The sequence below is a fragment of the Manihot esculenta genome, chromosome 17 (assembly GCF_001659605.2).
Source record: "Manihot esculenta cultivar AM560-2 chromosome 17, M.esculenta_v8, whole genome shotgun sequence".
Taxonomy (NCBI): Eukaryota; Viridiplantae; Streptophyta; class Magnoliopsida; order Malpighiales; family Euphorbiaceae; genus Manihot; species Manihot esculenta.
The window spans coordinates 24,880,960-25,022,816 of record NC_035177.2 but is presented as its reverse complement, the minus strand read 5'-3'; the positions used below and the strand labels follow the sequence as shown (position 1 = coordinate 25,022,816).

At 37.7% G+C, this 141,857-nt stretch overlaps 12 protein-coding genes and 3 non-coding genes across 22 annotated transcripts; 7 read left to right on the top strand and 8 right to left on the bottom strand.

Annotated features, from left to right (window-relative positions):
• The first annotated feature begins 67,624 nt into the window (after nt 1-67,624).
• LOC110605110 (magnesium-chelatase subunit ChlI, chloroplastic) lies at nt 67,625-69,786 on the top strand. The gene is made up of 3 exons (XM_021743433.2): nt 67,625-67,840; nt 68,072-68,187; nt 68,564-69,786. The coding sequence occupies exons 1-3, from the start codon at nt 67,738-67,740 to the stop codon at nt 69,608-69,610; spliced, it is 1,266 nt and encodes a 421-aa protein (XP_021599125.1). The 5' UTR covers nt 67,625-67,737; the 3' UTR covers nt 69,611-69,786.
• Nucleotides 69,787-70,027: 241 nt separating this feature from the next.
• On the bottom strand, nt 70,028-72,695 carry LOC110605111 (nudix hydrolase 15, mitochondrial). The gene is made up of 4 exons (XM_021743434.2): nt 72,268-72,695; nt 71,317-71,459; nt 70,616-70,735; nt 70,028-70,518 (listed from the first exon to the last, which is right to left on the bottom strand). Exons 1-4 carry the CDS (start codon nt 72,620-72,622, stop codon nt 70,294-70,296), a joined length of 843 nt encoding a protein of 280 aa, XP_021599126.1. The 5' UTR covers nt 72,623-72,695; the 3' UTR covers nt 70,028-70,293.
• Nucleotides 72,696-73,717: 1,022 nt separating this feature from the next.
• Nucleotides 73,718-73,791, bottom strand: TRNAI-UAU. Its single transcript has one exon. It is a non-coding gene; the product is annotated as a tRNA-Ile (tRNA).
• A 197-nt stretch (nt 73,792-73,988) lies between these two features.
• On the bottom strand, nt 73,989-74,062 carry TRNAI-UAU. Its single transcript has one exon. It is a non-coding gene; the product is annotated as a tRNA-Ile (tRNA).
• Nucleotides 74,063-74,137: 75 nt separating this feature from the next.
• On the bottom strand, nt 74,138-74,211 carry TRNAI-UAU. Its single transcript has one exon. It is a non-coding gene; the product is annotated as a tRNA-Ile (tRNA).
• Nucleotides 74,212-75,763: 1,552 nt separating this feature from the next.
• On the top strand, nt 75,764-76,749 carry LOC110605491 (E3 ubiquitin-protein ligase ATL41). Its single transcript, XM_021744094.2, has one exon. It carries the CDS (start codon nt 75,842-75,844, stop codon nt 76,487-76,489), a length of 648 nt encoding a protein of 215 aa, XP_021599786.1. The 5' UTR covers nt 75,764-75,841; the 3' UTR covers nt 76,490-76,749.
• A 4,361-nt stretch (nt 76,750-81,110) lies between these two features.
• On the top strand, nt 81,111-82,577 carry LOC110604890. Its single transcript, XM_021743180.2, has 3 exons — nt 81,111-82,268; nt 82,356-82,491; nt 82,558-82,577. The coding sequence occupies exons 1-3, from the start codon at nt 81,600-81,602 to the stop codon at nt 82,575-82,577; spliced, it is 825 nt and encodes a 274-aa protein (XP_021598872.2). The 5' UTR covers nt 81,111-81,599.
• Nucleotides 82,578-82,885: 308 nt separating this feature from the next.
• LOC110604494 lies at nt 82,886-83,667 on the top strand. The gene is made up of 3 exons (XM_021742675.2): nt 82,886-83,113; nt 83,205-83,364; nt 83,475-83,667. Exons 1-3 carry the CDS (start codon nt 82,887-82,889, stop codon nt 83,646-83,648), a joined length of 561 nt encoding a protein of 186 aa, XP_021598367.2. The 5' UTR covers nt 82,886; the 3' UTR covers nt 83,649-83,667.
• Nucleotides 83,668-85,355: 1,688 nt separating this feature from the next.
• Nucleotides 85,356-88,601, bottom strand: LOC110604470 (sodium/calcium exchanger NCL2). 2 transcript variants are annotated; one of them, XM_043952244.1, is made up of 10 exons: nt 88,145-88,601; nt 87,806-88,069; nt 87,558-87,730; nt 87,285-87,430; nt 86,938-87,202; nt 86,619-86,761; nt 86,270-86,501; nt 85,927-86,190; nt 85,546-85,835; nt 85,356-85,441 (listed from the first exon to the last, which is right to left on the bottom strand). In XM_043952244.1, exons 1-9 carry the CDS (start codon nt 88,530-88,532, stop codon nt 85,587-85,589), a joined length of 2,124 nt encoding a protein of 707 aa, XP_043808179.1. In that variant the 5' UTR covers nt 88,533-88,601; the 3' UTR covers nt 85,356-85,441; nt 85,546-85,586. The 2 variants fall into 2 exon arrangements, with proteins under 2 accessions (XP_043808179.1, XP_021598337.1); XM_021742645.1 differs by having other exon boundaries at nt 87,806-88,036; nt 88,145-88,599.
• Nucleotides 88,602-92,445: 3,844 nt separating this feature from the next.
• On the bottom strand, nt 92,446-104,230 carry LOC110605369 (probable pre-mRNA-splicing factor ATP-dependent RNA helicase DEAH9). 3 transcript variants are annotated; one of them, XM_021743890.2, is made up of 24 exons: nt 104,140-104,230; nt 103,963-104,109; nt 103,732-103,876; nt 103,565-103,639; nt 103,145-103,234; nt 102,841-102,920; nt 102,332-102,401; nt 102,134-102,219; nt 101,769-101,835; nt 101,535-101,630; nt 100,520-100,622; nt 100,021-100,067; nt 99,853-99,936; nt 99,707-99,760; nt 99,044-99,144; nt 97,316-97,406; nt 96,637-96,801; nt 95,693-95,782; nt 95,355-95,423; nt 94,680-94,778; nt 94,437-94,523; nt 94,259-94,312; nt 94,046-94,125; nt 92,446-92,821 (listed from the first exon to the last, which is right to left on the bottom strand). In XM_021743890.2, exons 2-24 carry the CDS (start codon nt 104,064-104,066, stop codon nt 92,674-92,676), a joined length of 2,085 nt encoding a protein of 694 aa, XP_021599582.1. In that variant the 5' UTR covers nt 104,067-104,109; nt 104,140-104,230; the 3' UTR covers nt 92,446-92,673. The 3 variants fall into 3 exon arrangements, 2 of the variants coding, with proteins under 2 accessions (XP_021599582.1, XP_043808513.1); XR_006349224.1 differs by lacking the exons at nt 92,446-92,821; nt 94,046-94,125 and having other exon boundaries at nt 94,267-94,312; nt 94,641-94,778; nt 103,963-104,215; XM_043952578.1 differs by lacking the exons at nt 103,732-103,876; nt 103,963-104,109; nt 104,140-104,230 and having other exon boundaries at nt 102,841-102,925; nt 103,145-103,638.
• Nucleotides 104,231-106,570: 2,340 nt separating this feature from the next.
• Nucleotides 106,571-111,165, bottom strand: LOC110605646. Its single transcript, XM_021744282.2, has 7 exons — nt 110,767-111,165; nt 110,262-110,338; nt 110,016-110,150; nt 108,948-109,002; nt 108,742-108,829; nt 107,221-107,319; nt 106,571-107,094 (listed from the first exon to the last, which is right to left on the bottom strand). The coding sequence occupies exons 1-7, from the start codon at nt 111,105-111,107 to the stop codon at nt 106,957-106,959; spliced, it is 933 nt and encodes a 310-aa protein (XP_021599974.1). The 5' UTR covers nt 111,108-111,165; the 3' UTR covers nt 106,571-106,956.
• A 3,982-nt stretch (nt 111,166-115,147) lies between these two features.
• Nucleotides 115,148-123,309, top strand: LOC110605366 (glucosidase 2 subunit beta). Its single transcript, XM_021743885.2, has 16 exons — nt 115,148-115,502; nt 115,648-115,767; nt 116,161-116,256; nt 116,767-117,006; nt 117,338-117,570; nt 118,885-118,977; nt 119,086-119,205; nt 120,358-120,703; nt 120,807-120,911; nt 121,007-121,108; nt 121,193-121,250; nt 121,360-121,428; nt 121,906-121,993; nt 122,535-122,596; nt 122,687-122,738; nt 122,828-123,309. The coding sequence occupies exons 1-16, from the start codon at nt 115,388-115,390 to the stop codon at nt 122,888-122,890; spliced, it is 1,962 nt and encodes a 653-aa protein (XP_021599577.1). The 5' UTR covers nt 115,148-115,387; the 3' UTR covers nt 122,891-123,309.
• A 2,372-nt stretch (nt 123,310-125,681) lies between these two features.
• Nucleotides 125,682-129,277, top strand: LOC110605334 (pyruvate kinase, cytosolic isozyme). The gene is made up of 3 exons (XM_021743832.2): nt 125,682-126,237; nt 127,540-128,001; nt 128,257-129,277. The coding sequence occupies exons 1-3, from the start codon at nt 125,995-125,997 to the stop codon at nt 129,067-129,069; spliced, it is 1,518 nt and encodes a 505-aa protein (XP_021599524.1). The 5' UTR covers nt 125,682-125,994; the 3' UTR covers nt 129,070-129,277.
• A 1,220-nt stretch (nt 129,278-130,497) lies between these two features.
• LOC110604575 lies at nt 130,498-134,747 on the bottom strand. 4 transcript variants are annotated; one of them, XR_006349131.1, is made up of 6 exons: nt 134,410-134,747; nt 134,006-134,199; nt 133,295-133,616; nt 132,294-132,386; nt 130,881-131,434; nt 130,498-130,807 (listed from the first exon to the last, which is right to left on the bottom strand). XR_006349131.1 is itself a non-coding variant. In XM_043952277.1 (5 exons), exons 1-5 carry the CDS (start codon nt 134,503-134,505, stop codon nt 131,300-131,302), a joined length of 840 nt encoding a protein of 279 aa, XP_043808212.1. In that variant the 5' UTR covers nt 134,506-134,747; the 3' UTR covers nt 130,498-131,299. The 4 variants fall into 4 exon arrangements, 2 of the variants coding, with proteins under 2 accessions (XP_043808212.1, XP_021598497.1); XR_006349132.1 differs by having other exon boundaries at nt 130,900-131,434; XM_043952277.1 differs by having other exon boundaries at nt 130,498-131,434.
• A 2,462-nt stretch (nt 134,748-137,209) lies between these two features.
• On the top strand, nt 137,210-141,390 carry LOC110604587 (glutamate receptor 2.9). 2 transcript variants are annotated; one of them, XM_021742823.2, is made up of 5 exons: nt 137,210-137,684; nt 137,790-139,075; nt 139,770-140,076; nt 140,167-140,558; nt 140,649-141,390. In XM_021742823.2, the coding sequence occupies exons 1-5, from the start codon at nt 137,345-137,347 to the stop codon at nt 141,150-141,152; spliced, it is 2,829 nt and encodes a 942-aa protein (XP_021598515.1). In that variant the 5' UTR covers nt 137,210-137,344; the 3' UTR covers nt 141,153-141,390. The 2 variants fall into 2 exon arrangements, with proteins under 2 accessions (XP_021598515.1, XP_021598516.1); XM_021742824.2 differs by having other exon boundaries at nt 137,212-137,684; nt 137,793-139,075.
• The last annotated feature ends 467 nt before the right edge of the window (nt 141,391-141,857 follow it).

Genomic DNA, 141,857 nt, shown 5'->3' with positions numbered 1-141,857 from the left:
CAGAGGCAACAGCAAAGTGTCGCTGGAAAAGGCCTAGGAGACAAATTGGAGCCCCGGTGAATAATGGCTCTAGCAGGACAATCAATATGATTGTAGGAGGGATTGGAGCTCGTATGAGTCGGGGAGGGAAGAAGAGAGGCAGAAATGAAGATGGAAGCAGCGCAGTGGCGATGCAGGTCACTGAACATTCTCCAATAACCATCTCTTTTTCCATGGAGGATGCGCTAGGAGTGCAGATGCCTCATCATGATGCCTTGGTCGTCGAGGTCATCATCCATAACTTCAGGGTCCAAAAGGTGTTAGTAGATGATGGCAACAAAGTGAATCTACTACCTTACAGGGTCTTTCAGCAGATGAAGATATCTAAAGAATAGCTGGTTAGGGATCAAGCCCTAGTTAAGGGGATAGGGGGAACCCTGGTAGCAGTAGAAGGAAAAGTAAAGGTAGCCCTCATTTTGGGGAGCTGCCCCTATCACGGACTCACTATGCAGTATTTTTGGTGGTGAAGTTACCTCTAAGGTATAATGTCATTCTGGGAAGAATGATGTGCTATGACTTTGAAGCATTGACCAGCATTTGGTATCTAACCATGCAGTTTCCAACAGAGGCAAAGGTCAGAATCATCCGGGGAAGATAGGAGGAGGCCAGAGCTATATACCTAGCCATAGTAGAGGAACAATGCACCCAACCAGAAGAAATAAACCCTAAAGTTATAGAGATCCGAGAAGAAAAAAGGGAGGCCAAGACTAAGCCTATGGACAAGATGGAGACCTTCTCATTATCCAGAGAAGAAAGCGGTAAGGTCTTCAGCATCAAGTCGAGTCTAAAAGAAAGCCAGAAGGAAGCTGCAATGGCTTTAATCCGGGAGCATGCCTCAAGCTTTGCTTGGATGCCCCTGGATATGCTAGGGATTGATCATGAGGTGATGACCAACAAGTTGAATGTCCTCCCCGGAGCCAAGTCAGTGAAGTGGAAAAAGAAAGTCTTCGAGAAGGAGAAACAACAGGCTACGAGTGAAAAGGTGAAGAAATTAGAGGAGGTCGGGTTTATTAAGGAAGTAATGTACCCATAGTGGTTAACTAATTGTGTTAGTGAAAAAAGTCAATGGGAGTATAGAATGTGTATAGACTTTACTAATTTAAACTAGGTATGTCCAAAAGATTATTATATTCACCCAGATATTAATAAAATGATCGACTCTACGACTGACTTTGATTATTTATCGTCTCTAGATGATATGTCAGGGTATCATCAAATTCCTATAGATAGGTCAGATGAAGAGAAGACCTCCTTCATAACCGAAGATGGGACGTATTGTGACTGTGCGGTTGTCGAAGCCGGTAAAAAATAACCTTTTTGATTATCAACAATTTTACAACTGTAGATAGTGGCAAAAGGATTGAATCCACAGGGAATTGATACTTACCTATTTTCCTTATCAAGACCAAGTAAACAAACTGAGAGTAAAATAAAAGGGGGGGTTTTGAGATTGATAAATTAAACTAATACTGAAAGCAACAAAGTAAAGCAGATAATTAAAGTAAAGAAATTCAATTATGAGAAAGGATCTAGTTGAAGAATTGGATCCACATCAGTTGTTGAGATTGATCATTGACACTTAGGTTCCTTTGTTTGATTCAATAAATTAGTTATAGAGATGGAAGACGCTTCTCACCACCAAATCCCTCAAGCATAAATTAATTAGGGAACGTCCTCTAACTAATCACTAATCAACAAGTTGCCAAGGAACGTCCTTGGCCTTTGGCATCTAACAACTGTCAATTACATTAAGAAATAGAGAGACCTAATTTTAGCTATCCAAACATATGGTGATATTGCCAGATCATGCAATTTCCTTAGTTTTTACTCCAAGAGTTACTTGTGTTTGAATAATCCAAGCAATTACGGACTTAAAACTATCCAAATTAACAAATTATTACTTTGTAATCAAGAATCAATGGGCCCTATTAATCTAAACAACAAAGCAACAATGGAATTAAGCATGAAATTGCATAAATATTGATAAACAAAAGATAAACAATATATGTTCAGATCTCCCAATCCATAAAACAATCAAAGTTTCACCTAATCTTCAATTAGAAAAAGAGGTTTCAGCCACTCATTGCTGAAACAAAACACAAAATAAAAGAAAGAGAAGAAGAAGAGGAACTAATCAGCGCTTGGAGAGGGAGGTGCGGCTTGATCCGAATGTTGGAGAGGAAGGGTCCAAGGGTGGGGCATGCGGCTTCTTATGCTTTTATAGCATGAAAGTGTTGCCCTATGTTTTCTTGATGAGGTGGAGCCTTCTTTTAAATTTTGAATTTTGAATTTTGAATTTTGAATGTCCTCCTTTGAATTTTGAATTTTGAATCCTTGGGAGGCAAGAGCATCTTCTTGAGATTTGGCTTCCTCAATAAGGGAAAGACTTCTTGAAGATTTGAAATTTGAATTTCAAATTACTCTGCTGAATGTACTTTCCTTATTTATCTCATCTTCAGCTGCAACTTGGCTTGTACAAACGTGCTTGTTCTTCTTTATCCTATTTTAGGCAGTTTTAAGAACATTTTCACCAAATTACCTCTTTACACATTTTTTGCAAAATAAGATTAAAACCACAGAATTAAGCAGAAAAAGTGTAAATTAACATTAATAACAACATAATAAAATAGTCTAAATTTGGTCCGATCATATTGCTACAAGGCTATGCCTTTTGGGTTGAAAAATGTCGAGGAAACATACCAGCGGCTGATGCATAAAATCTTCAAAGATCATACAGGGAGAAATGTAGAGGTATACGTCGATGACATGGTAGTTAAAAGCAAAACTTTCCAGCAGTACCTGACTGACTTAAAAGAGGTCTTCCGAGTACTGCAGTGATACAGAATGAGGTTGAACCCAGCGAAATGCACTTTCTTCATTAGAGGAGGGGAATTTTTGAGCTATATGGTTAGTGGGAAAAGCATAGAGCCAAACCCAGAAAAGGTAGAAGTCGTTCTGAGTATGCCCAAGCTGAGTGTAAGGGATGTACAAAGACTCATGAGAAGAGTAGTAGCACTTAACAGATTCATGTCCAAGTCAGTAGAGAGATGTCTAACCTTCTTTAAGAAGCTACGAAACCCAAAATTTGAATGGTCAGAGGATTGCCGAGAGGCCTTCAAAAGCCTTAAGGAATATCTCAGCTCTCCACATGTGCTTAGCAGTCCCTTGACAAGAGAAGAGCTGTTGATCTACTTGGCAGCATCCGAATAGGCAGTAAGTGACGTACTAGTGAGAGAAAAGGCAAGGATCCAGAAGCCCATATTCTACGTCAGTAAGGTACTTAAAGATGCTGAGGTCAGATATATGAATATTGAGAAACTAGAATTTACTCTATTATTGGCAGTGAGGAAATTCAGTATGTATCTGGAAGGCCACCAGAGAGTAGTGATGACTGATCAGCCCTTGAAAAATATATTACATAGGCCTTAAACTTCAAGACGTATGCTAGTATGATCGGTAGAAATCAGCTTGTACTGCCTCATTTACCGAACTTGGACTATAATCAAAGCCCAAGCCTTAACTGACTTTATAGTTGAATGCTCCTTCAGCTCAAATAAGAAATAGTAGAATAATGCATCATTGATTTTAGTGGAAGAAGGGGAGATGAGCGAACACCAGCATTGTAACAGCCCGGAAATCGGACCGCTACCGGCGCTAGGATCCAGATCGGCTTAAGGCCGTCGGGACCCGTAGAAAGCCTAACATACATCCTGCGAACCTGTTTAATCCCATACATGATCAACAACATACATAAAAATTAAAACTTTTCTTTTCATTCATGAACCAAACTCAACCTGTGCATGCCTTAACGTAGACATTAACATTAACCCCACCATGGAGTCCTCATCAATGCTCCAATGGGGTACCATAATCATGCATTAAGTTTGGTGAAACATAAACATCAATAAAAGATCATGCATTCATAAAGGGATTACACAGCTAGGGTCAAGCACACTTCTAAACCTCAATACCGTCATTACATTACATAACTCAACATCCATCATGTCCACTACTAGCTATTACATAACCAAAACTTTACTCTATCCGAACTCTTGCTCTATCCTGTACCTGCAAACCTGGGGGTTAAGGGAACGGGGTGAGCTAAAAAGCCCAGTGAGCAGAACCATAAAACATTTTAATTATTCATGCTTTCATGGAATGCATCATAGCACAGACATTTCACATCAAGGATGGACTTGTCACCAATAACTCTCATTTCCATAAACAATCATGCATTTGCCCGGACGCGTGGCATGGGCAGCCCGGGACTTCATAACATGGTGCCAGGACGCGTGGCATGGGCAGCCCTGGACTTTATAGGTTACATACTGAGAGCTAGTGGGTCATCCAATATCCATCCACATCAACAGTAAAAATGCAATGCATCATATTCGTGATTACTAACATAATACAACCTACATAAACATGGCATTTATGATGCATGGATCATGCTAAACATTTTATTAAATTTTAAAGCATAGTTCTGTTCCACTCACCTCTGGCTGATGCTCTAAGGACTCTAAAGCAGCTAGCACTGCTGACCTCCTCGGTTCCTCGGGTCCGAACCTACACAGGTGGACTCAGATGAGGGACCAAACATACATAAACATAACCCTAAAGCATCCCCCAAAAACCCCTAAAACACCTCAAAACAATCATAGAAAACATGCAAGAAATGGCTGGACAGGGCACTTTCGGCGGCAGGTTCGGCGGCCGAAAGTCCCTCCAGAGCCGAAAGTCAGGCAGGTTCGGCGGCACCTTCGGCGGCCGAAACTCCCAAACAGAGACGAAACTCATGCATGTTCAGCGGCACTTTCGGCGGCCGAAACTGCCCTCCAGAGACAAAAGTCCTCTTTCGGGGGCAGGCTTTGGCAGCCGAAGGCTGCCTCCACAAGCGGGTTCGGCGGCTGAACCTGAGTTTCTCCAAAGTGGCAGAAACTCAACTCCAACATGCACAAACGCCTCCCAAACTTTTCAAACATGCATAAACCTGATCTACAACATGCATACTCAAGCAAACAAGCTCCTAGGGGCTTCAAACTATCTTAAACCCCAACTACAACACATCAAGCAACCACAAACATCATACATTGCTCAAAAAACTTAACATAACCCATAAAACCAACCAAAACATAAACATGCATTTCTACCCCATAGATCAACTTAAAACTTGTTTAAAACATATAGTGAGCTCAAGATCGGCCCTTACCTCTTGTAGATCGAGAGGAAAACTACCTAAACTTGGAAACCAAAGGAAAAGAGCTCCTGTGTCTTCCAAGCTTCAAAACTTGCTCAAATACTCAAAATCTTCAAAACAAAGTGAAAACTTGTGAAAATCGTGAAAGATTTGAAGGAAGAAACTCAAGATCGGTGAGGGACGGCGGAGAGCTCACCTTGGCCGAAAATGGGGAGAAAAGCTCGCCCATTTTGGCTAAGGGACCCCTTTATAGGTGGCTGGCCAGGCCACATTCGGGAGCCGAACGTGCCCCCGCATGCATGCCATGTTCGGCGGCCGAACATAAGGTTCGGCGGCCGAACCTGGACTTCCCTCACTCATGGTTTTGGGGGCCTAAGGCACACCCGAAGCGCATGCACGTTCGGTGGCCGAACCTGGGTCTTCCTCCAAGATTATTTCATGCAAAAAACTCATTTCTTACTTGAGTAAAACCATAAAATACATTAAAACATTTTATGAAAATATGACTTTACCCTTCTAGAGGTTTCCGACATCCGAGATCCCACCGGACGGTAGGGATTCCGATACCGGAGTCTAGCCGGGTATTACATTCTTCCCCCCTTAAGAACATTCGTCCCCGAATGTTCACCAACAAACCTGGCATGGCATAAAACATAAACATACATAGCATGCAACATACACATTAACATAAAACACATAACACTTACTTCAAAAGAGATGAGGATATTGCTGGAGCATGGACTCCCGTGTCTCCTAGGTACACTCTTCTATGTTGTGGTGATTCCAAAGGACTTTCACCATCGGGATTTCCTTATTTCTCAACTTTCTGATCTGGGTGTCTAAGATCCGTACCGGCTGTTCAACATAGGTGAGATCTTCTTGGATCTCCACATCAGGCTCACTAAGAACCTTGCTCGGATCTGACACAAACTTTCTCAACATGGAAACATGGAAAACCGGATGGATTCTCTCCATTGAAGCAGGCAAGTCCAGCTTGTACGATACATTCCCAATCTTTTGCAAGACTTCAAAGGGTCCGATGTACCGTGGAGCCAGCTTACCTTTCTTCCCGAACCGAATCACCCCTTTCATTGGAGACACCTTGAGCAATACCAAATCCCCCTCCTGAAACTCTACTTGTCTTCTGCGGAAGTCTGCATAACTCTTCTGCCTGCTTGCAGCAGTCTTGATCCTTTCTCTGATTATGGGCACCACCCTGCTGGTGATCTCTACTAGCTCAGGCCCTGCCAAGGCCTTTTCCCCAACTTCTTCCCAGCATACAGGTGACCTGCACTTCCTTCCATACAAAGCTTCATATGGGGCCATCCCTATGCTAGTATGATGGCTGTTATTGTAGGCAAACTCCACCAAGGGTAGATGCTGCCTCCAAGAACCGCCAAAGTCCAGCACACACATTCTGAGCATATCCTCTATTGTCTGGATGGTCCTCTCTGACTGTCCGTCCGTCTGTGGATGGAAAGCAGTGCTAAAATCCAACCTGGTACCTATAGCGTTCTGCAGACTCCGCCAAAACCTGGAGGTGAACTGGGGTCCTCTATCGAACACTATTGAAACAGGAACCCCATGCAGCCTAACGATCTCATCATCATACACCTGCGCCAACTTGTCCACAGAATAGCCACTCCTGACAGGGATGAAGTGAGCAGATTTGGTGAGTCTGTCCACAATCACCCATATGGAGTCCAATCTGTTGGACATTGCCGGTAACCCCACCACGAAGTCCATAGCTATATTCTCCCATTTCCACTCTGGAATAGGTAGTGGGTTAAGCATTCCAGCCGGCTTCTGATGTTCCAGCTTCACCCTCTGACACACTTCGCAGGCTGACACGAACTGTGCCACTTCTCTCTTCATAGCTGGCCACCAATAGACCTTCTTCAGATCTTGAGACATCTTGGTGGCTCCAGGGTGAACGCTGTATCTGGCATTATGAGCTTCTCTCATAATGTCTCCTTTTAGCCCTACGTCATCTGGTACACATAGTCGGCTCCCATAGTGGAGGATCCCCTTGCTGTCGAATCTGAACTCACTATCTTTGCCTGACTGAACAGTCCTGGCGATCTTCACTAACTCTGGGTCCTCATGCTGTTTCTGAGCCACCTGCTCCAGAAACACGGGTGCCACTCTCATCTGAGCAATCAAAGCACCTGTACCAGACAGCTCCAACTGTAGACCTTTATTCATGAGCTCGAAGAACTCCCTCACTACTGGCCTCCTCTCTGCCGAAATATGGGACAAACTGCCAAGTGATTTCCGGCTTAAGGCGTCCGCCACAACATTCGCCTTACCCGGATGGTACTAAATCTTGCAATCGTAATCACTGAGCAGTTCTACCCATCTTCTCTGCCTCAAATTCAAATCTCTCTGACTCAGGATGTACTGCAGGCTCTTATGATCTGTGAAGATCTCACATTTAACCCCATAAAGGTAGTGCCTCCACATCTTGAGTGCAAAGATTACTGCTGCCATCTCTAGGTCATGCGTAGGGTAATTCAACTCGTGCTTCTCTAGCTGCCTAGAAGCATAAGCGATCACCCTTTCATTCTGCATTAGCACACAACCCAGTCCCACACGGGACGCATCACAATAGACTGAGAAGTCTTCATTACTAGATGGCAGAGCTAACACTGGTGCTGAAGTCAACCTCTTCTTGAGCTCCTCAAAGCTTTCTTCGCATTGGTCGGTCCACACAAACCTCTGGTTCTTCTTAGTTAGTCTGGTCATGGGAGCTGCAATTTTAGAGAAGTCTTGAACGAACCTCCTGTAGTAACCTGCTAAACCCAAGAAGCTCTTGATCTCTGTTACTGTGGTGGGTCTAGGCCAGTTAGCTACAGCTTCCACTTTCTTGGGGTCTACCTCGATTCCATTTTCTGTCACTACATGCCCCAAGAATGAAATGCTCCTCAGCCAGAACTCACATTTGGAGAACTTGGCATACAAGCCATGTTCCCTCAAGGTCTGCAAAACCAACCTCAGATGATGGGCATGCTCCTCTGTATTCCTGGAATACACTAAGATATCATCTATGAAGACAATAACAAAGTGATCCAGGTACTAGCTAAACACTCTGTACATGAGATCCATGAATGCTGCAGGGGCATTGGTTAACCTGAACGGCATCACAAGGAACTCATAATGCCCATATCTAGTCTTGAAGGCTGTCTCCGGCACATCCTTTTCCCTTATCCTCAACTGGTGGTACCCTGATCTCATATCTATCTTGGAGAAACAACCTGCTCCTGCTAGCTGGTCGAATAGATCGTCGATCCTTGGCAATGGGTACTTATTCTTGGTAATGACCTTGTTCAACTGCCTGTAGTCGATACAAAGTCTGAGGGACCCATCCTTCTTTTTCACAAATAGCACTGGAGCACCCCAAGGTGAGGTACTCGGTCGGATGAAGCCTCTATCTACCAACTCTTGCAACTGTTCCTTAAGCTCTTTCAATTTCGCGGGTGCCATCCTGTAGGGAGGGATAGAGATCGATCTAGTTCCAGGCATCAACTCAATTTCGAACTCTATCTCCCTAGCATGTGGTAAACCTGGCAGCTCGTCTGAGAAGACATTTACGAACTCTCTGACTACTGGCACTGAGGCGGGCTCCTTGACCTGACTATCGATCTCTCTCACATGTGCTAGAAAACCCTGACAACCCCTCCTGAGCAGCCTATGAGCCTGTAGGGCTGATATCAAACCTCTAGGTGTACTCCCCCTGTCTCCTCTGAAGACAACCTCTAACCCATCCTGACATCTGAACTTGACTACCTTGTCCCTGCAGTCCAAGGTAGCACCATGGGTAGATAACCAGTCCATCCCTAGAATGACATCAAAATCTGTCAAATCTAGAACCACAAGGTCGGCTGGCAGGCATCTATCCTCTATAAACACTGGACTATACTGGCAGACTGACTCTGCCACTGACGGGTCACACTTGGGTCCACTGACCCAGAGGGGACACTCTAACCCAGAGACCATCAAACCCAACCTCTCAACTGCTCTCGGAGCCACAAAAGAATGAGATGCACCAGGGTCCATTAATGCATACACATCAGAACAGCCAATGATGAGATTACCTGCCACCACGGTGTTAGATGTGTTCGCCTCCTGCTGTGTCATGGTGAAGATCTGTGTTGGAGCTGATGGACCTTCACCCCGGGAACCTGAAGAAGAGGCTGCTCCTCTCCCTCTGCCTCTGCCACTTGCCTGAGTCATGGCTGGAGCTACTGGTTGGGTTGCACTACCAGAACCCGTCTGCTAAGACTGTGCCCCTAAAACTGCTCTAGGACACTCCCGAGCCATGTGTCCCTCTTGTCCACATCTGAAACATATGTTCGTCCCAGCCCGGCAGATTCCTTTGTGTGGTCTACCACACTTCATACAGACATGACCGCCCGAACCAGAACTCGAGCCACCTCCCATTCCCAGACTAGACTTTATCTTGTTCCAGAACTTGCTCTTTTTGGACTTGGATCTGTCCCACTTTGCACTGCTCGGTGTCTTAGAAGCTGAAGACTGATCCACTGACTGTTTAACTTTCTCCTCGATGATTGCGCTAGCCTCCATTTTCTGGGCCATATCCACTATGGCATGGAAGCTCTCCCTTTCTGCTGACTGAATTAAGGAGGAATACCTGGAGTCAAGCTTCATGATATACCTCCTTGCCTTCTTCTGATCTGTGTCTAAGGTTTGCCCTGCAAACGGCAGCAGCTCCAAAAACTTGTCTGTGAGCTCCTCCACACTCATCCCATCGGTTTGCCTCAACTGTTCAAACTCAATCATTTTCAATTCCCTAGAGCTATCAGGGAAAGCCCATCTTGCAAACTCGTTTGCAAACTCCTCCCAGGTCATGCTGTCCACCCTCGGGTTCACATAATTTTTAAACCACTCACGGGCCTTCTTGCATTTGAGTGTGAACCCAGCCATCTGAATGGCTCTGCTATCGTCCGCTCCTATCTCATCTGTAATCATTTTGACCCTTCCAAGGTACTCAAACGGGTCATCCCCTTTGTCATACTGAGGAGCACCAAGCTTCATGTAGTCGGTCATCTTCACCTTGCTCCCTCCAGATGAGCTAGGTTTAGGTATGTGGGTTTCTGGAACTGTGGGTTCTGCTGGGGGTGGAGGAGGTACAGCATCCCCCGAGGTAGGGTTTGCTGGATTTGGATGGTAGGGAGGGGGTGGATACATAGGGTACTGTGAGTATGGTAGGTAGTAAGGTGGGTATGGCATCTGAGAGTGATAAGGGTTATAGCTGGGGTAATCCGATGTACCTCCCATCGAATACCCGGGGTTTTGAGAAAAGGGTGGGTAGTAAGGTGGCTGAACAAATTTCGAGGCCTGAGTGCCTCCTTGGGACTCTCCCATTCCCTCTTCCGACATACTTACTCCGAGACTGCCATCCCTCCTCTGGTCCACATCCATCTGATCCTCCATATCCTCTGACATCCCACCTTGAACTGTTCCCCTCACTGATCTACTTCTGCTCGTATCCAATGACCTTCTTGGGTCTCTTACTGCTCTTTCCCTGCTAGACCTGCTAGACATTGCCCTTGGCAATGTAGGGGGACGGGCACTCATGCCCTCATCCTCAGGTGGTACTCCAGTCAATCGTGCAGATCTACGAGTTCCCCTCATCCTGTCTTCTGAAAAACAGTACACATCACATAAACATTAGCATCATATGGTTCATGTGAGAACACATGAACCCGCATCACATACATAGCATACATAACATATCATTAATGCTCATGCTTATAATCATGGCATTTCACATTATCATCAAAAGACAGGAATACTCATCCTATCCTAGTGGACATGATCTTCCTATTGTGCTTGCTCTTCTATAACATCTATGAGCCCAACACACTATAGGTCCGACCATATGAACCTAGGGCTCTGATACCAATCTGTAATAGCCCGGAAATCGGACCGCTACCGGCGCTAGGATCCAGATCGGCTTAAGGCCGCCGGGACCCGTAGCAAGCCTAACATACATCCTGTGAACCTGTTTAATCCCATACATGATCAACAACATACATAAAAATTAAAACTTTTCTTTTCATTCATGAACCAAACTCAACCTGTGCATGTCTTAACGTAGACATTAACATTAACCCCACCATGGAGTCCTCATCAATGCTCCAATGGGATACCATAATCATGCATTAAGTTTGGTGAAACATAAACATCAATAAAAGATCATGCATTCATAAAGGGATTACACAGCTAGGGTCAAGCATACTTCTAAACCTCAATACCGTCATTACATTACATAACTCAACATCCATCATGTCCACTACTAGCTATTACATAACCAAAATTTTACTCTATCCGACCTCTTGCTCTATCCTGTACCTGCAAACCTGGGGGTTAAGGGAACGGGGTGAGCTAAAAAGCCCAGTGAGCAGAACCATAAAACATTTTAATTATTCATGCTTTCATGGAATGCATCATAGCACAGACATTTCACATCAAGGACGGACTTGTCACCAATAACTCTCATTTCCATAAACAATCATGCATTTGCCCGGACGCGTGGTGTGGGCAGCCCGGGACTTCATAACATGGTGCCAGAACGCGTGGCATGGGCAGCCCTGGACTTCATAGGTTACATACTGAGAGCTAGTGGGTCATCCAACATCCATCCACATCAACAGTAAAAATGCAATGCATCATATTCGTGATTACTAACATAATACAACCTACATAAACATGGCATTTATGATGCATGGATCATGCTAAACATTTTATTAAATTTTAAAGCATAGTTCTGTTCCACTCACCTCTGGTTGATGCTCTAAGGACTCTGAAGCAGCTAGCACTGCTGACCTCCTCGGTTCCTCGGGTTCGAACCTACACAGGTGGACTCAGATGAGGGACCAAACATACATAAACATAATCCTAAAGCATCCCCCAAAACCCCCCTAAAACACCTCAAAACAATCATAGAAAACATGCAAGAAATGGCTGGACAGGGCACTTTCGGCGGCAGGTTCGGCGGCCGAAAGTCCCTCCAAAGCCGAAAGTCAGGCAGGTTCAGCGGCACCTTCGGCGGCCGAAAGTCCCAGACAGAGATGAAACTCATGCATGTTCGGCGGCACTTTCGGCGGCCGAAACTGCCCTCCAGAGACGAAAGTCCTCTTTCGGGGACAGGCTTCGGTAGCCGAAGGCTGCCTCCATAAGCGGGTTCAGCGGCCGAAAGTCCATTCGGCGGCCGAACGTCCATTCGGCGGCCGAACCTGAGTTTCTCCAAAGTGGCAGAAACTCAACTCCAACATGCACAAATGCCTCCCAAACTTTTCAAACATGCATAAACCTGATCTACAACATGCATACTCAAGCAAACAAGCTCCTAGGGGCTTCAAACTATCTTAAACCCCAACTACAACACATCAAGCAACCACAAACATCATACATTGCTCAAAAAACTTAACATAACCCATAAAACCAACCAAAACCTAAACATGCATTTCTACCCTTAGATCAACTTAAAACTTGTTTAAAACATACAGTGAGCTCAAGATCGGTGAAATCTTCAAAACTTGGAAACCAAAGGAAAAGAGCTTCTGTGTCTTTCAAGCTTCAAAACTTGCTCAAATGCTCAAAATCTTCAAAACAAAGTGAAAACTTGTGAAAATCGTGAAAGATTTGAAGGAAGAAACTCAAGATCGGTGAGGGACGGCGGAGAGCTCACCTTGGCCGAAAATGGGGAGAAAAGCTCGCCCATTTCGGCTAAGGGACCCCTTTATAGGTGGCTGGCCAGGCCACCTCACTCATGGTTTCGGGGGCCTAAGGCATACCCGAAGCGCATGCACGTTCGGCGGCCGAACCTGGGTCTTCCTCTAAGATTATTTCATGCAAAAAACTCATTTCTTACTTGAGTAAAACCATAAAATACATTAAAACATTTTATGAAAACATGACTTTACCCTTCTAGAGGTTTCTGACATCCGAGATCCCACCGGACGGTAGGGATTCTGATACCAGAGTCTAGCCGGGTATTACAAGTATGAATTCATGTGGAATTTGCTTGTAGATGGGGCATCGAGCTCCACAGGTAGTGGGGCATGAATTCTTCTGAAAGGGCTTGCTGAGTTCAAAGTATGCTATGCCCTGCGCTTTGGATTTTCGATGTCTAATAACATGGCAGAATATGAAATACTTCTGAATGGAATGCAGATACCCTCAGCAGTGGGGGCAACCAACCTCAGAATAAACAGTGATTCTCAACTAGTAGTGAATCAAGTAACAGGAGTGTACCGGGCAAAGGATCCCGTCATGCAGAGATACTTAGCCAAAGTACAAGCTTTGAAACCCGAGCTCGGTGAGCAAGGAGTCATTATCAAACACCAAAGAATACTTCGAGAAGAGAATGAAGAGGCAGACTGTAACGACCCGAAAATCGGACCGCTACCGGCGCTAGGATCCAGGTCGACTTAAGGCCGCCGGGACCCGTAGCAAGCCTAACATGCATCCTATGAACCTGTTTAATCCCATACATGATCAACAATATACATAAAAATTAAAACTTTTCTTTCCATATACTTCAACCAAACTCAACCTGTGCATAAACATCAACATAACATTGATCCCTCTGTGGGATCTCATCAGTGCCCCCAAGGGGTGACATAACATACGTTGAGTTGGTTTACATAAACATCGTAAAAATCTCTAAGATCATGTGTAAAAGGGATAGCACAATCTATGGTCAAGCACACACTAACATCCATAAACCTCATTACATAACTATACTGTACTTTTACATTACAATTTGATCATGTCCATTGCTAGCTATTACATAAGCATGACTTCTTTACTCTATCCGGACTCCCGCACTATACTGTACCTGCAAGCCTGGGGGTAAAGGGAGAGGGGTGAGCTAAAAGCCCAGTGAGCTGAACTATAAAACATTTTAACACTATGCTTTAATGAAATGCATCATAACACAGACAATTCACATAAGGTTTGGGTGAACTTGTCACCAATTAGTCCAAGCTAACATAGTGCCAGGCCGTAGCATGGGGTCCTGGTCTTCCTGTCATACATACATTACTTACCATTATTCCAGGGCCTCCTCTGGGCTCCTGGTCTTCGAGTCCACAATCGTGCCAGGCCGTAGAATGGGGTCCTGGTCTTTCATTTCCGTGCCAGGCCGTAGAATGGGGTCCTGGTCTTCCTGTCATGGATTAATTGGGTCATCCAACATTCACCCACATCAACAACACATGATGCAATGCAGCATATTCGTGAAACTAATGCAATCACCCTATTGCATAATCATGATGCATGAAACATGATAAAACATTTAATTTAAAAGATTAAGTTTAGTTCCACTCACCTCTGGCTGACTCTGACAACACCGAAGCAGCTGAACTCACTGCTGGGGTCCTCGGTTCCTCGGGTCCGAACCTACACAGGTGGACTCAAATGAGGGACCACACATACTTGAACATAACTCTAAAATACTCCCCAAAAACCCCCTAAAACATCATGAAAACATCACATAAAAACATGCAAGAAATGGCTGAACAGGGCACTTTCGGCGGCAGGTTCGGCGGCCGAAAGTCCCTCCAGAGCCGAAAGTCAGGCAGGTTCGGCGGCACCTTCGGCGGCCGAACCTCCCAGACAGATCCGAAAGTCTTCTTTTGGGGGCAAGCTTCGACAGCCGAATGCTGCCTCCACAAGGGGGTTCGGCGGCCGAAACTCCCTTCGGCGGCCGAACCTGGTTTCTGCCAGAAGGGCAGAAACTTGGTTCACATGAACCCCTTGCCTCCCAAAACCTCAAATCATGCATAAATCTCAACCAAAACATGCATACAAGTTCCTAGGGGTCTCAAACAGTCATATACCCCAACTACAACACTTCAAACACACACAATCAACACATATTGTTCAAAACATCAATATTAACCCATAACTCAACATATAACCTAACTTGCATTTCTACCCATAGATCTTGCATAAAACGTATTTAAAACACATAAGGAGCTTAAGATCGGCTCTTACCTCTTGAAGATCGAGAGGGAGACGACCTAAACTTGGAGATCCACGAAAATGAGCTCCTGAGTTCCCAAAGCTCCAAAACTTGGTTCAAATGCTCAAAACTTGCAATGTGAGTTTAAAACTCAAGAAAAATGGAAGAGATTTGGAGGAAGAACACAAGAGTTGCAAAGGGAAGGTCGGAAGCTTGCTGTGGCCGAAAATGGGAGAAAACTCGCCCATTTCGGCTAAGTGCCCCTTTTTATAGGTGGCTGGCCAGGCCACGTTCGGGGGCCGAATGCGCTTCCGCATCCATGCAATGTTCGGCGGCCGAACTTGACTTTCGGCGGCCGAAACTGGACTTCCCTAACTCATGCTTTCGGGGGCCTAACGTGCCTCCAAAACGCATGCATGTTCGGCGGCCGAACCTGGGTTTTCCTCCAAGGACTTTTCATGCAAAAACTCATTTAATTTTATACTTAAAACCATTAAAAACATGAAAACATATCATAAAAAACATACTTTTACCCTTCTAGAGGTTTCCGACATCCGAGATTCCACCGGACGGTAGGAATTCCGATACCGGAGTCTAGCCGGGTATTACACAGACTTGCTCAGCAAATTATTTGTAGAAGAGTTAGAACAACTCTCGAATGAAGTGTATGTGCAATAAATCGACATCCCCACCTTTGAAAAGTCGGCCTCCATCATGCAAATTGATGAAGAATGAAGCTGAATGACCCCATACCTAGAGTATCTCAAAACTAGAAAATTGCCCAAAGACCAAGTAGAAGCTCAAAAAATTGTAGCTAAGGCTGCCAATTATCGAGCGGTAAGAGAAACCCTATATCGGAGGGGGAAGTCTAGCCCATAGTTGAGATATGTAGGCCCAAAAGAGGCAACCAAGGTAATCTAGGAGATACACCAAGGAGTCTGTGGAGTCCATTAAGGAGCAGCCACATTGGCAAATAAGATTTTTCGACAGGGATATTATTGGCCTACAACAAAGAAAGAAGCTGGGGAATTTGTGAAGAGATGTGATATTTGCCAAAGGTTCACCAATGTTATCAACAGCCCAGCTATGCCACAATCAAGTATATTAAGCCCGTGGCCATTCTCGTAGTGGGGGATAAACATTTTGGGGTCATTCCCTAAAACTGTGGGATAAAAGAGGTTTGTAATTGTGGCCGTAGAGTACTTCTCTAAATGGCCCGAGATACAGGCTGTACCTACCATCACAGCCTGAAAAGTGATAGATTTTGGAATACCCAAGATGCTCATATCAGACAATGGAAATCAGTTCGACTGCAATTCCTTTCAAGATTTCATAAGGAACATAAGCATATGGCACAAGTTTTTCTCAGTAGCTCATCCGCAAACGAATGACTAAACCGAGGTGACAAACTGAGCTATCCTCCAAGGGCTGAAGAAACGGTTGGTGCTAAAAAGAACTAGGCAGCCAAGCTGCATAGCATTTTGTGGGCATTCTAGACTACATATTGGACACCAATAAGGGAGACATTGTTCACGCTAGTGTTTGGGACAGAGGCTATTGCCCCCATAGAGCTGTAGATTCCTACTCACCACATCCAATTCAATGATGAAGACACCAACAATGAGAATTGAGAGGCAACTTAGATGCCGTAGAAGAGATCAGAGATGAGGCATAAGTACGAACAACTGCCTATCAACAAAAGGCAGCTCAGTATTAGAAACAAAAAGTCTGTGAGAGAAATTTAAAGGTTAGGGACCTAACCCTGCGAAGATTAGAAGCCATGGGGAAGAGAGCTGTTGTTGAAAAATTAGTGCCAACTTGGGAAGGACCATGCAGAATTGCCAAAGTCATCAAACCCGGAGTATATAGAATGGAAGATCTTTAGGGAAATCTGGAACCTCATGCTTGGAACATTCAACACCTAAAGAGGTATTTTCCATAAAGATGTACAATGTAACTGTTATGTCTAAGATATAAATAAAATTGTATTTTCTACTCCCAAAGCACTTATGAGCAGATGATGAAGACTCCAATGAGGTGGGTGACCAATCTCAAAAATGGACCACCAGCACCATAAAACTGGTTAGGAAGACGAAACCCTCAATGAGGTAGGTGATCGGTCTCGGAAATAACACCATCGGCACCAAAAAAATAGGTTGAGGAGATGAAGACCCCAATGAGGCGGGTGACCAATCTCGAAAATGGACCACCGGCACCATAAAATCGATTGGAAAGTCAAAGCCCTCAATGAGGTAGGTAACCGATCTTGAAAATAAGATTGCTGGCACCACAAAACAGGTTGAGGAGATAAAGACTCTAATGAGGTGGACAACCGATCTCGAAAATGGACCGCTGGCACCACAAAATCGATTGGAAAGACGGAGCTATCAATGAGGTAGGTCATCGATCTCAAAAATAAGACCGCCGGCACCACAAAACCAGTTAAGGAGATAAAGGCCTCAATGAGATGGGTGACCGGTCTAGGAAATGGACCGCCTGCACCGTAAAATCTGTTGGAAAGGCGAAATCCTCAATAAGGTAGGTGACCGGTCTCGAAAATAAAACCACCGGTACCACAAAATTAGTTGAAAGGATAAAGGCCAATAATGAAGGCCCACACCAGCAAGGTATAAGCCAAAAGAAAACGAACCAAGAGATACGATGCCCACTCTAAGAAAGGACCTTGGCATACACAAGACTCCAAAAATAGGTTAAGGCCTAGTTCTGACCTTATAAAAGAGCTCGGTTCATAAGAAAGCAGGGCAAAGGCTTAGTTTTGACCTCACAAAAGAGCTCGGTTCACAAGAAAACAAGGCAAAGGCCTAGTTTCGACCTCCCAAAAGAGGAAAAACAAGGCTAAGGCCAAGTTCTGACCTCATGAAAGAGCTCGACTGTAATACCCGGCTAGACTCCGGTATCAGAATTCCTACCGTCCGGTGGAATCTCGGATGTCGGAGACCTCTAGAATGGTAAAACCATATTTTCACAAAAATTTTTAATGTATTTGATGATTTTAAGTAAAAAGGAAAATGAGTTTTGTATGAAAACAACCTTGGAGGAAAACTCAGGTTCGGCCGCCGAACCTCAAGTTCAGCCGCTGAACATGCAGGCATTTCGGGTGTGCCTTAGGCCCCCGAAGGCATAAGTGAGGGAAGTCCAGGTTCGGCCGCCGAACATGGCATGCATGCGGAGGCACGTTCGGCCCCCGAACGTGGCCTGGCCAGCCACTATAAGAGGGTCCCTCAGCCGAAATGGGCGAGCTTTTCTCCCCATTTTCGGCCAAGGTGAGCTCTCCGCCGTCCCTCACCAATCTTTGAGTTCTTCCTTCAAATCTTTCACGATTTTCACAAGTTTTCATCTTGTTTTGAAGATTTTCAAGTTTTGAGCAAGTTTTGAGCTTGGAGACCCAAGGAAGTTGAAAATCTCCCATCTCCAAAATTAGGTCGTCTCTCTCTCGATCTTCGAGAGGTAAGAGCCGATCTTAAGCTCATTGCATGTTTTAAGTAAGTTTTATGAAGATCTATGGGGTAGAATGCATGTTTAGCTTATGGTTAGGTTTATGAGTTTATGTTGTGTTTTTGAACAATGTGGCTTGCAAATGCATGTTTGATGTGTTGTAGATGGGGTTTTAGATAGTTTGAAACCCCTAGGAGCTTGTATGCTTGTGTATGTGTGTTGTAGAATAGGTTTATGCATGTTTGGATGGAATGGAAGGCGTATATGCATAGAAGAGCTGAGTTTCTGCCACTAAGGGAGAAACCAGGTTCGGCAGCCGAAGGAACTTTCGGCCGCCGAACATGCTTGTGAAAGCAGCCTTCGGCTGCCGAAGCCTGCCCCCGAAAGAAGACTTTCGTCTCTATCTAGGAGTTTCGGCCGCCGAAGCCAAAATTAGAGAAGCAACCTTCGGAGGCAACTTTCGGAAGCCAAAACCCAGTCACCTTCGGCGGCAACCTTCGGCGGCCGAATAAAGACTCCAGAGACGAAAGTGGACCACCTTCGGCGGCAACCTTCGGCGGCCGAACCTTGCAGACAGAGATGAAAGTCCACTACCTTCGGCCGCCGAATCCCAAACTTCGGCCACCGAACCTCAAAAATTCCAGCCTCCGAAACTCAACTTAGGCAGCCGAAAATGCGCTCTATTGCATTCCTTCCTTGTTCAAGAAGCCATATCCCAAGTTGCAATATTTGAGGAGCCAAATAAGGGAAATATCTTGAGATCCAAATCTTCAAGATTCACATTCAAATATTGGATTTCAAGATCCCCCTTATTAAGGAAAGAAAATCCAAAGATCACATGCTTCCTACTTAGTGCCATGCACATTCAAAATTCAAAAGGAGTCTCCACCTTCCTTATTAGTGTATGGGCAGCCTCTTAACTATTTGGGCAACATCTTGGAGACCTAGGGCAGCAAGTAAAAAGACCAAAGAGCCCCCACTTGCCTCCCATCACATGCAACTCGTTTTTGCCTTCATACATGCACAAACAAGGCACATGCAACACCAAGGACACTTTGGACAGCCTCTAAAAATCTCCTGGACTTCCATGAAACCCTAGGCAGCCTTCTAAGACATATTTAAAGGCCTCAAGAAGACAAGAAGCCAAGCTTTTCATATCCCAAAAATCGGCAAAGCCCCTATGTCTCTCTCCACCTTAGTTCTTCATCTTTTGCTTTCTTTTCTTTTATTTTATGTTTGGTTCAGCCATGAGTGGCTGAAACCCTCTTTCTAGTTGAAGTTTGGTTGAAACTAAGGTTGTTTAAAGGGTTTTGAGATCTGAACAGAAACTTTTGTCTTTGATTTTATTCAATATTCATGCAATTGTGCTTTGATTCCAAGATTGCTTTGTTGTTTTGATCAAATTGGCCACTTGATTCTTGATTGCAAATTTAATTGATTGTTGGATTAGGATATTTGTTAGTCCGTAATTGCTGGAAATATTCTGTCCATAGAACACTTGGTGTGAAAATCCAAGGAATTGTATGATCTAACATCATCTCATGCGTTTGAGTAGTTAGGGTTTGGATCTTTCTTGTTCTTCATGCAATTGGCAATTGTTTTGATGCCTATGGCCCAAGGACCTTCCTTGGCAATTTGTTGATTAGTAATTGGTTAGAGGACGTTCCCTAATCAATTTGTTCTTAAGGAAAGACATGATGGTGAGAAGCGTCTTCCACCCCTATAACCAACCTATTGAATCAATCAAGATAATCATGTATCAATGATTAACCCAAACAACCAAAGTGGATCCATATCTTCAACTAGACCTTTCTCATATTGATTTTCCTTTTATTTTAATTACTTACTGTTTTAATTGCTTTTATTAGTTGTTAATCAAATCATCTCAAAAACCCCCTTTTTTACTTTCCTTGCACTTGTTTCTATTTCTCTTTGATTACTTGCTTTCACTTGTGCTTTCAATTAGTTCTATTGGTCTTGATTGAGATAAATAAATAGGTAATCAATTCTCTGTGGATACGATCCTTCACCACTATCTGCAGTTGTAAATTGTAGGTAACCAAGGGTTCGAGTAGTGGGGGAGGCGACCTAATTTCCCAAGGGAAATTTGGGCCAAATCCACTTGGGGAAGGATGCGATGCGAGAACCCAAGGGGACAAATCCTGCCAGGAACCCGTGAGGGTGAATGGATGTTAAGAGCTGTTCACGACGCCAGTGGAAAGCCCGAGGTGGCAAGAGGCCAGGCGAGGGATAGCCCTGGGCCGTGAACAGTAACAGTGCCGGGGATCATGTCCGGGCTGTTACACCCATGGTTCATTTTAGATGTTTTTTCTTCGATCTTTCATGTTTTAACAAGCTTTATGTTGATTTGAAGATATTTGAACAAAAAGAGCAAGTTTTGGAAACTTGGAGACCAAGGAGCGGATTTCTCCCCATCTCCGAGTTGGATTGTCTCTCCTCTCGTTCTTCAAGAGGTAAGAGTAGATCCATAGTTCCTTTAATGTTTTAAGTAAGTTTTATGAATTTTCTTGGGGTAGAAATGCATGTGTAGGTTTATGTGGAGTTTATGAGTTTACTGTGCGTTTATGAGCAATGTATGTTGGATATGCATGTTTGATGTGTTGTAGATGGGGTTTAGGATAGTTTGAAGCCCCTAGGAGCTAGTATGCTTGAGTATGCATGTTGTAGAATAGGAAAATGCATGATTGAATGAGTTGGGGGGCGTTTATGCATGTTGAGCTGAGTTTCTGCCCTTTTGGGAAGAACTCAAGTTCGACAGCCGAAGGCTCTTTCGGCCGCCGAACCTGCCTTTGGTAGCATGTATCGGCTGCCGAACCCTGCCCCCGAAAGTGGAATTTCGGCTCTGGAAGGGAGTTTCGGCCGCCGAAGGTGCCGCCGAACATGCATGAGTTTCATCTCTGGAGGGAACCTTCGGCCGCCGAAAGTGCCGCCGAAGGTGCATGACTTTCGGCTCTAGAGGGCCTTTTGGCCGCCGAACCTGCCGCCGAAAGTGCCCTGTTCAGCCCTTCTTTGCATGATTTATGTGATTGTTTCAAGGTGTTTTAGGGAGTTTTTGGGGAGTATTTTAGAGTCATGTTTATGTATGTTAGGTCCCTCATTTGAGTCCACCTGTGTAGGTTCGGACCCGAGGAACCGAGGACCCCAGCAGTGAGTTCAGCTGCTTCTGAGTCTGTTAGAGCTTCAGCCAGAGGTGAGTGGAATATCTTATTTCGTTTCAAAGTAAATAAATAAATTTTGAGCATGATACACGCATCATGAATGCCATGAGATATACTAGGGTGTTTGCATTAGAATTCACGAATATGTTGCATTGCATAATATGTTGTTGATGTGGGTGAATGTTGGATGATCATTTAGCCGCACTATATTATGATATGATGTGATACGGTATGGAAGACCAGTGAGGCACATTCTACGCCCCTAGCACTATGTAAGAGAAAGACCAGTGAGGCCCATTCTACGCCCCTGGCATATTGGAATGTTATGTTATGAATGTAATGTAAGAGAAATACCAGTGAGGCCCAGTCTACGCCCCTGGCACTATTGGAATGAGTAGTGGGCTATTGGTGACAAGTTCATCCTTGATGTGGATTGTTTGTGATATGTTGCATTTCATGAAAGCATGAAATTTAAAATGAATGTTTAATTATTCTGCTCACTGGGCTTTATAGCTCACCCCTCTCCCTTAACCCCCAGGTTTGCAGGTACAGGGTAGACCAGGAGGTCCGCAGGAGTAGAGTCATGTGATATGTAATAGCTAGATGTGGACATGGATATGATGTAATGTAAAAGTATGATATAGAAATGTTATGTAATGATGCTTATAGAAGTTTAGAGTTGTGCTTGACCATAGTATGTGTTAATCCCTTTTTAGTACATGATCTCAAATGTTTAATGATGATTATTGAAAGCCAAACTTAATGTATGTATGTTACCTCATTGGAGCATTGTTGAGGACTCTAGTGTGGGTTGATGATTATGATTATGTATAGTGCATGCACAGGTTGAGTTTGGGTGAACGAATGAAAGAAAAGTTCAAAATTTTTATGTATATTGTTGATCATGTATGGGATTAAACAGGTTCACAGGATGAATGTTTGGCTTGCTACGGGTCCCGGCGGCCTTAAGCCGATCTGGATCCTAGCGCCGGTAGCGGTCCGATTTTCGGGTCGTTACAGGAAATGGGCGAGTTTTCTCCCCATTCTCGAGCTCAGGTGAGTTTTTGTCCTTCTTTGGTCGTTTTCATGCTTTCTCTACCCATCCCTCAAATTTTCATGAGTTCTACCCTTGTTTTGAAGTTTTGAAGCTTAAATAGAAGTTTTGGAGCTTGGAGGCTTTTGGAGCTTGGATCCTCCACACCTCCGAGTTAGGGATCGCACCAACCCTCGATCTTCAAGAGGTAAGTATAGATCCTTGCTTCCCTTTGTGTTTAATGAAGTTTTAAGAGGTTTTAATGGTTGAGTATGGGTAGATATGCATGTTAAGGTTTTTGTGGGTTTTATGCCCAATGTATGTTTATGTGCTGATTGTTGGGGGCTTGGACTAGTGTTTATGCCCTATATGCTTGTGGGAGAGTGTATGCATGATTGGGAGAGGGCAAGTGAGATTATGGGTTGTTTTAATGGTTTTGGCTTATGTGGGTCATAAGCTATTTATGTATGCTTTTTGGTGTTGTTTTTGGAGTTTAATCTAGTTGTTAAGCTCCTTTATGCATGGTTAAAGGTTTATGCATGTTTTTGAGAAGTTGAATGCATGTTTAGGATGTTTGGAGACTTGTTTGTGCATGAGGCTGAGTTCTGGATGAACTCAGGTTCAGCAGCCGAAGGGACTTTCGGCCACCGAACCTGCCTGTGGTAGCTTGTTTTGGCTGCCGAACCCTGCCCCCGAAAGTTAGACTTTCGGCTCTGGAGGAGAGTTTCAGCCGCCGAAGGTGCCGCCGAACATGCATGAGTTTCGTCTCTGGAAGAGACTTTCGGCCGCCGAAGGTGCCGCCGAAAGTAGCTGAGTTTCGGCTCTGGAGGGACTTTCGGCCGCCGAACCTGCCGCCGAAAGTGCCCTGTCCAGCCTTCCTTTGTATGATTTCTATGTTTGTTTTGAGGATGTTTTAGGGGGTTTTTGGGGAGTTGTTTAAGAGTTGTTTAGAGCATATTTGGCACCTCACTGGAGTCCACCTGTGTATCGAACCCGAGGAATCGAGGTGTTTAACAGTGTTAGCTGCTTCAGAGTCGGTCCAGAGCTAGTCAAAGGTGAGTAGAACATAACTCTTTTAATATTAAAGGAATTAAATGTTTTAAGCATGTTCATGCATCACGAATACCATGTTATGTAATAGGTTGTTTGCATTAGAGTTCACGAATATGTTGCATTGCATAATATCATGATGACGATGTGGATGAATATTGGATGATCCATTAGCCCTCAGTATGACATGATATGACACGATATGACATGTATGACATGATATGAGACGGAAAGACCAGGCATGGCCGTATCTCCCCTGGCATAGAGTAAGAGAAGTCCAGGTGTGGCCGTATCGCCCCTGGCATAGAGTATGTGAAGTCCAGGCGTGGCCGTATCGCCCCTGGCATAGAGCATTGCTGAACTTGTTATGATATGAGATTTATATGTAGAGGGCTATTGGTGACAAATTCATCCTTGATGTATATTGTTTGTGATGTGATGCATGTCATGAAAGCATATGATATAATAAACTGTTTTTTCTATTTAGTTCTGCTCACTGGGGTTTTTAGCTCACCCCTCTCCCCTAACCCCAGGTTTGCAGGGTCAGAGATAGTTCAGGAGGTCAGCAGATTATGGCTATGGTTATGATTTTTATGTAATAGTATAGTTGTGGACATGATGTAATGTAAAGATGTGTATTAAATGTAAAATGAGATAATGTAATGTAATAGATAGAGTTGTGCTTTGCCCTAGTGTGTGGTTAATCCCTTTGTACATAGTCTTTATGTATGTTTTATATGGAAATATGAAAACCAAGCTTATTGTATGTTGCCCCATTAGAGTTGATAATGAGAACTCTAGTGTTGGGGTTTATGATTATGAGTTGTGCATGCACAGGTTAAGCTTGGTAAATGAAAGAAAGAAAGTTTAAAGTTTTATGTAAATGTTGATCATGTATGGGATTAATCAGGTATACAGGATGCATGTTAGGCTTGCTACGGGTCTCGGCGACCTTAAGTCGATCTGGACCCTAGCGCCGGTAGCGGTCCGATTTTCGGGCTGTTATAGATTGGTATTAGAGCCCTAGGTTCATATGGTCGGACCTATAGTGTGTCGGGCTCATAGAGGTTATAGAAGGGCAAGCACAGTAGGAAAGATCATGTCCACTAGGGTAGGATGTGGAGTCCTGTCTTGTATGATGATGTGAAATGCCATGATGATATGCATGTGCATTAATGTTATACTATGTATGTGAGGTAGGTTCATGTGTTTCCATATGAACCGTATGATGCTAATGTTTATGTGATATGTAATGCTTTCAGAAGTCAAGATGAGAGGAACTCGTCGATCTGCAAGATTGACTGGAGCTCCGCCAGAGAATGAGGGCATGGATGCCCATCCCCCTGCTCTGCAGAGGGCAAGATCTTGTAGGACAATCAGAGAAGGTACATCAAGGGACCCTAGAAGGTCTTTTGATGCAAGTCGGAGGAGATCAGTTCATGATGGTATGTCAGCAGATGTGATGGGAACAGAGGAGGATAACCAGAGAAGAGATAGTAGTTTGGGCATGAGTATGTCAGAAGAGGATATGGGAGAGTTCCAAGGAGGCACTCAGGCCTCGGGCTTTGTTCCACCGCAGTATGCACCCTATCCTCAGGGGCCAGGTTATCCGATGGGAAGCACGTCGGATTTCTCTAGCTATAACCCATACCCCACCTTTATGCCCTACCCTCCCTTTTACCCACAGTACCCCATGTTTCCACCCTCACCCTTTTATCCAGGTCCAGCAAACCCTAACCTAGGGAATGCTGCAACTCCTCCTCCACCAGCAGAGCCAATTGTCCCGAATGCCCAAACACCCAAACCTAGCTCATCAGTTGGGGGTAAGGTAAAGATGACGGACTATCTGAAGTTGGATGCCCCCAAGTTTGAAACAGGTGATGACCCTTTTGAGTATCTCAGAATGGTAAAGATGATAACTGATGAGTTGGGAGCAAGTGAGAGTAGAGCCATTCAGATGGCAGGGTTCACATTGAAATACAAGAAGGCAAAGGAATGGTTCAAAAACTATGTAGACCCAAGGTTGGAGAGCTTATCCTGGGAGCAGTTTGCCAATGAGTTTGCAGGATGGGCTTTTCCAGAGAGTTCCAGAGAGCTGAGGATGATTGAGTTTGAGCAGCTGAGGCAGACGGAAGAGATGAGCATAGATGAGTTTACCGACAAGTTTTTGGAGTTGTTGCCGTATGTGGGGCAAGCCTATGATACGGATCAGAAGAGAGCAAGAAGGTATACTATGAGACTCCACTCTAGGTATTCCTCTTTAATCCAATCTGCAGAGAGGGAGAGTTTCCATGCTATAGTGGATATGGCTCGGAAGATGGAGGCTAATGCCATCATTTATGTAATACCCGGCTAGACTCCGGTATCGGAATTCCTACCGTCCAGTAGAATCTCGGATGTCGGAAGCCTCTAGTAGGGTAGAAACATGTTTTCATAAAATGTTTTAATGTATTTCATGGTTTTAAGTAAGAAGGAAATGAGTTTTTGCATGAAAACAACCTTGGAGGAAAACTCAGGTTCGGCCGCCGAACCTCAAGTTCGGCCGCCGAACATGCATGCCTTCGGGAGCGCTTTTAGGCCCCCGAAAGCATAAGTGAGGGAAGTCCAGGTTCGGCCGCCGAACCTCAGGTTCGGCCGCCGAACATGGCATGCATGCGGAGGCACGTTCGGCCCCCGAACGTGGCCTGGCCAGCCACTATAAAAGGGTCCCTTAGCCGAAAACGGGCGAGCTTTTCTCCCCATTGTCGGCCAAGGTGAGCTCTCCGTCGTCCCTCACCAATCTTTGAGTTCTTCCTTCAGATCTTTCAAGATTTTCATGAGTTTTTGCTTTGTTTTGAAGATTTTCAAGTTTTGAGCAAGTTTTGGAGCTTTGAGGTTTAAGGAAACTCAACCCCTCCCATCTCCGAGTTTAGGTCATCTCTCTCTCGATCTCAACGAGGTAAGAGCCGATCTTAAGCTCATTGCATGTTTTAAGTAAGTTTTAAGTAGATCTATGGGGTAGAATGCATGTTTAGCTTATGATTAGGTTTATGGGTTTTATGTGTTTATGAGCAATGTGGATGCTTGATGTGTTGTAGTTGGGGTTTAAGGTAGTTTGATGCCCCTAGGAACTGGCATGCTTGAGTATGTATGTTGTAGATTAGGAGAAATGCATGTTTGGTTGGTTTTGAGAGGAAAATATGCATGAGGAACCAAGTTTCTGCCCTTTGGCAGAAACCAGGTTCGGCAGCCGAAGGACTTTCGGCCGCCGAACCTGCCTGGGAGACAAGCCTTTCGGCTGCCGAAGCCTGCCCCCGAAAGAGGATTTTCGTCTCTGTCTGGGAGTTTCGGCCGCCGAAAGTCCCGCCGAACATGCATGAGTTTCGTCTCTGTCTGGGAGTTTCGGCCGCCGAAGGTGCCGCCGAACCTGCCTGACTTTCGGCTCTGGAGGGACTTTCGGCCGCCGAACCTGCCGCCGAAAGTGCCCTGTCCAGCCCTCTCTTGCATGTTTTTCTATGATTGTTTTATGATGTTTTAGGGGGTTTTTGGGGAGTAGTTTAGAGTTATGTTCTAGTTGTTTGGTCCCTCATTTGAGTCCACCTGTGTAGGTTTGGACCCGAGGAACCGAGGATCCCAGCAGTGAGTCAGCTGCTCCAGTGTCTGGTCAGAGCTATCCAGAGGTGAGTAGAATAAATCTTTACGTTTTAAAGTAAATCAATTGTAAATTTTTGAGCATGTTCATGCATCATGAATGCCATGTGACGATTTAGGTTGTTTGCATTAGAATTCACGAATATGTTGCATTGCATATTTTAATGTTGATGTGGATGAATGTTGGATGATGCATAGCCCTCGATCTATGATGTGACGATGTGATGTATACGGTACGGAATGTAAGACCAGTGGGACCCATTCTACGTTCGCTGGCACTATGTTAAAGAAAGACCAGGACCCATTCTACGTTCTGGCACAGTTGGACTATTATGTTATGCTATGTAAGGGAAAGACCAGGACCCATTCTACGTTCTGGCACAGTTGGACTATGTAGAGGGCTATTGGTGACAAGTTCATCCTTGATGTGATTAGCTGTGATGTGATGCATTCCATGTTATCATATGTTTTGAATGTTTTATTATTCTGCTCACTGGGCTCTAGTAGCTCACCCCTCTCCCAAATTCCCCAGGTTTGCAGGTACAGGGTAGACCAGGAGGTCCGCAAAAGTAATGAAGTCATGTGTATGTAATAGATAGTGTGGACATGATAAATGTATTAATGTTATGTAAAAGTACAGTTTTAGTCATATAATGATATTGAGGATTAGAGATTGTGCTTGACTTTATGTATAAGGTATCCCTTTTAATACATGATCTTAGATGTTTTATGATGATTATGTAAACCAACTCAACGTATGATGTATCGCCCATTGGGGCATTGATGAGATCCCACAGAGGGGTCATGATTATGATTATGATTATGTTTGAGTTTGGTGTATGAATGAAAGAAAAGTTTTAATTTTTATGTATGTTGTTGATCATGTATGGGATTAAACAGGTTTACAGGTTGCATGTCAGGCTTGCTACGGGTCCCGGTGGCCTTAAGCCGACCTGGATCCTAGCGCCAGTAGCAACCCGATTTTCGAGTCATTACAGAATGGTATCAGAGCCCTAGGTTCATAGGATCGGACCTAGAGTGTCGGGCTCATAGATGTTCTAGAAGGTCAAGCACAATAGGAAGATCATGTCCACTAGGATAGGATGTTGAGTCCTGTCTTGTATGATGATGTGATATGCCATGATTATATACATGTGCATTGATGCTATGATATATATGTGATGCGGGTTCATGTGTTTTCACATGAACCATATGATGCTAATGTTTGCGTGATGTGTACTGTTTTTCAGAAAACAGGATGAGAGGAACCCGTCGATCTGCAAGATTGACTGGAGTACCACCTGAGGATGAGGGCACGAGCGCCCGTCCTCCTACATTGCCTAGGGCAATGTCGTGTAGATCAAACAGAGAAAGAGTGTCAAGGGACCCTAGAAGGTCTTTTGATGCTAGCAGAAGGGGGACTGATAGAGGAGGAAGTTCTTCAGATGTGAGGGAGGTTTTGGAAGAGGATCAGAGGAGGGATGGGAATCTGGATGTCAGCATGGCGAAAGAAGGGACAGGGGAGTCACAAGGAGGCGCTCAAGCCTCAGGGTATGGTTTTCCACCCCATTATCCACCCTTCCCACACGGTTCAGGGTATCCGATGGGAGGCACATCGGATTATTCCAGCTTTAACCCCTACCCTACCTACATGCCTTATCCACCTTTCTATCCACCTTACAGACAGTACCCAGCTTATCCACCCTTACCCTTCTATCCAAACCCGGCAAACCCCACCTCGGGGAATGCTGCACCCCCACCTCCACCACCTACAGAACCAGCAGCCCCATTTACTCAACCTTCTAGACCTAGCTCAGCTGGTGGGAGCAAAGTGAAGATGACAGATTACCTTAAGCTGGATGCTCCCAAATACAGGTCAGGGGATGATCCCTTTGAGTATCTGAGAGTAGTGAAGACAATAACTGATGAGCTAGGGGCAAATGACAGCAGGGCCATTCAGATGGCAGGGTTCACCTTAAAGTGCAAAAAGGCACGGGAATGGTTCAAGTGCTATGTGGAACCGAGACTAGACGGCATGACATGGGAGGAATTTGCGAATGAGTTCGCTGGATGTGCTTTTCCAGAAAGTTTTAGGGAACTGAAGATGATTGAGTTTGAGCAGCTGAGGCAGACAGAACACATGAGTGTAGAGGAGTTCACGGATAAATTCTTGGAGCTATTGCCTTTTTCAAAGCAAGCTCTAGATACAGACTCGAAGAAAGCCAAGAGATATGTTATGAAACTGCATTTTAGGTACTCCTCTTTGATTCAGTCAGTTGAGAGGGAAAGTTTTCACACTGTGGTGGACATGGCTCGAAGGATGGAGGCGAGTGCTATAGTTGAGGGGTCAGTGAAGCAGTCAGTGACCCAGTCTTCAGGGGTTAAGACCCTAAGCAGAGGAGGGCCAGGTCTCTCTTTTCAAGGCTCAGGTAGCAAGAGGTGGAATAACACCACCAAGAAGCCGAAGAAGAACAAGTTTTGGAGTAAGTTGAAATCCGGTCTGGGTTTTGGCGGTGGCTCGAGCTCAGGCTTAGACGGTACAGAGTGCATAAGGTGTGGGAGGCCACACAAGGGAGTGTGTCGAGCTGGGACTAATACATGTTTCAGATGTGGACAGGAGGGACACATGGCTCGGGAGTGTCCTAGAGCACCTTTTATGGGCCAGCCCCAGCAGACAGCTTCTGGTAGTGTGGCACAGCCAGCAGCTCTAGCCATAACTCAGGGCAGTGGTAGAGGTAGAGGGAGAGGGGCAGCCTCTTCTTCTGGTTCCCGAGGTGAAGGTCCATCAGCTCCAGCCAGGATCTTCATCATGACTCAGCAGGAGGCTAACACATCCAACACCGTGGTGTCAGGTAATCTCGTCATTGGGTGTTCTGATGTGTATGCATTAATGGACCCGGGTGCATCTCATTCATTTATTGCTCCGAGAGCCGTTGAGAGGTTGGGTCTGATAGTCTCTGGGTTAGAGTGTCCCCTATGGGTCAGCGGACCCAAGTGTGACCGTCAGTGGCAGAGTCAGTCTGCCAGTACAGTCCAGTTTTTATTGAGGGAAGATGCCTCTCCGCCGACCTTGTGGTTCTAGATTTGACAGACTTTGACGTCATTCTAGGGATGGATTGGCTATCTACCCATGGTGCTACCTTGGACTGCAGAGACAAGGTAGTCAGGTTCAGAGATCAGAACGGGTCAGAGGTCATCTTCAGAGGAGACAAGAGGGGTACACCTAGAGGTCTGATATCAGCTCTTCAGGCTCGTAGGTTGCTTAGGAAGGGATGTCAGGGGTATTTGGCTCATGTGAGAGAGCTAGATAGTCAGGTCAGGGAGCCAGCCTCGGTGCCAGTTGTCAGAGAATTTCAGGATGTTTTTCCAGACGAGCTTCCAGGTTTACCACCTGCTAGGGAGATAGAGTTCGAGATAGAGTTGATGCCTGGAACTAGACCGATCTCTATCCCTCCCTACAGGATGGCCCCAGCCGAGTTGAAGGAGTTGAGAGAGCAGTTACAAGAGTTGGTAGAAAAGGGCTTCATCCGACCGAGTACCTCACCTTGGGGTGCTCCAGTCTTGTTTGTGAGGAAGAATGATGGATCCCTCAGACTTTGTATCGACTACAGACAGTTGAACAAAGTCACTACCAAGAACAGGTACCCTCTGCCAAGGATCGATGATCTATTCGACCAGCTAGCAGGAGCGGGTTGTTTCTCCAAAATAGATCTGAGATCGGGGTACCATTAGCTAAGGATAAGGGATGAAGATGTGCCAAAGACAGCTTTCAGGACCAGATATGGGCATTATGAGTTCCTTGTGATGCCGTTCGGGTTAACCAACGCCCCTGCAGCATTCATGGATCTCATGAATAGAGTGTTTAGCCAATACCTGGATCACTTTGTTATTGTTTTCATAGATGATATCTTGGTGTATTCCAGGGACGCAGAGGAGCATGCCCATCATCTGAGGTTGGTTCTGCAGACCTTGAGGGAACATGGCTTGTATGCCAAGTTCTCTAAGTGTGAATTCTGGCTGAGGAGCATTTCATTCTTGGGGCATGTAGTGTCAGAAAATGGAATAGAGGTGGACCCCAAGAAGGTAGAAGCTGTGGCTAACTGGCCTAGACCCACTTCAGTGATAGAGATCAGGAGTTTCTTGGGTTTGGCGGATTACTACAGGAGGTTTGTACAGGACTTCTCAAAGATTGCAGCTCCTCTAACCAGATTAACCAGGAAGAATCAGAAGTTTGTGTGGACCGACCAGTGCAAAGAGAGTTTTGAAGAGCTTAAGAAGAGATTAACATCGGCACCAGTGTTAGATTTGCCAGCTAGCAGTGAGGACTTCACGGTCTTCTGTGACGCATCCCAAGTGGGTTTGGGTTGTGTGTTAATGCAGAATGAAAGGGTGATTGCTTATGCTTCTAGACAGCTGAAGAAGCATGAGTTGAATTGCCCCACACATGACCTGGAGATGGCAGCAGTAATCTTTGCACTCAAGATGTGGAGGCACTACCTCTATGGGGTTAAATGTGAGATCTTTACAGATCATAAGAGCCTGCAGTACATCCTGAGTCAAAGAGATTTGAACTTGAGACAGAGAAGATGGGTGGAGCTGCTGAGTGACTATGATTGCAAGATTCAGTACCATCCGGGTAAGGCGAATGTTGTGGCAGACGCCTTAGGCCGGAAATCACTCGGCAGTTTATCCCACATATCGGCAGAGAGGAGGCCAGTGGTGAAGGAGTTTTACAAGCTCATTGAGGAAGGTCTACAGATGGAGTTGTCTGGTACAGGTGCTTTGGTAGCTCAGATGAGAGTGGCACCCGTGTTTCTGGAGCAGGTGGCTCAAAAACAGCATGAGGACCCAGAGTTAGTGAAGATTGCCAGGACTATTCAGTCAGGCAAAGATAGTGAGTTCAGATTCGACAGCAAAGGGATCCTCCGCTATAGGAGCAGACTATGTGTACCAGATGACATAGGGCAAAAAGGAGACATTATGAGAGAGGCTCATAATGCAAGATACAGCGTTCACCCCGGAGCCACCAAGATGTATCAAGATCTGAAGAAGGTTTATTAGTGGCCAGCTATGAAGAAAGAAGTGGCACAGTTTGTGTCAGCCTGCGAAGTGTGTCAGAGGGTGAAGCTGGAACATCAGAAGCCGGCTGGAATGCTTAACCCGCTACCTATTCCAGAGTGGAAATGGGAGAATATAGCTATGGACTTCGTAGTGGGGTTACCGGCGACGTCCAACAGATTGGACTCCATATGGGTGATTGTTGATAGACTCACCAAATCTGCTCACTTCATCCCTGTCAGGAGTGGCTATTCTGTGGACGAGTGGCTATTCTGTGGACAATTTGGCGCAGGTGTATGTCGATGAGATCGTCAGACTGCATGGGGTTCCTGTTTCGATAGTGTCAGATAGAGGGCCCCAGTTCACCTCCAGATTTTGGCGGAGTCTGCAGAACGCCATGGGTACCAGGTTGGATTTTAGCACTACTTTCCATCCACAGACGGACGGACAATCAGAAAGGACCATCCAGACCATAGAGGATATGCTTAGAATGTGTGTGCTGAACTTTGGCGGTTCTTGGAGGCAGCATCTACCTTCGGTGGAGTTTGCCTACAATAACAGCCATCATGCTAGCATCGGGATGGCTCCATATGAAGCTTTGTATGGGAGGAAGTGCAGATCACCTGTTTGCTGGGAAGAAGTTGGAGAAAAGGCCTTGGCAGGGCCTGAGCTAGTAGAGATTACTAGCAGGGTAGTACCCATAATCAGAGAAAGGATCAAGACTGCTGCAAGCAGACAGAAGAGTTATGCAGACATCCGTAGAAGACAGGTAGAGTTTCAGGAGGGGGATCTGGTATTGCTCAAGGTGTCTCCTATGAAAGGAGTGGTTCGCTTCGGGAAGAAAGGTAAACTAGCCCCACGATACATCGGACCCTTTGAAATCTTGCAAAAGATTGGGAATGTGTCGTACAAGTTGGATTTACCTGCTTCAATGGAAAGAATCCATTTGGTTTTCCATGTTTCAATGTTGAGGAAGTTTGTGTCAGATCCGGGCAAGGTTCTCAGTGAGCCTGATGTGGAGGTCCAAGAGGATCTCACCTATGTTGAACAGCCAGTACGGATCATAGACACCCAGATCAGAAAGCTAAGGAATAAGGAAATCCCGATGGTGAAAGTCCTGTGGAACCACCACAATTTGGAAGAATGCACTTGGGAGACACGAAGTCCATGCTCCAGCAATACCCTTATCTTTTCTAAGGTTAGTTTCTTATATGTTTCATGTGTTTCATGTGTATGATATGTTGTATGCCTTGCATGTGTTAGTTGGTGAACATTCGGGGATGAATGTTCTTAAGGGGGAGAGAATGTAATACCCGGCTAGACTCCGGTATCGGAATTCCTACCGTCCGGTGGAATCTCGGATGTCGAAAGCCTCTAGTAGGGTAGAAACATATTTTCATAAAATGTTTTAATGTATTTCATGGTTTTAAGTAAGAAGGAAATGAGTTTTTGCATGAAAACAACCTTGGAGGAAAACTCAGGTTCGGCCGCCGAACCTCAAGTTCGGCAGCCGAACATGCATGCCTTTGGGAGCGCTTTTAGGCCCCCGAAAGCATAAGTGAGGGAAGTCCAGGTTCGGCCGCCGAACCTCAAGTTCGGCCGCCGAACATGGCATGCATGCGGAGGCACGTTCGGCCCCCGAACGTGGCCTGGCCAGCCACTATAAAAGGGTCCCTTAGCCGAAAACGGGCGAGCTTTTCTCCCCATTGTCGGCCAAGGTGAGCTCTCTGCCGTCCCTCACCAATCTTTGAGTTCTTCCTTCAGATCTTTCAAGATTTTCATGAGTTTTTGCTTTGTTTTGAAGATTTTCAAGTTTTGAGCAAGTTTTGGAGCTTTGAGGTTCAAGGAAACTCAACCCCTCCCATCTCCGAGTTTAGGTCGTCTTTCTCTCGATCTCAACGAGGTAAGAGCCGATCTTAAGCTCATTGCATGTTTTAAGTAAGTTTTAAGTAGATCTATGGGGTAGAATGCATGTTTAGCTTATGGTTAGGTTTATGGGTTTTATATGTGTTTATGAGCAATGTGGATGCTTGATGTGTTGTAGTTGGGGTTTAAGGTAGTTTGATGCCCCTAGGAACTGGCATGTAACGACCCGGAAATCCGACCCGTTACCGGCGCTAGGATCCAGATCGGCTTAAGGCCGCCGGGACCCGTAGCAAGCCTACATACCTCCTGTAAACCTGTGGAATCCCATACATGATCAACATACATAAAACTGTAAACTTTTTCTTTCTTTTTCCAAGCTTAACCTGAACATGTGCACATCTAATAACATAACCACCACTGGAGTCCTCATCAAATGCTCCAATGGGGTATTTCATCATTCGATAAGCTTGGACTATCAAATACATCATAAAAACATTTCTATAGATCATGTGTCAAGGGGATAACCATAAACATAGGGTCAAGCACATACTAATCCTCAATCATCATTATCATTACATATCATAACTATACATTACTCATTCATTACATTACATGGTCATAAGTACTCATTACATCATGTTCATGTCCACTGCTATCTATTACAACATACAAGGCTTGACTTCACTCTAGCCGACTTCTTGATCTATCCTGTACCTGCAACTCTGGGGATAAAGGGAGTGGGGTGAGCTACTAGAGCCCAGTGAGCAGAAACTAAAAACATTTGTTTTAATTCCTCCCTTTTTAGGTATATTATTATTCATTTTATTATTATTATTATCATTTATCTTTTTCTTATTCATGCTTTCATGTATGCTCCATAACACAAACATTTCACAACAAGGATGAACTTGTCACCATATAGCCCCAATCTTTCTTACTCATACATGCCGGGGGCGTAGAGCCGTAGCAGGCACACCCGGACTTTCATAATCAGTCATAGTGCCAGGGGCGTAGAGCCGTAGCAGGCACACCTGGACTCACATAGGCTATCATGACATAAAAGGGCTAATGGATCATTCAACATTCATCCACATCAACAACAAAGTATGCAATGCAACATATTCGTGAATTCTAATGCATACAACCTAATATTGCATAGCATAATAATGCATGGGCAATGCTTTATGATTCATTCATTTATTCCTTTACTTTAAAGCTTAAGGGGTCGTTCCACTCACCTGGTAACTGAAGCTTTAACAACGAACTCTGAACGACTATCTCACAACCGGGGGTCTCGGTTCCTCGGGTCCGAACCTACACAGGTGGACTCAAATGAGGCACCAAACATACGTGAACATGACTCCAAAATACTCCCCAAAGACCCCCTAAAACATCCTGAAAACATCTCATGAAAACATGCAAGAAATGGCTGAACAGGGCACTTTCGGCGGCAGGTTCGGCGGCCGAAAGTCCCTCTGCAGCCGAAAGTCATGCAGGTTCGGCGGCACTTTCGGCGGCCGAACCTCCCAGACAGAGACGAAACTTGAGTTTCGGGGGCAGGCTTCGGCAGCCGAAACTGCCTCCACAAGGGGGTTCGGCGGCCGAAAGTCACTTCGGCGGCCGAACCTGAGTTTCTGCCGAAGGGCAGAAACTTGGCTCCCTTGTGTCCACAGCCTCCAAAACACCTCAAAACATGCATAAACTTGTTTCTACACATGCATAAACATCATACATCACACCTAGGGGTTTCAAACTATAATATACCCCAACTACAACACTTCAAACCACATTTCCAACATACATTGTTCAAAAACATACATTATACCCATAAACATACACATAACCTAAACATGCATTCTAACCCATAGATCTTGCATAAAACTTGTTTAAAACATAATAAGAGTTCAAGATCGACCCTTACCTCTTGAAGATCGAGAGGAAAACGACCTTGACTCAAAGATGGGAGGATTGAGCTCCTTGAACCTCAAAGTACTCAAACGTGCTTAAAACTTGTAAATCTTCAAAACAAAGTTATAAACTTGTTAAAAACGTGAAAGATTGAAGGAAAATGCTCAAGATTGGTGAGGGGCGGCGAAGGTTCACCTTGGCTGACAACGGGGAAGAAAAGCTCGCCCGTGCGGACCAAAGAGACCCTTTTATAGTGGCTGGCCAGGCCACGTTCGGGGGCCGAATGTGCCTCCGCATGCATGCCATGTTCGGCGGCCGAACATGAGGTTCGGCGGCCGAACCTGGACTTCCCTCACTCATGCTTTCGGGGGCCTAACGTGCCTCCAAAACGCATGCATGTTCGGCGGCCGAACTTGACTTTCGGCGGCCGAACCTGGGTTTTCCTCCAAAGACTTTTCATGCAAAAACTCATTTAATTTCTTACTTAAAAACATGAAATACATGAAAACATTTTATAAAACCATAGCTTTACCCTTCTAGAGGTTTCCGACATCCGAGGTCCCACCGGACGGTAGGGATTCCGATACCGGAGTCTAGCTGGGTATTACATTCTCCCCCCCCTTAAGAACATTCGTCCCCGAATGTTCCTCAACTAACATGCAAAGCATGGCATCAATCATAACATACAACATAGCATACAATATATCATACATGCAACACATAGAACAACTAACACTCACCTCAAAACAGATGGGGGTACTGCTGGAGCATAGACTCCCGTGTCTCCCAGGTGCATTCTTCAATATTGTGGTGGTTCCAAAGGACTTTCACCATCGGAATTTCCTTGTTCCTCAGCTTTCTGATCTGAGTGTCTAGGATCCGCACTGGCTGTTCTACATAGGTGAGATCCTCATGGATCTCCACATCAGGCTCACTAAGAACCTTGCTCGGATCTGACACGTATTTCCTTAACAGAGAAACATGGAAAACCGGATGGATTCTCTCCATCGAAGCAGGCAAGTCTAGCTTGTACGACACATTACCGACCCTCTGAAGCACCTCGAAAGGACCGATGTACCGTGGAGCTAACTTACCCTTCTTCCCGAACCGAACCACTCCTTTCATAGGAGACACCTTGAGCAAAACCAAATCCCCCTCCTGAAACTCTAGTTGTCTTCTGCGGATATCTGCATAACTCTTCTGCCGACTAGCAGCAGTCTTGATCCTCTCTCTGATTATGGGTACTACCCTGCTGGTAAGCTCTACTAACTCCGGACCCGCAAGAGTCCTCTCTCCTACTTCCTCCCAGCAGATAGGTGATCTGCACTTCCTCCCATACAAAGCTTCATATGGAGCCATCCCTATGCTAGCATGATAGCTGTTATTGTAGGCAAACTCCACCAAAGGTAGATGCTGCCTCCAAGAACCGCCAAAATCTAGCACACACATTCTGAGCATATCCTCTATTGTCTGGATGGTCCTCTCTGACTGTCCGTCTGTCTGTGGGTGGAAAGCAGTACTGAAGTCTAATCTGGTACCCATAGCGTTCTGCAGACTCCGCCAAAACCTGGAGGTGAACTGGGGCCCTCTATCTGACACTATAGATACCGGGACCCCATGCAGTCTGACAATCTCATCTACGTACACCTGCGCCAACTTGTCCACAGAGTAACCACTCCTGACAGGGATGAAGTGAGCAGATTTGGTGAGTCTGTCCACAATCACCCATATGGAGTCCAATCTGTTGGACGTCGCCGGTAACCCCACTACGAAGTCCATAGCTATATTCTCCCATTTCCACTCTGGAATCGGTAGTGGATTCAACATTCCAGCCGGCTTCTGATGCTCTAGTTTCACCCTCTGACACACATCGCAGGCTGACACGAACAGTGCCACGTCCTTCTTCATAGCTGGCCACCAATACACTTTCTTCAGATCCTGATACATCTTGGTGGCTCCAGGGTGAATACTATACCTGGTATTATGGGCTTCCCCCATAATATCTCCCTTCAGACCAATGTCATCTGGCACACATAATCTGTTCCCGTAGCGGAGGATCCCCTTATCATCAAACTTGAACTCATTACTCTGGCCTGACTGAACCGTTCTGGCTATCCTGACCAACTCTGGGTCCTCATGCTGTTTCTGAGCTACCTGCTCCAGAAACACGGGTGTCACTCTCATCTGAGCCACTAAGGCACCTGTGCCAGATAACTCCAACTGTAATCCCTCACTCATAAGTCTGTGGAACTCCTTCACCACCAGCCTCCTCTCTGCTGAAATGTGGGATAGACTGCCGAGTGATTTCCGGCTTAGGGCGTCTGCCACAACATTCGCCTTACCCGGATGGTACTGAATCTTGCAATCATAGTCACTCAACAGCTCTACCCATCTCCTCTGCCTCATGTTCAGTTCTCTCTGACTCAGGATGTACTGCAGGCTCTTATGATCTGTGAAGATCTCACATTTTACCCCATAAAGGTAATGCCTCCACATCTTGAGTGCAAAGATCACTGCTGCCATCTCCAGGTCATGTGTGGGGTAATTCAGCTCATGCTTCTTCAGCTGTCTAGAAGCATAAGCGATCACCCTCTCATTTTGCATTAGCACACAACCCAGTCCCACACGGGACGCATCACAATATACTGAGAATTCATCATCACTTTTTGGCAGAGCTAACACCGGTGCTGAAGTCAACCTCCTCTTAAGCTCCTCAAAGCTTTCCTCACACTGATCGGTCCATATGAACTTCTGATTCTTCTTTGTCAATTTGGTCATAGGAGCAGCAATCTTTGAGAAGTCCTGAACGAACCTCCTGTAGTAACCTGCTAAACCCAGAAAACTCTTGATCTCGGTCACTGTGGTGGGTCTAGGCCAGTTAGCTACAGCCTCTACCTTCTTGGGGTCTACTTCAATACCCTGTTCTGACACAATGTGCCCCAAGAATGATATGCTCCTAAGCCAAAACTCACACTTGGAGAACTTGGCATACAAGCCATGCTCTCTCAAGGTCTGCAAAACTGTCCTCAGGTGATGGGCATGCTCCTCTGCATTTCGGGAATACACTAAGATATCATCTATGAAGACAATAACGAAGTGATCCAGATACTGACTGAATACTCTGTTCATGAGGTCCATGAATGCTGCAGGGGCGTTGGTCAGCCCAAACGGCATCACAAGGAACTCATAGTGCCCATACCTGGTCCTGAAAGCTGTCTTCGGTATATCTTCATTCCTTATCCTCAACTGGTGGTACCCTGATCTCAGATCTATTTTGGAGAAACAACTCGCTCCTGCTAGCTGGTCGAATAGATCGTCGATCCTCGGCAAAGGGTACTTGTTCTTGGTAGTGACCTTGTTCAACTGTCTGTAGTCGATACAAAGTCTGAGGGATCCATCCTTCTTCCTCACAAACAAAACCGGAGCACCCCAAGGTGAAGTACTCGGTCGGATGAAACCCTTGTCTACCAGCTCTTGCAACTGTTCTTTCAGTTCTTTCAATTCAGCTGGTGCCATCCTGTAGGGAGGGATAGAGATCGGTCTGGTACCAGGCATTAACTCAATCTCGAACTCTATCTCCCTAGCAGGTGGTAACCCTGGCAGCTCGTCTGGGAAAACATCTAAGAATTCACTCACCACAGGCACTGAGGCGGGCTCTCTGACATGACTATCTAACTCCCTCACATGAGCTAGAAACCCCTGACATCCCCTCCTGAGCAACCTACGAGCCTGAAGAGCTGAGATCAGACCTCTAGGTGTACCCCTCTTGTCTCCTCTGAAGACGACCTCTGACCCATCCTGATCTCTGAATCTGACTACCTTGTCTCTACAGTCCAAGGTAGCACCATGGGTCGATAACCAATCCATCCCTAGAATGACGTCAAAATCTGTCAAATCTAGAACCACGAGGTCGGCGGAAAGGCATCTTCCCTCTATGAAAACTGGACTACATTGGCAGACTGCCTCTGCCACTGACGGGTCACACTTGGGTCCACTGACCCATAGGGGACACTCTAACCCAGAGACCATCAATCCTACCCTCTCCACGACTCTCGGAGCAATAAAAGAATGAGATGCACCCGGGTCCATTAAGGCATACACATCAGAACAACCAACGATGAGATTACCTGCCACCACGGTGTTGGATGTGCTGGCCTCCTGCTGAGTCATAGTGAAGATCCGTGCCGGAGCTGATGGACCTTCACCTCTGTATCCTGCTGATGAAGAGGCTGACCCTCTCTCCCTGCCTCTGCCACTGGCCTGTGTTGCGGTTGGAGCTACTGGCTGCACCACACTGCCGGAGGCTGTCTGCTGAGACGGTGCTGTAAAGGCTGCTCTAGGACAGTCTCGAGCCAAATGACCCGCCTGTCCGCATCTGAAACACGTGTTTGTCCCTGCCAGACATACTCCTTTGTGTGGTCTCCCACATCTCATACATGCTGTAACCTCTGCGCCAGAGCTTGAGCCACTGCCTAAACCCAGACCTGACTTGATCTTGTTCCAGAACTTATTCTTCTTAGATTTTCTGTGACCTCTGTCCCACTTCTTATTTCCTGCAACTGCTGTACTCAGAGAAGAAGAGTCTAACCTTTCCCCACCTGGGGTCTTGGAACCAGAAGACTGTGCCACTGACTGTTTTACCTTCCCCTCAACGATAGCACTAGCCTCCATTCTCCTAGCCATATCCACTATGGCATGGAAACTCTCTCTCTCTGCTGACTGTACCAAGGAGGAATACCTGGAGTGCAGCCTCATAATATATCTACTTGACTTCTTTTGATCTGTGTCCAAATTCAGCCCAGCATATGGCAGCAACTCCAGGAACCTGTCTGTGTACTCCTCCACACTCATCTGATCAGTTTGCCTCAACTGCTCGAATTCTATCATCTTCTGCTCTCTAGAGCTCTCAGGGAAAGCCCATCCTGCAAACTCATTTGCGAACTCCTCCCAGGACATACTGTCCGCTCTCGGGTTCACATAGTTCTTAAACCAACTACGTGCCTTCTTGCACTCCAGTGTGAACCCAGCCATCTGAATGGCTCTACTGTCATCAGCCCCTATCTCATCTGTAATAGTCTTGACCCTGTTCAGATACTCAAATGGGTCATCACCTGCTCTGTACTGAGGAGCACCCAACTTCAAGTAATCGGTCATCTTGACCTTGCTCCCTCTAGATGAGGTAGGTTTGGGTACTTGTGTTTCCGGGACAGTAGGTACTGGTGGTGGTGGAGGTGCAACATCCCCTGGGGTAGGGTTTGCTGTACTGGTATAGGGAGGTGGAGGTGGGTACATGGGGTACTGAGAGTATGGTGGGTAGTAAGGTGGGTATGGCATATGTGGAGGATAAGGGCTAAAACTGGGGTTATCCGATGTACCTCCCATCGAATACCCTGGATGGTGTGAATAGGGTGGGTAGTAATGTGGCTGGACATAACTCGAGGCCTGAGTGCCTCCTTCTGATTCTCCCATGCCCTCTTCCGGCATGTTCACACCGAGACTGCCATCCCTCCTCTGATCTACTTCCATATCCTCAGACATTCCTCCCTGCACTGTTCCCCTTACTGATCTGCTTCTACCCAGATCCAAAGACCTTCTAGGGTCTCTAGCTACTCTGTCTCTGTTGGACCTACTGGACATTGCCCTAGGCAAAGCTGAAGGACGGGCATCAGCGCCCTCGTCCTGAGGTGGCACTCCAGTCAATCGTGCAGATCGACGAGTTCCTCTCATTCTATCTTCTGAAAAACAGCACATAGCATAAACAATCATTAGCATCATATGGTTCATGTGGAAACACATGAACCCTCATCACATACATAGCATCATATCATAGCATTTATGCACATGCATATCATCATGGCATATCATATCATCATATAGACAGGACTCTACATCCTATCCTAGTGGACATGATTTTCCTAGTGTGCTTGACCTTCTAGAACATCTATGAGCCCGACACTCTACGTCCGACCATATGAACCTAGGGCTCTGATACCACTCTGTAACGACCCGGAAATCCGACCCGTTACCGGCGCTAGGATCCAGATCGGCTTAAGGCCGCCGGGACCCGTAGCAAGCCTACATACCTCCTGTAAACCTGTGGAATCCCATACATGATCAACATACATAAAACTGTAAACTTTTTCTTTCTTTTTCCAAGCTTAACCTGAACATGTGCACATCTAATAACATAACCACCACTGGAGTCCTCATCAAATGCTCCAATGGGGTATTTCATCATTCGATAAGCTTGGACTATCAAATACATCATAAAAACATTTCTATAGATCATGTGTCAAGGGGATAACCATAAACATAGGGTCAAGCACATACTAATCCTCAATCATCATTATCATTACATATCATAACTATACATTACTCATTCATTACATTACATGGTCATAAGTACTCATTACATCATGTTCATGTCCACTGCTATCTATTACAACATACAAGGCTTGACTTCACTCTAGCCGACTTCTTGATCTATCCTGTACCTGCAACTCTGGGGATAAAGGGAGTGGGGTGAGCTACTAGAGCCCAGTGAGCAGAAACTAAAAACATTTGTTTTAATTCCTCCCTTTTTAGGTATATTATTATTCATTTTATTATTATTATTATCATTTATCTTTTTCTTATTCATGCTTTCATGTATGCTCCATAACACAAACATTTCACAACAAGGATGAACTTGTCACCATATAGCCCCAATCTTTCTTACTCATACATGCCGGGGGCGTAGAGCCGTAGCAGGCACACCCGGACTTTCATAATCAGTCATAGTGCCAGGGGCGTAGAGCCGTAGCAGGCACACCTGGACTCACATAGGCTATCATGACATAAAAGGGCTAATGGATCATTCAACATTCATCCACATCAACAACAAAGTATGCAATGCAACATATTCGTGAATTCTAATGCATACAACCTAATATTGCATAGCATAATGATGCATGGGCAATGCTTTATGATTCATTCATTTATTCCTTTACTTTAAAGCTTAAGGGGTCGTTCCACTCACCTGGTAACTGAAGCTTTAACAACGAACTCTGAACGACTATCTCACAACCGGGGGTCTCGGTTCCTCGGGTCCGAACCTACACAGGTGGACTCAAATGAGGCACCAAACATACGTGAACATGACTCCAAAATACTCCCCAAAGACCCCCTAAAACATCCTGAAAACATCTCATGAAAACATGCAAGAAATGGCTGAACAGGGCACTTTCGGCGGCAGGTTCGGCGGCCGAAAGTCCCTCTGCAGCCGAAAGTCATGCAGGTTCGGCGGCACTTTCGGCGGCCGAACCTCCCAGACAGAGACGAAACTTGAGTTTCGGGGGCAGGCTTCGGTAGCCGAAACTGCCTCCACAAGGGGGTTCGGCGGCCGAAAGTCACTTCGGCGGCCGAACCTGAGTTTCTGCCGAAGGGCAGAAACTTGGCTCCCTTGTGTCCACAGCCTCCAAAACACCTCAAAACATGCATAAACTTGTTTCTACACATGCATAAACATCATACATCACACCTAGGGGTTTCAAACTATAATATACCCCAACTACAACACTTCAAACCACATTTCCAACATACATTGTTCAAAAACATACATTATACCCATAAACATACACATAACCTAAACATGCATTCTAACCCATAGATCTTGCATAAAACTTGTTTAAAACATAATAAGAGTTCAAGATCGACCCTTACCTCTTGAAGATCGAGAGGAAAACGACCTTGACTCAAAGATGGGAGGATTGAGCTCCTTGAACCTCAAAGTACTCAAACGTGCTTAAAACTTGTAAATCTTCAAAACAAAGTTATAAACTTGTTAAAAACGTGAAAGATTGAAGGAAAATGCTCAAGATTGGTGAGGGGCGGCGAAGGTTCACCTTGGCTGACAACGGGGAAGAAAAGCTCGCCCGTGCGGACCAAAGAGACCCTTTTATAGTGGCTGGCCAGGCCACGTTCGGGGGCCGAATGTGCCTCCGCATGCATGCCATGTTCGGCGGCCGAACATGAGGTTCGGCGGCCGAACCTGGACTTCCCTCACTCATGCTTTCGGGGGCCTAACGTGCCTCCAAAACGCATGCATGTTCGGCGGCCGAACTTGACTTTCGGCGGCCGAACCTGGGTTTTCCTCCAAAGACTTTTCATGCAAAAACTCATTTAATTTCTTACTTAAAAACATGAAATACATGAAAACATTTTATAAAACCATAGCTTTACCCTTCTAGAGGTTTCCAACATCCGAGGTCCCACCGGACGGTAGGGATTCCGATACCGGAGTCTAGCTGGGTATTACATGGCATGCTTGAGTATGTATGTTGTAGATTAGGAGAAATGCATGTTTGGTTGGTTTTGAGAGGAAAATATGCATGAGGAACCAAGTTTCTTCACTTTGGTAGAAACCAGGTTCGGCAGCCGAAGGACTTTCGGCTGCCGAACCTGCCTGGGAGGCAAGCCTTTCGGCTGCCGAAGCCTGCCCCCGAAAGAGGACTTTCATCTCTGTCTGGGAGTTTCGGCCGCCGAAAGTGCCGCCGAACATGCATGAGTTTCGTCTCTGTCTGGGAGTTTCGGCCGCCGAAGGTGCTGCCGAACCTGCCTGACTTTCGGCTCTGGAGGGACTTTCGGCCGCCGAACTTGCCGCCGAAAGTGCCCTGTCCAGCCCTCTCTTACATGTTTTTCTATGATTGTTTCATGATGTTTTAGGGGGTTTTTGGGGAGTAGTTTAGAGTTATGTTCTAGTTGTTTGGTCCCTCATTTGAGTCCACCTGTGTAGGTTTGGACCCGAGGAACCGAGGATCCCAACAGTGAGTCAGATGCTCCAGTGTCTGGTCAGAGCTATCCAGAGGTGAGTAGAATAAATCTTTACGTTTTAAAGTAAATCAATTGTAAAGTTTTGAGCATGTTCATGCATCATGAATGCCATGTGATGATTTAGGTTGTTTGTATTAGAATTCACGAATATGTTGCATTGCATATTTTAATGTTGATGTGGATGAATGTTGGATGATCCATAGCCCTCGATCTATGATGTGATGATGTGATATGTACGGTACGGAATGTAAGACCAGTGGGACCCATTCTACGTTCGCTGGCACTATGTTAGAGAAAGACCAGGACCCATTCTACGTTCTGGCACAGTTGGACTATGTAGAGGGCTATTGGTGACAAGTTCATCCTTGATGTGATTAGCTGTGATGTGATGCATTCCATGTTATCATATGTTTTGAATGTTTTATTATTCTGCTCACTGGGCTCTAGTAGCTCACCCCTCTCCCAAATTCTCCAGGTTTGCAGGTACAGGGTAGACCAGGAGGTCCGCAAGAGTAATGAAGTCATGTGTATGTAATAGATAGTGTGGACATGATAAATGTATTAATGTTATGTAAAAGTACAGTTTTAGTCATGTAATGATATTGAGGATTAGAGATTGTGCTTGACTTTATGTATAAGGTATCCCTTTTAATACGTGATCTTAGATGTTTTATGATGATTATGTAAACCAACTCAACGTATGATGTATCGCCCATTGGGGCATTGATGAGATCCCACAGAGGGGTCATGATTATGATTATGATTAAGTACAGTGCATGCACAGGTTGAGTTTGGTGTATGAATGAAAGAAAAGTTTTAATTTTTATGTATGTTGTTGATCATGTATGGGATTAAACAGGTTTACAGGTTGCATGTCAGGCTTGCTACGGGTCCCGGCGGCCTTAAGCCGACCTGGATCCTAGCGCCGGTAGCGGCCCGATTTTCGGGTCGTTACAATTTAGGGGTCAGTTAATCAGTCTGTGGTACAGTCTTCGGGGTTCAAAGTCCCGGGGACGAGTGATGTTAATCTCTCCTCTCTGAATGATGCTACCATGAAAAGTAAAAAGGGTGACAGAGGCCTCAGAAGGTCGAAGAAGAACAAGTTCTGGAATCGGATAAAGTTTAGTCTGGGATTAGAAGGTGGCTTGAGCTCAGGCACGGAGGTTGCAGAGTGTACGAGGTGCGGTAGGCCGCACAAGGGAGTTTGTTGGCTTGGGACTACAGCATGTTACAGATGCGGCCAGGAGGGACACATAACTCGGGAGTGTCCTAAGGCAGCATTTATGGCACCGTCCCATCAGACAACTCCAGGCAGTATGGCACAGCCATCAGCTTCAGCCATGTTACAGGGTAGTGGTCGAGGCAGAGGAAGGGGGACGACCCCTTCTTCAGCAGGTTCCCTAGGTGAAGGTCCATCAGTTCCAGCTCGGATCTTCTCCATGGCGCAGCAGGAGGCTAACACATCGGACATGGTGGTGACAGGTAATCTCACTCTCTTATGTTTGATGTGTATGCTTTTATGAACCCTGATGTATTTCTCTTTCCTTGTTGCTCCGAGAGCCATAGATAGGTTGGGTTGATAGCTTATGGGTTAGAGTATCCCCTTTGGGTCAGTAGACCCAAGTGTGATCCATCAGTGGCAGAGTCAGTCTGCCGGTATAGTTCAGAGTATGTTGTGAGTAGATGCCTTCCAGCCGACCTAGCGGTTCTAGATTTGACTGTTTGACGTCATTCTAGGGTTGGATTGGTTCTTCTACTAGTGGTACTACCTGAGTCTGCAGAGACAAGGTAGTCAGGTTCAAAAGTCAGGATGGATCAGAGGTAGTCCTTAGAGGGGACAGAGTAGGGATACCTAGAGGTTCGATATCAGCCCTGCAGGCTCGTAGGTTGGCCAGGAGAGGTTGTCAGGGGTTTCCAGCTCGTACAAGAGAGTTTAGTAGTCAGGTCAGGGAACCCGCCTCAATACCAGTAGTGAGTTCTTAGATGTTTTCCCAGACAGGCCGTCGGGTGTACCATCTGCTAGGGGGATGGAGTTTTGAATTAAAGTGATAATGGGGACCAGACCCGTCCCTACCCCTCCCTACAGGGTGGCACCTGCGGAGTTAAAGGAGCAGAAAGAGCAGTTATATAAGTTGGTAGCCAAGGGTTTCATCCGACTGAGTACCTCGCCCTGCGATACTCTAGTGTTGGTTGTGAAAATGAAGGATGGATCCCTAGGACTTTGTATCGACTGCCAGTCGTTGAACAAAGTCACTACCCAGAGCAAGCATTTGTTACCTTGGATCGACGATCTATTTTAAACCAGCTAGCAGGAGCTGGTTGCCTTTCCAAGATAGATCTGAAGTCCAGGTATCATCAGTTAAGATCAAGGAAGAAGATGCACCGAAGGCGGTGTTTAGAATCAGATATGGGCACTATGGGTTCCTAGTAATGTCGTTCGGGTTGATGAACGCCCCTACAGCATTCATGGATCTCATAAGCAGAATTTTAGTCAGTTTCCGGATCACTTCGTTATTGTCTTCATTGACGGTACCTCGGTGAGTTCCAGAAATATAGAAGAGTATGCCCATTATCTGAGGACAGGATTGCAGATCCTGAGAGAACATGGCTTGGATGCCCAATTCTCCAAATGTGAGTTCCGGTCAAGGAGCATATCTTTCTTGGGTCATGGTATGTCGGAAAAAGAAAAGTGAGGTAGACCCCAAGAAAGTTGAAGTTGTAGCTAACTAGCCTAGGCCCGTTGTAGTGACAAAGATCAAGAGCTTTTTGGGTCGGGCAGGTTACCTACTGGAGGTTCATCCGGAACTTCTCTAGAGTTGCCGCTCCTATGACTAGATGGATCAAGAAGAACCAGAGGGTTGTGTGGTCTGTTTAGAGTGAAGAAAGTTTTGAAAAAAGCTAAAGAAAATGTTGATTTCAGCACCAGTGGTGGCTCTGTCCACCAGTAATGAAGATTTCACAGTGTCCTGTGATGCGTCCCGGGTGGGACTAGATTGTGTGTTAATGTAAAGTGGCAGGATGATTGCTTATGCTTCTAGGTAGCTGAAGAAACATGAGTTGAATTATCCTACACATGATCTAGAGATGGCAGTTGAAATCTTTGTACTTAAGATGTGGAGGCATTACCTTCATGGGGTAAAATGTGAGATCTTTACAGATCATAACAGTTGGCAGTACATCTTGAGTCAGTGAGAGTTGAACCTAAGGCAGAGAAGATGGGTAGAACTGCATAGTGACTATGATTGCAAGATCCAATATCATCCGGGTGAGGCAAATGTTATGTTAGACGTCCTCAGCTGGAGATCACTTGGCAATTTATCCCATATTACAGTGGAGAGAAGGCCGGTGGTTAGAGAAAGAAGTAGAACTGTTGTGAGTCAGCAGAAGAGTTGTGTAGAGTTCCAGAAGGGGGAAGAGTTTTATCAGAGTGCGCAGTGAAAGCTTGTTAAGGTCTAGGAGAAGGTTGTGGTATTACTGGGGGTGTCTCCTTAGAGAGGATGATTCGTTATGGGAAAATGGGTAAACTAACTCTAAGATACATCGGACCCTTTGAAATCCTGCAAAGGATTGGGAATGTATCCCACGAGTTAGATTTCCCACTTCAATGGAAGATATCCATTCGTTTTTTCATGTTTCCACAGTATATGAGTTCGTGTCGGATCCGAGTGAGGTTCTTAAAGGAACCAGAGGTGGGGATCGTAGAGGATCTCACCTATATTGAGCAGCTAGTACGGACCGCAGACACACAAGTCAGAAAGTGTGGAAACAAGGAAATCCCAATGGTGAAAGTCCCTTGGAATCACCTTAAGATGAAAAGTGCGCCTGGGAGACCGGGAGTTCATACTCCAGTGGTACCGTGTTTCTTTATAGACTAGAGTTTATGTGTTGTCATGATTGTGCTTATGTTATGTATATGCATGTGCTAGTTGAGGAACATTCGGGGACGAATGTTCTTAAGGGGGGAAGAATGTAATACCCGGCTAGATTCCGGCATCGGAATCCCTACCTTTCAGCGGAATCTCCATTGGAATCTGAAATTCTGACAATGCCAGAGTCTTCTAGAGGGGTAAAATGTGTTTTCAAAATGTTTTCACATGATTTTATGGTTTTAAATGGAAAAGAAATGAGTTTTTAAAAGATTAGGCCAAGGAGGCATTTGCCAGGTTCGGCCACCGAAAGTAAAGTTCGGTCGCCGAACATGGAAAGGTTTCGGGAGCGCTTTTGGCCTCCGAAAGCTTTGTTTGAACGAACCAAGGTTCGGCCGCCGAACATGCATGAGTTTAGAGGGCACGTTAGGCTGCCGAAGGTGGTTGACCAGGCCACCTATAAAGAGCCCTCGGATCGAAAATGGGCGAGTTTTCTCCCCATTCTCGAGCTCAGGTGAGTTTTTGTCCTCCTTTGGTCGTTTTCATGCTTTCTCTACCCATCCCTCAAGTTTTCATAAGTTCTACCCTTGTTTTGAAGTTTTGAAGCTTAAATAGAAGTTTTGGAGCTTGGAGGCTTTTGGAGCTTGGATCCTCCACACCTCCGAGTTAGGGATCGCACCAACCCTCGATCTTCAAGAGGTAAGTGTAGATCCTTTCTTCCCTTTGTGTTTAATGAAGTTTTAAGAGGTTTTAATGGTTGAGTATGGGTAGATATGCATGTTAAGGTTTTTGTGGGTTTTGTGCCCAATGTATGTTTATGTGCTGATTGTTGGGGGCTTGGACTATTGTTTATGCCCTATATGCTTGTGGGAGAGTGTATGCATGATTGGGAGAGGGCAAGTGAGATTATGGGTTGTTTTAATGGTTTTGGCTTATGTGGGTCATAAGCTATTTATGTATGCTTTTTGGTGTTGTTTTTGGAGTTTAATCTAGTTGTTAAGCTCCTTTATGCATGGTTAAGGGTTTATGCATGTTTTTGAGAAGTTGAATGCATGTTTAGGATGTTTGGAGACTTGTTTGTGCATGAGGCTGAGTTCTGGATGAACTTAGGTTCAGCAGCCGAAGGGACTTTCGGCCGCCGAATCTGCCTGTGGTGGCTTGTTTTGGCTGCCGAACCCTGCCCCCGAAAGTTAGACTTTCGGCTCTGGAGGGGAGTTTCGGCCGCCGAAGGTGCCGCCGAAAGTAGCTGAGTTTCGGCTCTGGAGGGCCGCCGAACCTGCAGCCGAAAGTGCCCTGTCCAGCCTTCCTTTGCATGATTTCTATGTTTGTTTTAAGGATGTTTTAGGGGGTTTTTGGGGAGTTGTTTAAGAGTTGTTTAGAGTATGTTTGGCACCTCACTGGAGTCCACCTGTGTAGGATCGGACCCGAGGAACCGAGGTGTTTGGTAGTGTTAGCTGCTTCAGAGTCGGTCCAGAGCTAGTCAAAGGTGAGTAGAACATAACTCTTTTAATATTAAAGAAATTAAATGTTTTAAGCATGTTCATGCATCACGAATACCATGTTATGTAATAGGTTGTTTGCATTAGAGTTCACGAATATGTTGCATTGCATAATACGATGATGACGATGTGGATGAATATTGGATGATCCATTAGCCCTCAGTATGACATGATATGACACGATATGACATGTATGACATGATATGAGACGGAAAGACCAGGCGTGGCCGTATCGCCCCTGGCATAGAGTAAGAGAAGTCCAGGTGTGGCCGTATCGCCCCTGGCATAGAGTAAGAGAAGTCCAGGTGTGGCCGTATCGCCCCTGGCATAGAGTATGTGAAGTCCAGGCGTGGCCGTATCGCCCCTGGCATAGAGCATTGCTGAACTTGTTATGATATGAGATTTATATGTAGAGGGCTATTGGTGACAAATTCATCCTTGATGTGTATTATTTGTGATGTGATGCATGTCATGAAAGCATATGATATAATAAACTGTTTTTTCTATTAAGTTCTTCTCACTGGGCTTTTTAGCTTACCCCTCTCCCCTAACCCCAGGTTTGCAGGGTCAGAGATAGTTCAGGAGGTCAGCAGATTATGGCTATGGTTATGATTTTTATGTAATAATATAGTTGTGGATATGATGTAATGTAAAGATGTGTATTAAATGTGAAATGAGATAATATAATGTAATAGATAGAGTTGTGCTTTGCCCTAGTGTGTGGTTAATCCCTTTGTACATAGTCTTTATGTATGTTTTATATGGAAATATGAAAACCAAGCTTATTGTATGTTGCCCCATTAGAGTTGATGATGAGAACTCTAGTGTTGGGGTTTATGATTATGAGTTGTGCATGCACAGGTTAAACTTGGTAAATGAATGAAAGAAAGTTTAAAGTTTTATGTAAATGTTGATCATGTATGGGATTAATCAGGTATACAGGATGCATGTTAGGCTTGCTACGGGTCCCGACAACCTTAAGTCGATCTGGACCCTAGCGCCGGTAGCGGTCCGATTTTCGGGCTGTTATAAAAGTCATGCCCTTCAAGTCCTCAATGTATTTATTGAGCTCCTGCTGGAGGACAGTAGCACAAGTTAAAGCCTCATCGCTGGCGACAGGACTCTCCAAAGTGGACAGCTGTGCTAAGGCATCATCTTGCTGAGACTTTGCTGCAGAAGCCCATTGGGAGTCCCTAGTGACTTCCTCCCTCATCTCCCCCAGCTACTTGGTAAGGTCCTCGATTTGATTTTGGAACTCAATAATGTGCCTGCAGGCCTCACCAGTGATAACTACATTCTCTTCCCGGCGCACCTCAGCGATGCATTGATCCATTGAGCTCTGCAGAGACTGGTCTCGGGTGTCAATTTCCATCAACAAACCCAAATCCTACAATGGAAAAGCAAAAATAAAGTTAAAGGAAGCCAAAAGAACAGAAATACTCTTAAGGAGGATAGACAACTCACCATGAGGAGCATCTCTCTCATACTGTCCCTAAGATCCTCCCGGGACCATGAACCAAAGGCTGCATGCTGCTTTGTAGAACAAGCCAAATGGCTGATGAGGGCAAGAAAGAAGGGATTAGAATCATTTGAGACCCCCTCCAAACATCCTTTTGCGCAGCATCTTGGCCACAAATGTCGGGGTAGACTCAGCAATCACTTTAGTGGCGTTCAGCAACTCGCTATCCAAGGCAGATGATAGGTGCTCTATCGCCTTCTTTCCTTTATCAACGAGAGGGGAAGGTGTTGCCCTTGCAGGTTTCGAGGTAAGGGCATACTTAGCAGCCCTACCTTTGGTTGAAGGCTCCAAAGTTTAGGCCCGCTTGGCAACCCTGCCCTCGATCACGACAACTCCCACGGCTTGGATAGGTGGGAAATCTAGAGGAGCAGTTCTGATGCCCTCTTCCAAGCTACTCTCAGCCAACTCGCTGAGCGTGATGGGCTCCTTAGGAGTTTCCTTAAGAGCAGGAGGAGTCTTGGCAGGGGCCGGTGCTTTAGCGGGGACCAACGTCCTTGACGCTACTGAGCGAGAGCCCCCTGTCACAGGCACCAAAGCCAAAGAAGGCGCAGGAGCAGGGGCAGAGTGACGAGTTGCAGATGTAGGGTCCACGGAGGAAGACCTCCCGGGTCACATCAGCTACAGTTTTGTTGGCCTTAAAAGTGGTCAGAGTCGCCTTCATGCTCTTCCGGGACAAGGTGAAATTCTTAGGAAGCTTGATGGTATTCTTTGATATAGCAGAAGCTAAAAAGAAAATACTGATTCAGTTACAGTCCGAAACAACAAAGAAAAACATAAAAAGAAAAGAAAACCAAAAAAGAATACTAGCTTCCCAGTAGTCCCACAGGTTGGACATAAACATACATTTCTCAATGTCATACTTCTTCTTTATAGAGATCAGTCGGAGAAGGTAGATTTAGTCCATTAGGCTTAACTTAGAAAAGTCATTACAGCCCTGGGGGACCTCCCCCCAAGGAGAGATCGACATCCCAATTGATCCTCGAGCTCTCTTTTAGCTCGACAACGACGAAAGCCTTGATCCAACCTTTTATCGAGTCCTTATATCCAGCAAATATAGACAATCCAGCCTGGGGACCAAAGTAATAAAACCCATGGGTAGACCTAATGATATAGGAAAAAATGCAGAACAGCTCAGTAGAAGGGGTAAAACCTAGCGCAGACAAACGGACTCGAAGCAGCACATGAACAAGATGGAATTAGGAGACAACATCCGAAGAGTCACCCTAAAATAATGAAAGATCTCAATGAAGAAAGGGGTAAAAGGGAAGGTCAGCCCAAAATCGCGTTATTTGATAAAAAAGACCAGGTTGTGCCCTTGCTGGGCATCTATCAGACCTACTGGCGGTGGGTAGGGGAGAACAAGCCTCTCATTAGGAAAGGGTGCCCTAATCCTACAGATGGTGGTGTCAGAATAATTGCTGGAAAAGTAATGAGAAAAGGAGGAAGGGGTGATAAAAGACACCAGACCCACTATATCCGGAATCCTAGCAGAAGCTATGAGAAGAGTAGGACATACCTCGAATCAGAAACGCATGAATCATAGAGAAGAGGAAGAGCAAGATAGCAAAAGCAGTTCAAGAGGCAAAACAGCAAGTGAAATCAAAAACATGAGTTTGAAATGGATAAAGGTGAAGAGGAGACGTTTTGACTAGAACTCTCCTAGAGCAGCGCAATAATAATTGGAGTTTCAGGATTTACCCCCTCATTAATCATAGAATAATTATTGAGCGGGCAAAGGGGCACTTGATGATAACCGGACCCTAGACTCCCTAGCCTTGGCTGAGCCCGTGCTGGAAAGGCTAGGTCTTAACTCCATTAAAATCCAATTCATAGGTTTGCTTCACATATAAGCTCAGGACTTGTTTTGACAGATTGGACCAGACTCAGGTCTACATATGAGAGGTCCAACTCAATTAGCCTGCTGAACACATGGGGCAACAAACCCCATAACATCCGAGATCGTGTCCACATGGTGCCAAATGGAATTAAAAGGTCGTCTAATGATGGAAAAGAGCGCAACACGTCCGTATATACGACTAAATGTAACTATGGCATGAGGTATTGATACAGGACGCCAATTACACATCATTAGATGACAAAGAAGAAAAGGAATAAATAAGACAGAGGAGAGACAAATTAGACCAAACTTATCAAAATACACTTTAAATCTATCTTTTACTGAATTTCAGAACATCAATCATATGTTGAACTGAATCTTTGGTGTCAAAGGACAATTTCTTCTATTATTTCATTTTGTTTTTCGAATGGTAGATTTTCACTAAGAAGAAGATTACCCATTACAGCATCCCATCTGTTATAAGCCGATGGCTCCAAGAAATACTTGAAAGTGAGAGTGAGATATAATTCTAAAAGCACTTTTCCTCTCTCCCTCTCTCCCTATATCTTTTTCTTTTAACAAAGACAGATTAACAAACAAAAGTAGCAAAATTTTTATCATAAAATAAAATTAACTTTTCCCTTTTAAAAATTAAAAAAAAAACTCATAGATAACACACTATCACTAAATTATAAAATTTATATTCTCTTGTTCTTTATTATATTGTACACACCAACTTAAATATATAACAAATATTATATTTCCTTAATTCCCTGAAAAAAATATATATTTCTTTAATCCCACAATATATATGAATTATGTAACGGAGCACAATTAATCATGAGAACGGAAAAAAATAAAAAAAAAATCCGATATTTGAATAGCCTTAGTATTTGCCTTTTGCCACTTTCACTTCATTGTTTCCATTGATTATATATAGATTTTATTTGTAAAGAAATGGGATAATTTAAGAGTTTGGAAGATGAACTAACTAAAACGGGCCTTTATGTGGCTAAGTGAGGACTAGGTGGTCAAGCTTAATGCTCCACTCATAGCCATTAGCCACCGAACCAATTGATCCACTAGCTAGTGAGGACTGAGGAGAGAGACAGAAAATGGTTTGTCAGGACCTTGAAGTTTATTTTTTAATATATTATTTAATTAATTTAAATTTAAGAAATTATTATATCAAAGAATTCCCATTAATTTAAGCAAAGTACTAGAAAAATGGGCATAATCTGAAAATTTGTCTAATTCATCCATTTCCATATATACATAAGCAAGCATTTGAGAAAGGACAAAGCTTTAGGGCAGCTGCAGGAACTTGTCTTATTATGTTGTGCATCTTTTGTATTCTATAGCTTTTGACAAGTTTTCTTTAAAATACTGAAAGGTGTCCATTAGACCTCCCCATATAAGCATTGGATGGAAATTTTTGCATTCACCAATTACATTCTTTTAAGTCCATATAGCCTTCCATGTGAAAAAAGAGAGTAGGTCTAGGACCTGTGAGCCATTGTAATTTGCTCTGCAAAAACTCTCATTTCCTATAGCGCATGCATGAAGGTGATCACACATCATCTCCATTGCTGCTGCTAACTGTTTTTACTTTTATTCTAGCTAGATTTGTCTGTATCTCCAATTTCTTGACCACTTGCAAGCAATTCCAATCTTCGTTATTATCTAATGTGTTAAATTATAATTAATTAATCACTCCATCTTCAATATTGAACTTAATTCAAACAAAAAAACTTATCAAAATATATATACCATGAAATTTATTCTTTTTTATATAGACTAAAATCATTTTTTTATATTAATATTGAAGAGCACTCTTACCCTTATCTTATAAAAGAATAAAAATAATGTATGGAGCAATTTTTGTCTAAGTCCAATCTATATGGATATGTAATGTAAATATATAGGATTTATGTATATTCTATTAGAATTTTACATTAAAAGTTTATATAAATTTGATCTAAATATTTAGAAAGTGTCCTGGTAGCACAACCCAGCATACCACACAACCAAAAAGAGGAATGCTAAACTTAAAGGCCTAACTTAAAGCGTACCGATTTCGGTTCAAATTGAAAAAATTTATCAAATTAAATTAATTTAAAAATTCAGTTTGATTTTTTATTTATTTTGATTCAGTTTAGTTTTTTAATTTTAAAAATTTTAATTATTTCAGTTTGATTCTATTTTAATCAGAAAAAATCAAAAAAACTGAATTAAATCGATTAGTGATAATAGTATATTATTTTCAATAATACAAAGAGATTATATCATATTAAAGTTAAAATATTTTAATTAAATTTTAAAATTATAAAAAATAAAAAATTTATTAAAAATTTAAACGGATCAAATCGAATCGAATTGAACTAAATCAAATCAGTTCAATTCGATTCGATTTCTGATCAAAATCGGTTTAGTTTGATTTTTATAAATTCTAAAATTTTAATTTTTGATTTATTCAGTTTAATTCGATTTTAAATTGAACCGACCGAATGATTACTCTAGTTAAAATAGTGAATGTAATATATATACAAGTAGTTTTAAAAGTTAGCCAAAAAGATAATTGAATTGACCATATTAGTTTAAGATATAATGCCCAACTATCTCATCCACTTTGCATAATGACTTTCCAAGAAGACATATGTATAGTGATTCCAATTACCATAAACAATGTATGCAAAAGTGCTTTTTTTCGGCTGATTTTTTCTACACGAACAAAGTCTCTAAATTTTCTTCAAATGCAGTAAGCTTGCCTTTTTATAAATTACAAACCAAAGCACTTAGCATAAGGTCATATTTGTTTCTGAATTGTTTAGGGTTTATATTTAATTGTCTCATAGTTGATACAATGGATTAGTAGCCTCTACTGGGTATCCCTTGTGGTACAATTTTGTATTTAAAAAAAAAAAAAAAAAAAAAAAAAAAAAAAAAAAAAAACATTAAGTAGCCAGGCAGAAGTTCATACTTCATAGACAAAAAATGCAGTTTAGAATCATCGAAGAATTCCTTGCATTTCCCATGAAATTATCAAAAATAGAGAATTTCCTACTACACCACATGATCTCGTTAGTATACCTAGATTGGACTACAATTCAGATGAAATCAAAACCACATTGATTTGATTTAGAATCAAAATTGGTTAATATTATATTAACTCAAAATGATTTTAAATTAAATTGGAAACAACTGGTTTGATTTTTTTCTTTTCTTGAAAAAGAAATTCAGCATTTGGGTTTGATCAAACTAAATCGATTCAGAATCGAAAAGAAAATTTGAGGTGAATGGAGGACCAAATCCACAACGCCACTCTAAAAATCAGTAGTGAAAATATGCTGTGAGAGGGTGTACTTAAGAGTGGCTACTGATTCGATCTGAACCGGTTCTGGTTTAAAATTTTGTTGGGATTTTTGCAATTCTGGGTCCCTCCAAGACCGGCCCAGAGTAAACCAATGGTCACTCTATCTCTTATTATAGCACATCTTCACTGCTGATTTTCAGAATGGTATTATGGATCAAGCCCTCTAGAATCCTGCAATCTGGTCTCAGTCCCTCTAACCCTTGAATCAGAACCGACTCAGATCAAACCAGTGGCCACTCTAGTGTACCTTTCATTAGCATATCTTGTTGACTACTGATTTTTAGAATGGTGCTGTGGATCAGGCCCTCCAGGACTCGCTCGTTTGGAACTAACATGGATTTTCTTCATGCTTCCATTTCCCTGCCTGACATTGTAAACTCCATTCTCACCAAGTTCCCGTATTGACCTTATGAGGTTTCTCCTTACCAGAGAAGGATGAAGAAGGCGACTCTCAGAATATGAAACTGCAACCAATACAAGCAATAAGCATACAGTAAACCTCAAGCAAGCCATTTTCTAATGTTAAGCTTTTTCTGAAAAGCAATGCTAGTTTTGCCGAGACTCAAACCAGAAGAATGTATATATAGAGATCATAGCTGTTGCTTTTTTGTTATAATAATCAAAGTCGGTAAAAAGCAACACCCCATTTGCAATGTTCGTTTGTCGGTTGTGTAGTCCATTTTTTTACTCCAAATAAAAACAAATATCAACTAGTTCACAGAATACAAGTGGGCTCGCATGTAAGAGTTATCATCTTAAACTGCAGAAGAAGACACCGTATGCTTTATTTGAATGAAAATCCTTCATCTGGCAATCTATTTGTTCAATTTCATTTCACTAGTATGTCGGTTTCTATCACTTACACGTGGATACTGCAATATCCGCAAAGAAAGCAGAGGGCGACTAGCAAGTTCCACCATTGCCATGAAAGAGCCATTTAGTTGACTTCCAAACTATTTCCCACTACCACTATTTTGATCAGCGTCTGTACAGTCTATCATGAATTTTAAAACGAACCGCTAATGACCAACTTGGCCAGATAGTAGTTCCTTTTGCTGCTAGTCCTCAATTTCCATTATTACTGTGGAAATTTTGGGGTTGATATATATAGGTGCTGTGTACTAGAGGAAATTATGAAGAGTTAGTAGTCACCAAATGCAAATATCCAGTCATATCTAATCAAATAAAAATGATCACAACCCAGATTCTTAATTCTATTCTGCACACCTATAATCATACGGTAGAGAACTAAGATGTTGAAATATGCCATGTAGACTGCAGAGAGATTTCCCAGTTTCACTTACCGCAAATTGATTAGTCCTCTCTCTGCCATAGCAATTTCAGTGGTTTGAAATATGCAAGTTGCTATTTCCATAAACTTGCTTCACATATTGGGAACTCAATTTAGGGCTAGAACTGGACAGAGTCACAGAGATTTCCAGCAATTCACGCCACTTCCCAGCTGAGCTGAAGACTGAATAGTATCCAAGCCTATGGTAAATGAATTCCTATATTAACTTTACACAATGATCAAGTGTCATCAGTATATAAATATAGAATGCAATCACAGGAAAACCCAAATGAGAATTCAGCTTATTGCATTCGATTTCAAGCATTTGAATTCAGCTTTAGAGTTGTTAATTTGCTATTTTGTAAACAGAAATCATTATTCGACGATTATAATATTAATGGAAAAGAACAAACACCAAGAGCAGAAGATTATAACTTTTATGCAATTGATTTTGTGTACTGAATATCACATCGATCTGAATTTAGCCCTCTAATCGTGAACTTGAAAATGGGCAAGAAAAGATAAAATGGGCCTCAATCAAAAAAATTGAATAATGAAGCAAGGTAATAATTAGTGGTTGAACTATCTAAAATTCTTGCTGGAATACACCAAATTGATCTTCTTGCACGATGAATTGACATCTCCTTCAGCTCTTCTTTTCCCGCATTTCGATTTGCAAACTGAGGAGGACGAACTAGAAGGATGGATTCTATTATCAGGAGCTGAAACTGAATGGACTGGTTGATTAAAGAGATGGGTGATGTCCTCAAGAGGCTTCCTGATTCTCCTCTTCTTGCAGGGCAACAATGGAGATTTTAGAAGCAATGTAGGAGTTGATCGCTGCTCTAGGTAGAAAGGAGGGATGTGAATGTTCTCCTTGTTACCGTTTTCAGTATTACAAGAGAAAGCCATTGCAGGAGAGGGGAAGTGGCGATGGAATTGATGGGGAAGAATGTGGTTATATATGTGATGGAAAGGTGGGATTTTGGAGGGGAGAATGAGAGATTTTAATTTTTCGAAGATTGGTTGAGATGATTTTTTATTTTGGTATTTGGAGGGAGGCTTTTGTTTTCTCCGGTTTGAGTTTGAAATATTGAGTGCTGAAAATGAAAATTGCACAAATGAGCAAAAAAAATAGGCGCGCCGATTTCTTTTCAGCTGCGAATATAAGACCGGAGGCGGAGGGTAGTTCAAATTTTTCAAGTTTTACTTTTAGTAGCTCTATTTTGTTAGGCTACTCTTCTCACGTGGCCAACTGGCGAGGGGCTCTGGCTCTCCAAATAACGAGTTAATTCTGACAACAAAATTAACGATTTACATGATTTTTTTTTCACTGAATTGAGAGAGAAATAGAGAAAAAAAAATTGTAATAAATTATATATATATAAATTGATACTATGAAATTCAGTAAAAAATTTCAGTAAAAAATAAACTCAAAGTGTATTTTGTTAAGTTTAGTATGGTTTATTTTTTCTTTATTTCCTTTATTATTTCTTCTTTCTGTCCTTTAATAATGTGTAATTACCATCATGCATTTATACTCTTCTGCCACAGTTCCGCTAGCCATATTGTGCTTGACAACCCATTTATGGGTGTATTTGATGTAAGTTAAAGCATATAAAGACTCATCTAGATATCCATAAAAATTTACAATCTAAGAACTTCCAGTACAAGTATAACTAAAAAGACACTTATGACTTTCAATTATATAGTGTTTTTGTAAGTGGATCATTTCCAAATACAACATTCTTAATTTATATTTATGTTTTCTGATTGATATTCAATATTTTATGATCCGTAAAATATGATCATTTCACGAAGACCATATTAGTCTTTACTTCCTTTATTCCTTCTCCCTTCTGTCATTTAATAACTTGTAACTACCGTCATGCATTTGTACTCTCCTGCCACAATCACGCTGACCATATCATACTTGCCAACCCATTTACGGGCGCGTTAGGTGTAAGTTAAAGCATACGATGACTCATCTAGGTATCTATAAAAATTTCCAGTGTAAAGACTTATAATACAAGTATCACTAAAGAGATACTTATAACTTCAATTATATAGTATTTTTATAAGTGGATCATTTCCAAATACAACATTCTTAATTTGTATTTTATGTTCTCTGATTGATATCCAATATCCTATGATCCGTAAAATATGATCATTTCACAGAGACCATATTAGCCTTAATCCAAGGTTTTACTATCAAGTGCCTTTGAAACAGTTCAGTCCAAACTGACCCAAATAACTTTTAGACTCACTTTTCACTTGACTCAAAATGGTTAACCCAAATTATTTTGTAGTTTCATGCTAACTATTATATATAATTTTGATTTTTCGTACTTCGTCGATGTGGGACTCTTCCACATAAGTAGGCAGCTGGATTTCACACTCTCCCCCGCTAAATTTGCGACGTTCTCATCGTACCTGAATCGGATACAATTGCTAAGTCATGACTGAACCATCGGGTATTGTGATTCGCTAGTACCTCGGGCGGCTCCACCTCGTCTCACACAGGTAGCCCTTTCCTCGGGATCCCACTAGCTCTGCACAATTTTTCTGACCCAGGTGGCTCTGATACCAATTGAAACAGTCCAGCCTAAATTGACTCAAATAACTTTTAGAACCACTTGATCCAAAATAGTTAACACAAGTTACTTAGTAGTTTCATGCTAGCTATTATATACAATTTTGATTTTCCGTACTTCGCCAATGTGGAACTCTTCCACATAAGCAGACAGCTAGATTTCACATCCTCACACTTGATAACTTGAACAAACCCAAAATTCAAGAATGTTTTATCAATTTAATATGTACAGTAATAAACAAAGTGATAAAACAAATGCCTCGTCTTTATTTATCATAGATGAAATGTCTTTACAATGTATATGGGACTAGGACTTACACTAACAGATGATACTCTGATATAGCATCTAAAGACAATAAGTAATCAAAGTTGGCCATATATTCGATCATTTTAATAATATCTGGGAGGGGATAACAATCTTTTGGACATGTTTGGTTTAAAGGAGTGAATTCTATACACATTTTATACTTACCATTGGCTTTTTTCACTAATACATGGTTAGCTAACTATTGTGTGTACATTACTTCCCGAATAAATTTGGCCTCCTCTAATGTCTCCACCTCTTCCCTAGTAGTCTGCTGCTTCTCCTTCCCGAAGGCTTCCTTTTTCTGCTTTACTGGCTTGGCTCTGGGGAGGATGTTCAACTTGTGGGTCATTACCTCAGGATCAATCCCTGGCATATCTGTAACAGCCCGGAAACCGAACTGCTACCGGCGCTAGGATCCAGATTGGCTTAAGGCCGCCGGGACCCGTAGCAAGCCTCCTGTGAACTCTGTGTACCTGTGAAATCCCATACATGATCATACATGTTCTATAAAAAAAAAATAAAACTTTTCTCTGTTCCAAGGCTTAACCTGTGCATACATCCTCTCTATGCTGTAAACCCCTACTAGAGCTCTCATCTTTGCTCTAGGTGGGCTAAATTCATACTGTGTTAAGCCTTTTTTTTTTTTCATCCATATACAATAAACCATTTACATAAAAAGATCATGTATACAAAGGAGTACAACTCTTATAAAGCAAGCACCATTCTATACACACTGTGCATATACATTGTCTCTGTAACATATACATGTCCACACTAATTATTACATAACCCTTTTCTTCATCTGTACCCTGCTGACACCTCTGGACTCTGGACCTGCAAGACTGGGGTTAAGGGAGAGGGATGAGCTATACTAGCCTAGTGAGCAGAACTATAAAACATATTTTAAAAGATGATCTCATGGAATGCATCACATCACAGACAAGCCACATCAAGGGTAAACCTGTCATCAAGTAGTCCCAGCATCATATGTCAGGGCGTAGTCAAAGGCTCCTGGTCTTCCTGTAAACATAACATAACTTACACTGCCCCAGGGCCTTATGAGGCATCTGGTCTTGGCGTCCCTTTCTATGCCAGGGCGTAGTCAAAGGCTCCTGGACTTCCTTAGCTATGCCAGGGCGTAGTCAAAGGCTCCTGGTCTTTCTGTCAGGGACTCTTGGATCATCCAGCATTTACCCACATCAACAACATAGTATGCAATGCAACATAGTCGTGGTAACTAATGCAATCAACCTATAATATGGTCATGATGCATGGAACATGCTAAAAGCCTTTACTTTCTCATATGTAAAAGATTAAGTTTAGTTCCACTCACCTCTGGCTGACTCTGAACTGACTCTGCAGGTTCCGAAGCAGTGCTCACTGCTGAACTCCCTGATTCCTCTAGTCCGTTCCTACACAGGTGGACTCAAATGAGGGACCAAACTAACTCAAAAACATCTCCAAGAAACTCCCCAAAAGCCCTCTAAAAGATCCTAAAACAATCACATAAAACATGCAAAAGAAAGCTGGATAGGGCACTTTCGGCGGCAGGTTCGGCGGCCGAAATTCCCCTCTAGAGACGAAACTCATGCATGTTCGGCGGCACCTTCGGCAGCCGAAAGTCTCGTCCAGAGACGAAACTCAACCGTCGGCAGCACTTTCGGCGGCCGAACCTTCCCTCCAGAGATGAAAGTCCCAATTTTCGGAGGCAAGCTTTGGCAGCCGAAACTGCCTCCACAAAGGGTTCGGCGGCCGAACCTTCCTTCGGCGGCCGAACTTGGTTTTGCCCGTTGGGCAGAAACCTGCTCTGCTTCATGCAAACTTCACCCAAAACTTACCCAACATGCATAACAACTACTCCCAACTAGCATATACCCTATAACATGCATAAAGAGGTCCAAAACTATCCTAAAACCTCAAACAAACATATCAAACTACACTTAAACATACTTATACACAAACATCATCAAAAACCTCCCTTAACCTCAACATGCATACCTACCCATCCAACTCCCATAAAACCTTCAAAAATCAAGAAAGGAAGTTCAGGATCTTCACTTACCTCTTCCAAACAAGAGAATAAAGGATCCCAACGTGGAGATATGGAGAATCCTCTCTCAAATGCTCCAAGCTTCCAAAACTTTGCTCTTTTGCTCAAAAACTTCAAAAACACATGAAAATCCATCAAAACCATGAAAGAGTTGAGAAAACACATGAATCACTCAAGGAAGATCAAGTCTCACCTCAGCTCGTGCAAATGGAAAGAAAATCTTATCCATTTGACCGACCTAGGGCCTTTTATAGGTGGCTGGCCAGACCACCTTCGGCGGCCAAATGTGAAACCCGAAAGCCATGCAAGTTCGGCGGCCGAAAGTCACCTTCGGCTGCCGAACCTTGGCATTTCTCCTTGTTGCTTTTCTTTCAAAACCTCATTTCTTTTAACACTTAAAACATTAAAAACTCGTATAAAAACATATAAACCATATCCTTTACCCTTCTAGAGAATTTCGACATCAGAAATTTCACCGGACTACAGGAATTCCGACGTCGGACTCTAGCCGGGTATTACAATATCTAAGGGCTTTCAGGCAAAACTTAAGGCATGCCCTTGGATCAAGGCCATTGCAGCTTCCTTCTGGCTTTCTTCCAGGCTCGAATTGATGTTGAAGACCTTATCGCTTTCTTCTCTGGATAGCGGGAAGGTCTCCAGCTTATCTACAGGCGCAGTTCTGACCTCTTTCTTTTCATTTCGAACCTCCATAACTTCAGGATTTATTTCTTTTGGCTGGGTGATTGTTCCTCTACTATGGCCAGGTATATAGCTCTAGCCTCCTCCTGTCTTCCCCGGATGATTCTGACCCCTGCCTCTATTGGAAACTTCATGGTCAGATACCGAATGCTGGTCACTGCTTGAAAGTCATAGAGCATCGGTCTTCCTATAATGGTATTGTAGCTTAGAGGTAACTTCACTACTAGAAATATTGTGTAGTGGAAATAGGGGTGGCTTTTATAGAGTGAGGGCTACCTTCACTTTTCCTTCCAATGCTATCGGGGTTCCCCCTATCCCCTTGACTGGGGCTTGATCCTTAACCAGCTATCGTTTAGGTATCTTCATATATTGAAAGACTCTATAAGATAGTAGATTCACTTTGTTGTCGTCGTCTACTAACACCTTTCGGAATTTGAAGTTATGGATGACAGCCTCGATGACCAAAGTATCATCATGAGACATCTGCACTCCCTGCGCATCCTCTAGGGAAAAAGAGATGGTTACTGGAGAGTGCTCGGTGACCTGCATCACTTCGGCACCACTTTCGTCTTTGTTTTTGCTTCTCTTCTTCCCTCTCCTACACATGTGGCCTCTAGTTCCTCCTACAATCATGTTGATGGCTCCACTGGAGCCATCATTTAATGGTGCTACTATGGTCCTTCCTGAGTTGAACTCAAGTCATTCAGGGTGTTTCCAATATGGTTTTCGCCGTGATTGGCCATGTGGATCTCAGTGGGTGAAATGAGGATGAGAACTCCGATGATGAAAAGATCTATTTCATTCTCACAGACGATGTCAATTGATGCTCTGAGATCTAGTAAAGGGTACGCTTAAGATGTATTTTAGTATGTTTAGTCTAGTTTGTCTCTCTCTTACTCTATCTTTTATTCCTTTTATCTTTTATCATCTAGTGACGTGTAATAATTGTCCTGCATTTGTACCCTCTTGCTACCATCATACTGGCTATATGCACGGACATACTGTGTCCTTTCCTATTGTCAGATAGCCATTTAATTCCATTCGGCGTCATATAGATATAATCTCGGGAATCACAAGATTTGTTATTTTACAGGACCAGAGAAATAAACATGGTCAGGCCTCCCGTGTGTAGGCTCGAATCCAGTCCGACTTGTCAAAGTAAAACTTGAATTTACATGTGAAGTATATTTATGTATTGGGTCTCAATAGAATTAAGGCCTGACCTTTCCAGGATGAGCTCAATCAAGATTGGAGTGTTCAGAATCTGATCATCATCACAAATTATTAATATAGTAAAAAGAAAAATAATTTCTTGAAATAATAAATTCTCGCTGTCATTTAAAATAAAATCCATCCACACGATATGAAAATAATTATTATAAGGGTGGCTCTAATTTCAACACAATTGAAGCATTGGGTAGGAGTGAGCAGTATTCGGTTCAAACCGAAAAAATCGACCGAACCGAATTAATTTAAAATTTTGGTTCGGTTTTTATTCATTTCGGTTCGGTTCAGTTTTTAATTTTAAAAATTTTGGTTATTTCGGTTCGGTTCAGTTTTGATAAAAAAAATTAAAAAAACCGAACCGAACCGATTTAGTGATAATAATATATTATTTTCAATAATATAGAGAAATTAAATCATATTAGCATTAAAATATTTTAATTAAATTTTAAAATATTAAAAATAAAGTGTAAAAAATAAAAAAATTATTAAAAATCGAAACCGAATCAAATCGAATTAGACCGATTTGATTCGATTCAGTTTCTGACCAAAATTAGTTCGGTTCGATTTTGATAAATACTAAAATTTTGATTTTTGATTTATTCAGTACAGTTTAATTTTAAACTAAACCGACCGAATACTCACCCCTAGCATTGGGTGCATTCGTATGGCGAGCCAAGTAAGCCAACTTCATAATTTTGTTGTAAAATTTACTTGGCTACTGATTGGATTAATAATTTGCTTGATATTTATAAATTTTCATTCAGTGTTCTTGAATTAAATCATATTCAAAGGTGACTACAACAGATTGTTAGGCTACCAATCATTATTGTAATGAATGTATTGGGTACTTTTTTAAGATTAAATATTAAAATAAATACTTATTAAAAATATTTTATTTTTTAATTAATTATTTAATAAATTAATTCAGCACGAACAATATATTTCTTATGATTATAATATAACAAAATGATATTGTTAGAGTTTGAACGGTGAAGATTTATTATACATCTCATAATATATAAACTATAAGATCCTCTTTCAATTATGTATTTTCAGTCCAATTAAATTTTGATAAAGTAAAAAAATTAATCTTAATAAAAATTAGGTGGGTCGAGCACGATTTGATCTGATCAAGAAATTAAATACACATCTTAAATGTGATGGTCGACTCTACAAATATTGCTGACATTATAAATGTATATGCTGTGGATTATGCCGATATCACAATGTATGTGCTGTAGATTATGCCAATATGACACGGTTAACTTTAACCGACTTCACATTTATTAATCGCCTGATGCACCTAGTAAAAGACATTTTTCTCCAATCTGATAAAATCTAGTGCAGAAAATATATATATATATATCTCTGAAACAAATTGAATTCCACATTTTTAATTTCCTTAAAAAACCTCATATCTTCATTACTTTTTAAAATCTTAATTTATTTTAAACAAAAAATTATGGATTAATTAATCCTCCAGCAACTAATCTCGATTTATTAATTTTTCAATCCAATTGAATCTTATTTAAGTGTCTATATTTCATCAATCCACTGGATCTCAGTTCATTGCAATTTACTGTGGAACAAAGAATATAACTTGTAATTTGTTCAGCAGAGAAATTGCTAAATATGTGAGTACTTATTGGTAGAGTACAGAGGAGCATACGGGGACGTGCCATTGTCTCGAATGTTCTTCTTTGTGCTTTTAACGTCTGGGTTCTAACAATGCTGTAACAATTTAGCCAAATAGGTCACGACAGACATTTACAAAAAAACTTGATACCTTATTTGATGAGATTCCTCCTTTTTTTTTGGTCTTAAATGAAAAAGTAATGTTCAGTTATGAACACTCCATTTCTCATTAGAGGGATAAGGAAAGAATAGTAGAGGCCAAAATGAATAAACGGCAAATTATCAAGGACTGAAGAGATATGGTTAAAATAAATTAATAAAGGCAATATAATTTTACTAAAATACTTTAATTTCATAAATAATACTTAAATTGAAAAACTATCAAAAGATAATTATTAAGAAATAGAGGGAGTAATTAATAAATTTTGTTCTTATAAGTTTTTCTCTGTTTTTTAATACAAATATTATTTTTCCTATTTTAACAGCCAAAGGATTAAAAAGCGGAGACTTCCAGCTTAGCAGTGTAGATACGACTGAAATCTATCTTCTTATCCTCAGCCAAGCACACCAATTGAAAATAAATTCCAAATGTGAAGACAACAAACACCATCACTTTGCGCATGGCATCCGTACTTGGAACTTCTTCCCCAGCAATTTTGGGTTCTCGGCGTTTCTCCTCTTCCATAACCAAGCCGTCCTTTGCCTCTCTCCCCCTCACCACAGGTACGTTTCTGTACTAAATAAGCTAAAACCTACATCAATGTTCCTCTCCAAATTTGGTCTTGTTTCAAGAGATTTGATTGCATTTAAGATAGACCCAATTCTTGTTTGACTCTTGATTTGTGCCTGGATTCTGTATATTTTGTATTTTTCGATTTTGTTAATTGGGATAGCAGGTGGGCTGTGGAGCTCTTCAGTGGACAGTTTGATGATAGTTTTTCGCTTAATCCGCAGGACAGGGTTGTGGGAAGAAGTATTATGGAGGAATAGGGATTCAGGGCAAGAAAGGGAGGTCCCAATTTCATGTTGCGGTTACCAATGTCGCAGCTGGCGTTAGTTCCGTTGAGGAGGTGCGGGGTGTTTCATTAGATTATCCTCGTTATATATATTATATTGAAAGTTTTTTTGTTGCTGTATTACGTTATCATTAATTGGTTGCTCTAGTATTTCCTGTTGCTTGAGAGTTGTGTAGCATTTGAGTAACATTGGAGAAAATTAGGCACATTCTAGATTTTTTGTTAAAGCTTAATTTGATCAATTGCAGTGACATGTGGCCATGAAATACTAATGCATAACTTAAAAAACTTGGTGCAATGTAAAAATATAAATTGCATCCACTGAAAATAAACTTTTTTTGGAAGAAAATCTGCAATTGGCATAGATAAAGAACAATGGATAGCTCTAAAATTATGGGTAACATGTATCAACTTTGAATTATTTTCCCAGAAACTTGCTGCTAAGGAAAGCCAGAGGCCAGTGTATCCATTTGCTGCTATAGTAGGACAAGATGAGATGAAACTGTGTCTTCTGTTAAATGTGATTGATCCCAAGATTGGAGGCGTCATGATTATGGGTGATAGAGGGACAGGGAAGTCTACAACTGTTAGGTCCTTGGTGGATTTACTTCCTGAAATTAAGGTAGTTTTTGGTGATCCATATAACTCAGATCCAGAAGATCCAGAATCCATGGGTGTTGAAGTAAGGGAATGCGTCGTGAAAGGGGAGAAGCTTCAAGTTGTGCTTACCAAAATTAATATGGTTGATTTGCCATTAGGTGCTACAGAGGATAGGGTTTGTGGTACAATTGATATTGAAAAGGCTCTCACGGAAGGTGTCAAGGCATTTGAGCCTGGCCTTCTTGCTAAAGCTAATAGAGGGATTCTTTATGTGGATGAAGTTAACCTTTTAGATGACCACTTAGTGGATGTTCTATTGGATTCTGCTGCCTCAGGATGGAACACTGTGGAGAGAGAGGGTATTTCTATTTCACATCCTGCACGGTTCATTTTGATTGGCTCTGGCAACCCTGAAGAAGGGGAGCTCAGGCCACAGCTACTTGATAGATTTGGAATGCATGCACAAGTAGGAACTGTTAAAGATGCGGAGCTGAGAGTGAAGATAGTTGAAGAAAGAGGCCGTTTTGATAAAAACCCAAAAGAATTTCGTGATTCTTACAAGGCAGAGCAAGAGAAGCTACAACAACAAATTGCCTCAGCTAGAACGTCTCTTTCTTCTGTGCAGATAGATCATGACCTCAAAGTAAAAATATCCAGGGTTTGTGCTGAGCTGAATGTGGATGGATTACGAGGAGACATTGTGACTAACAGAGCTGCAAAAGCTCTTGCTGCTCTTAAGGGCAGAGACAATGTCACGGCAGAGGACGTTGCTACTGTTATCCCCAACTGTTTAAGACACCGTCTTAGGAAGGATCCACTGGAGTCAATTGACTCAGGTTTACTTGTCATTGAGAAATTCTATGAGGTTTTTAGCTGAGGGTGCTATTTAGATGTCTCTTCATGTAATTTTTTGTTTATTGATAATTTTTTGCTGTTTTTCACATACTGCTTTCTGTGTTGTCCTAGTCAAATTTCCTGCAATTGTAGACGGGTTGTCGTTGTTTCTATTGAGGACTTTGTACTAAATTGAAGAGAATGAATTCTATTCATACAGATTCTGCTGTTTACAAAGTAGTAACTTCACCATTTTCATTGTCTGGAGGATATATGCTTCTATAGTTGCAAAAACAGCCTTGTCAAACAGAATTTGTTATATTACTCAAACCTGTTCTAATAGGATTCAGTTAGATTAGACATCAACAACCTAGCTATTAATGGAGAGATACAACAGTTCAAATAACTACTTACTGAAGACACAGCTTCCTAACCAAAGAATATATGGAACATCTAACAGTACACCAAAATAGCTTCCAGGAGAAAAAGTCTATTCCAGAGTTAATCCGTTTCAGAATCTTGAATGTACATAACTAACTTGTCCTGTCAGTTTACAGTTTACCTAAAAGGTATGACGTGCTATGCCTACATACGAATCATGGTTCAGAATTCTGAATAATTATTTTGAATACATCAAACTTGCCTGAATAATTATTTTAACTTGTGGATTTTATATAAGCAGCTTCATTATTTGGACTACAACCCAACAAATATTTCCATAATTCTTCAACGCATCACAGTATTACTGTTTACATCTCTAGGGAATCTGAACTTGGGATTCTGTTCCATAAAAGCTGGTGGCTTCTGGTAGACCACTGATGCAGCTCTAATCAAAATCCCAGCCGTCAAACCCCATATCAGAAACTTCTTCTTCTCTGTTTCATAGTCAAAGAAATGAATCAGATACTTTTCTCCCAGCCATTCTCTCTCTTCTACTCTTCGATTTTCATCCTGAACCAAACAGTTTGTACATGATTCACCATGAGAAAAACCAAAACAGAATCTGTAAAAGAGAGGAAAATATAATTTAAAAAAAAAAAAAGCAAACCTTAATGAACATTTCCAATGGAGCATCAAATACTGATTCAACTTCAGCAGGATTTGGAGTGGGGTTGAATGCTTTCTTATCACGTAATATGCCTATAACAGGAATTACTCTCAGCAGATGCTGCAAAGAAAAGCAACAATTGTTGGACCAAGAAAAGGGAAAGATAGACACCATTTAAATTTCTGTTCCACCTAGCAAAATATCCATAGAAAATTTCATGTCATTGTGTGCTAAATGGTTCCATGCAGTTGTCAATTCAAAACTAAGCAATTGACATCTCAAATGTGCACCATAATTGTGAGGAAAAATATTTAAACATTAACATTAATCATTGAAAACTGATGTTCCAACAGGAATGCAAGTACAAATCTGTTGCTTTTGGTTTTTTGGATGTTTCCCCATAGGGGAACCGGAAAATTTATCAGCACATATGAAATAAACTTCTGACATGCAAAAGAGAACATTCTATACCAAGTTAAGGTGGTACAAACTACAACATCAGGCAGAGATGAGACATGTCAAACTCAGCAGAGAATAGAATGAAGAGTGTATTATAAAGAAGTATGTACGAGTTGAAGTTACCATTGGTTTCCTAAGAATTTTCTCGTAGAATAGAACATATAGTATTATTCAGCATCTCCATCAATTGCATGCATAATTCCCCAATAGTATACAGCTAAATAGCTAGCAGATCTGCATACCTTGGACAAAAATGGTTCCATAACAGTAACAATATCAACAAGTGCAGGATCCAACCCAATTTCTTCCTTTGCCTCCCTTGTTGCTGTGTCACCATCATCCTTATCACCCTCCTCAGCTTTCCCACCAGGCAATGAAACTTCACCTGACCAGAGAAACACCCATTTATTTCAATGAATGACTTCCCACATCTCCATCATCAACCACAAGTTTACATTTCCACTTGGTTACCGGGAAATAGAGGAAAGGTAAAGGATCTGAACAATCTTAATTCACAAATAAAAACCAAAAATATGTATAGCATACAATGTTGAACAACACTTAATTGCACCTAAAACTACTTGAAACACTAAAGTGAAATCGTCCTGTTTTCAGTAGACCGTAAAGTCTTCAAAAATTTATTCTCTTTCACACACTTTGCAAAATCTTTGAGTTACAACATGTAAGGATCAATATTAGTCACCATTTGATTACATCCACACTGAAATAACACGACAAAATGATTTGCTTTCTGAACCTTACTCAGTAGTCCACAAAGAATATGAACATATATAATCAAGTACTTGTGTAAGCATATACTAAATTGGTTAATTTTTTTTTTTTTCAGAAAATGGGGGAATTCAAGATAAACTACACAAGAGACTCGAATTTTCAATTTATTTTATTTTATTTGTCTAACAAACCAGATTTGAGAATACTTAAGCACAATTGATATCAGCTACTCTTGCAAAATCTCAAGCATAGAGACTAAACATCTTATTATATGGAAAGTATGGCCGCTACACTTCAGCAAGGAATTCATCACTTTGATCTAAACCAAACAGTAAGAGATCCAAAACAGAGCTAGCCACCGACAACGATACAACTGAAATGACATTGAAGCTCCATCCTCAAATCAAGAAACAAAAAATCTAACAGAAATCCAAGCAATGGGTATCTTAAAAAACTCTAACCTGAGTGAGTAGATAATCGCGATGACCTCTTAGTCAAAATGACACGAAAATCACCAGCATCACCTTCAAAAATGCAGACCAAAACGGCTGCTCTCTTGGGACTAAACCTTTGAGGGTCCTTAGGAATTGGGGTTGCTGATTCCTGAAAACCCAGCTGGGAGACAACTTTCCCTGCAGTTTCCTCAATGGTTTGCTCTTCAATTTCGTCTGGGGACGGAGATGGTGGCTTGTAGAGGCGGAGTTGCTGGGCTAAAGTGATAAGCCTGTTTGCGTTTGATCCACAAGAATCCATGAGTGAAAGGAATGGGTGGTGATGCGGTGATAATGGCAGCTTAGTTCTTAGGAGTGAGATCATGAGGCATGGATTCTGAGAGAATTGATTTTATAAGGGAGGCGAAGCATTTGCTCGCTTAGCTTTTCTCGATGTTAAAATTGATAATTAATCCTTAGACTATTATCATCCAAAAAAATAAAATTTTTAATGGTGAATAATATTTAAGTTGAATATTTATATAAAAATACATATAAAATTATAATTAATATAAATTATATATTAGAAAATAAAATTTGATTAAAACTTTAAATGAAAATTACCATCAATTTTTTTTTTCTGTCTATCGCACATCATGATTAAAAATCAAATTCAAGAATTTCAACAACAATGGGTGATTTTGTGGGTCTTGATATTGTTATGCATTTTGCTTTATGCTGCTAGAAAAACTTTGGGCGTTTGGATGTAGCGACCGCTGAGGCCATGGCGGTGCTATATGGCTTGGAATTAGCATCTGCTACTGGTTTTTTCTATCTCAAAGTTGAATCAGATAGTTTGTCCGCCATAAAAGGGCTTCAAGGCAAACTTGCAGGATCTCCTTATCAAGGCTTGTTTATTGATGATGCTATTAGTTTATCTTCTTAGCTTCGTTCAATTTCATTTTGTAATGTTAAAAGAGCTGTAAACTCTTTAGCTCATGCTCTATCAAAGTTTGGTCTTTCAACTGAGGAAGACCATGTTTGGATGGAAGATATACCATCTTTTTTAGTTCCTATTGCTGTATCTGATATGAACACTGGTTCTTAAAATATATATATAAAAAAAAAACGTTTATTATGTAATATCTTTTTAGAATTATTTTAGAAAATTGAATAATTATATATAAAATATTAATTTTTTTTATTAGAAAACGTTAATAGCTTTAATCTCAATAAAATGTTTAAATAATTTATTTCATTTAATTTTCTGATATATGTTAATATATGCTTATACATTATTATCAATTGTATTAAAGAAAATATTAAGTTTATACTATCTATTTAAATTTTATGTAAGAATATATCAATTGGATTTAGATTTATCCAGTTCAGACTTTAATTATTTAATGATTGACCAAATTTAAAAAGCTAGAAGCAAACGAAAATATATCAAAAATGATTGATTGGATCGTTGATTTGGTGGTCCCGGCGGGGCTCGAACCCGCGACCTTCGGCTCATAAGACCAACGCTCTAACCAACTGAGCTACGGGACCAATTGTTTTCTGAACCTGGTTAAACCAATATAACAAAGTTCTTTTGAAAAGAGGAAAAATAGAATGATGCCGGCGGGGTACGAACCCGCGACCTTCGGCTCATAAGAGCCACGCTCTAACCAACTGTGTTTTTGAACCTGGCAAGTTTTTATGAAAAAAGGGACTATAGACTTGTTTTGGAAAAAGAAACTATAAACTGGTTCCGGCGGGGCTCGAACCCGCGACCTTCGGCTCATAAGACCAACGCTCTAACCAACTGAGCTACGGAACCAGCTATTAGGATTGACTGGTTAAGCTTTTTTTACAAAGACATGAGTTCGTTTGAAAAACAAAAACTCTAGTATACTGGTCCCGGCGGGGCTCGAACCCGCGACCTTCGGCTCATAAGACCAACGCTCTGACCAGCTGAGCTACGGGACCAGCGATTTCGACTTCCTTAATTAATATTAATTAGTGGGGGCAAGTGACTCGGACGTGGTGATTACGTGACACTTGTTAAATACAGTTTTGAATATTCTACACCAATAATCCTGATTTTAACTGATTTATTCAATAATTTTCATTTATTATTACTTTCATATTAATAATATAAGAAATTATATTTTTAATGATAAATTTTTATATAAAATTGATAATAAATATAAATTTATCGCTCATGAAAAAAATTATGCACATTCAAATATATACATCTAGTTAATAAAATAAAGGGAAATTTATAATTTAGTCTCTAGATATTGCCATTATTAACAAGTCAGTCCCTATATTTTTAGAAATCTATTAAAACGCTCTTATATTTTCTTTCTGTTAACGAAATAGTCCTTCCGTCCTCTTTTCCGTTAAAATTAGATAAAAGAGGAGAGAGAAAATTTTTAAAATCCAAATTTACCCTCAAATAAAACCATTTATTTAGTTCTTAGATATTGCTATTATTAACAAGTTAGTCCTTACATTTTCAAAAATCTATTAAAATATTTTTATCTTTTTTCATGTATATTAAAACGTACTTATCGTTTTTTTTCTGATCAATAAAATAGTCCCTATCTTTTCTCATATCTATTAAAACGTCCTTATCGTTTCTTTCCGTCAACAAAATAGTCCATCCTCATCGTTTCTTTCTGTCAACGAAATCGTCTCTCCCTATATTTTTAGAAATATATTAAAACGTTCTTATTGTTTCTTTTTGTCAATGAAATAGTCCCTATTTTTTTTCAGATCTATTAAAACGTCCTTATTGTTTCTTTTTATCAACGAAATAGTCCCTATATTTTCTTTCCTCCTCCTCCTCCTCCTCAAAAGAAGAAAAAGAAGAAGAAGAAGAAGAAGAAGAAGAAGAAGAGAAAGAAGAAAAAGAAGAAAAAAAGAAGAAAAAGAAGAAGAAGAAGAAGAAGGAGAAGAAGAAGAAGAGAAAGAAGAGAAAGAAGAAAAAGAAGAAAAGAAAAAGAAAAAGAAAAAGAAGAAGAAGAAGAAGAAGAAGGAGAAGAAGAAGAAGAGAAAGAAGAAAAAGAAGAAAAAAGAAGCAAAAGAAGAAGAAGAAGAAGAAGAAGAAGAAGAAGAAGAAGAAGAAGAAGAAGCGGAAGCAAAAGAAGAATTGATGAAGAAGAAAAGGAAGGAGGAGGAGGAGAATAATGGGGTAATTTGATCTTTTACTATATTTTTAACGGCAAAAATAGACGGAAGGACTCGTTCGTTAACGAAAAGAAAACATAATAACATTTTAATAAGTTTTTAAAAATAGAGAGACTGGCTTGTTAATAATGATAATATCTAAAGACTAAATTGTAAATCTTTCTAAAATAAATGATAAATTAACTAAAAATTATAATAGATCCTACATTTAAATTTAAATTAGAAATATTTCATTGACCAAACGTACAAATGTGTTGGAGAGAAATTTCCAATATTTACGTATGCGTTGAAGTCAAACTTGGGAAAGATTAGGTGCAAGAATTTCTTACTTCAACCACTTTTTTCTGACAAACATTTCAACTAATTCCAATTATATCAACAATACATTAGAAATTAATACTCAAATCACTTCTGTAACACAACCATGGGTTCCGAGGACGATGATAAAGATCAATTTGGAGATAACCAGAAGATCATTTTCGCGGCGATCTTTTCTTTATTCGCGGTGGTGATATTGGTTGTTCTTCTCCATCTCTACTCTAGATATCTCTTTCGCCGCCAACAAAGGAGGAGACGTGCTGCTCTTCATCGTCAAAGCAGGCAGATTGCACCTGCAGATATGGAGTCTAATTATACTATCGAACCACCTAAGGTAGGACTTGACCCTTTAGTCATAGCCTCGTTTCCACCAGTTGCATATAAGCCGACCAACCAACAAGAGCTTGATCATGGTGAACCCATGGAGTGCTCGGTTTGTTTGGGAACCATAGTGGAAGATGCCATGGTTAGGGTTTTACCAAACTGTAAGCACATGTTTCATGTAGAGTGTATTGATATGTGGCTCGGATCCAACACTACTTGTCCAATATGTCGCACTGTGGCTGAGCCAAGGGTCCCGCCAGAGGGAAGTGAGGTTCAAGTCCAAGTCCAGGTCCAACCCTCAGCTCCGCCCTTGGCTAGTGGGTCAGGATCTCTGTTTGGCTCTTTTCGATGGATGGTTAGCAGGGACAGGTCGTCAAGGGCTCGAAGTTGTGGAGATGAAGTTAGTGTGGAGGATTCGGGAAGACAGTGAACCATGTCTATATACATGGGATTATTGGTAAATATCTTCTTTTTTTGTAAGAATGATTCTTGATTGTAGCTTTCTTGCACTGTTATTTCTGGTTCTGTATTTGAGTATTTCTTACAAATAATGCTGCGGCATCCTTTTTCTTTCTTTTTTCTTTTTTTTTTTTTAAAAATAATTATATTCTCATTTTGCTTTAAATTGTCAGCGTCGTATGGGAACTTTTCTGTATATGGCGGCTACCAGTTCCATTAAAATCGTCAAATTTCAATTTTTAAAGACCAAGTTTTTAGTATTAATTTATTCTAATTTATTATGATTTCAATTTAGTTTATATATTATTTTTTAAAAAAATCTATTTATTTTCAACTTAATCATATTTATATTTTAACTTTAAAATTTTAAATAATAAAATTAATTTTTTTATATTTAATTTTATTTTAATCAATTTTAATCAAAAATTTATAATTCACCTATAAGATTATGTATCAAAAAATTTATTGAATAAAAAAATTTAAATATTCAGTGTAATTCATATTTATATTTAAAATTTTAAATTTTATATAATAAAATTACATTTTTCTCAATTTATCACGATTATAATTAAAAAAGCTAAATTGAATTTGAAAAAGTTATAGCAAATTATAATATAATTTTTAAAATTTTATATTAATAAATATATAACTTTTTAATTTAAATTTTATATTAAAAATAAATTTACTTTATATTTATTATATGTAATATTAAATAAACATTTATTACAAATAAATTTTCATAATATAAAACATCACATGCAAATATTATATATTAAAGTATTTTAATGAAAATGTAGACTCACTATTATAAATTATATATATTCTTAATATATATAAAATTGTATTTTACATTAATAATATTAAATATACTCATCCTTTTATAATTTTTTATAAAATTTTTGATAAGTTAACATACTAAATTATTCAAAATATTTAATATTTTTATTTTGTTCATTTATACAACAATTATATTTATGACACAATGTATATTAATTTATTAATTGATTCGATAAAAATTATATTTTATATTAATAATATTAAATAAAATAAAATATTATATATTTTATATTATAATTTTTTTATATTTTAAATTTTTATTAAACTACACTATGTAACATATAAAAATGAGAACGAAAAAGTAAATAATGAAATTAAAAAAATATTGTGTAATTAAAATATATATTTTAAAAATTATTTTATTAATTAAATAAAAATTTAAAATTTTGAATATAAATATAACTTACGTGATATAATATACAGAGAAAAGGTATGATATGAGCAAAATTCTGATAAAACATTAGATCCAACTAGTTTAGGTTAATTTAATTCAGTGTTTAAAAGTATGTCTACTCATCCCATTCCCCTGCTAGAAAAATGAAAAAGCAACAATATGACTTCTTTCATTTTGAAATTTTATAATTCATATTAAAACTTTAATTTTTATAAAAATTCAAATATTGGTATATATCAAATAGACATTCATTAATTAGGGAGGCGAAAATTGGTAAGAGATTTTAGTGGCAGAGTTATAGTATAAAAAAATAAATTAAAAAAAAATATTGTGGGAATATTTTATATTTATGCCTTAAATCTATTCAGACCAAAATGCATTAATGGGAAATGAATTTAGAATTAAATTAAATGCCTATTTTTGGTAGTGCTGTAAATGAGCCAAGCTATTCGTGAGCTACTCGAGACTCGATTCGATAAAAGCTCGACCGAGTTCGGCTCGTTTTTTAAACGAGCCAAGCTCGAGTTCAATTTTGAGGCTCGTCACTTAAACGAGCTGAGCTTGAACTCCATAGTATTCGGCTCGTTAAGGCTCGCGAGCTGGCTCGTTTTTAGGCTCGCAAGCTGGCTCGTTGAGAAGGCTCGCGAGCAGGCTCGTTGAGAAGGCTCACGAGCAGGCTCGTTAAATAGGCTCGTGAGTAATATTGTTTAAATAAATTGGTGAACCAATTCGTTAAATAAATTTATGAACAAGTTCATATATTATTAAAAAAATAAAAATAACTATAAAGTTATAAAATTTAAACTATTATAAATACTTGAAAATTATAGTATTGAAAATTATAAATAATTAAGATTAATTATTATAATTAATATTCTTTAAAATTAAATTATAAAAATCTTTTGTATATAATTATTATAATAAGATTCCATAAAATTAATGTATAATCACAAATAATTAATATTAATTATTATAATAAGTATTCTTTAAAATTATAGTATTACATGATAAATTGAGTTGTAAAAATTATATATATTTTAAAATTAAAGTATAATTATAAAAAAAATTTGTATATAATTAAGCATACAATATAAAAGATGATAATAATTATCAAAGTATATTAATAATAATTAATGAAGGTTATATGGATGTTGAAGTTGAAATTCAAGTTAACTAATTGAACAAACATGAAGATAATTATGAAAATAATTAAATTATATTAGCTTGTTTCAACTGTTGGAAGTTGGAATCAATTTTATTCGTTTGATATTAAACTTTGTGTATAATATAATTTTATTATGTTGTTGAATTTATATTTATTTGTGTTATTTTAGTTATAAATTATGTTAAGTAATTTTTTTTATGTACACTCTTTTTTTTATATTATTTAAATTAATGATAATTAAAAACTGATTAAAGTGTAATTATTAATTCGAGCTCGAGCCTGAACTTGAGCTCAAACCAAACTTTTTAATTTTGAGCTCGGTCTCGAGCTTTTTTAACGAGTTTCTTAATCGAGTTTTCCGAGTTCGAGCTTGAGTTTTATTAACGAGTTTCTTAATCGAGCTTTTCGAACTCGAGCTCGAATTAGGCTCGTTATTAAATCGAACGAGGCTTTCACGAGTCGAGCTCGATTATAATATTTAATTCTCGAGCCGAGTTCGAATCAAATATTAGAGCTCGAGTCGAGCTCGAGTTTCCAAACTTTTTTAATAAACGAGCTTGAACTTTACAAAACTCGGCTCGGCTCGACTCGATTACACCCCTAATTTTTGGCAATAAAATTTCATTTAAATTATGAGTTAATAATGCGGTTACGTATTGAGTTTAATATTCAGTATATTTAATTTTAAATTAAATTGAATTAAATAAATTGAAATTTGAAATTTTAATATTTATAAAAATTAAATTAAATTGATTTTAAATAAAAATTAAATTGATTTGATTCAATTTGATCGATTTAAATTTTTAATAATTTTTTTATTTTTATTCCATATTTTTAATATTTTAAAATTTAATTAAAATATTTTAACTTTAATATAATTTAATTTCTCTATATTATTAAAAATAATATATTATTATCACTAATTGATTTGATTCGATTTTTTTAATTTTTTTTATCAAAATCGAATCGAATTAAAATAACTGAAATTTTTAAAATTAAAAATCAAACTGAATTGAATCGAAATAAATAAAAAATCAAACTGAATTTTTAAATTAATTCTATTCGATCGATTTTTTTATTTTGAACTCATATCAAAATTAATTTACTCATCAGTCATCACTGTCACCAAACCTGAAAATCCAGTGTGCATAAATCCTCGATTGCAATCGATCGATGCCCTCTGTTCATAAATATTGATACCCAATAAAGATTCAATGAATTTTGTGATATTCATTTGAAGCTGTTTCTCAAAAATTTTCAATGGATAATTTTTTTAATTTACGATGTAAAATCTCTAAAATTTAATAAAATTTATAATTAACTTGTAGAGAAATTTGAACATGACGTGTACCATTAATTTCCTTTAAAAGGGTAATTAAATTACATTATTGTGAAACTAATTTCGGATATCTAAAGCCATAACTGATAATTTGATCTGTCTGCAGCTAATATCATTAAAGGGCTTCATGATGCTGTTAGGATTCTCTTCATGATGAGACAAAATTGCAATTAATGTTCTAAAACCCATGTGATTTAAACCTACTAACTTCCCAAATTTACCACTCATACTTATAATATATATGTTATAAACTTCAAATTTATTTAAAATCTTTTCCATGTCAAGTAATTAGCTAGCTTGTAATTTATATAGAATGTTAAGTAAGATTTGCAAGTAATTAAGGTTTGCCAGCCTGTAGATTGCCTTATTTTCCATGTTTAGATTCTTTTTTCTAAAATTCAATCTTGTATTTCCACTCTCTTTAATTTATAGTAGATCTGTCTTAACTTTGACCAAAAAAAAAAAAAAAAAAAAATTGAGACTGAGAGGTGTATGGTGCTTACCAAATGGGTATTTTGCATATATAGCTTGATGATTGAAGCATTGATTGTGAAGATGAGGAACAAATTTAACATTTTTTAAAATTTATTATTGGATTAAGATGTTTAAGAAGAGCTTAATCAAGGGGGGAAAAGAAAATAAAGAGAAATTTTTTTTCAGTGGTGGGTTCAAATTTAGCAAAATCTACCAATGTCTTTCCTTAGTAGGTTCACAGCTAAAGCCATTAATTCTATGCAATGAGGTGGAGTCCCTTACTGCCTTGCAAATTGTCATAGAAAAATACAAAAACTTGTTATAAATTGGGCAAAGATTTTCAGAGATCTTGAGACACATTGCATAACATATATGACATGATCATGGTGTACAGTTCATATATAGCTATAGCTAGGTAGAAGAAGAGAGTACATATTTTCTTGAGGTTTCATTTCAAGATGGAGAGAGAGAGAAAGTGAGGGAAACTAGAGAGAAAATCGGGAAGTGATAAGATTCTGAAGAATGCTTGGATTTCAGTGCTTTGAAAACATCCACTGTGATGGGATTTTCTTCTCGGACAAGAAAATCTCTCCCTCATAAAAAGATTTTCTTTGAGCGAAAAACATGGACGTTGGACTTTCCTTTGGTTTACCTTCATGATTAACGCATAGGTAGCCGCTTTCAACTCCACATCCTTTGAGATTTCCTCACCTTGTATCTCGCTTTTTTGAATTGATTTTTTGTTACTTGTTTTAGATTTGTGGATCTTAAAATATGCGGATTTTTGTTAATCTCTCTCTCTGAAATTTTATTCCTCAATTGGTATTTGCTTCTTTTTTGCTATTTAAATTTATCACATTCATGAGCTTTTAATGGTAGTCACAGGAAAACACATACAAGAAAACAAAACAAAACCAGCTTCTTACAGAAAAATGTGCAGCAATATCAGCCTTACTAGCAGTGGTGGTGGTGTTGGTGGTGGTGGTTGTGGTGGTGGCTATAATGGTGGTTATGGTTGTGAGAGTATATATTCAAAGAAACCCAAGAGACAAAGAGTCCCAAAAAGAGGACCAGGTGTTGCAGAACTAGAGAAGATCTTGAGAGAACAAGAGAAGAAACCTGATTTAGACAAAGCCAAGAATGAAGGTTTCTCTTTAGTTTCATCACCTCCATGTTCTTATCAGCCACAATCTCCTCTTCTTCCTTCTCCACATTCATTACCTAAACCTGTCGCCTCCCTTGCTCCAATTCCCAACCATTTTACTCCGACGACAACAGCTTTTTACACTAACAATTCCGACAGTAACCCACCATTAGGAGGTGGCAGAAGTGGTGTCCAATTAGTTGGATCAGGTCTTATCTTGCCTGAACATGCATTATTACCGACAATGTGGAGTTCTTGTGAGCCTAATGCAGAGGTTTCCGGAGATTCAGGATCAGCTTCTGGGCTTTCATTTTCTACCCATTTATCAAACAGATCTAATAATCACTTGTTTCCTTCTACTTTCATGCAAAGAAGCCAACACTCACCACCTTTAATGGTAAAGCAAGGATTAAAATTTGTTTATCTCTTGCTAGCTCTGTGTATTGCAAATAAGTGATCTCAACGTGTTTGTAATAATGTGCAGAAAGATCTTTTTCCACACCCAGTTGTTTCATCTTCAACAATCTCTTCTCCTGCTGGACCTTGTCATGGTAGAGAGCCCCCTTCAAACCAAACATGTCATCACTATACTAGTTTGTGGCCAGAGGAAGATAAGGCAAGTTTAATTAATTATTTTTAATTTCATCATTCATGCATCTATTTAATTTTTGTAAATTCATTTGCAGGAGGAAATCAAAATTTTTAATTTGGGATTTTTCTTTTTTTTTTTTTGGTGTCCAAAAAATTATCAATAAAATTTGTCCAAAACATGGCTTGTTTTAATTTGGCACATCATTTCTTCAAATAAAGAAGAAAAGATTGGGAAAAAAAAATCTCATTCTTCATTAATTATGATTAACATTCTTTCTTTTTTTTTTAAAAAAAAAAAATTCTGGATCACTTCACCTTATATTTCCAAGAAATCATAATGAGGGCTATTACCAAATTAGAGAAAGAAAGAAATATGTCTATTCTCAATCACAATTATGAAGCTTTATATGAAACTATTGAGAAAATGGAGAATTTTTTTTTTTGTTCAATTTCTAATAATGAAAATGGTTACTGTACACAGATGGTCGGTTCAAAGAGATCAAGGCCATTCTCCATGGAGATGATTCCTCCAGTTCCTCCTTTCCGGTTCCAAGCTCCAACAATTTCAGCCCAGATGAGCAGACTAGACTCTTCACTTTCATGTGGTAGTCACAGCATGATCAATCTGGAACCATGTGACACAATCTCAAGGTATATATATAGCTTTCATCCTTCTATATTAAATTATGGCTATTTCATTTTCGTATGCTTAAATTATATTATTCTGTCATGTTTTTCTCAGAGAAATAAAGCCAGGAAATTACTTGGAGCCCAGCATAAAAAAATGCACTAGTACAGAAACTGGAACAACAGATGGAAATTTCCTTTTATTAGGCTCATCAACAACTCCATCAGTTCAGAATCAACGAGAAGGACCCAAATTTAGTTTCTTCCCATTTCAGGTAATTAAAATTCATTGGTTTCAACTCAATTTTGTATTAAAAATGATGCTTAATAGGTTACTAAATTGTGTCATTTTGGTTTTTTTATGGGGTCAAATTATGGCTTGCAGGAAAGCAATGGGGAATCGCAGTGTAGAGGTGGATCAGTTCAGAAGAAAATTTTCTCTAGCTTCTTAGTTCCAAGGAAGCAAATGGGTATGTTGCAAACAAACTTAAACTTTGGCTTAAACAATGAGAGGGCTGAAACAAGAGGAGATGGCATTGATCTCAATCTCAAACTCTAACTGCAGTTGAGAAGCTGATGATACATACAAAATCAATGAATTCTCATAATCATCAAATGATTTTAAGGGCTTGGTCCTTAATTTGTGTACAAATGTGTACCTTGGAGAGGATACTTGGCTTTGCATGTAAAGAATAGAGACTTGATGGTTCTGGCTTAAGTAAATTATTCTATGAATTTACTGTAAGAAATGGATATATAAAGTCTCACTTTGGTAAACTTCTAGGCCTATTTTCTTCATAATCAAAGAAAACTGATCAATAAAAATATTTTTTAATTAAAAAATTAAACTATTTTTAGAGAAAATAATTTTTTCTCAAAAGAATAAGACATTTTATGGTTTTTAAAATTTCATTAATATTATTGAATCTTATTAACACAATATATATGTTTTTATAACATTACAATTAAATAATGAAAAATAAATTATTTATTAAAAATAATTTTAGATATGAGTTATTTTATACAAAATTAATAAATGTTTCGTTAACATCGTAATCATTCCATAAAAAAAAATTATAAAGTGAGATTTTTAATATCTGTTATTTTTTTAATTAAAATAATTTTACTAAATATAATAATTTCAAAAGTTATAAATAAGATAAGGCAGTATGGTAAAAGTTCCAAAAATCTGTTTTATTGGGCCGGTTCAGCACTTAGATATACCGAACAGATCGTATCGATCGCCCGTGAGTTTAAAACCAGTAGAAAGAAGTCCAGTCCGGTGACGTGATATGAAAAAGGACAGCAAAACCAGTCATTTCACAGTTCTGTTCGCATTCTCGTCGGAAGAATTAAATAGTCGCTTGATATAAAAGAGATGTTCTAACGTGTCCATACATATAGATTTGAGTGACAGAGACGAATAACACTGTAGCAGGAATGCTGTTAGGTGTCACTAGCAGCCAAAAGAAAATAAATAAAAGGGAATGAACATTTTTCTCTCTACTTAAATTTTCATACGTACTGTAAAATTTTATTTTTTTAAATTTAAAATTTTATTTTTTTAGATTTCAGAATATCACAATGCATTAAAACCATCGCAATAATAAAGTTCTGGATCAAGAAATATCAGTTATTATAATAATTTTAATTATTAAATATTAACATTTTAATTTAGTTAAAATATTAAATATTATTTTTAAAATTATTATAAAAAAATAATTATAAAATTTATTAATTAAATTATATGATAATGAAATCATAGCTATATTTCATTTTTTTAGTGGAGTCAGTCAGTCTCGTACCCTACAAAACAATGAACGAGAAAAAGAGACGCCACACATATATATATATATACACATGTGAAAAGAAAAAGGTGATGGAGATTGATTTATATAATTATCTTGTTTTGAAATAAAAAGTTTTGTAAAAGATATTTTTTTCTATTATAATTTTTAAAACTGATATTTAAAAAAAAAAAAATCAAACTACGCATACTTTTATGAAATTTATTTAATTTTTTTAAATGGATCATTTTAAATAAAGCTTTAAAAATTCCAAGATGAAACCAAAATGATTCAGACATGTCTTAAATGATTTAAGGTCACAGGTCAGTGGGGAAAAGGAAGTTCAATAATGGATGCTGCTGGTGTTTATATATATATAAAATAATGTTGGTGGAATAAAGATATATTTACTTCAATATTTATTTATTAATTTTTTAAAAGAAATAAAGATTTGGAAGGTGGGGTTTGGGATTTTGACAGATATTATAATTAAGGACTTGGTAGTCTCCAACTAAAGAAAGGATAAGATTGTCTTTTACTACATATTATTAGAGGAATACAATACCATAACTTTTTTTCTTTAAATGGGAGTGGGGTATTAAATATGAAATCTCTCCAATTTACTCAGATGCATTTACCACTATACTAAGTTTGTGAGTGCTACAATACCATAATATTATTTTGACATAGATTTAGATTTCTTCCAACTCTCATTTCCAGCCAGCGAGAACACGAATTACATAGAAAAACACCAGAGACAATGGGTAGAAAGAAAATGCCAAGATACAACTCCAAAATGGGTACGTGAGTTGCCAATAGCCCATTACACCAATTATAGCACTAACCAGAATTACTACCAGCACTTCAGCTGAAAAATTCCATGAAAATCCTCTTGCCCAAATAAGTCCTACAAGGGTCAGTAGCCCTAGAATATTGTTCATGAACACTGCTCCATAAATCTGCAATCAAGTCAAGCCCTTTAAATGAAATCTTTGTATGGACATTCATGAGCTGTGAGCTAAATAAAATAAGTAGAGAGAGGGGATGAACCTCTGAAAACATTATTGAAGATGCATTTTCTTTCTTTTGGCTTGCAGGGTAGATGGTAGCCATTGCCGTTTTGAAGTTTACAGCAAAAGGAAGCACTACAAATGAAATGAAGAAAGGTGGTATGCCTAAGCGTTCTGATAAGAGTTGGGTGTTATTTACCAGAGGGATTCCAAGTGAAGACACAATTGCAATTCCAACGCCAACTCTAATTACAGCTTTAATGAGAGAACTCTTTGACATTTTGCTGATACTGCTTTTTTCTTTCTGCATAATCACAAGAATTAGGCCAATATTGGATTCTTAATTACTAACTGATATACCCTTTCGTCGAGATTTAATTTACCTGTATGCATTCATTGAAGAATTGAGAGGTAGTGGTTCCATCACATAGTCTTTTCTTGAATCCATCCAAGAATTCTTCCTCTTGCAGCACACGGTCCTTGTCCGTGTCGAAAGCTTTCATTATTTTCTCCTCCAAATCACCATGTTCACTTTTAAATTTGCTTACTATCAGTTCTTTTAGTTCTTTGAGTGTCAACTTTTTATCACCATCTTTGTCAAACTCCACAAAGAGACTGTGCAAGAACAAGCATTGATTCAATGATAAACAAATCAAGTGAAGAAAATATTAGAACAGTACAGATAGAGAATACCAAGTCATTAATTAGAGGTAAATTAAGTATAGATTATACCTTCGAATCTTATCTTCATCTGGTTTTCCATCAGTGAAAAGGCAAGCAAGTTGTTCGTTATTGGTTGTGTTCAAAACTTTTGACAGGTGTTCCTCAGTTTCGAGTAATTTTTTCTTGCTCCTGTTGATCCACGGTTTCAACATCTGCAAAATGTTTCTAGTTTAGAGCTGAATTTTTCTTAGAGAGATACTAGGGTGATGAAAGTTTCTTGCATTTCGGAAATAAATGAATTTCATAAACTCTGTAGTCAAGATAGAAGAATAAAGATAATTTCACATTAAAAAAAAAATAAAGGAAAAGGGTGAGCAGGATTGCTCACTCGATGTATGTCTGGAAAATATTTTTTTGAGCTGTCAGTTTTATCAGCAACCAGTTTCTTGGCATTTTGAACATATCTTTGACATCCACCCAGAAACTCATCCTTAGTAATCAAATGATTACTGTCCTGGTCGAAGTGCTTCATAAGTTCTTCAATTGCAAATTTTTCATCAAGGTGATGCCCCGAGTTCATTGTTGCTAAGAATTCTCTGAGTTCAGCTTTTGATATGTAATCATCTTGATCTGCATCAATCTTACGGAATGCCCTGTTTATGAAGTTGACAAACAATTAATTCAATTACGGAGGAAATTGTAAAGAAAACAAGAAGCTTGTTAATGGGTAATGACCTATTAATGCAAGAAGCATCGACGTGTCCTTCGTCATTGACGAGAGTTTTTTTAGCAAATTTATGCAAGTGATCCAAGAATCCAGCCAGCAGAAGCTGATCCCTTGAATATTCCAAACTTCTTTCTTGGATCCACTGATGACGAGACTGCATGTGACAGAGACCACAAAAATGAGAAATTATTCTACTAATCCGACTGACTACAACAGAAAAAAAATATATTCATCACCCACTTACTGTGAATTCTGTAATCTTAGAAAATGGTGATACGTACCTGAAAAACGAAGTATGAAACTAGTCCTGCGACAGATACTGTGAGAGTCACTATGAGACTCCATGGCTGTGACTTAAAGTTACTAGCTATTTCCACAAATATAAATGGAATCAGCGACAAAAGCATTATCCCTGCTGTGTGCCTCGTCTTCTTGTCAGTCTCTATACCATATTCTGTCAACCACAGACTAATAATTAAGATAATATCATTATCATGCTTAAGAAAGTGAAATTGGCAAGTTAATTAACCTTTTAATATTGATAATCGCCGTTTAACCCACAAACACCCTGCAGGAGTTGAGGCTTTTGATGATTCTTGCTGAGGAAGAGGTGACGATTCCTTTGTTATTTTAGTTCTACCAAGAAGAACGCAAATTCCCCACTGTAATGTCAAGTAAAAAACAGTAGACCCAGCAAGAGTACCGACTCCATTCTCGATTCTAGCTTGAGCAGCCTCTTTGTTCTGAGCAAGCCCAGATGCTGCAAGCAAGGAGAAAAGGTGAAAAAGTGAACCTGCAGCTAATCACTGAGGCTTAACTACAAGAAAAAAAAAAACTAATGAAAATGAATATTTTCATATATTCATACCAAGAAGTAGCACTATAGTGGGTAGCACAGCAAGGATGCGAAACACAGTGGCACCATAGATACCGACACCGAGGATACTGAAGAGTTGCTGTCTACCCTTTGTTAAGATTTTGTCACCCACAAGTAGCAAGTATTCAAGGACGATGATCTGGAAGATGTAGCCTGGAATATTGGAAGCGCATGGCAAGAAGCCATAGGGGTGAGAACATGCATGTTTTGTGGAGTTCAGGGTGTTGGAACTTGGAGTTGAAGAGTTGAGATCAAGGTGATCGACTACTCTAGCAGACACTGGTTCCTCAGAGCTCAATCTAATTCCTCGGAGGCCTTGCCCATTTCCCACCACAAGCAGGATCAGAAAAGTTTGCAGAGAAAGATGAGGCAATGACATTGAGGCTAAAGAAGGATTTTCAAGATGCTTTTGTTTTGGCTTCGTGTGGCTGGACTGCTGGAGGCAACCCAAAATATATAATACATCGACCACAAAGTTCATGATGCTCTGATTTAGAAAATCGAATTGATTAAAATTAATTTTAAATTAATTAATCTGATTTTAGAATAAAATTAAAAATAAAAATAAAAATAAATCATTGATTTTTCTTTTTTCAAAAAAAGACGGCTTATTATGAATTATAGAAATTGTCGTCTTGTAGACCTTCAACACAAATGGAAATTACTGGAAAAAAGGCAAAACACTGTTGATTAGCCATTGGTGAATAGAAAAGATGATGAAGACACAATAAAGGTAGGAAAAGAAACAGATGGCATGAAAAATATCTCAAATTAATAAATAAATTTTAAAAACTATAAAATAATTATTGTGTTTGCTAAAAATATGAGTAAAATTAAAAATTAGTACTTTTTATTTTTTAAATGACAAATGATATTTTGAAATTCTGAAAAAAAACAGATTTTCTATATATATATATAAATTTAAATAAGCATAAGAGTTGATTCAAAAAAAAAAAAAAAGCATAAGAGCTATTTTTTTATTTTTTTTATTTTTTTTATTTTTTTAATAACGGTTTAACAGTCTTATTGTGCCACCAGACTTTATCATTTATATTCATATATACTGACATATTAAAATTTCTCTTTCCGTTAAATAATCGTTTAATTTTTCTCAACACGTATGTAAATAAAACTATAAAATGATTTAAATTTATCTTATCTATCTCATGTTCCATTACCCAACTGAATTTGCAAAAGTAAGAGTTTTATAAACAGGACCAAAGTTTTATGGGTGTTGAGTCAATTGAAAAATTATTTAAGAGTTTGGCTGCTCATTATATCTTTTAACGTTTTTCTTGGTACGTCGTGTTCTTGTGACGACACTCATATGACGTCTACAATTTTTTTTTTTAATTTTAAATTTTTAATATTTTTATCAATTTATTTTTATTTTAAAATTATTTAATTAAAATATTTATTTTAAAATTTACTTCTTTACCCGTATTTAATATTTACAATTTTAACCGAATATATTATTTAGTATTTATAATTTTAATTATTTATATATTTATTATTATTATTATTTTAATTTTAAAATAAGTTCTTCACTATTAATTTAAATTTTAATTTTAAGTTCTTCATTTTTAATTTAATTTTTTTAACAAATTGTAAATTTTTTTATTTCATTTGAATCAATTTTGAAGAGTTTATTCAATAGATTATTATACTATACATTTTTATAAACTATAATCAATATGGCTTTTTATTTCAAAAATAATAATAAATTAGCATTATTTTGAGAAATTTTTTTTTTGAGTTTTTGTTTATGTAGAATTCATTAATTTCATTTATTTGTTGGATTATTTATTTATAAATTAATTTATTTATGTATTTAAATCATAAAAAATAATTTTTAATATGTATGAAATATAAAAATTAAATTGTAAATTAGATAAATAAATTAATTTTTTAATTTTTTAAAATTATAACAACTAAATAAATAACTTAAAAATATATAATCTAATATATTAATTTTACTAAATTATAAAAATAAAATTAATACGATATAATAATCGCCTAAAAATTTATGAAAATTTATATTTTTGGATTTTATGAAAATTTATATTTCTGAATTTTTTTTTTAAATTAAAATGATTATATAGTTAACAGTGATAAACTAAGTAGGCTTAGCTTCTTGCTTTTGTCCAAATCAAGTATTTTTTTTTAATTCTGAAAATTATTGCATTACAAGTTTATTTCAAGTATTTTAATGATTAGACATTTCTTTTGAAATCATTTGTGAAGTAAAATTTATTTGCGCAAAAATGCTATTTATATTTTTTTTTTCTAAAAAAGAAAAAATAGCACTGTTTTTTTTTTTGCCAAAGTAACAAAAAAAAAAAAGCAGTTAGGTAGCAGAGTTTGGATGAAAATAAAGACTAGAATCAATAGTGAGGTGGGGTTAATGGTAGGGTGAAGATTGGGTGGGTTATATTTAAATCATATTGAATTGAATAAATTGAAGATTGAAATTTGAGTATTATAAAAATCGAATCGAATCGATTTTGATTAGAAATTAAATCGAATCGATTTTAATGAGAAATCGAATCGAATCGATTTTGATTAGAAATTAAATCGAATCGATTTTGATGAGAAATCGAATCGAATCTATTTTGATAAAAAATTAAACCAAATCAAACTGATCTAATTTGATTCGGTTTGATTTGATTTGATCGATTTAAATTTTTAATAAATTTTTTATTTTTTACACTTTATTTTTAATATTTTAAAATTTAATTAAAATATTTTAATATAATATAATCTCTATATTATTAAAAATAATATATTATTATTACTAATCGATTTAATTTATTTTTTTAATTAAAATCAAATTGAATTAAAATAATTAAAATTTTTAAAATTAAAAATTAAATTAAACTGAAATAAATAAAAAATTAAACTAAAATTTTAAATTAATTCAATTCGATCAATTTTTTTATTTAAATCGAATAGTTGTACATCCTACTCAATGGATGAAAGTCTAGAGTTGTAAATCTAAATGTGGAAGCCATACGAGCAATTGCTTTGCTTCATTACATTCACATGTTCAAAATTTTCACCATCTTATTTGTCATTTATTATTGAAAAGTGCAAATGGGGGAAGTCAAGTCTTCATCTTTAATGCCTAGTCGGCTAAGGTGTGTATATTTAACCCAGGCTTCAATTCCCCAACCCCCACTTGTCCTTCGGTTTAATAAATAAATGTATTCATCTCTATTTACTACAGAAATTGCTCTAATTTTTTTTTTTGTTTTTTGCGTCACTGACAAAAATCCTTCTCTCACTGGCCCTAATTTCAGCATCTACAAACACCTGCTTGTATTTTAATTAAGGGAGAGCTTAAGAAAAATATGAATGTATGAGTATTAATTTTCTAATTATTGATTGGCCAGAGAGCATCAATTTTATAAACACTAATTTTTCAGGTATTAATGAGTTACAAAGCTAATGCATGTCTTATCAATATATAAATATATTAACTAAATAGTAAATTATAAATAAATATATTATTTAATTTTTATATTATAAAAAAAATTATTAATTAACCACTTAATTTAAAAATTATATTAAAATTTTCTAACATTTAAAAAAATCTATTAATTAATATTTTTATTAATATTAATTTTAACTATTAAATATTTTTAAAAATTTAAAATATTTTTAATATAAAAAAATTAATTAATAATTTTTTAAAAAAATTAAAAATCAACTAATAAATTTTTTAATAATAACTAAATAATAAAATATTTAACGATTAAAACTAATGAAAGAGCTGTCTAATAAATTTTTTTAAAATATTAGATATATTTTAATATATTTTTTAAAATTAAAATATCAATTAATAATTTTTTTATAGTAAATTTTCTTTTTAAAAAAATTACATTTGTTGATATTACCAGACATCATCCCAATCCCATGAAATATTACGAACAAGTACAGGAAAGATTGTCAAGAGTTCATGAAGAGATATCAAACTCTTCCATAGCTGTTGACACAAAATCATCCTCTTTCAAGTCAACATCTTCCATTTGTATCCCAAGTATTAATGCTCTCAGTTGAGCAGCTGATACTTGTTTGGTAGTGATCAGTCTCTCCAAGTCCCAAACAAGCAAACCATAATTATCAAATAGATGTTAATGTGAATGAATCTCGACATTTCCTACAAAATTCTAAAAATTGGGTAGACAAATAAATAAATCTCAATTTCCAGCTTGAATTGGCAAGTCTACACACGCAGTAAGGAAAAGAGGAGGGAAGATAACGTATAAAACTAATTTGACTGTGAAAGAATCTATAAAATGGAATTTAATCACCAAAAACCATACAATATACAATACAATCTCCCAAATCCCCATTTTCATTAGGGGAAAGGGAATAGTAGACAAAACAAATGGTTAACAAGGAAATTTTTCACATAAAATAATGGTACAGGCACCTTTGATGATTATCATGATCACAACCATGCTGAGTTGTAGTCAAGTTCATAAGCATTAAATAAACAAATAAACAGGTAGCAAGTGTCAGTGACCAATAGGATCTGGTCTTTGATACTGGAAAAAATGTGGTGCAGCTTCCGTTAGCCAAGACGGATCCATGGTCATTACATTTCTAATGTATTGTCGATCAGTGGAGACGAGAGAATGGTAAATGACCCACTTGGGATTTACTCTGAAAGAATTATAAAAGTTTTGAGATTATTAAGCAGACTAATGTGTCCAAAAAACACACAATACAGCGGGAAAAAAAGAGACTACACAATGAAAAGCCACGCCAAAAAGACAAGCAATTAAATGGATGAGGATAGACAGATTATTAAAAACGAATTAAGAAACACACACAAATAAAAAGGATCAAGACCTAAATGACCAAGTACGTGCGTAAACAGTGCTGATTGCTGTTGCATTCCCCATAAGAACAGAAAGGAAAACCATTATGCATTGTATATTTATAAACAAGCTACATCATAGATTCAAGGCCCACAATTCTTCTCACTCATGACATGTATTACTGTCATTAAGAATTAGAAAGGCAAGCGGCATTGTTAGAAATTTTACAATTCTCAATGTGAATCTTACAATTGGATTCAATTCCCCACTCTAGCAATTGCATATATGAGGTCTCAGATTCTACAACCCCAATTCCCATTTCAAAAAAAATAAAAAGTACCTAAATCACACTATTCTCGGTTGAGATATGCATTCTCAATTTGATTTCCTATTCTACGTAAATCGCAAATATACTTGAATGCAACTAAATTGGAAAAAATGATAGCAAATCAGGTAAAAGTAATATGAATTGACCGATTTTTCACCTGATCTGCTCAATTCTTTTTTCCAAGGGATTGTTAGATATTATAACTTTAAAACTTAAGATCTCACTTTATTTTTATATGAAAAATGCATATAAAACTTTCTCGGAGCTATTTTTATTCCACTAGCCATTATTTTCCCTTCTCTCTCTCTCTCTCTCTCACTTTATTTTTCTATGAAAAATGCATATAAATCTTTCTCTTAGCTATTTTTATTCCACTCCATTCTTTTCCCTCTCTCTCTTTCTCTAGTTTCCAATTAGTTAATTCTCTAATTCTATATTTATCAAAATATTTCATAATACTTTTTAACTTATTATTAGAATATATATTTCTTTATGAATTTTTAAGAACTTTTATCAAATCTTACAATTCATTTCAATTCTTGATTCAAGATTTCGATTATCAACATGAATCTCTATTTAACATCTATGGCTAGGAGAAGAGCATGATAGGCATAGTAAAAGAAGCATGCACTGAATTTTTCAAACAGATGCTTCATGATAGGAAACATATTAGACAAATTCAGAAAAATAAGAAATTATTTGAAATCGCAGAAAAATATTATACTCAGGTCTACCAACCTGAATAACACAGATGAAGGGTGAATATACACTTCTTGAGAACCTCTAACAGTCTTGTACATCCCATTATGACTGTATGCCTTTCAATAAGATAAACATAATATACATTAATATCAAGCAGGTCTAGTCATTATAGTTTCTTTTTTATACTAGCGGAAGATGATTAGAAGTATTTAGACTTTTAGAAGGAAACATGGTCAGCATTAAACTCACTTCTAAATTGCATGCATTTGCAAAAAAGCCAGCAGTTACAGCCTTTCTTACTACCTGCAAATTATTCAGGCAGGACAAAGGAGTTAATGGCAGAAGCATATGACCATTATATTCATTTTTAAATGTCTGGTGAGGAATGAGCTGTAAAAGAAAGATTACAGACTTTAATACCACTCACCAGCATATCTCTTTCACATGATTTTAAGACAATGCCTATCCTCAGTGCTATTCTCCTCAGCTGTTCTCTAATTTCAATAACCTTTTTCTGCAAAACAAAATAAATCACCATAATTTTATAATATAAGGGGAATTTGCCAGTTAAAAGACACATGTGAGGAGAGTTCTTCACAAAAGCCAACAAAAAGCAGAGTGAAAATTTGACCATGTCTAAAGGCTATAGCCACATGGAGCAACTACACACCATAGCATGGTAATTGACAAAGTTTCTATGACACCACTGCGAAGATTTTCCAGATCGAAGGAAACCTTGGTAAACATTTAAGAATGTAACATGATCACCCTGCAAAGTATGAAGAAAATGAATTATTGACATAACAGTTAAGAAAAATATAACATCTAACAAATGAAATAGACTGAAAAATATTAGAATTATTAGGTTACTGCATTCAATGGCAATGAAATAGACTGAAAAATATTAGAATTATTAGGTTACTGCATTCAATGGCAATGAAATAGACTGAAAAATATTAGAATTATTAGGTAACTGCATTCAATGGCAAATAAACCTAGGTAATATGACTACATACACGCCAAAACACAACAAATGAAATACTGAAAATCAAATATCCAGGCAATAAATTTTCAATTTTTCATGCTCAATGGATATCATATCAGATATCAAGAGTTCAAGCAACATACTCCAATTATCAGTTAAAGTATCAAATCAATAATCCAGTCCAAGGACAGGATCAGCATGAGGCTTGGCAGAAGTTGTTCCTCCACGAGGATAGTAGGAACAAAAGGAGTACAGATTGATGGTAGACAGGATTTAGGAGGAATCCAAACCATACATAGCATAATAGTTCTGAACAGAACCCATGAAAATAACCATACCAGTGATAAATCAATTAAGTACCTCAACAGCTGCAAATCTCAACTTAGCTTCATCTAGTTCCTTTTGTAATTTAGTAGAAACCCAAATAGACTGCAAAAAGGAAAAAAAAAAGACAATTTAAATATTATCTAAACCCATGGGTAATATTCCTATGTCTAATCATATTAGCTGGCCGCTTGTATATATTGTATAAAACTATAAATAGAAAAGCCCAAATTTGTAATTTACTTCTCATTTTCCTGAACAGTTTTGTGGGAAAGTTCACTAGGATTTCTCATACATTCCAGCTTTAGTTAATGAATTTTAAGAGAATGCAAATTAAGCAATTAACCATGGTACATTCAGAGCAAGAGCATTACCTGGATGGAGAGAACAGCAGCAATGGTAATGATTTCCTCTGAACATCCAAGTTGGCTTGAAGATAATATCATTTTTGCAATCATTGGGTCCTGTAAAACATTCAAATGCAAGATCTTTAAGTTTATTAACCTTAACCATAAGTGGAAGTCGAGCATGCGCAGAATAGGAATACAATAGAATACATCTTCTGATCAACATTCATAAAGAACAGGTATACCTTGTTATAGAATGGAATCAAAGTAGGAGGGTTTTCATAAAAAGAAAATGGGAAAGGGAGAAATTTAAGAGGCATAAATTTACACACAAACACGAGAGATGCACATGCTTGTCTCTTTCTTTCTTTATTATTATAATTATTTGGGTGGGGAAAGGGGGCGGAATAGAAAAGAAAAAGAAGAGGGCTTGCTGTGACAACACAGCGCATGCAATAATTGGAGGCTTATACATAATAAATCTATAAACTGAAGACACATTTTTGAACCATAATAAGTTGTGAGGACAGCAGATAGCTGATGATTCCATGGCCAATGTCTCTTGTGCGACACAAACAAGTAAAAATTCGCATATCAGATATATCATGCAGAAATATACCCGCCCTGGACTTGGAAAACAGAGGGAGATACAAGCATGTTAACAATATGTTAAAGGAAAATCCTTCTTATTTGCTCACGAGAAATCATTTGATCAGTAGTTTCAAGAGCCTGTATGTGCACAAACATGGTCTGCGAAAAAGAGCATTTTAAGACACTTGATTTTCCTACATTTCCTTGTTTCCCATCCATTTTTATTATTAAGAAAAATTATTTTACCCACTAGCATTTGACACCAAAGAAAAAAGAGGAGACAGAACGATAAGTGATCAATGCAACACATGAGAACAGAAAAAAAGGCAGCAAGAAGCTCAAACTCTGTAAATTACTAATAATATAGGATTGTGGCATACTAGTGGGATCTCTGCTACTTGAAACCCAACCGGTGAAGTAAGTTTAGCATCATCATCAAGGACTCCTAACGAATAAAGGACTTCAAGTGCTCGGATCATTGCTTCAGGAGCTGGAGATGCTGGCCAATCAAAGCCTAATATATTGTCTATGCCCAAAGCTTTTAACTGCAGAAGAATAACACAGTAACTGTTTGTAAAATGTTAAAATAGGCAAATTACTCATTCAATTGAAAAGTTCATGGTAACCAATACCATCCAAAGGTCTTGCAGATAAAAAATCATAAAAACCTTCAATAGGGAATATTACAAATATAATAATTGTTGAATCCACATTAGTTGTGGAAAGGGGTAATGTGCCCCTTCTATGGGTCATAGCCACTCCTCCCCTTGAGCTATTGAGCTAGCTTTTGGAGTGAATTAGGCCTGACCCAAATTTAACGTGTAGCAGAGCTTCTCGATTAGGCCTCCCATAAATATGTCACGCACCAGGAAAATTCAGGACGTGAGGGGGTGTGTTGAATTCACATCGATTGTAGAAATGGGGTAATGTGCCCTTATATGGGCCATAGGCACTCCTTCCCATGAGTTAGGCCTGACCTAAATTAACAATAATAATAATAACAATCACAAAAATTATGCAGCAAAAAATATCTTTGAACTACTGCAAGGAAAATGATACCTGGGTCACACATGAAACAAGATTTGACCTCTGCATCTCAGGGATCCCCTGAGCAGGCATTTCATTGACAAAGTATTCTTCAGTATAAAGCCTGGTTGTATGCACCAAAAATATGTTATAATAAGTCAGACCAGTGGCAAGTGTACATAAGACACTTCATACACAGACATTTGAAGGAAACAATAGTAGCCGAAAGCAAAAAGCCATACCTACAACTTTTATGGGATCACAATGAACCATGGTGGTTAGGCAAAATGTGCAACAGAAGCATAACAAAATGAGGGAGGAGTATTACTCATCAAATGATTGGAGACTTTGATCATGTAATTAATCAACAAACTGGTTATATACTTGGGGGACCCAATATCCATGGACTATGCATATGACTTCAAAAATATGCAAACACTTAACCTTGAGGTCCACAAAGTCTGTCATTGCAAGATATATTTGTAAAGAATGCATTCCAGCTTATGATCAGAATGCGCATCACCTCCCAAGAGTTCGTAATTTCTCATAACACAAATTTATATAGCTTTCTAAAGAAAAAGTTGATTTTCAAACTATGAAGGAATTCATTTGACAACACCATTACTACCTTATTTTGAATACTTCTGCTCGATCAGGAAGAGCCAGATCAACAATGAGACTCTGGTCTTGATTTGTTTAATTTGTTGCAGTTATTATGGATTTGAATTGAATGGTAGATTCACAGATTGAAAGCTCTCGTGTGATATCACAGCGTTGTTCCATATGCATCCAAATTCCACAAGTAGGTTTACTCATTTTGGATTGTTTAGTGAGCTGTCTACATTACATCCTGTCCATTATGCCTACATGTGGAAGGGGGTACTACAGTGGGTAGTACCTTTTTGGAAAGACTAGAGTAGAGCCTCAGAACTGACAAATCATATGGACTCTATCTCTCTTAACATGACATCATAATGTCAAGGACTAGGGTTCAAACCTAAAAGACTAACCTATTAGGTGGAGGTAAGTAACCTGCTTAGAAGTCCAAGATCCACCAATATCTTACCATTGAGTTATCGCATTCTCCTCCACCCAATTGTGCAACATTCTCCTTGCACCTGGTCCTCAGTCCATACCCATACAGGAGAGGGCCCAACCTAGTCCGGGTATACCTCAACCGTGGAGTCTCACGGGAGCTCATATGGTTGAAGAGTTGAGCCTTACTGTGATACTAAATTGCCATGGACTTGGGCTCCAACCAAAAGACTAGCCTATCAGGTGGAGCTAATCAAACTGCTTATAAGAGCAATACCCAGCCCATCTCTTTCCGATGTGGATTTTGTAACATTAGGATTTTAACTTGCCAACTAAAATGACAACCTACCATGGTTCTCTATAGAAAATCATATCCAACTCTGAAGGATGCTAGCATGTGTATGGGCAACGCGTATACAACTGGCAGTTGTACAGTTGAAGACCTATTAAACGTATTAAGGAACTAGATACTTTCAGAGCATAGCCTAATTCTAAAATCAAGATGAAGATAAATAGAACAAGAAGCTGAGCTCCCAAAAGTAGTCACACTATCACAGTGACAACAACAGCGGGAAGTTCAACTGAATAATATCAATTCGGTTGCCATAAGATGTCCAAGCATCAAAGTAACTAAGAGATCAGTAACTATGACAAGTGACCCAAATAAGTTTCACCAGAAGTTTCAAAAGAATACTATAGATTTATTCTCCATCCACAGTTAGACACCTGTAACACTTCCCAGGTCGAATTCTTCCAGCCCTACCAGCCCTTTGTCTAGCAGATGCCTTGGATATGGGTGCCACTACTAGATTTTCAACATCTGAGATCTGCAGCATAGTAAATGTAAATCAATTAGACAAAGCTATAAAGAATAATGGAAAAAGTACTTTGACTATCACATCAAAGTAATATGGAATTAATCATAGTGGTTTTCAGAAAGAAATTCTTCTAAAGCATATTTATACTCCAAAACTCCTCCATCCTAGACTAGTTCATCCGTTCATTGTCATACCATATGTAGGGATCAAATTTTTACAAAATAAAGGAAAAAATGAGAACCCAAAAGCAAAAGAAGGGCAAAAGGAGAGAAAAAATGAAAGGATTTCATATAACGGAATAAATTGTTTACAAATTTCTGACGGCCAACATTGAGTGGCAACAAAACATGACATGTTAATCAAAGACGCAAGAAACTCTAAAAATGAGGAGATTAGGAGGAAAAAATTGATATGAAAAGATAAACTCATAAGATATAGCAACTTCTGTAGTTGGATAAGTATCAATAAATCCTAGGCAAAATCACAAATAAATGATAGAATTATGTATTGAACACAAATCCTATACTACTAGCACAGTTAGTTTAACAAAAATAGGTGGTACTGAAAATACCGGATTGTAGAACCGTTGTTTTGAGAATCCACAGTCAACAACATAGACGATTCCCTGCAGCAATCACAGTAATACGGGTGAACAATAATACTAAAGGATCACATTTTGTGAATTTTGTTTTAGAATGCAAACTGCAAAGGCATTACCTCCAAAGTCAAAGAAGTCTCAGCAATATTGGTTGATATTACTATTTTCCTCTTCCCTCTAGGAGTGGGAGAAAACACCAGATCCTACGCAGAATGATGACAGCTTTAGCACATAGATCAGAAATAGAACTAATTAAACTCTAAAAGTTGACTTAGAACAGCACTGACCTGCTCCGCACGTGAGAGCCCCGAGTACAAAGGCAGAACAATCAATCCTGAAATGCAGATGTTTTAATCATACAATAACGTCTAATATATTTATTCTCAGTGTTAAAAAAATATTCCTGCATAGTAAATGTGCTATTGGTTCGATCAAATTTTCAGTGTCAGTAAAAAGCAGCACAGGTTGTTGGTTGCAAGATAATATAAAGCAGAATAGAGGTGAACCAGCAAGAAGTTTTATCCAAATACAAAACCAAAAAAGCATGCATTCATGCACATCATGCAGTTGAATGTGTTCTATGCTTAGAGACGTTTTAAACCCTATTTTAATGCGGGCACATGCTCGTGCACAACTGTATATATATGTATATATATATATATACACATATATATGCATGTACTTACTCACCTACATAGATACAACACATAGTTTTGCAAGTTGCAACTAATTTTGATGATCATATGCAGACAGTTGCAAGCCCAAAATCTAAACTGTCTTTTCTACCTTTATTCTTTCCATTGGCTTGAGCTTCTTCAGTAAGCAGCTGAACAGTCGCATCTATATCATCTTGACCAGTAAGAAATACCAGAATATCACCTGGAGGTTCCTAATCAAGAAATACAACTAATAGATGTAAGGCTGTGACACCATTTTCATCATCCAAATACAGAGAAGAGGTATCATATCAGCCATGCTGATACCAAAAAGTAAACAAAGCGTTTTTCTAAGCCTGTATGTATGTGCTAAAGCATATTTAATCAGAATTTTGTCTTTAAAGTGTCATAGTGGCATACCCATTAATCCATGAACAATAGTTATGATAGTATATGGATTTTAGAATGGCTTTGTGCTGCATGATAAGAGTGTTATAAACACTGGCAGGTCTTGCGTGTTGAGTAGTTCAGTTGAGACATCTAAGTTGACGTATTAAGGTTCCTCTATTTTTTAGCTGCACAACATTATGAGATACACATTTCTTCCATGATTTATGAAGCATTCTGAGCCTATTTGCATAATTTTTAGTTGCTTTAGCATACAACTATATTTTAATACCAGCTAAATAACTGATTACCAATCACCGTTGAAGTTAGATCAGAATTCAGAGGCAGTTCTTTGGGGTTTAAGTTGCTGGTTTACCAATTATATTATTTGTCTGCATATTGAATAGGTTCGTCTTGACATGCAAGCCACCAAAGATTTTGTTAATTCTCTTTGTAAGCCAATATTCCTTTTGAATACGGGTTGCCTTTTGCATAAACGCAAGGCCTACCATTATAAGGCAGAGAATACATATGTAAACAAAATCCCCAGACCAAACACTGGTGCATCACAACCCAGAACATGAACTTGCTACCAATTATATCTTTTTCACTATGTAATTGGTTATATAGGCTACGCATCCACATGCTCAAACATGTTTTAGTTAGTAGCACACAAAATACCATCATTAGGAATTGCCATCCCCAAAAACAAAGGAAAATTAAACCTATGAACTTAATCAAATTGCAAGCCTCAAAACCTGATCATGAATTGACAAGACTGTAGAAACAGCAGCCCGAACATAATCTGCAACAGGTTCCTCAACATAATGAATTTGTACGTTAAACCCCCTACCCTGAACATTAAATGAAAAAAAAAAAAAGACCTTCAATAGAAAAACCAGTTCAGGCAAAAGGTCACCCATAAACAGCTTCCAATTGAACTGGCTTCAGAAAAAATTACATATGCTGCAACAACTTCCAGTACACCATACCTCAACTGATAGAATTGCTGGATCTTTCCTTGGACCATCATCTGCTTCAAGTCCTTGATGCCTTTTGCTGGTTCCAAACAAATTCAGAATATCAAAACCAAAACTCTACCTAAAACATGCCTGTTCTTAATAGTTAAAGGGTTGAGAAAACAAGCTTGAGATGTCAGCTAAGAGAAGGGGGAAAGAAAATACACTTGAAATACTAAGAAATATGACCAAGAAATTTTTTTAAGTGTCCATACATTTTATACTAAGAAATATAAAATGTCTCAAATAGAACTTGTGCAAGAAAGGTATGATAAAATTACAAGCTCAGTAGCAAGAAAATAAAATATCCTATCACATGCAAATCTGAAGACATTTACCTGGTCTGGAAGAAAGCAGACATTGATTTGGCTTCAATTGTAGCAGATGAAATAATTAAACGCAACTCAGGTCGACGGCGCTGGATCTAAAATTTCAGAAGTTGAAAAGATTAAAAAAGAAAAATAAGTGCAACCCTAGCAAACTTAGACAAAATTTTAGTTCCTTAAAAATATTGAAACTGGACATTAAACTTTTACCTTTTTCAGCAGACCCAGCAAAATGTCAGTCGAAATAGACCTTTCATGAGCCTCATCTACCATTATGACACTGAAATATTCAATATTGGGAAAAGGTTATGGCATAGTACACATTGAGGGGAAAAAACAGGGGAGGGGTGAAATTTTGTAGAGTTTTATAGTTCCTTAAAAAAAGAGCTTAAAATAGTCTATAGCAAATAACAAAGAAGACCCATTGTTAGAAAACCTTGCAAACCAATGAATAAGCAATACACCTTCAACAGTGAATTATACAACAATTCAGCTTAGCATCAGCTAATAATAACAATTAAGGCATTCCATTTGAATTCAAAGGACACTCTCCAGCATGGCAGGTTATATATTGTTAAATAATAGCAAATTCAGCAAGTTAGTCTTTAGAATTGTGAGTTTCTATCTCAAGAAGATCCAGCAATATTGAATTTAACTTGAGAAAAAAGAAGTTTAAAAAGAGTACCACTAATTTTTCGTCTAGAAATCATAACCAGTACCTGTACTTGGTCAAAAGTGGATCATCCATCATTTCTCTGAGTAAAACCCCGTCTGTAAGAAACTTTATCATGGTTACACCCTGCACTGCCAAAAGAAGTAACTTGAGCACTCATGATGCAGAATCAAGGAGAAAAGGATAACAATTGAACTCCATAAATAGTTCATATTTACAGATCAGATGTCCAAAGATATCTGCATAAAATGTCAGTAACGATGGATCATCCTTGTCTGCTATGAGAAAATGTAGAGATACTTTAAATGGTGGATAAAGTTTCAGTTTGTAAAGGAAATAAGTAGACTTACTGAATTAGTAAGATCCTCAAATCGAATTGTATAGCCAACTTCCTCTCCAAGCTTGACCCCCATCTCTTCAGCCACCCTTGAAGCAACTGCCTGGGCATTAATCCCACATAGTGCTTGTAAGAAATGAAGTAAGACAAAAACAATATAGTGAGTTCAAATACCATAGCTAGGAATTCGAGATTGGGGAGTGGTGGGGTTGGATGGATGTTGGTTCACCTTTCTTTCAAGAATAAAATTCAATGATCATTTGCATAATCTTTTCAATCTTTGAAGTTTTCATCCTTCAGTTTAGGCAATAATAAGATACCTTGATACACGACATTCCAACTCAAGAATAAAACAGTCCTAACAATTTCACAACAAGGAGGAGAATAGAAAAACATTTAAAACACCGGTTCAAGCTCATAATACAAACAGCACCTGGACTGCCAATCGTCTCGGTTGGGTGCAAGCTATGACGCGCCCACCATCAGCCCAACCTGCCTCTTTAAGGTACTGTAATTTAAGCATGCAATAAACAAAAGATGTAAGAAATTTCAGTAACCCAGTAATATTCTTTTGCAAGCGCACCAACTAACAAAAAACACCTGCGGAATCTGTGTGGTTTTGCCGCTACCAGTCTCGCCAACAATAATGGTAGTGGCATGAGTCTCCACCAGATACAGAATCGCCGTTCTGTACTTGTAGACAGGCAATCTCAACCTCTGCTTTTCAATGCTACCATATCCATATCTATAAAATAACACGTAAATACACACAAAATTGCATACAAACTTTGTACACACGACAAACAAACAGAAAACAGCTCTTATGTATACCCGGATGAAGAGGAGGATAGGGAGGAAGCGAGAAAAAGGACGCCGCCTTCCTCGTCGTCGAGGATGCGAGGCTTCTCAGCACCGGGTTTCCAAAACTGCGACATGTTAAACTCCGATTTCGAGCCAGCTCCCCTCTTTCCCTCCGATTTCGAGCCAGCTCCCCTCTTTCCCTCCGATTTCTAGCTCCGGCTTACCAGCGGCTAAGCTCCCAGTATGCCAATTTTGTATTTTGTACTTTCGACAGCGGATCCCATTGTTTTGTTTGGATAATTCCGATATGGTTTTATCATATAGGAGCCCAAGCCCAGTCGATAGAGAACCCACAACCTCCTCATTTTTTTTTGGGCTATGTTGTAAATATTTTTCTAATTTTCTATCTTGTGATTTGATTTTAATTGTTAATATGAGACTAATTTGGTTATCAAATCAAGCATTTGTTATACTATGTCGCATCAGATTCTAATATCAACGGGTTAAATTCAGGATAAATAATTGCGAAATAATTTCCATTAGAATCAAAATCATGATTACAAAAATTTGAAATGGATCTTTACATATGAATCATGAGATGAGATAAAGAGCCTGAAGTAGCAGGTAAAAGATAATAGAAAATATCAGTGGAATCTGTGATTTCTTTCCGGGCTTTTCTTTTCTTAGAGTAAGGTAAAAACGGTGCGGTAAAGCTTACCCATTCTAAGAGTGCAGTAATAAAAAATAATTTTAAAAAAATTACATTATGTAATGTGAAATTCCGATTTCAAAATTTAATTTTTATTTAATTAATTATTATATTATATTATATTAATTTAATTTATTTAATTATATATTAAATTTATATTAATATAATTATAAAAATTATATTAATGCTAATATTAATTATTTTAAATTATTTATAATATTATATTATATTTATTATATTAATTATATAATTTAATTAATTATATATTAAATTTATATAAATTAATTATAAAATTATATTAATATTATTATAAATATTAATTATTTTAATTTATTTATAATATAACATTATTTCTTTCATATTTATTATTTTATTTTATTATTTTTATTATAATTAATTTATAAATATTTAATTCTTGAAATAGTAATAAGTTATATATATATTTTTTTATTTTGAAATAGTAAAAGGTCTGAAGTTTTTATGCAGGGGTTGTTAGTTGTATAATTTTTTAGGAATTTTATAATAATAAAATAAAATGATAAATATAAAAAATATAATGTTATATTATTAATAAATTAAAATAATTAATATTTATAATAATATTAATATAATTTTATAATTATATTTATATAAATTTAATATTTAATTAATTAAATTATATAGTTAATAAAATGAATATTAATGTTTTGAAATTCAGAAAATAGGGTTTTAGAGTGTGTGTAAACTTTCGTCGGAGAAGGTGTCCTCCCTTTTTATTTTTTTCTTTTTGAAAATAGGGGTTTACAGTGTGTCACATATTTCTGTTATACAGTTCCGTACGTACGGAAAATAGAGTTTTATAGTGTGTGTAAGCGTACCGGGGAAAAATGTATTCTTTCCTTTTTATTCATTTCATTTTGTCTTCATTTTGTCCGTTAGTAATGTCTAACGATATTTTTGTTACAGTGCCATATGTCTCTGTCATGCAGGTCATCTTTTTATTCTTTTCATTTTATCTGCTAATGATGTCTAACGATCTTTCTACTACAGTGCCACCTATCTCTCACCTATTTTTTTTTACACAGATCTATATGTATGAAAGCGTCATACTCTCTCTCCACGCTGGACGGCCATTTAATTCTTCCGGTGCACATGCGGGCGGAGCTGAGAAGTGACTGGACATGCCATTTTTCATCATATTACATCACCGAGCTGGATTTCTCCCTACTAAATTTGAACTCGCAGATGATCCGGTCTGCTCCGCATATCTGTATCATGGCCTAAAATGTTGAGCAGATCGACTTAAAGGGTTTCACAGGCTCTGAACCGGCTTTGTTTTCTCGGGATATGACCTGGCCACAGTGGATGAAACCCAACAGTAATTAAATATAATATTATATTATAAATAATTTAAAATAATTAATATTAATAAATTAAATTAATAAAATATAATAATTAATTAAATTCATTTTAAAATGCACAACTACGTTACTGCACTTTAAGGCGGTAATGTAATTTTTTTAAAATTATTATTTCTTATCATACTGTAGTAGAGCTACCGCATTTTCACTATGCTTAAAATGCGATAATGTAATTTTTTTAAAATTATTATTTCTTAACTTTTTTAAAATTATTATTTCTTTAAAATTATTATTTTTTATCACATTGCAGTAGAGCTACCGCACTTATCACATTGCAGCTACCGCATTTCAAAAGTGCTTAAAATGCGATAATGTAATTTTTTTTAAAATTATTATTTCTTATCACACTGCAGTAAACTCTACTGCACTTTTAAAAAGTGCAGTAGAGTCAGTTTTTAGGTTGGTCCAGAAAAAAAAATTTTCCACATCAAAATTTGAGAACTTTTTTTTTTTCCAACTTGAAGGGGGTAAAAAGCCCTATCTTTCCATCATGCATCTTCATCATCTCCATGGTTAATGGAATCAAATCTTAAGGAGTTAAGTAATTCATTAATAGAATTAGATCTCAAGAATCATTTCTCATAAAAACTAAAGAAATGTTTGTATTTGTCCACATTTCAGTTCCAATGGTGAAAGATTATACTCAGGTCCATATGACAACATATACATCATACAACGGTCTGCTCCATTGCCATTTACTAATTCTCACCAGAACTCCATCTGGTCTGGACTCCTGAAAATGATGCAATCTGGCAAATGATACTCAATCCTTCAGTGGATAAGGGAGATGAAAGCAACTCTTGTGATCTTCTTCCAAAATCAGCCAGAAACTCAAAACAGAGGGATTTTTTTTTTTCTTTAGGGGATTCCAACAATCAGAGCAGACAAACGCCACAATGATTTTCTTTCTTCACTTTATACTTCTGCCTTCTGATTAGCCTCTGAAGCCTGAGTCATATTGCTTCCTGACAGGTCCTTCACAAAAGTTCTAAGACATCCATTGATTACGCGTGATGCTGCCCCGTCACAGAACCGTTTAGCAAGATCAATTGCCTTCGTCGATGACCAAACACAATTAAACAGCATCAGGTTGACATTCAGATGCATGATTGGAAATACAAAAACATTTAGACCATAAGCCAAGCACAAAAGAACAGTGATGAAGGAGGATTTAATTACCTCATTAATGACAATCTGGTGCCGCGTTCCAAGAACAGCAATCTCAGACATTGCCAAGTGCAGGATACAGAATTCCAAAATTCTGCCAGCTGGTTCATTCTGATGCGCAACAACAGTGAACTTGTCAGATGTTTGTGGGAAAGAATCAAGTTTGAAATTTTTTTCATCAAAATACATGAAAATGTAATATTTTCAAGTCCCAGGAACAAGGATGCAAATACAGCAGGTTCTGAATTTTCTGAACTAAAATATATCAACAATGCTCTTAGTTGATACCCACCTTCTAAGATTTAGCCATACAAACATAATTCAGGTTGCCGTATCTCTAATCTCTGACAGTATTGCTGTCGTTTGTGCAACTTTATGAACAATTATTTAGATATACAATATGAAGCAAGTGGAGTACAGTTGCAAGTATAAAATTTTAACCAGAGTCACACCACTAAGGATCAGAAGACAAAAATAACTCATCATTTAGATGTATATGCAGAAATCAACATACTTCAATAAAAATCCACATTCATTCAGGTTTTATTTTGACCCATAGGGATTCAGAATGAAATGATTTGGACTTTACAACATAGTTTAAATTACTTTATAGTTCAATGCACAACTGTTCTTTGGCAAAGTAGATTCATGAATGTCCATGAAAACTTTCTAGAGAATGAATTTGAAATGGCAAAAGGCTAAATTTACCCGTGAACCATACAGTAAAAGACAAAAATGTCAAATTTTATCTTTTGATTCAAATTTACCTCTAAACTATTACTAAAATGCCAAATAAGACCATCACTTGTCAAGACTTAAGGGTGTGAACTACGTTCAGGCCCCATATAAGAGAGTGTAGCTTACACACTTAAATCTTAACAAATAATAACCTTATTTGGCCTTTCAATACTAGTTCAAAAATAAATTTGGACTGAAAAATGAAATTTGATATTTTTGAGCCCCGCTATATAATTCAGGGGCAAATTCAGCTTTTAAGCCAATTTGATATCCTTATTTAAAGGGTGTAAGTGTAACCTCATATACTCTCTATGTACAGCTGAAGCATTTTTCTTCTTTGTTCAAATACTTGTAATATTTGAAGTTTTGACTAAAAAATCCTCAATTTTAAAATTCTAAAGAATTTGGCAAGATATGTATTCAAAAAGCACAAGTGCTGATTTGTTGGGTTTATTGTTCAAGTCCAAATTAAAGGAGTACAATTTTAGGGACCAATTAAACATGAAACCATGGTATGATCAAATTTAAGTTTAATCCAACTCCAATTCAGTGCAACAGAATATAACATTCATCTTTGGACACCTTATCCTGGGAGTGGTTTAATTATACAACAAAGCACAATCATAAAATATAGAACACTTAAAGAAAGAAGAACACCAATTGTATCAGAGTGTTGTGGATACTTCAAATTTCATTAGCCTGGACAGAAAGAATACATAAGACTCAACTAAAGGAAAAATGCTAAACAAGCTTGAAAATGAGGAATTCATACAATAAAAGGTCAAGCATTCGAACCTTCCAATTAGGTGGGGCAACTTTGTCTATGGTAAGCACATGGTTGTCCCACTTGTCCACAACTGCTGCTAGAAGTTTCCTTGTGAAACTGCCATCAACAGAAGAATACTATCAGAAAGAAATTTCAATCTAATTAAATCTCTCACTGTTCCTCTGTGTAGCCAGCAGGTCTAGTTACATAAGTAACCTATAATGGGGGATTTTACCGCAAAAGTAATCTGCTATACACCAACTTTGGAGGAGCTGAAAGGACTTCTGCTTCTGAAATGCAAAAGAACAAGATGGATTCCAACATTTAGAGAAGTCGAAAATGGAAAATTGAACTTGTATGAAAGACATGGAAATAAATTTTTAGCCTATGGAATAGTTCACAATATGGAAGCTAGTTATAAGATTCAATGTCCCATAAAATACTTGAGCAATGGTCGCAAAAGGAAAAACTAACTGTAGTTAACATGAAATTAGAGGATTGGAGTAAACATCCATGATATGTATACTAATTGTGACCCAACTAGCTACAGTTCTCCCGAGTTGTTTCTACGCAATTTCATATCAAGCTAAACTCTTGACTGCATGTTTCAAGTATGCATGCAAACAAATAGAGTTGATATCCCATACCATGCTGATGCATATCAGCTCCGTATAGGGGGGAAAGCATCTTATTGCCAAATCTACTGAAATCACAATCTTCACTGGAGGTTGCACAATCTGGTAGTGTAACTGCAGCTATCAGATAGACACTCCTACCTACAGGGCTTATGGTGCAAAATTCCACAACATAGGTTGGTAAAGCTAGTTGTGTTACTGCAGCTATCAGATTGGCAGTCCTACCTACAGGGTTTATGGTGCAAAATTCTACAAAATAAAATGTTTAATTTGAGTGGTAATAATTGGTAAATGTTGCCTGTTACCATTCTAAAGAAACATTAATTAGTGAAACATAAGAATAAAACAGTTCTTTTGTTGAGCAATATATATCTATGCCACAAATTTGAACACACATGACCAAATATAGTCATCAAGGAATGTGAAATAGAAAAAGGTGAACAAACAAATCAAAATAATTATAGATGACAGATCACAAATCTCATACAGACACAAAGAATAAATGCAATAACTAGAATATCCATGTCGAAGTGACCTGCAAATGAATGACATGCTAACGAAAGCAATAAAACATGGTCTAGAAACATATAAAAATGCCCATTTGCAAGAACTAAAGGCTTCAGCAAATAGAATAACCAACATCAGGTATTTTTCAAAAGCATGATTACCAACTGCAGATTCTTTTTCATCACTACGTAGAAGCTCATCTGCTTCTTCAACAGTCTCGGTTGTGACAGGAGGTCCTCCAAAGCTCATATGATTGTATTTCAACAATGATGTCTTGTCAAATTCATAACCAGGCTCTGAATGTGAGAATATGAGAAGAACAAGTTAGATAAGCAGATAGCCCTGAAGAACCAATGATTAATTAACTATAGATAGTTGCTTTTTGTTAATAATTCGCAGGGCATTACCTCTTCTTGCATTCATTCGCTTCTCAAAAAGTCGAATTGGGTCAGACCCTTCCAAGCATGCTGCGTATATAGTCAACCTTGCAAGTTCAACCAGCCCCACAGAGTTAAATTAAAAGAGGAAGTGGGAAGAATTTGGCAATGCTCTTAAAGGATGCTAATGAACTTGATGGAAACAGAAAGGAAATGAAAGGAAAGCGAAAGGAACCAGAATAACTACAATTCCCATAAAACAAGGAATCAGGGAAGGCAAAGATTAAAATTTTATTGAAGCATTTGCTTCACTTGTTTGTCAGTGTAATATAATGAAATCACTTGAAAAATGTAGGTTTGAACCTTCTGGACTGTGTTTAAGTTGATTCGCACAGCTATATTACCCATTACATGCTTCACGATGATTCCATGTAAAGTTACAAATTTTAGTCATGGGGAGAGCTAAAACCCAAAACCCTAATCCCAAAACCCTGACATCTTTTTGCCATAAACTTCAAAAAAGAAGAAAACATACAGAGCGAGCTCCCGCGCGGCTCTGGGACTGCAAAACCTCCCACTCTTATCAATCTTTGGCATCATTTCTTTCCCCTTTGTGGAATTCTCAGCTTCCTTCTCAATCACGAACGCAGAGGTACGAAGAGAAGTTCGAGTTGAAGGAGACGAGACTGCCATCAACATTTGCCTCTTCTTGTTGGCCCGCAAATTGGATATGAAGCTCAAACTCGCTGTTTCGCATTTCCTAAGATTATATGAAGGATGTGAAAGGTGGAGAGTGAAGTTGAGATGGGTTCTTGAAGAATAATGATTTGAAGAAGAAGAACAATGTGAACAGCTTAATATCGAGCTTCCCTCCATTCTTCTCCTCCTTCAATGTTGTCACAAGCAGAGCCCCAAGTGGCTGGTGGATAACAATATCTCTTTGCATCCAGTTGGACATTGCTATATAATATCTCTGCCCAAAAACCGACGTCGTTTCACACCCCAAAAAAACACCAAACAAGAAAATTAACTGCAGTGCATTACAGACTACAAAATACAATATGATTTATAAATTTTGAAGCTAACTCTCACCATAAACAAATCAAATAGCAAAAATATATTTTTTAAATAAAATTTATTAATATTATTATTAAAAAATAGTGAAAAATATTGCATTAATTAACGCCAAAAATTAATTTGCAGATTTGGGCATTGCCAAATTTACTTAGTAATGGGTGCTTTAGCAGTTGTTGCCAGAAATGCATCGAGCTATCCTTTTTTTGTTTTGCAAATTTTTTATGGGGATGTCAGACCCTTTGGTGCTTGAAACTTTTGCGTGTAATCATACTGTTTTACTAGCGGTGGAGAAAAATCTATTTAATGTAATAGGTGAAGGAGACTCGGTGCAAGTTATTTCAACCATCCAAATCATATTTTTATTTTAATATAATTTAAAATTTTAGTTAAATTTTTTATTTATTTTAATTTGATTTTATTTTTAATTTTAAAAATTTTATTTATTTTAATTTAATTTAATTTTAATAAAAAAATAAAAAAATTCAATTCAATTGATCAGTGATAATAATATATTATTTTTAATAATATAAAAAAATTAAAATATTTTAATTAAATTTTAAAATATTAAAAATAAAATATAAAAATTAAAAAATTTATTTAAAATTTAAACTGAAATTTTAAATTAATTTTAATTTAATTTATTTTTTAATTAAAATCGATTTAATTTAACTTTTATAAATAATAAATTTTTAATTTTTAATTTTTAATTTATTTAATTCAATTCAGTTTAATTTTCCAAATGATTATTCAAAATTTAGCTAGCATTTCCTTTTCTCATATCAGACGCCTCATGTAATACCTAGTTAGACTTCGATAACGAAATTCCTACCGTCCGGTGGAATCTCGGATGTCGGAAACCTCTAAAAGAGTAAAACTATGTTTTCATAAAATGTTTTAATGTATTTTACGGTTTTAAACAAGAAAGAAAATGAGTTTTGTATGAAAATAGCCTTGGAGAAAGATTCAGGTTCGGCCGCCGAACCTCAAGTTCGGCCGCTGAACATGCATGCGCTTCGGGAGTGCTTTAGGCCCCCGAAGGCATAAGTGAGGGAAGTCCAGGTTCGGCCGCCGAACATGGCATGCATGCGGAAGCACGTTAGGCCCCCGAAAGTGGCCTGGCCAGCCACCTATAAAGGGGTCCCCATGTCCGAACGGGCGAGCTTTTCTCCCCATTTTCGGCCAAGGTGAGTCTCCGCCTCCCTCACGTCGATCTTGAGTTCTTTATTCAAATCTTTCATGATTTTTATGAGTTTCCACCTTTGTTTTGAAGATATTTGAACAAAAGAGCAAGTTTTGGAACTTGGAGACCCAAGGAGCGAGATCTCCCCGTCTCCGAGTTGGATCGTCTCTCCTCTCGATCTTCAAGAGGTAAGAGTAGATCCATACTTCTTTTTATGTTTTAAGTAAGTTTTATGAAGATTTATGGGGTAGAAATGCATGTGTAGGTTTATGTTGAGTTTATGGTTAAATGTGTGTTTATGAGCAATGTATGTTGGTTATGCATGTTTGATGTGTTGTAGTTGGGGTTTAAGATAGTTTGAAACACCTAGGAGCTTGTATGCTTGAGTATGCATGTTGTAGAATAGGAAAATGCTTGATTGAATGTGTTAGGAGGCTTTTATGCATGGAGAGGCTGAGTTTCTGCCCTTTGGGAAGAACTCAGGTTCGGCTGCCGAACCTGCCTGTGGTAGCATGCATCGGCTGCCGAACCCTGCCCCCGAAAGTGGACTTTCGGCTCTGGAAGGGAGTTTCGGCCGCCGAAGGTACCGCCTAACATACATGAGTTTCGTCTCTGGAGGGAACCTTCGGCCGCCGAAGGTGCATGACTTTCGGCTCTGGAGGGCCTTTCGGCCGCCGAAAGTGCCCTGTTCAGCCCTCCTTTGCATGATTTCTATGATTGTTTTAAGGTGTTTTAGGGGGGTTTTGGGGAGTATTTTAGAGTCGTGTTCATGGATGTTTGGTCCCTCACTTGAGTCCACCTGTGTAGGTTTGGACCCGAGGAACCGAGGACCTCAGCAGTGAGATAGCTGCTTCAGAGTCATTAGAGCTTCAGCCAGAGGTGAGTGGAATAACTCTTTATGTTTTAAAGCAAATAAATAAATTTTGAGCATGATACATGCATCACGTATGCCATGAGATATACTAGGTTGTTTGCATTAGAATTCACGAATATGTTGCATTGCATAACTTGATGATGATGTGGATGGATGTTGAATGATCCTTTAGTCCTCGTATGTTATGGTATGATGATGATACGGTACGGAAGACCAGTGAGGCCCATTCTACGCCCCTGGCACTATGTTAAGAGAAAGACCAGTGAGGCCCATTCTACGCCCCTGGCATTATGGAATGTTATGTTATGTTATGTTAAGAGAAAGACCAGTGAGGCCCATTCTACGCCCCTGGCACGATTGGACTATGTAGAGGACTATTGGTGACAAGTCCATCCTTGATGTGATTTGTTTGTGCTGTGTTGCATTTCATGAAAGCATGAAATATAAATTGAATATGTTATTATTCTGCTCACTGGGCTTTATAGCTCACCCCTCTCCCTTAACCCCCAGGTTTGCAGGTACATGGTAGACCAGGAAGTCAGCAGGAGTAGAGTTATGTTATTGTAATAGCTAGATGTGGACATGAATATGATGTAATGTAAAAGTATAGTATAGAAATGTAATGTAATGTAATGATGCTTATGGAAGTTTAGAGTTGTACTTGACCATAGTATGATTGTTTATCCCCTCGTGGTACATGATCTTAAATGTTAAATGATGATTATTGTAAACCAAGCTTAATGTATGTTATGTTATCCCATTGGAGTATTTGATGAGGACTCCAGTGAGGGGTTTTATGTTATGATTTGTGCATGCACAGGTTAAACTTGGTGTAGGAATGAATGAATGAAAGAATGATAGAATGAATGAATGAACAAATGAGAAAGTTTTAAAATTTTTATGTAATTGTTGATCATGTATGAGATTAACCAGGTATTCAGGATGAATGTTTGGTTTGTTACGGGTCCCGGCGGCCTTAAACCGATCTGAATCCTAGCGTCGGTAGCTGTCCGATTTTCGGGTCGTTACACCTCAAAACAAAGCGGTGCACTCTTTTGCTCAAAAAACCAAGAATGATCCAAGTTTTGCAACCAACCTTGTGGATTAGTTTTCCTTTGTTCCGAAGGATATGCCTTCTTAATCTTCTCTATGACAGAAAATAAAAATAATTTACTTGGTAATAATTACTATATACCAAAATCCAACTTATTACTTTTTTTAATATATTCTGTAAATATTTATATAATAAGATTTAAAAGAGAATTGAATAATTTAAATAGAAAAATTGAAATTATTTATATTAATGGATTGAATATAGAAATTATATATATATTTTTATAAATTTCATATTAAATAAATTTGATAACCGTTCAACTTTTTATATTTTGAAACGATGCAGAAGTTTTTATGTTTTAGAGTGAAATTAAATTTTAAAAAAATATATAACATAATTACAGAATAATTACACATAATTAAAGATAAATAAAAAAGATGAAAGAGGAGGGAGATGAGTGTGATTCACATTGTAAACATTATTTTTTATATCAGAACATTAAATTATATTGAAAAAAGAAATAAATTTTAATTTTTAAATAATTACATTAGTTACTATAATTTATTTTTTAAAAAACCAATTTTAAATTAAAAATTATTTTTAGTTATTGCATATTCAAATATAAGAAATGATAAAATTTTTTTAAATTTTTGCAAATTTAATTTTTTATTATATTCTTTTAAATGTCAAAAAATAATAAAAGGTGTAAGAGACAAAAACACGTCGTTTTGATATGAGAAGCCGGAAGCGTCAGCTGCGCTGTGTTCCAAAGCTAGTTTTTCACTGTTCACGTTGTTGTCGATCGTGAATTCGCGAATGACTCGCTCCCACTCTGATTGTCCCTCCATTTTTACTTCTCTTTGAGGTTTAGTTTAGTGGGCAGCTGAGGAATTTGGTCTTGAGCAGTGATGAGCTATTAGATACTAATAATTGATTGTGTTCTTCTGAATATTCAACTAATTTAGCACAAAATGAAAGTTGATACTTCGATATTGATTTATGGACTTGCGCTGGGAGTGTTGTGTATATCTCCAATTGCTAAATCTGCTGTCCCAAAAGACCCATTTCTCGGAATTTCTCCTCAAGGTCACTCAACAGCTATTCTCGTCAACTAAAATTGGCTCTTGTTTATGGTTCTGCTTTAATTTTCTTTATATGGATTTTCTTTTCCTGTTTAATTCTCTTATTTATTTTTATTTTCCGTTGTTTTGTGGATTTTTCGGATGCCCAGATGAGAATTACTACAAGATATCATCAGAGACGATAAAATGTAAAGATGGATCCAAGAAATTCACTAAAGCTCAGCTCAATGATGACTTCTGTGATTGCCCTGATGGTACTGATGAGCCAGGTTGGTTTCTAGAATCTGTGCTTCTTGTTTTTATTGTCCTTGCATTGTTTCATTTTGGTCTTTGTGTAGAGTATTTCTCCTTTTTTTTTTTAGTGGGGTTGCTGCATCTGTTGATTGTTTTGGATTGTCAATAACTGGAGCTATGGATACCGCAGTTCATCAATCATTCTATCAAAATGCTTGTATCTATAGTGTACTTTGGCTGATTGGTTACTATTTTGCATGGAAATTGTAGTTAGTTTCTTCTTGGGGGTTCTATTTTTCGTTTATGCAATGGCCCTCGCTTTATCTCCTTAGTCAATCTTTGCTTGAGTTTTCTTTCTTAAAAAAAAGCCCATTGCAGAGTATTTTTGTTTCTATTTTTGTTAATTATATATGTATTGTTAATTGTAGGCACATCAGCTTGCCCAAGGGGACAATTCTATTGTCGAAATTCAGGACATATTCCTGTTCTATTATTTTCTTCCAGAGTCAATGATGGGATCTGTGGTAAGTGTGATGTTGGCAGTTGGCACCTAGTATATACTTTTTTTCTTTCATATCTGTATTGTTTATCTAGTTCTTTAGAGGAAATTTACTGTTTTTAACTGGCAAATTATCATAAACATGGCTGCTGTATTGAGCGTCATCAGGACGTGGTGCACCTAATGAGGTGACCCAGAGAAATTAGTCAGTCATCTTCATATTTATTGCAAACTAGGTCAAAAGTTTAAAGTTATGGGGCAAATGTGGACAAAGATGAAGAGATTAGTGGCCCAGCACAGAAGAAAGTATAGACACTGCCATTCTATGGCATGTAGAAGATAACTCTATGTATGTTATCTTCTGTTGTGTTGAGTATTGAATGAGAATGAGTAAAAGAAAAAGGAAAATGATAATCTCTCTGGTTATCATTGGTGGAGTTCCCTGCCTCCTTTCTTCTTTCTTATTGCGATGCAAAACAAGGATGCATGTCCTTTATTTTCCTCTTTGTATGTAATTTACTGGCTCAAAGTACAGACTGCTGTGATGGGAGTGATGAATATGATGGGCAAGTTAAATGCCAAAACACATGCTGGGAGGCTGGAAAAGCGGCTAGAGACAAGTTAAGGAAAAAGATTGCAACATATAAGGAGGGAGTTGCTTTGAGAAGGCAGGTAGTTGAACAGGCAAAACAAGCAATTGCCAAAGATGAGGCAGAACTATCAAAGTTAAAAAGTGGGGAGAGGATACTGAAAGGGATAGTTCAACAGCTTAAAGGTATAATTTGGTCCATGTTTTGCCTTTTAACAGGATTTCTTTCTGCTTTATTGATTCCTGCCACTATGTTCATTCCAAGAGTAAGTGGTTTGAGTCGCATTTACTGATAATATGTTAATCTGCCCTGCTAAATGCAATTGAATTGAAATGGTTCCAAATGTATCATGTATTGAATACAGAAGATGTGGACATAATAAACTTAGTTATATTTAATTAGCAGCATGAAATCGTGTATATTCATGTGAAGATATTTGTAAATGTGGTTGTTTGGTATTTGGTAATATAAGGTTAACTACTATGTAAATTGTTTTTTGCTTTTTCTTCCAAATAGAGCATAAAGAACAGATAGAGAAAGCAGAAGAGAAAGAACGTTTACAGAAAGAAAAAGAAGAAAGAGAAAAAATTGAAGCTGAAGGAAAATCTAATAGCGAGAAAAGTAGGGTTGAAGAGGACACTCAGCAAGAAAAAGGAGAGGCCAAGGAGAAAACTGATGTTGGAAATAATCAAGCTGAAAGTGTCAGTGATGATAAAATTGGTGCTCCGGATGATTCACATTTGGATCAGGTGACATTTCCTTTTGATGCTTGACTTTTGCCTACCTTTATAAAACATGTCCATTCATAACCTCTTTAGTCTCGTTCTTATCATATAGTTTGTTAAGGTTGTTTAAGTATTTCCACTTGCAAAATATTCTAAAAGCATAATTTCAAGAAGTCAATTTTTGAATATTTTAACAAGGTTTAGATGAAAATACAATTCATACCCAAATTAATATTTATTGTGGGATACACATAGATGGTTTGAATTGATTGGGCAGATCACAAATGTTCTGGATTGTTTGATATTTTATTCAATGTTTGTAACACTGGAAAAATGGATGAAGTCATTCTACATGAAAATGATATATTGGAACTTCTCTTGCAACTCAACTCGACTAAGGTCATGTTTTTGTAAAACTAATTTAAGCACTAAAAATTAAAGGTTGGATAATTTTATCATTGGAATATTCAAGGGCTAAAAAAGTACTGAACAAATAAATGATAAAATTTTGACATTGTGTCCTATCTTTTTCTATTCATTGAGCATGCTGGATTAATAACTGGAAAAAAGATGCAATTATGGCATGTAATTTCAAAATAATTGATTCTAGCCTATAGTTTAGTTATTGGATGAAATAGTAGTTAAAGAGTCATTAGACCACTTAAACCCGTTTAAATATTTGTAAAATCAATTTACAAATAGACACACATATTCTAATATATTTGATGGCCTTTTATCATTAAGTTCATCCTTTATGGATCCCTCTGTAATGGTCATATTGATAGATAACTTTGCCTGCAATTAAATAGATTTCTATGGCATGGCCCTGATTATGCCTCACGACTTAAGGCTCACACCACAATTGGCTCAAAGTGATAATCAGAAAAAGTTAATGATTTTATTTTTTGTGGTTATTTCCCTTTGCATAATATATTTTATTACAAAAATTCCGAACGCACAGATGTTGAATTTTAGAGACATGTTGAAACATCCCTCAAAAACAGAATTTTTTTCAAAATTGGATAGGAAAATAAAGACAGTACTCTGAATCCTCTTTGGCAAGGTTTTTATAGTTCTCATATGGATCCTAGTGAACGCATTGACAACTTCTGTACACACAGTGTTCTCTGAAAGGTAATCCTCTTTGGCTAGGTTTTTTATAGTTCTCATATGGGTCCCGGTGGGTTGAACACATTGATGACTTTCTGCACACACACGTCATGTGAAAGATATTTCTTCCTCTTAAATGGAGCTTGGTTTAGAATTTAGTGAATTATACAGTGCCATAACTTCAAAGGAGTATAGCTAATATTTCTTAATCTCCATGTCTATTAATAGGATGAGACAGGGGAGCAAGCTGATCACGCAGCTGTTGCTGAAATAGCTGATAGTTCCAAAATTGAAGGGTCATCAGTAAATGAAGTGAAGCAGGTAACAAATGTGCCATGCACTTGTAAATGAATTATGTTTCCCCACTAAAGTGTTGCTATCATAGCTCAGATGTTTGGAACTATGACACGATATTCCCTCTTAATATAGCATGTGGCACAAGTGGAGGACAAGTCCATCTCACCTGAAAGCAAATATGACTCTGCAGTTGTGAGTGAAACTGGTCATGCTTCTGGGCGTGAGGGATCTCATGATCAAACTGCGAAAGTGGTAATTGTTCTCCCAGCAATACAAAGAAAAGAGAGCAGTAAATTGGATTTTTTTTTTCCGTTTCTACTCTTCCATATTGATTGGAACTTGTTTAAGCCTTTACTCTTATTTGACATTCTAACATACTGGGTTCCAAAGTGTTTGGCTCATTTATGATCTCACTTCAGAGGGTGGATTCCTGATATTTTCCTGCTCTTGGATATGTTAGCTTTATCATGTTGATTTATTTGATCACCTTCTATTAGTTTAGGGGTGAACCAGTAATGCTGATAAAACAGCATATTTTAGAAATATTCATTAATGCTACTGTTTTGGGGACACAAACAGGGTGAACCAGTAATGCTGATACAGTATCTTTACAATGTTGTTCTCACCTCTTGTATATATATATTTTTTGGGGGTATATCAACATTCTATAATTATTTATACAATATAATTTAATACATGTAAAGATAAAAACTATAAAAAGAAGATTACATGGGAAAGAGGCAAATGAATGAACTATGGACATGATCTGTAATGACATGTAGTAGTTAGATGTTAGAACTCCATTGTTGAATTTGATCAGTTTCCTTTGCTTTTCCTTTCTTCTCTACCTAGTTTCTCCTTTTCACCTCTTTTTGTTGACTACAGATATTTCAACTTTTTTGCTTGTAATTTTATGTCGTACAAGTAAAATAAAAGGTGTTAAATTTCTATCTTGGGGCAATATTAATTATTTAAAATGAAGTTGTAGTACATCTTCTTTCTAAAACCAGAAAATAAGGTATAGTTGCTTCCTTTTCATCCAATATAGCATTTGTCTCTGCAAACAACGTGCCTAATTTGTTTTCACTTGTGGAAGTGTTTCATTCATGGTGTGTGTTTGTTAGTGTGAATTTATTTGTCTTAGTAATAAATAACTTTGGCGCTATTATTGTAGAGAAGATGGTTTACATTAAAGAATGCAATGCAGATATATAATTGTAAATCTCTTGCCACTATCTTAACGAAAGTTTAACCCTTTCCTAGATTAATTATTTTGTATTCTATTTCTGGAGAAATATTCTCACATTTGGGATGTTTCTTGAATTTTCTCAATGTTCTTGAAATCTGAAAAAATGACATGCCTAAGACTTGATAATAATAGTCTTCCTGTCATGGTACCCACAGGGCAATGATGCATCTGAAAATACTGAAGGTTTGTCAAAGGAAGAGCTGGGCCGCCTTGTTGCTTCTCGTTGGACTGGAGCTTCTGAGAGCCAAACTGAGGGATTTGAAAAGTCTGAGAGACAAATTGAGGGAGTTGACGTTGCAAAGGATAATGACCATAAAGATATGCCAGCAGATATGCGTGATGAGGAATATGATGAGTATGCTTCAGAAATTGATGATGAAACTGGAAAGTATGGTGATGTTGATACAGGAGATGATATAGATGAGACTTATGAAGAGGATGCTCATGATGGTGCTGGTTCCTCATACAAACCTGATCCTGAAGATGAATTAGACTTGTCAGGTTTGCAACTATCTATTCCATATCTTTTTCAGGTCAAATTTGTGTTACAAATATAACGTGTTCTTTTTTCTTTTTAATAATAAAATTTTTAATTATTGTTTAGATATAACCACCCCAAGCAACCCATCTTGGATGGAGAAGATACAACAAACTCTTCGCAGAATTCTGCGAGGTTTTAATTTCTTCCAACCTCCAGTGAACAAATCAGGTACATTGAGCTGTTGGTGTAGTGTCGTAAATCTGGAAGAGTATGTAGAAATCTCAAATCTTGTCCTATGCTATGTCACCTTTTGGTTTCTTCAGAGGCAGCTCGTATACGTAAGGAATATGAAGAGTCCAGCACCAAGTTGTCTAAATTACAGTCAAGGATATCAAGCTTGACGGAGAAGTTAAAACATGATTTTGGTTAGTGCTCGATAGTATCTCTGTATATCTTGCAGCATTTGCCTGCCTGCTTTTATAAGCTGACCATAAAGCTTAATATTGCAGGAACAGGGAAGGAGTTCTATTCATTATATGATCACTGTTTTGAAAGCAAGCAGAACAAGTTAGGAACATTCACTAATTTATATTTTCAATGTACTCTCATTTTGAAAGTAACCTGAACTGTTATCATCCATTTATGTTACATTTTACATTTCAAATTCTTGCTTCAGGTATGTTTACAAAATATGCCCTTTCAAACAAGCTTCACAGGAGGAGGGCTATGCAACAACTCGTTTGGGGTGGGCAACCAACCATGAGATTAATTTTGGTGCTTGTATTATTGGTGTACTGATTTTTCCCTCTATTTTGGTATCATTAGAGCAGCTGAAGTTGGGATCAAGTTATCCAATACCAGTAACATGTTTAGGATCCATCTAGGTGTTCACTCAATTTTTATTTTGTTCTTAAGCTGTTCATTAGTTTAAGAAACTACATCAGCTAGTATCAGTAGAACTGGATGTTCATAGAGGGATAGGACTATCAGATGATCAAATTGTTGATCTACGGCAGCTGCTAATCCTGATGAGTGCATTGAGTCTCTCTCATTCTTCTCCTAATAATTCTCTTGAAAATATCTACTGATATATTTTTCATCCCCTCCCTTCTTTAAGCCATTTCCTTTCTGTCTGAATATCTGTCTCAAATTTACTTATTTTGCATGCATTAACTTCTTGACATAGTAATTTGACTATGCCTTTTGTTTTCTAATTTAATAGGAGTTGGGACAAATTTGAGGATTCATACCGGTTCATGATATTTTCAAATGGTGACAGGTGCTGGAATGGGCCTGATAGAAGTTTAAAGGTACCTTCATTGTTTTGTCTCTGTGAAACATCCAATGATAGAGACGTCTAGACCTCTACTTTAATTTACATAAGTTCTCCTTTAATCGAATTGCTGACATGCTTCCCTTTTCCCCGCATCCCTGTATCTGAAGTAGACTAGAAATGGAAACATATTTGTAGTTCTACTCAGCTGATGGGCTTCAAAGTGCTTCTTTGTAACTCTAGCTCCTTGTTAACTCCAAATCAGGCTAACCATCATGCAACAAGTGATTTCCATTTAGATATTATTTGTCAATTTGTTCACAAGCAATAGAAAAATACAATTGCCTAAGGGGGCATTATTTGGTATACAGTCTTATTTTCTTCTTCGTCTTTGTTTATTTTATTTTATTTTTTCCCTCTTCCTGTTACAAGCATATTTGGAGTAAATTCTACCTTTAACGAGTCCGGCATCACATTTGAACTAAAAGGATGAAACAAGCAACAAATGAAATGGGTTTAAGAAGGAATAGGTTCAATGGCTTTTTCTAAGATCTACAACTTTGCATGTTCTATCATAGGTCAAGCTGCATTGTGGGTTGAAAAATGAGCTTACAGATGTGGATGAACCGAGCCGTTGCGAGTAAGAAACTATCTCATATTTGTCTGCATATGCATGCATGCATACATGCTTGGTCTTGCTGTTCCCAACTCTCTAGTTTTGTCATTGCAGATATGTAGCATTATTATCTACGCCAGCACTTTGCCTGGAAGAAAAGGTTAAGGTACATGTCAGCTATAATAAGAAAAGCTTTTATACTTTTGCCTTGAACTCCAGTAGGTTGATAATTGAATGGATGCTTGAATATTACAGAAATGGGAGGATAAATTAGACTTAATGGACAAAAATCAACCACAGGGCCGTGATGAACTCTAAAACTGCCACCATTGCTTGCAGCAAGCGGTTTTCTAGAGGATGTTAACCGCGTTGACTAATATTGGGACCAGTAGTTCATCTGACCTTGAAACATCTAGAGGTGCAAAATGCAGTCTATCTGGGCAAGTATTTAGAAATTTTGAGCAAATATGTCAAGTGGGCTACTGAATCTTTTTGTGTTCTGGAGCCACTATATGTAATAGTTCTAATTCTTTGAGGGTTAGGAAAATTGACTTGACAGTCGTTAGAAACAGTCCAGCTCATTTAAACTGATTTGGAACCATTGATGCTCTAATACTTATATTAAACTAAATCTTGCAGAGTGATTAAAGCATATGGATAATTGTAGAAAACATTAACATTCCTCTATTGTGGTTCTAGAAACTTCGAGAATTTCTTCCTGAGTTTTCCCATAAAAATTATACTTCTTAAGACTCCTTATTTATTTTCTCAGAGAAATGGTGGAAGATTGGTAATCCTGTGTGCTTCTTGTTCTTTGTGCACCCCAACTGGGAAAAGTAAATATTGTTTATTTTTCTTGTTTTGCTTGTGGGTGACAACTCACCAGGCAAGGAAGCATAACATCAAACCAAAATCCAGCACTAATGACTATCTGCCATTTTCATAGTACAATCTTTTTTTTTTTATTATTCATTGCTATTTCCGTTTCATAAGAATTTTTTTTTCCATATGAGAATTTCAAAGCAATATTAATTTGTATTTTTTATATGTATTCTTATTAATTTTTTAATCATTTAATATTAATATATAAAAAAATCATGACCTATTTTAAATAAATTATTATAAATTTTATTTAAATCAAGGCAGTTATTTTTATTAATTTGAGTGAATAAATTTTAAATGATAAATATTGTAAGATAAAAAGTACTATTAATTTTGTATTGAGAATTATTTGATAATTAATATTTTTTAATTTATAATAATTTTGAACAAAAGTGGTAAATAAAAATGAATAAAAAATGTTAATAAAATAATTAGTTATATTTAATGAACTCTAATAAATATATAATATTACTAATTCATTATTATACTATAATTATTTTGATCATGGAAAATTGTACACCATTATGCAAATATAAGTAAGAGAGAAAAGAAAAGAGCAAGCCGATAGGGCGCGCCATTTTTTGAGGGTTTTCGCTGCTGGTGAGCTCCTCTGCGTTGGGAGAGGATGTCAAACTTTGTATAGTGTTTGTATTTCAATTTCTTTATTGTTTTAAAGTTTTTCTTTGGTAGGTATTTCATCGGTGAGGAATTTTGCTATGCTTCGTCTTGGTTTATTCGGCAATCGTCATCTAGTGATTTTAGTGCCAGAATCACGTGTTTAGCTTATTGAAATGATTCTATAACTATATGAAATTAACATGCGCTGATAAATTTTCAAGGAATGTTGCTGTAGAGTACAATCATCTTGGGTGAATATTTTTTATTTGTATCTTTTTTTTAGTTGTATTTATTTTTGTTTATTTGGTTCGCTGTATGCGACTTGTATGGTCACACTGACAAGAGTGCTGCAAGCTGTGGGTGAAGACTTTGCTTGTTATTGCCGTTTATTGTTTTAGTCAGTGCAACGAGGAATCCGGTGCAGTAGGGGGTGCCATTTAGGCAGCTGAATCTTTGCTGGCATGTTATGGGATGTTCTCTTTGGTTCCAAAGATGTTTATGGGCTGAGCTTTAGATGGGTTGGGTTGTTTGCTTTTGGATTGAACTTTCTCAGTTGATTTTTATGTCCTTTTATCTTCAGCTTAATTTTTTTAGGGCTTTTGTCTCTTTAAATTAAAAAAAGAAAATTCAAATGCTGATCTGGATAAAACTTTTTTCCGAACCATTTGAAGTGCGGAATATCGTAATTCAATCAATTTAAATTATTAATTTAATTATTATATTTTATTAATTATATTTATTTAATTATATATTAAATTAATATAAATATAATTATAAAAATTATATTAATATTATTATTTAATTTATTTATTAATTTATATAATTTATTTAATTATATATTAAATTTATATAAATATAGTTATAAAAAGTATATTAATATTATTATAAAAATTAATTATTTTAATTTATTTACAATATAATATTATACCTTTCATATTTCATTATATATTAAATATTTATAAATTAATTGTAATAAAAATAACAAAATAGAATAATAAACATAAAAAATATTATATTATAAATAAATTAAAATAATTAATCTTTATATTAATATTAATATATTTTTTATAATTATATTTATATTAATTACCTGCGGTGTTCCGCACTTCAAATGAGCGGTAACCACTTTTGCTACTGCAAAGTTAAAAAAAAATAATAAAAAAAACGGAAAATTGATTAAAATTTTATATTTTAATTAAAATATTTAATCTAATAATTAAAGGGCATTCACATATTTAATATGATATTTAAGTAAATCTTATAACTCTCTAATTCTACTCTTAATTTTTATTTTTTATATCCAATCTCTAATTTCCAATTAAAAAAAAATAAATCTAATAACTAGGGAATTATGACCATAGTGATTAGTGACTCATGACCATCTCTAAAAGCCAAAACAAATATCAAAAGACAAATGAAAAGTAAATGACATAATTGTTTTATTTTATTTTATTTTTTTAAAAGTGACAAAACCTTATTTAAATTGATGTATTATTAGTTATGAAATATTTACATATATATAAGAAAATTCAAAATTCAAAATTTATAATTGCAGACCTTCCCATTTTTGGGTTGACCCAACCGCATGAAAACTGCGAGTCGTTTGTTGAAAAGCCAAGGCGCAAACCAAATGCTGCCGCAAAAGATATTGACGCTCTAGAATCCATTGCTCTTACGACTTGTTCCTCAAGGAATATTACTTTCTTCTTTCGTTTATATTTCCTTAAAAATCAAACCTTTCCCTTGCTAAGACCATTCCCCATCTCTTTTCTTTCGCTTTTCCAATCTAGGTTCTCGTATTTTTCTGCTCTCCCCTTCTTCTCATCACCTACACAGCAATCACAATCCAGGTCTTGTTGTTTTCCTCTGTTTTTTTTTTTTCCATTTTAACGAATACATAGCCATATTTGAGCGTTATCAGAATGAACAACAGTGAAGCAGATACTGTTCTAATGGAGAAGAAGCCCAAGACGAAGATTGTTTGCACTCTTGGACCCGCATCCAGATCTGTACCTATGATTGAAAAGCTGTTGAGGGCAGGCATGAACGTTGCTCGCTTCAACTTCTCTCATGGATCTCACGAGTACCACCAGGAAACCCTTGACAATCTCGGGGCCGCGATGGTTAACACTGGTATTCTCTGTGCTGTTATGCTTGATACCAAGGTATATATGTGTGTATCACTTTTTCTTTTTGTTGTGTTTGACTTTTATTTGTTTTTTCATTTTTTTGGCTTCTGGGTTAAGCTATTCATATTACTAGTCGATGCTTCATAGTTCGTATCACTGTTTCTGGTTCGATATTGATTTTTTTCCCATTTCGATTCTGTCACCTGTAGATGTAGCATGCATGTCTTTATTTTGTACTTTCCGCAACTTTTTTTTCCTTTTTAATATGAGCAGCCAGCTATTTTTATATCTGATTCATTTTTATGATTATAGTTTTGATAGATTTTTGGGATTTCTGCGAGGTTGTGTTGTGGATTTCCTGCATGAAACTGGAAATGTCGTGTTCTTTGTTTACACCAGATGCATTTTGTTCTTTTAAGTACCTTGAATAAATCGATTCTATGTTATTTTTTTATCAGTTCTTTATTTGGAGAGGAGTTTTGCTTCTCTGTTTCACCATCCCAAATGCAGAAACTGCCTTTCTTTTGTTATGTCAAATTGCAATTGTGTTTTCTGCTGGAAAATTTTCCTCCGCCCTACCCATTATAAATCAGTTTCTTAGCAAGTGAGAGTTGATTTTGGTAGATCTCTGAGTGAAACAATGATGAAAATAGTTGCACTAACTTTTGATATTGAGTAATCAATTCCTAGTAGAATTGCTATTTACTTGTTGGAATACAGAGTTCAATCGAGAATAAACAGATGCCTCGATACTTCCCTCTGTGTGTGTGTGTGTGTTAAATGTAGTTTGGAGTTATTCTGGCCGATATTTTTAAGTTTGAGGTTGATCAACAGTAAAAAAGTATTTTTCACTTTTATTTTTTTTTTCATCTCAAAGTGCATTTTAACTATTTGTTGAGTAGTTGGTAATCGTGCATTTCTTAGCAGTTCCTAAAGATCATAATCTGAAGAGGTGATTCACAAAATAGGACTGTGTTGTTGGTGGTGATATCAAAGGTTACTGGCTTTGGATTTTGACGTATGCTTGGTGTCTAATAGAGCTGAACAGCTTAGTTCCATTAAGCTGCCCCGAATTAGTTTGGGTTAAGGCTTTTGTTGTTTTTTTCGTTGTTAACTATTGTTGTTGGTAGAAGTAGAATCTAGGAAAGCTATAATGGACAAAGACCAAACAGGAGATACAATTCTAACTCACATATTAGTGCAAATATATCTAAATAAACCATTTTGACCCTCTATAAATACGGAAAAAAAAACATGACCTTCATTTTCTCCATTTCAGGCTCTCTATTTAAAAGCTAGTTTAGTAGATGCTAAAGTTGTTCTATTTGTGCATATCAGGGACCAGAGATTCGAACTGGGTTCTTGAAGGATGGCAAACCCATCCATCTTAAACAGGGCCAAGAAATCACTATATCTACTGACTACAGTATAAAAGGTGATGAGAATATGATTTGCATGAGCTACAAAAAGTTGGCTGTGGATGTCCAGCCTGGGATGGTTATACTTTGTGCAGATGGCACAATTTCATTTACAGTTTTATCATGTGACATTGGAGCGGGTTTGGTTCAATGTCGGTGTGAGAACTCTGCAGTTCTTGGTGAGAGGAAAAATGTTAATCTTCCTGGAGTAATAGTGGATCTTCCAACTTTGACAGAGAAGGACAAGGAAGATATTTTGAAGTGGGGAATTCCCAATCAAATTGACATGATTGCTCTATCTTTTGTACGAAAGGGCTCAGATCTCGTGCAAGTAAGGAAGTTGCTCGGGGAACATGCTAAGGATATCCTTCTCATGTCAAAGGTATGTCAGTTATATTGTTGAAGTGCTTTGATTTTGTTGGTGTTATTGCATAATTGCATGTAGTGAGAAATTAGAACCAAGCATTTAATTGAATGGTTGCTTTAAACTTTGTGTTACTTTGAATGGCTTGAGCATGAATTTGTTGTTATCAAGCTTATTGGAGGCGGAACTTACATGTTTTTGGAAAATTTTGAATTAACTACTATGAATTGCTTCATTGCAATCTAAATGTTTACTTTAACATCAATATGTTAGGTTGAAAACCAAGAAGGGGTTGCAAATTTTGATGATATCCTAGCAAATTCAGATGCATTTATGGTTGCACGTGGTGACCTTGGAATGGAAATTCCCATTGAAAAGATTTTTCTAGCACAGAAAGTGATGATCTACAAGTGTAATATTCAAGGAAAACCAGTTGTTACTGCAACCCAGATGTTGGAGTCCATGATCAAGTCACCCCGACCAACTAGAGCTGAAGCCACTGATGTTGCCAATGCAGTTCTTGATGGTTCTGACTGTGTGATGCTGAGTGGTGAAACAGCAGCTGGAGCATATCCAGAAATGGCTGTTCGGACTATGGCAAAAATATGTGTAGAAGCAGAAAACACCCTTGATTATGGAGATGTCTTCAAAAGAATCATGGAACACTCACCTGTGCCCATGAGCCCATTGGAGAGTCTGGCATCCTCTGCTGTCAGAACAGCCAATTCAGCAAAAGCATCTCTTATATTGGTGTTAACCAGGGGAGGAAGTACTGCAAAACTGGTGGCTAAATACAGGCCTGGCATGCCTATTTTATCTGTGGTTGTACCTGAGATTAAAACTGATTCCTTTGATTGGTCTTGCAGTAATGAAGCTCCTGCAAGACATAGCCTTATTTTTCGTGGATTGGTACCTGTTTTATATGCAGGATCTGCTAGGGCTTCTCATGCAGAGACAACAGAGGAAGCTTTGGATTTTGCTATTCAACATGCCAAGGCAAAAGGATTATGCAAGCCTGGAGATTCTGTTGTGGCTTTGCACCGAGTTGGAACTGCATCCATAATCAAGATTATAACAGTGAAGTGATGATTTTATCAGAAAACTTTCAAGTTCCAGTTTCTTGCTTCTCATTAATCAGAGGATGAAGGAAAGATGTTGCTGATTATGTGGGCTTATTTTTCTCCTTTTAGTTCCCCTTTTCCCTTGTATTTCGCCTGTTTGCAAATGAACCCAAATTGTCAGCAGTACCATTTTGATGGGAAATATATTGTTGCTTCCATTTTTTATTGTAGAATTAACGGCCTGTGCTGAGACGTATTCTAGCGAGCGAGATTTATACTTTCGGGATTACAAATTTTGTTGTGCAAGAATCAGTCATTTTTTGGCTCTTTCAATGTGCCATTCGAGAGGCTGCATTTTCAGATTCTAACATCTTTCATTTACTCTGAAGGTGCAAACAACTTTGAAATGTCACCCTATGGCAAAAATTATTAAATAAATAGGCAGTGTTTGCCCTTCTAGCCAGCCAGTGATCTTGGAAAAAGAAATCCTACCAAACACGTAGTCTAAGAAAACTAAACGATGGACTTGGAGTTTTGGACATTTGCAAATTACATAGATGCTGAATTCAATACCTTCTGGAAGAAAACGATGTTTTCAACTTTGTTGGAGCCTAAGAAAACCAAGTTGCTTTCATTTCATCAAACCGAAAAAATTATGCATTATTAAAAGACTGCAATATACTAATGTATATAAGACTCCAAAGATAACATTCATAATATTAAAAATAGGCATAACCTATTACAGCAAATAAAGGTTTAAATAAAAAAAATTCCAAAAATAATACAATAAGCCTAAGGCCCACCCCAGGAACCCTGTTCCAGAAACACTATCAGAAGAACACTGCGTCTTTTTCCCTCTCTCCCTTTTTTTTTTTTTTAAATTGCTAAGTACTCAAATCAATTTATTTCAATAAGTAATTACAAAATCATTAAATATCTTTTATAATTATTTTATGTTTAATTTATTTGATTTATAATTTATTCATTTTTATCATAGAATAAACCCTTTTTTTCAAAACCTCAATAATGGTTATTAAGCAAGTAAATTTTATGGTATAAAAAATTATAAAATAAAATTAAATGTAAGATGATAGTTTATTATTATTATTATTATTATTATTATTATTATTATTATTATTAATTTAATTATTATCTAATTCATCAAATTTACCATTGAATACATTTTAAATAAAAAAACTAATAAAAATAATTCTTTTAAATAATTTAAGATTCATAAATGAGTTGAATTTAAATCAAACTCACGAGTTTGATAAGCAAGCTAGATGTGAATCAAGGTTAAGCAAGTCTAAGCATAATAAAATCTAAAAATGCTGAACTCAAACTTTAAATTCCCCCCCCCAAAAAAAAAAGGAACTTAGAGGTAGAATTCAAGCTTTAGGAAAATTTAAGGACCAGCATAAGCACTCCTTTACATTCACCTGCAACTCCCAAATTGGAGCAAACACCAATTTAATCCAAACTATTCTCATTCAATTTAATCAAATATCAGGTTTAAAAAATGAAAAGAAAGAAAGAAAGAAAAAAAAAAAAGAATAAGCATCGAGGAAAACTGACTCAAGAGTTTGTAATCTAAAAAGGGTATGATCAAATTTCAGAAACTCTTCAAAACAAGAATGTCAATGACATTTGGACCCAGAGATAAACAGGCCAATTTGAGTGCACCAAATGCCAAACTGAACAGTCTGCCTGCATGATAGGTTTACATATTTTGAGATTGCACCAAATTCAGAGCTTCGACAGACCTGCACATAGCATCCTCGGCTTAATATTGCATAATGCTCACTCAAATAGCAAAAATGGCAAAAATGGCAGAACCTCGATATTACTGTCATACTCTTGCAGAGACTGAACATGCATTTCTTGTAACTCGGAGATTGGAAGCTATCATCTTGGGGAAAATGTCAAGAACAAAAACTGTACAAGTACCATTCCTGTACACGACTGGCCTCATCAAAGAATTCATCCTCGAAATGGTAACACTATGGGGAGTGACTTCAAAAACCTGATATTTCAGAAATACGAGAATCTAATTCAGACGGTCTGAGGCTCGCCTGTGGCATTTTCCTCCTGCAAGGGCTAAACTAGTTAGAAGCAATGCATGCATTAGAAATAATACCAGACTAATGAAGATGCTGTGAAAATTCCCAGTGACAGCCAACAATTTAATACATTATGTTGACACTTATTAATCAATGTGGAAACCCATTAATGACTATTGAATCGCAGTTAATTAACTAGAATGATGACTTTAAATCCATTTCCTTTTGCAAAAGCAGCAGCAGACTATCTGAAGTTGAAACTCCAAAGTCCATAATACTGACACAAATGGTCCTCTCAAACCCATAATCACCATTTAGGAGCCTGGAGATCTAAGAAAAACATAATATAAACACCAGTAAAATTGTATTAATGCAACGTCACATATCAGCACGGAATCATTGCTATAACTAACAGTCATCATAAACATCCAACTGATCATATTCAAAAGAATGGTGTATTCAGCCATATGCTGATGCAATCAAGAGGAACCTAGAATTGCTACTTCAACAAAATATTATTTGCACATAAATATGTCACAGCATGCATTGACTAAAACACATTATTTTTTCTTTAAAAAAAAAAAACACACCAGGCTTATCTTCTTCCATCCCCCTTCCCTGCCCATAAAACAAACCCAAAAATACAAACATCTTGAGATAGGATAAGGAGATTATTGAATGCCACAAACTGAAAGAAGCTCTTTTTATCTTAATTACATGAAAATAAACCAACAAGAAAGACTTCCTTACTGAATAAGCAAATGCCTGATCATATTAATAACAACAGATTGAAAGCATTTATCTTTTTACATTTTGAATTTGTAAGAAACCCCAATTATCGACAGCATGACCACAGGTTTCACTGGAATGGTTAAATGTATATATATTAGAGCAATGCAGAAAGAACCAACAGTAACAAAAAAAAACAATACCAGCATGTATTCAAGCAATGAAAGAATGCAACAGAAAACCCAAGATAAACTAGTCAAGTGAAAACAAGAAATTCCATTTCCATCTTATTTATTTAAAAAATGTTCTATTTCAAGTTTTTGACTTTGGAAACCCACTTCATCTTTAAAATGAGAATTGATTTCTTCTAATCCATTTAAATAAAGAAGGGGCATGCCTCTAGAATTAAATGAAACATAAGATAAATTCAGAGATACAGAAAACTCTCACAGATACTTACATCTATTGTCTGGAAAGATCTACCCATGGACACCTTCAACTGAGAAATTTCAGCACTAGAAGTGGACCCATTGTCAATACTGGAACTTTGATCCTACAAAAATAAATAAATAAATAATAGTATCATACAAAACCATATCAAATTACTGATCCCTTGAAATATAAGAAACAAGATCATGTGGATTCCATGAAATCAAATGCATGGGAAAGCAATGAACTTCAATAACTATACAAATACTGGATATGATCTATATTAATGCAGATATCTACAAACACAAAGTTGTAAATATTTCAATCAGTGTCATAATATGTACAAATATGCTTATATTTCACCTTATTTGTAAGTTTTCTCTACAATTTACAATTGCACTAGGAAAAGTCATCAACTCGCAAATACACTTATATCGATATTACAGAAATCTACAACTTCAGTTGAGTATTCAATTTGGCCAATGTGAACATGTGAGAGAGGCTTCAAGTAGAAAAAACAAAATAGTAACAATCAGTTTGATTCAGTACAAGGAAATAAGGCAGCTCTGTTCTTCACGTTCAGATGGCAAGAAAAGTCAAGAAAGGATGCTTCTCTTCATTTTTTAATTTACCATCACTTGTGGTAAAAATTTATTGGAAATGTGGGTTTCACATTCTGTTTTGTCCCAGACTCTCCTAATCCAAGTTAAATGGATCATTCTGGTCCCATAATGGGTGAAATGTCAACTTCCTCCTTCCTACCTTCAGTGCATTTCCATCCAAACAAATAGAAGGAAGGTTGCCTTTTCCTTCCTATCTTATCCCTCCCACTATTTCTTTCCTTCAGCCTTTCCCTCAAACCAAAAACAGTTTCATTGGTTTGTCTTTGGCAAGTTAATAGCAAATTTCAGGAGAATTTGAAGTATCTAAACAAAAGTATGAGCCCAAAATTATTCATAGCCAAAAGCAAACTAGTGAAAGCATCCAGAGCATGCTAACTGCGCAAAGATTACAAGTAACTTTACAACATACCAAATGTAGGTATCCATTGTTCCGACCATCTTCAAACAGTGGTGAGTAATAAGCTGGATAATAAACGGAGCCCCCTAAAGCAACATCAGAATCTGAGCTTTCTCTTGCTGCAGCTGGAGTTACAGGACTGAGGAAGCTATTTCTTAAATCAAAATCTGCTTCTCGAGGACCACTGCTTTCTACATAGGAAACTCCCAATCTGTAAATCTGAATCCACAACAATGAGGATGACAACCTCACAGAAAATCCAACAATTTGCATCGCTAAGGTGAGTTTCACTGAAAAGATAAAGAACATCCCATACTTCTCTGAAGAAATGTTCCTGCAGACAAGAATAATGCTTTCAGTTAATAGATTAGAAATCACGACCTATTATTGCATGATTCATAAATTTAAGGGAAAACAAAATGAACTAAAGGGTTGCACTCCTACATAATTTCTGCATTGGATAATTAATTCAATAAAATAAATCCTATCTGAACGTATGACCCTCAACAAATCAAATAAATAAATCAGGATGCCAATATTGATGCCCTATGAATACGAACTGGTGATGAAATTCTTTGAAGTTAATAAATTTTTAACAAGATGAACGATCCCAAGAAACACTTAACAGCGGTTATAACTAATGAAACACTACCAATAAAAGAAAGCAAATAGCATATAAAACAAGGAAAGTAAATTTTTAGAAAAAAAAAAAGAAAGAATTACCAAATGTCACGAGCGAAAAGAATGAACCAAGAAATATCAAGCAGAATAGAACAAAAGAGAAGAACGGCGTAGGTCCGACCCAAACTCTGACTGCTACTCTCTATAGCGACCAGCGCAAACAAAGCAATTCCCAAATTGACGAGCAACACACCGTTGTACGATGCCCCAAGTGATCCAATCAACGCGCAGCCAATCTGTCAATGACAAATCAAATTCATTCCAGAATAAATTAAACCCAATTACAACAATAATGATTATAATTAGAGTTAATATCCGTGACATCAAAAAGAAAACCTCAAATTACAAATAATGCATTGAAATAAAGAGAAAGAAAGCAAGATTCATGTCAAATTAAAAAGAAGAAGAAGAAGAAGAAGAAGAAGAAGAGAGCAAGATTTTGTTACCTGAATGTAAATGAGGATGACAGCCAAGTATTGTAGCCTATCATAATCGCGAAGCCAATTCTGAATTTGATCTTTTAATACACCACACAACATCATACGACCTGAACCTCCTCAGTAATACCAATAAGAAAATCAATCACTTTCTTTGATTTTCTTTCCCTTTCTTTTGATTCCAAACAAACAAAAGAAAATCAGAAGAAGAGATCGAAACTGGCGGGACTACAATCACAGACTTTATACTCGTTAGATGCTTAACTCACTAATCAATCAAGAATACAACTCAAAGAACTGTCCGTTAATGGTTTAGAAGTTGGATAGGCCTCTCCTGTAAAGCCATTGCCACGTACTCGTCACGTGATGTAATCTCCAGGATTAATATTGTTTAGGCGCCTTTCATATTTTTTTTAATAATTACTTTATTTTTAAATACCGCGATAAATTCATTAAATTAAATTTTAAAAGATATCAAGTTGAATGTATAATTTTCATTTTTTTATTAAAAAAAGTTTATAATTAAATAAATTTATTAATTAATCATTTAATATTAGTTCAATTTTTTTTAAAAAAATTATTAATTAACTTTTTTATTATTTTATTCATATTATAATATTTAATTTAATTGATATAAAAAACTCTTATTTTTTAATATTTAATAAAAAATTAATAAAATTATTAATTAATAAATTTTTTAATTTATTTTTTAAAATTTATAGACTAATTTTATAAATTTCTTCGAATTAAATAATATTTTTTCTTAGAAAATCATTTTTTTTATAGTTTATATTATTATATTAGACCTCAATAATCTAATGGTGAATTACATCTACTTTGTGAAATAAACAAAGTTAATGCAAAACACTCCAATTATTTTTAAATTTTAATAAATAAGAGATGATTAAGGGTTCATTTAATTTATGAAAAATATTTTTCAGATTAATATTTTTATACTTTATAAAGTTTTTGACACCAACAAAAATTAAACTTATTTAATTTTAAAATAAAAATATAGAATTTAATTCAATTTATATTAAAAAATATTTATATAATTTAAGATAGCGTGACATTTATTAGAAAAATAATTTTTCTCAATAATTATTGTCGCACACATTGAACGTTTTGAGTTTTGACTATTAGGTGTGAGAAGTGAGGAGCATATGCTTGTCACGCTTGCACTGTAGCATTAGCATATGCTGTATCGTTTTATTTATTTTATTTGTTTTTTTGAATTTTGATAAACAGCCTCCGCCCACTTGATCATAGAAGGCTGTATTAACGTTTACGTTACCTGGGCTTAAACCCCTCTGGAAGTCAATGGGATGGTTTGTGATTTGGGTCTATTGCGGCTCGAATTTTCTAAAAAATTATTGAATTTAATTTTCGAATTAAGTATTGGATTATATTCTGAAATTGAAAAATTGAAAAAGGTCATCTCCAGATGGAAAATTGAAAAAGGTAATCTCCGGATGGAAAAAATAATGGCTGGATAGTTCCTACCAAGCCTGAAAATCGAGAAGTTTTATAATGGAATAATTTTTCCTAAAACTCAGGCTTGGATATTTCTGAAGACTATCAACTGGCAAATGTACGGGCCTTGATCTACAGGACGATCATATTCTGAATCTTGGAGAGACGACCTAATTCTGAATTTAGAGGATTCTTTGGAGCAAGATCGTACGTTGCTCTTGCATGGTTTATCTATGATGGAGGAAGTGATTCTTCGAGTGTTCCTACAGTCTCCTCTCCACCTGAGATCGAAGCTGTAAATATTCCTAATAAAATTCATCAAGAGATTCTTCAGGAATTCTGATTAACAAGCATTGAGATCAATAATTCACTCCCTTGAAAAGTCCACTTCCTGCATGAAGAGAGTTTTGACAGGTGCCAACAAGATAGTTGTTTAAATGCTCGAAAGGAAAGGGTAAGCCCAAGAAGTGCAAATCTGAAAAGCCTTACCTTGCTACAGACAGGAATCTTCCGAATGAATGAATTGCATCATGCTAGATCTGCAGTAACGCCACCTCTCTCGCCATCACAAGGAAGTTGCTGTCACGCATCAATTTGGTAAGATCTTGGCTTAATTTTCGATGGTGACGATGGAGTAACTTTTGAATGATTAGCTGATCAAACTCCTATCTCTTTTGACGTTTCGACATTGTGCTAGAGTTTGCCTCTTTGGTGATAATTTGAGCTCAATGCAATGTGTTCTGTTTTTTCCTTTTCATTCTCACAATGTATTTTTTTTTAAGTAACATATATATCTATATATTCATGTAAGTTAAACAAAATTCAATTTTACAATTTCTTTTTTTAGTTTTATCTCTAATACTTAATTAAAATTTCATTGATTTTTTTACCCATACGTATATCTTTCATAATTGTTAGATTCCATGTTGGAATTTTTTGAATATGGATGGATTCTATTCGGCTGTTTCTATCGAGAATGTTGTTTTTAAAATCTAGGTGCTGTTACTATAAGTTTTGAAAAATTTCTTGCTTATACCTTTATACAATAAAAAATTATTAATTTAAACTTAAATATAACACTTGCTTTAAATTAAAATATAATCTATTTATTAAATATATATATATAATAATTAAATTCGACCTTATATAAAAATCAACCTAATATTTTTTAATTGAAATATTTCTACTCATATAATAATTTTATATAAATTCTAATATCAATAATTAAATTAGTGGCAATAAAATTGAGTCTCGCCTTTAAGATTTGACATTGACTTTGTCCCATCAAAGACCAATTCTAAGATGAGAAATGAATGACGCGTAGATTCCAGGAACGAACCACGACTTTGGCAATATGCGCTCCATAATTTCTAGGCGCCTTCTTTCTTTGCTGCACTATAACAGACTCTTCATAATAATCATATAGAAAATCTTATACCCATTTTCGTATCTCAATAGTTTTCCTAACACAATGGTCATGGGAATTTTTATTTGCTTTCAAGTAAAAGGTTATCGAGTTCCTCTCCCATTCATTTCATCCAACTCAGTTTCAAAACTTTGGCATATTTTACTTGTGCTTATTATTACCTCCTTCTTCCTCTTCCTCCACTGTGAAGCCGACGCCATCAATGGCAATTACAAGCAGGTTACGAGCATTGTTGCAATCATTGATCTTAATTCAAGAATAGGGAAAGAAGAGAAGACTGCCATTGATGTAGCTGTTCTAAACTTCAACAATGGCTCAAATGATCACAATATATCTGTTTACTACCATGACCACCAAAGCAATCCCCTCCACACTGCTCAAGCTGGTAATTTTTATGCTTTTATTGCATTTCATGATAATTAATGCTACATATATACTTCTACTTCAGTAACCATTTGTGTTAATGGGGCTAATGAAAATAAGTTGGTAGCAGCTGAAAGTTTTATTAAAGACAAGGGAGGAGTCAAAGCAATTTTGGGCATGATGAAATGGGAGGAGGCAGCTTTAGTTGCTGATATTGGAAGCAAAGCTCAAGTTCCGGTTCTTTCATTTGCTGCACCTGCCATAACACCACCTTCAACACCTACCCGTTGGCCTTTCTTGGTCCGGATGGTTTATAATGCTTCTGTACAAATGAGATGTATTGCAGAACTTACTCGCGCTTATAGTTGGAGACGGGTTGTAGTAGTTTACGAAGATAATACTTATGGTGGTGATTCTGGGGAGTTGACACTTCTTTCTCAGGCTTTACAGGAAGTTGGTTCAGAGATAGAGCACCGATTGGTTCTTCCACCATTTGCCGTAGTATCTGATCCGAAAGAAGCTGTTAAAGAGGAACTAAGAAAGCTCCAAGAAATCAAATCTCGGGTTTTTATTGTTCTTCAAACATCATTACCTTTGGTCATCCATTTGTTTAGAGAAGCTAAGGAGATGGGGATGGTGGGGAAAGACACAGTATGGATCCTCAGAGATACTGTTACTAGTTCCCTGGACTCAGTTAACACCTCTGTCATTTACTCTATGGAAGGAGCTCTAGGAATTAAGAGCTACTATTCTGACAGTAGCAGTGCCTACAAAAGCTTCCATGCTCAATTTCGGCAAATTTTCAGGTCCGAATACCCAGAAGAAGACAACTCGGAGCCAGGATTTTATGCTCTGAGAGCATATGATAGCATTTCAACTATCGTAAAGGCCATGGAGAGGATGTCTAGCAACAGTAGTAGTAGTCCAAAGGAATTCTTGAATAATATATTATCAAGCAATTTCACTGGTCTTAGTGGTCAGATCAGTTTCAAAGCAGGCGAGTTAATGCATACTCCTAAACTGAGGATTGTAAACGTGGTCGGAAAGAGATATAAGGAGATAGACTTCTGGTTGCCTGGGTATGGATTCTCGGAAAGCAATGAAAATAAAGAACATCAAAACGGTGGTGGGGCAATGCGACTGCAACGTCCAGTGAATTGGCCTGGAGACTTAAATCGGATTCCAAAAGGCTGGGCAATGCCTTCAAATACAAGACCCATGAGAATTGGCGTTCCAGGGAGAACCTCATTCCAGAGGTTTGTGAGAGTAGTGAATGAAAGTGAAAACCTCTATGATGGTTTTTGCATTGAACTTTTCCATAAAGTGTTACCGCTTTTGGATTATGATCTGCCTTACATATTTGAACCCTACAACGGCACTTATGACGATCTGGTGAATCTCGTATATAACAAGGTATTTAAGTCTCCTTACCCATCTTTGATATTGTGCCTTCCTGTTTTTCTTTTCATTTCAGTTTGATAGGGTTCGAAATTCACAATGGTAACCACTTATTAGTTTGACACTTTAGGCTTATTGGACGATAACTTTTAAACCAGTAGTGTTTTGATTAAATCAAAATATTATTGAATTATGAAATGATATTTTTTTTAATTTTTAGCTAATTATTAACAGAACAATTATTAGCTACTAAAATAACTAGTATTAACTAAGAGTGACTTTCTAATCATGAATTGCATGAGAATAATTATATATATTTCATAAATAAGCTTTAGTTTGGTGGTATTGAATTGAAATGATTTCAAGGCTGTAAATAGATGGAAGCTAATTATACTAAAAAATACATTATTATTTATTTATTTTCCTTAATTTAACTAATACTATAAGAACGGTCTAGATCTGAAGGAATATTTTGAAAGGGAATGATATATTCCTGTGGTCATCTCTATGCATTAATTGCATGCTTGTGACAGCTCTGCAGAATTTTCCTGTAATTTGACTTGGTCATCCAATGAATTGAAGCCAAATTGCTTTGATTTCTATAGATTGTGAATTTGTGCATGATATGCTTCGTTGTATTAATTAGTTCATGGACTATTTAAGCGTTTCTGACTGATTCTCGCTTGTCTTGTGCATAAATCAATTCAAGACTTATGATGCCGTCGTCGGTGATGTAACCATACTAGCTGACAGGGCAGATAAAGTGGAATTCACTCAGCCATATGCAGAATCAGGCTTGTCGATGATAGTTCCTCTTAAGTTTGAAGAGTCAGCTTGGATGTTTATGAAGCCTTTCACTTGGCAAATGTGGGTGGTCACTGGTGCAATCTTGATCTACACAATGTTCATAGTTTGGTTCCTGGAGCACCAATCTAATCCTGAATTTAAAGGTCCATTGAAGAATCAGATTGGCACTGCAGTTTCCTTCACTTTCTCTTCTCTCTTTTTTGCTCACAGTAAGCAACAAAAATACTCATCTTTGTCCTATATTTACTTTCATCAATTTTCCATCTTTATAAGACACGATGGTTTTTTTTTTTTTCCAGGAGAGAAAATTTACGGCAATCTCACTCGGGTGGTGTTGGTAGTGTGGCTATTTGTTGTGTTGATCTTAAACTCGAGCTACACTGCTAGTCTTACTTCAATGCTTACCATCCAACGGCTGCGGCCAAATGTTACTGATATTGATTGGTTAAGAAGAAACAACTTACCAGTTGGCTGTGATGGAGATTCATTTGTGAGGGATTACCTGAAGAAAGTGTTGAAGTTCAATAATGTCAGGAATGTTACTAGCGAATACAATTACGAAAGTGAATTCCAAAGTAGAGAAATATATGCTGCCTTTCTTGAACTCCCTTATCAGAAAGTCTTCATCAGCCATTACTGCAAGCAATATGCTTCAAACACACCCACCTACAGATTTGGAGGATTAGGCTTTGTAAGTGTTTGCTTTTATCCAGAACTCAATCAAGAGATTACATTGTGCTTTGCACTAACGAGAAATTCTTTTCATTCTGCATTGGTTTAGGCGTTTCAGAAGGGTTCCCCAATGGCAAGTGACTTTTCCAAAGCTATATTGAGGTTGTCGGAAAATGGAGAGCTGGTAAAATTGGAAAACAAATGGTTTGCTCATTCACAAGAGTGTTCCAGCACTACGACTGAGAATGAAACTGAAAGCTTGGGCCTAAAAAACTTCTGGGTTCTCTTCGTAATATCTGGTGCAACTTCTACCATTTGTTTCCTGTTATTTCTGATTCACTTGGTGAACAAGTACTGGCATTATGAAAAGGCAGAGGGAGCTGGCAATGCAACTCCAAGCGAGAAGAGTAGTGTTTGGAGGAAGACAGTTACTCTTGCTAAGTATATCTATCAAGGAGAAACTGCTATTCCTGTAAACTCTCCTGCTTTTTCTCCGTCACCTGATTTCCATGAATGGATCTCTTCTAGGTGGGAATCTTCCAGTCCCTGTGATAATCTGGCGAGTCTTCCAGCCTCCTCCTCTCCACCTGAAATTGATGTTATTAATTTGTAAATTCTTCCGGAGAAACTTAAGGCCACCTTATTATCACCCGCTGAGATTAATTCAGACACAGAAATTTAAGCAGCTAAGCCAGACGTTTTAAGGAATCAGTGGACCATGGAGACTAATTGCTGTATCACTAAACCGAAATTCATTCTTCAGTTTATGCACAAAAATAGAGACTTTATATGTCGTTTACAATAGTTATTTTCACCTTGATATGCCCCCCGAAAAATAACATAGTTCTGTATATATTTTAATTGGCTATTAGATAAAAAAAATTATAAGATTTAGATTAATTTATATTTATATTTTAAATTTTAAATTTTAAATAATAAAATTTCATAATTTATCAATTGCTGTCAATAAAAATAAATTGAACTTAAAAAATTTAATACTAAATTATAATATAGTCCTTAAAAATTTTTTTATTAGTAATATAGTCTCTTAATTTTAATTTTTATGTTAAAAGTAAAACATATTTTATATTTATCGTATATAATAATAATAATAATATATGTAATAAATATTTATTAACAAATCATATTATATAAAATATCTTATATAAATCTTATATATTAAAGTATTTTATTAAATATTTATTCTCAACACTATTGCAAATTAAGAAAATATTATTTGTATATGAAAAATTTTACTTCATATTTATAATATTAAAATAAAATAAAATATATTTTAGACTATAAAATTTTATTTTAT

Bases quoted from the DNA above. Each gene is read 5' to 3' on its own strand.
- LOC110605110 (XM_021743433.2), top strand. From the start codon at position 67,738: ATGGCATCCGTACTTGGAACTTCTTCCCCAGCAATTTTGGGTTCTCGG. The intron at 67,841-68,071 runs GTACGTTTCTGT...CTTAATCCGCAG, and splicing joins CTCTCTCCCCCTCACCACAG to GACAGGGTTGTGGGAAGAAG. The intron at 68,188-68,563 runs GTGCGGGGTGTT...TTATTTTCCCAG, and splicing joins GCGTTAGTTCCGTTGAGGAG to AAACTTGCTGCTAAGGAAAG.
- LOC110605111 (XM_021743434.2), bottom strand. From the start codon at position 72,622: ATGATCTCACTCCTAAGAACTAAGCTGCCATTATCACCGCATCACCAC. The intron at 70,736-71,316 runs GTATGCAGATCT...TTTTCTTTGCAG, and splicing joins TGGAACCATTTTTGTCCAAG to CATCTGCTGAGAGTAATTCC. The intron at 70,519-70,615 runs GTTTGCTTTTTT...TGTTTGGTTCAG, and splicing joins CATTGGAAATGTTCATTAAG to GATGAAAATCGAAGAGTAGA.
- LOC110605491 (XM_021744094.2), top strand. From the start codon at position 75,842: ATGGGTTCCGAGGACGATGATAAAGATCAATTTGGAGATAACCAGAAG.
- LOC110604890 (XM_021743180.2), top strand. From the start codon at position 81,600: ATGGTAGTCACAGGAAAACACATACAAGAAAACAAAACAAAACCAGCT. The intron at 82,269-82,355 runs GTAAAGCAAGGA...AATAATGTGCAG, and splicing joins AACACTCACCACCTTTAATG to AAAGATCTTTTTCCACACCC. The intron at 82,492-82,557 runs GTTTAATTAATT...ATTCATTTGCAG, and splicing joins GCCAGAGGAAGATAAGGCAA to GAGGAAATCAAAATTTTTAA.
- LOC110604494 (XM_021742675.2), top strand. From the start codon at position 82,887: ATGGAGAATTTTTTTTTTTGTTCAATTTCTAATAATGAAAATGGTTAC. The intron at 83,114-83,204 runs GTATATATATAG...TGTTTTTCTCAG, and splicing joins CCATGTGACACAATCTCAAG to AGAAATAAAGCCAGGAAATT. The intron at 83,365-83,474 runs GTAATTAAAATT...TATGGCTTGCAG, and splicing joins TTAGTTTCTTCCCATTTCAG to GAAAGCAATGGGGAATCGCA.
- LOC110604470 (XM_043952244.1), bottom strand. From the start codon at position 88,532: ATGTCATTGCCTCATCTTTCTCTGCAAACTTTTCTGATCCTGCTTGTG. The intron at 88,070-88,144 runs GTATGAATATAT...GATTAGCTGCAG, and splicing joins CACTATAGTGCTACTTCTTG to GTTCACTTTTTCACCTTTTC. The intron at 86,191-86,269 runs GTAAATTAAATC...GTGATTATGCAG, and splicing joins TCTTCAATGAATGCATACAG to AAAGAAAAAAGCAGTATCAG.
- LOC110605369 (XM_021743890.2), bottom strand. From the start codon at position 104,066: ATGTCGCAGTTTTGGAAACCCGGTGCTGAGAAGCCTCGCATCCTCGAC. The intron at 97,407-99,043 runs GTGTCTAACTGT...GCATACAACCAG, and splicing joins CGACCTGGGAAGTGTTACAG to GCTTTATACTGAAGAATACT. The intron at 94,126-94,258 runs GTGAGTTTAATG...TCTTATTGAAAG, and splicing joins CAAATGCATGCAATTTAGAA to GCATACAGTCATAATGGGAT.
- LOC110605646 (XM_021744282.2), bottom strand. From the start codon at position 111,107: ATGGAGGGAAGCTCGATATTAAGCTGTTCACATTGTTCTTCTTCTTCA. The intron at 110,339-110,766 runs GTATGTTTTCTT...TGAACTTGCAAG, and splicing joins GCCGCGCGGGAGCTCGCTCT to GTTGACTATATACGCAGCAT. The intron at 108,830-108,947 runs GTAAAATCCCCC...TGTTGATGGCAG, and splicing joins TATAGCAGATTACTTTTGCG to TTTCACAAGGAAACTTCTAG.
- LOC110605366 (XM_021743885.2), top strand. From the start codon at position 115,388: ATGAAAGTTGATACTTCGATATTGATTTATGGACTTGCGCTGGGAGTG. The intron at 120,704-120,806 runs GTTTGCAACTAT...ATTATTGTTTAG, and splicing joins AGATGAATTAGACTTGTCAG to ATATAACCACCCCAAGCAAC. The intron at 122,597-122,686 runs GTAAGAAACTAT...TTGTCATTGCAG, and splicing joins GATGAACCGAGCCGTTGCGA to ATATGTAGCATTATTATCTA.
- LOC110605334 (XM_021743832.2), top strand. From the start codon at position 125,995: ATGAACAACAGTGAAGCAGATACTGTTCTAATGGAGAAGAAGCCCAAG. The intron at 126,238-127,539 runs GTATATATGTGT...TGTGCATATCAG, and splicing joins CTGTTATGCTTGATACCAAG to GGACCAGAGATTCGAACTGG. The intron at 128,002-128,256 runs GTATGTCAGTTA...TCAATATGTTAG, and splicing joins ATATCCTTCTCATGTCAAAG to GTTGAAAACCAAGAAGGGGT.
- LOC110604575 (XM_043952277.1), bottom strand. From the start codon at position 134,505: ATGATGTTGTGTGGTGTATTAAAAGATCAAATTCAGAATTGGCTTCGC. The intron at 134,200-134,409 runs GTAACAAAATCT...TGTCATTGACAG, and splicing joins TCATCCTCATTTACATTCAG to ATTGGCTGCGCGTTGATTGG. The intron at 132,387-133,294 runs GTATGTTGTAAA...TTATTTTTGTAG, and splicing joins ACAATGGATACCTACATTTG to GATCAAAGTTCCAGTATTGA.
- LOC110604587 (XM_021742823.2), top strand. From the start codon at position 137,345: ATGGTCATGGGAATTTTTATTTGCTTTCAAGTAAAAGGTTATCGAGTT. The intron at 137,685-137,789 runs GTAATTTTTATG...ATAAGTTGGTAG, and splicing joins CCTCCACACTGCTCAAGCTG to CAGCTGAAAGTTTTATTAAA. The intron at 139,076-139,769 runs GTATTTAAGTCT...AATCAATTCAAG, and splicing joins TGAATCTCGTATATAACAAG to ACTTATGATGCCGTCGTCGG.